Source organism: Pogoniulus pusillus, chromosome 39 (genome assembly GCF_015220805.1).
Source record: "Pogoniulus pusillus isolate bPogPus1 chromosome 39, bPogPus1.pri, whole genome shotgun sequence".
In the NCBI taxonomy this organism is placed as follows: domain Eukaryota; kingdom Metazoa; phylum Chordata; class Aves; order Piciformes; family Lybiidae; genus Pogoniulus; species Pogoniulus pusillus.
In genome coordinates this window covers 6,553,267-6,689,280 of record NC_087302.1, presented here as the reverse complement: position 1 = coordinate 6,689,280, position 136,014 = coordinate 6,553,267, and the positions used below count along the sequence as shown (strand labels likewise).

At 54.3% G+C, this 136,014-nt stretch overlaps 7 protein-coding genes across 13 annotated transcripts in view; 3 read left to right on the top strand and 4 right to left on the bottom strand.

The window, feature by feature from the left end:
* Nucleotides 1-28,231: 28,231 nt before the first annotated feature.
* TAFA3 (TAFA chemokine like family member 3) lies at nt 28,232-44,440 on the bottom strand. The gene is made up of 6 exons (XM_064173813.1): nt 44,341-44,440; nt 37,968-38,052; nt 37,590-37,705; nt 31,755-31,904; nt 30,840-30,964; nt 28,232-29,562 (listed from the first exon to the last, which is right to left on the bottom strand). The coding sequence occupies exons 3-6, from the start codon at nt 37,702-37,704 to the stop codon at nt 29,551-29,553; spliced, it is 402 nt and encodes a 133-aa protein (XP_064029883.1). The 5' UTR covers nt 37,705; nt 37,968-38,052; nt 44,341-44,440; the 3' UTR covers nt 28,232-29,550.
* Nucleotides 44,441-52,012: 7,572 nt separating this feature from the next.
* On the top strand, nt 52,013-61,733 carry PPM1J (protein phosphatase, Mg2+/Mn2+ dependent 1J). 2 transcript variants are annotated; one of them, XM_064173725.1, is made up of 10 exons: nt 52,669-52,960; nt 54,212-54,338; nt 54,716-55,039; nt 55,503-55,615; nt 56,893-56,977; nt 58,364-58,482; nt 58,671-58,734; nt 58,882-58,989; nt 59,141-59,292; nt 60,114-61,733. In XM_064173725.1, exons 1-10 carry the CDS (start codon nt 52,686-52,688, stop codon nt 60,259-60,261), a joined length of 1,515 nt encoding a protein of 504 aa, XP_064029795.1. In that variant the 5' UTR covers nt 52,669-52,685; the 3' UTR covers nt 60,262-61,733. The 2 variants fall into 2 exon arrangements, with proteins under 2 accessions (XP_064029796.1, XP_064029795.1); XM_064173726.1 differs by lacking the exons at nt 52,669-52,960; nt 54,212-54,338 and adding an exon at nt 52,013-52,414.
* Nucleotides 61,734-62,728: 995 nt separating this feature from the next.
* Nucleotides 62,729-72,637, top strand: RHOC (ras homolog family member C). Of its 6 annotated transcripts, none has more exons than XM_064173528.1 (6): nt 62,732-62,835; nt 64,152-64,218; nt 70,305-70,462; nt 70,697-70,817; nt 71,046-71,176; nt 71,922-72,637. In XM_064173528.1, exons 2-6 carry the CDS (start codon nt 64,212-64,214, stop codon nt 72,093-72,095), a joined length of 591 nt encoding a protein of 196 aa, XP_064029598.1. In that variant the 5' UTR covers nt 62,732-62,835; nt 64,152-64,211; the 3' UTR covers nt 72,096-72,637. The 6 variants fall into 6 exon arrangements, with proteins under 6 accessions (XP_064029601.1, XP_064029598.1, XP_064029602.1 ...); XM_064173529.1 differs by having other exon boundaries at nt 62,766-62,892; XM_064173527.1 differs by having other exon boundaries at nt 62,766-62,916.
* Nucleotides 72,638-72,986: 349 nt separating this feature from the next.
* MOV10 (Mov10 RNA helicase) lies at nt 72,987-80,617 on the bottom strand. Its single transcript, XM_064173526.1, has 22 exons — nt 80,396-80,617; nt 79,259-79,355; nt 78,983-79,152; nt 78,655-78,893; nt 78,326-78,566; nt 77,963-78,085; nt 77,722-77,875; nt 77,476-77,630; nt 77,159-77,335; nt 76,916-77,063; nt 76,665-76,826; nt 76,468-76,571; nt 76,167-76,264; nt 75,963-76,082; nt 75,774-75,876; nt 75,503-75,626; nt 75,231-75,422; nt 74,695-74,769; nt 74,484-74,609; nt 73,968-74,056; nt 73,691-73,812; nt 72,987-73,493 (listed from the first exon to the last, which is right to left on the bottom strand). The coding sequence occupies exons 1-21, from the start codon at nt 80,527-80,529 to the stop codon at nt 73,698-73,700; spliced, it is 2,946 nt and encodes a 981-aa protein (XP_064029596.1). The 5' UTR covers nt 80,530-80,617; the 3' UTR covers nt 72,987-73,493; nt 73,691-73,697.
* A 2,102-nt stretch (nt 80,618-82,719) lies between these two features.
* On the bottom strand, nt 82,720-97,019 carry CAPZA1 (capping actin protein of muscle Z-line subunit alpha 1). Its single transcript, XM_064173740.1, has 10 exons — nt 96,939-97,019; nt 92,001-92,064; nt 91,718-91,769; nt 90,808-90,871; nt 88,938-89,144; nt 88,383-88,462; nt 87,892-87,970; nt 86,644-86,715; nt 85,330-85,392; nt 82,720-83,737 (listed from the first exon to the last, which is right to left on the bottom strand). The coding sequence occupies exons 1-10, from the start codon at nt 96,975-96,977 to the stop codon at nt 83,597-83,599; spliced, it is 861 nt and encodes a 286-aa protein (XP_064029810.1). The 5' UTR covers nt 96,978-97,019; the 3' UTR covers nt 82,720-83,596.
* A 293-nt stretch (nt 97,020-97,312) lies between these two features.
* Nucleotides 97,313-125,903, top strand: ST7L (suppression of tumorigenicity 7 like). Its single transcript, XM_064173715.1, has 16 exons — nt 97,313-97,511; nt 98,499-98,581; nt 99,708-99,867; nt 101,160-101,214; nt 101,721-101,836; nt 104,477-104,555; nt 105,242-105,396; nt 106,253-106,350; nt 106,450-106,564; nt 110,218-110,290; nt 110,462-110,564; nt 114,681-114,831; nt 114,943-115,035; nt 118,368-118,507; nt 124,618-124,686; nt 125,402-125,903. Exons 1-15 carry the CDS (start codon nt 97,313-97,315, stop codon nt 124,669-124,671), a joined length of 1,674 nt encoding a protein of 557 aa, XP_064029785.1. The 3' UTR covers nt 124,672-124,686; nt 125,402-125,903.
* Nucleotides 125,904-134,686: 8,783 nt separating this feature from the next.
* Nucleotides 134,687-136,014, bottom strand: part of WNT2B (Wnt family member 2B) — a 19,537-nt gene continuing 18,209 nt past the window's right edge. Inside the window, exon 5 of the mRNA XM_064173408.1 lies at nt 134,687-135,803. Within this exon, the coding sequence (XP_064029478.1) occupies nt 135,574-135,803 (230 nt within the window). The 3' untranslated portion in view covers nt 134,687-135,573. The remainder of the gene's footprint in view (nt 135,804-136,014) is intronic.

The following is a 136,014-nucleotide window of genomic DNA, read 5'->3' as shown; positions in this document are numbered from 1 at the left end:
GTACCTTGGGCAACTCAGCAGCCAAATGCTGGGGTGAAGGGAGGAGAGCTCAGGGCTTTACTGGAGGGGTGAAGGAAAAGAGGATGAGAGAAGGGACCTCAGGGCTGCATGTGCAGAAGTCTGTGGGTCCTAACACAGTTGTTTTCCACTCGCTCCTCTCACCACTCTGTGTGTGCAACACCAACTGGTCCAGACTGCACTCTTGCACTGGAATCTACCCACAAGTACCAGCCAGGGCATCTCAGGGCAGCTCAGCCCCATCCTGCAGTAGGATCAGGGTGCTGTGCTGCTGAGAAATGCAAAAGCAAAGTTACCCTCAGCATCAAAGGGCTGCAAGGGGATTGTTAACCTACATCAAAGATGGAGGCTGGAGCAAGCAGCTTGGCAGGGAAGTGAGAATCATGGCAGGGAGATCAAAAGGAATAAAATACCAAGATGTGCAATATTCCTTTGCCAGGCAGAGAGATAACTAAGGGAGCTTCAAAGGCATCTTCTGCACTCCTGACTGAGTGATAAATAAATAAATAAGGCAGTTGGCTCCTTCCAAGCTCTGCAGTGAGTGAATGAGGAACGGGGAAGGAGCCTGGCTCCAAACCCTGCTTGATGGGCACAGGATGGCTCCTGCCTTCCCATCTCTGCTCCACAGAGCAGCAAGAAACCAGAAATGAGTGCAGAGGAAAATACTCAAGGGGAAACATCACCTGGGCTTTTCCCTTCTCTCTGTATTCATCTCCTGTGCATGGCCCATGAGCCTCAGGCCCAAGAACAGCTGTGGGTGCAGGATGCAGCAATGGAGGTTGCACCCTCCTGGCTGCCTGTCTGAGCATGGAGGACTCATAGAATGGTTTAGGTTGAAAGTGATCTCAAATCTCACCCAGTTCCAACCCCCTGCCATAGGCAGGGACATCTCTCACTAGAGCAGGTTGCTCAAGACCTCATCCACCCTGGCCTTGAACACCTTCAGGGAGGCTGTGGAGCACAGAATCACCCAATGTGATCTTTGTGATTACATTGGGTGATTCTGTGCTCCACAACCTCCCTGGGCAACCTGTGCCAGTGTCTCACCACCCTCCCTGTAAAGAACTTCTTCCTGGCTCTCTGCTGCACGACTCCAATGTCCTGCCCTCCTCCTCTGTGTGGTTTCCCCCAGACCACTGTGACTCCTTGCACAAACCCTTCCCCTTGGTGTCCTATGGAAGGGGCTGTTAAAAGACTTGCAGCAGTGCAAGTTCACTCTCTCCTGCTAGAGCTGACGTCTGCCAGCAGCGGCACCCACAGCTAATTAACAGCTCCTGTTATCAGGATCTCATGATTTGAAAGTAACCTCTTTCTTTCCCCCACTGTATGTTCATAAAATGATATGGCAGGCAATTTTTTTTCACCCCCATCCAAGGGTTATGTTCTATTTTCTAGGTATTTTGGTTTGCTCTCTGGGAAATGAGGTTTTGCTGCTCAGGATGAAATGTGCATGACAGTGAGCACAAGCCACAGCAAAGACCTTTCCATCCCTATTCCAAAGGACTGATCCTGTACCAGGGACCCATGGCTGTTTCCAAAGGAATGGTCTCTTCTTCCCAAAAGAGAAGCCCCAAGAGAGCAGGAGCAGCTGGAGGGTTAGGAGCAGGGAAGGAGAAGGTGCTGAGGATGCTGAGGGTCTGCACCCACCTCAGCAGCAGAACGTCCTTCCCAAAGCACAGATCCCGTTGGTGCCTCAAAACCAGCCCATCTGAGAGGAGTCTGCTGCCCATCACCTCCTTCTTCTGCCGGAGCTGTGGGGTGGAGCTGGCACACCCTAGAAGGTTTTGTTTGGATCCCAACAACTTCATGCTCCTTGGCAGGTGTGGGGAGGTCACATATCCACCCAGGCATGGGCACAGGCTTGGCAGCACAACTCCCTTCGGAGCCCACAGCTCTGCTCAGGGGATTTGTCTGATTTTTGGTCCTGTCAGGGCTAAGCTGCAGCAGCAGCCCCAGGACTGCCGCGGAGCACAGGAGGCTCCTTCGGCTCCTTCGGCTAAATGGCAGATGCAGGCAGTGAGCAGGGGAAGAGCTCGGCTTGAAGAGGCTGCACAAGCTACAGGTGGTTCTGTCTGAAACAAAGGAGCCCCTTCTGCTTTGGCCGCTGGACAGATGGGTCTGGGCTGTGTCTCTGAGCAGACGGAGGCGATCCCTGGCCCCGTGGGTCCTGGCCGCACCGAGTCGCTCGCCCCGGGCTGGTTATCGCCGGGCGGCTTTAACGGCAGCTCGCTCAGGGTTCCCCCCGTGATTATTGGGTCCTTAAAGTGGTAATGATTAAAACGGGCTAAGATGCCAGCAGAAGGCAGCTGAACTGCCCTCCCTCTGCAAGCACAGCAGCCTCTCTCCCTGCTGCGGGAGCAGAAGCACATTTAACTCCCAGCCGCAGCCAGGCAGGAAGGAATTGATTCATGGCAGCTTTGCAGCTTTTGTTTGGGGACCTGCAGGGGGGATTTGAGTGTAAACCTGTCTGGCTTTGCTTTTGTTAACCCTTCTCTTGCTCCTGGTGAAGGAGAGGGAGAAGCAGCAGAGCTACAGGTTGGCAGTGCGGGGCTGCGCCCGGAGAATCCTGGCATTGGAGCCGATCCTGGCAACGCTTCCAGGGAAGTGAGGCACAGACGCAGGTGCAGGACAAACAGGCTCCTGCTCTGCTCAGGGCTCGCTGCTCCGACCCAGCACGGTGGAACTGGGTGGGGAGCGCCCAGAGCTCCCCCCAGCCCCTCAGAATGCGTTTCCACCCTGACTGCTTTTTGGCTCCTATCCTGCTGTGTGCTCAGCTTGGGAGGTTCCCTATGGCACTGCCCCACCAGTTCTCTCTGTGACACTGGTGTCCCACCTGCTCCACTGCTGATCCCCTCCACCTCGGTGAGGGAGGCTGCTGCTGGCTTTCTCCTCTTTGTGTTTCTGCCTTTCTCCTCTTTGTGTTTCTGCCTAACCCGCCAGGATTTACTTGTGTGATTTCTTTTCAACGTTCCTGCATGAGAAAAATCACCCTGATGTTTCACAGCCTCCCCAGGGGCCTTTGCCAAACCCAACAGAGCTGAAAGTTATCTCCTCCTGCTGACATGCCTTTAAATAATAAACTTTCCCCAAGTGCCATTGCCCTTCCGAGATGCTTTCCCATTCATAGATGCTCTGCCAGTGGAACCAGGAGCTGTGCTCTTGCACAGCCCCAGCCTCTGCCTGTCCCTTGTCCCACTTTCTGCACTGAGGCTGGCTGCAGACCCATCCCATGGCTGTGGTACCCAACGTGTTCCATTCCTCGTTTAGGCTCGGGAATGTTTGCTGTCACTTCTGGAGGTTCACATCCTTCATGGCTTGGGTATTTAATAGGTGCAGCTACCTCCTCTAGAGAACAGAAGTGAGAAGGTGAAGAGCCTGGAAAGGTTAAACAGTTTGTGACATACATTGGAAAAGGTCCAGAATCAGTGTGGGAGGGGAACGGTCAGGACACAGAAACTGCCCCGTGGGAGAAGTGTTTCCAGCCCTGGGCCGAAGCAGTGGCAGCAGCTGGTGTTTGAAGCACAGAGCATTTGCATTAAAAAGGAGCAGATCCAGGGATAAATGATAGCTTCTGTTTGATTCCACCTTTAAAAGCCAGTGAAAACTGCCCTCTGAAGAAGGGATTCCGGAGACAGCAGACCTGTGTCACCTCTTGGCAGCGCTGGGACAGCAGAGAGATGTGATGGTGTCCCTGGGACCCCAAACCCTGCTGGTAGCACAGCAAGGCAGCTGAGTTTCCGTGTTTGGAGTGCTTGTCCCTCGCAGGTCTGGGAGATGATTATTTCCATCCTGGGTACAATAAAATCCATCAGGACATGAGCTGCCAAATTGCTCCCTGGGTGCTCTCTGCTCAGAGCCTGTCTCCATGGGAGATGCTGCAGTTGTTCCACAGCCATGCACAGAGCTGCAGGAACTGCACTGTAGCACTCGAGTTACTGTCTCCTGAAATTGTGCCATGGGGGGGGGGGGAGGGGGCATGGGGCCATGTGCCCTGAGAGCCAGAGCTGAGAGAGCCCAGCCAGGGCATGCTCCGTGGGCTGCTCCCTAGGGCTGGGATGCTGTTCCCACTCCCAACCACAATTGATCCAGAGGGTGCAGGGAGTACAAGTTCTGGATGGGCTCTGCCTGTCCTCCACAGTGAAGCTGAGTTTGGGGGTCCCAGATCCCTGCCCAGCCACTGTGACTCTCTCTCTGTGTCAGAGGAGTGAGCCCAAGCTGATCCTAGGGGGTCTCAGCCCCCTGCCCAGCCACTGTGGCTGTCCCTGCTTTGATGAGGGTGTGTGTGCTGGGGAGGGAGGCAGTGTGTGGGGGTGAGCCCAGGATGGTCCCTGCTAACAGCGCAGCTCCAAAACACCTCTCTCAGTCTGTAGGCTGGAAGATGAAAGGGGAGTTTGCACACCAGGAGCCTCAACCTGCAGGGTGCTGTAGGTGGTTTTGTTGTCTCCATGCAACATCTTTAGAGGATTGGAGAAAGGGCAGATCATATGAGGGACAGAAATGTTATTAAGGGAGAAAAGTGCCTGCAGAGCATGAGGCCAGCAGCATTTTAAACACCCTGCTCCAGTTATTCATAGAAAATGTTCAATCTTTTCTTTTCTCTTTTCTTTTCTTTTCTTTTCTTTTCTTTTCTTTTCTTTTCTTTTCTTTTCTTTTCTTTTCTTTTCTTTTCTTTTCTTTTCTTTTCTTTTCTTTTCTTTTCTTTTCTTTTCTTTTCTTTTCTTTTCTTTTCTTTTCTTTTCTTTTTTTCTTTTTTCTTTTCTTTTCTCTTCCTTCCTTCCTTCCTTCCTTCCTTCCTTCCTTCCTTCCTTCCTTCCTTCCTTCCTTCCTTCCTTCCTTCCTTCCTTCCTTCCTTCCTCTTCCTTCCTTCCTTCCTTCCTTCCTTCCTCTTCCTTCCTTCCTTCCTTCCTTCCTTCCTTCCTTCCTTCCTTCCTTCCTTCCTTCCTTCCTTCCTTCCTTCCTTCCTTCCTTCCTTCCTTCCTTCCTCTTCCTCCCTTCCTTTCTTTCTTTAGTTCTTTTCTTTCTTCCTTCCTTTTCCTTCCTTCCTTCCTTCCTTCCTTCCTTCCTTCCTTCCTTCCTTCCTTCCTTCCTTCCTTCCTTCCTTCCTTCCTTCCTTCCTTCCTTCCTTCCTTCCTTCCTTCCTTCCTTCCTTCCTTCCTTCCTTCCTGATGTTTTTCCCCCTGCTACTGTAACTGTAGTCACCGTTCAGCCTCTTAGCTGCAGTGGATGGTTGCTAGAAGCCTTCCAAACAAGCCAGCACAACAAGATGCAGGCAGTTAACCCACATCAATCCTCTGAGGAAATTTCATGTTTGGGCCCCCTTTAATTCCCTCATTTTTGAGATTATTCAGAGGAGTTGGAGCACAGGGGCAAGGCTGCAGGGCAAGATTGAACCTGCAACAAAGCGGAATGAGATGTGAAATAACAAAACCCAACAACAAAACCAAAGCAAAGCAAAACAAAAACAACACAATCCCCTCCCCCCCCCCCCCCAAAAAAAAACCCCAGACCCTCAGCCAACCAAACCCAACCAACCCCAACAAACAACAACACAGAAGCAAGCTTCAGGTACACCTCCAAAATTCAAATGAGCTCATTTGAAGAGCTAAGAATTTCCCAGGGACTGAAGTTGATTCAAAGAGAAATGTATTTAATTTAAACCAACTCACTTCAGGGAGCTCTGCGCTGGGATGGAAGGCATTGAATAATTGATCAGCTGGGGAACACGAAAGAGGGAGGTTGGGGGGTGGGTTGGAAAGGGAAAGAGAGGGAGGAAAGGCACCTGGCTGGTGCCTGGATCTGGAGAGGAGACACATTCAGCAGCCAGAGCTGGGCTAGTGGTGCTCTGAGGGGTGGCACACAGAGCTCCCAGGGCCACCACCTTGTCCTTGGGGCTTGGTGGCAATAGAACATCAGGGGCAGGGGATGAATGCATAGGGTTCTGCAGCTGGGTCGAGGCAACCCCAAGCATCAATATAGGCTGGGCAGTGCCTGGCTTGAGAGCAGCCCCGAGGAAAGGGACTTGGGGGTGCTGGGGGATGAGAAGCTCAGTCTGAGCTGTCAGTGAGCTCTGGCAGCCCAGAGAGCAACCAGAGCCTGGGCTGCAGCAGGAGCAGTGTGGGCAGCAGGGTGAGGGAAGTGATCCTGCCCCTCTGCTCTGCACTGCTGAGACCACACCTGGAGTGCTGCATCCAGTTCTGGAGCCCCTGGGACAAGAGGGATGTGGAGGTGCTGGAAGGTGTCCAGAGAAGGGCCAGGAGGATGAGCAGAGCTGCTCTGCTGGGAGAGAGCCTGAGGGAGTTGGGGCTGTTCGGTCTGGAGAGAAGGCTCCAAGGTGACCTTCTTGTGGCCTTTCAGTATTCTGAGGGGCTACAAGAAAGCTGGGGAGGGACTTTTTAGGCTGTCAGGGAGTCATAGGTGTGTGGGGGTGGAACAAAGCTGGAAATGGGGAGGTTCAGACTGGATGTTAGGAAGAAGTTCTTCATCATGAGGGTAGTGAGAGCCTGGAATGGGTTGCCCAGGAGGTGGTGGAAGCCTCATCCCTGGACGTGTTTAAGGCCAGGCTGGATGAAGCTGTGTCCAGCCTGATGTAGTGTGAGGTGTCCCTGCCCATGGCAGGGGAGTTGGAACTGGATGATCCTTGTGGTCCCTTCCAACCCTGACTGATTCTATGATCTCACCCCCCTACAGTGGCACCTCCTTCCAGCTGCCAAGGCAGCCAGAACCTCTGTGCCCTGCCCAACCTCTGGCTTGGTGCTGGATTTTCCTTTCTGCTTTGCTGGGGATTTTCCACAGTGCTTCACATAAAACAAATGTTTGGAGTCCTTTCTCCTCCACAGCCACTTGGGTGGATTAAGATGCAGCTGATATCAAAACACACACTGAGAATTTCTCTGCAGTGGTTCAGATGGGGATGTAAAATGGCAACAGGCTGGGCTGCAGCAGTGCTGGGTGTGCAAACAGCAATTAAAACCTGCAGCCAAGCCACATAAATCCACCAGTGACAGGGGAACTGCAGTTAAAAGGGGGGAATGAAAAGAAGCTGCAGCTCATTTGCATTTTTTAGGAGTAATTTTGCTCGGGCTGCAGTTGCTCTGAGAGAAATGTAACTCCCAGGCACTGCTGCGTTGCTCCAAGGCCATGCTGTGAGTGCAGGAGGCTTTGGGCTGCAGCTCATAGAATCAGAGAATCAGTCAGGGTTGGAAGGGACCACAAGGATCAGCCAGTTCCAACCCCTCTGCCATGAGCAGGGACACCTCACACTACATCAGGCTGGCCACAGCCTCATCCAGCCTGGCTTTAAACATCTTCAGGGACAAGGCTTCCACCACCTGCCTGGGCAGCCCATTCCAGGCTCTCACTACCCTCATACTGAAGAACTTCTGCCTAAAATCCAGTCTAACTCTACCCATTTGCAGCTTTGTTCCACCCCCCCCAGTCCTATCAGTACCTGATAGCTTAAGAAGTCCCTCCCCAGCTTTCTTGTAGCCCACTTCAGATACTGAAAGGCCACAAGAAGGTCACCTGGGAGCCTTCTTCTCTCCAGGCTGTGGATGTAGTCTTCCTGCACTTCAGCAAGACCTTGGACACTGTCTGCCTTAGCAATCTTCTGGCCACACTGGATGCTGGAAACCCACTCTGTGCTGGGCTGGGAACTGGTTGGATGGCTGTGCCCAGAGACTGGTGGTGAATGGTGCCACATCCAGTTGGCAGCCAGTCACGAGTGGTGCACCCCAGGGATTAATGCTGGGCACAGTCCTGTTTAATATCTTCATTGATGATCTCAGTTAGGGGATTGAGACCTCCATTAGTGAGTTTGCAGAGGACACCAAGCTGGGAGCATGTGTGGATCTGTTAGAGGGCAGGAGAGCTCTGTAGAGGGACCTGAGCAGGCTGCACAGACAGGCACAGTCCAGTGCCATGAGTTCTAACAAGGCCAAGGGCAGGGTTCTGCACTTTGGCCACAACAACCCCAAGCAGCACTACAGGCTGGGGACAGAGTGGCTGAGAGCAGGCAGGCAGAGAGGGACCTGGGGGTGCTGGGACAGAGGAGCTGAAGAGGAGGCAGCAGTGCCCAGGTGGGCAGCAGAGCCAATGGTATCCTGGGCTGGCTCAGGAGCAGTGTGGGCAGCAGGACAAAGGAGGTTCTTCTGCCCCTGTGCTCAGCACTGCTCAGGCCACCCCTGGAGTGCTGTGTCTAGTTGTGGGCTCCTCCATTGCAGAGAGATGTTGAGGTGCTGGAAGGTGTTGAGAGAAGAGCAGCAAGGCTGGGGAGGGGCCTGGAGCACAGCCCTGTGAGGAGAGGCTGAGGGAGCTGGGGGGGTGCAGCCTGCAGCAGAGGAGGCTCAGGGCAGGGCTCATTGCTGTCTGCAGCTGCCTGCAGGGAGGCTGTAGCCAGGTGGAGTAATGGCTTGGACGCTCCTGTGCAGTGCTGAGGACAGCAAGCAGGGTCAGGGCAGGGGTGAGAGCTTCCAAAGCAGCAGAGAAAGGCAAGGAACATCTGCTGCTGGGGATTGCTCCTTCCAGCGTGGGCAGGAGTCAGAAATGCTTAAAAATCGAACAAACAGAACAAGAAAAAGAAAAACCAAACCAAAACCATCAACAACAACAAAAGCCCAACAAAAAAACCCCACCAACCAATCAACCAACAACCAAACTAAACCCTCCACACCCCCCCCCCCCACCCCCAGCAGCAATGTCAGATCCGCAGGGACCGACAGAGAGCTTCTCCCACTCCCGGGGAGCTGCCAGCAGGAGCTGCCCTGTGCCCAGCACCGCTCACTCACTCTCTTCCCTCTCCGAGCCAATCACATCGCTTGGAAGAAGTATTGATCAGGTGAACACAGACTAATGAGAGGCAGCACCAGCCGCGGCAGCTAATTGCTTATTGCCTTTCCTTTGGCTGGTCCCCGGTGATTTTTCTCGCCATGAATAATTCAGCAGCCACTGACACAGCAGCAACATCTCCCGATCCGCATCGAGCATCCTTCACCGGGAGGAGGTGATTCTGTGATGCCGGGAGGATCAGCACCTCAGCCCTCACAGCCAGGGAAATGAACCCACCACCGGTTCAGCTTCTTGTCTGGCACCTGGGGACTCCACCTGTCCTTCTGCAGGAGGGAGAGGGGAAGGTGCCTTGCTCCCCGAGGGGCCCAGTCTCCTGTGGAGGGGTGTGTGGGGCTGTCACCCCAGCCAGCACCCTCCGTGAGCCTCTGTGACCAGCAGCAGCCAGGGGTGAGTGCCATTCCTCTCCAAATCCACCTTATTTCCAGCATCAGCCTTTTGGCATGTTGCATCAAGGAGCACTACGAGAGCTGATAATCAGATTTAGGGATGGAGCTCTTCTGTCTCAGAGGCCCAACAAATCCCTTTTAATCCTTCTCTTAAACTCTCTCTTACAAGTGCTTACAACAGAGTTTATCTCCCAGCTTTGGCTCCAATTTTGTTTCCCAAGTGTGTTTTCTTTTCAAAGGAGGCCACAGCCACACTCATTGCTAAACAACTGAAGTGGAGCACATTCCACACGTTCTGCAAGGATTCCACCACTCTCCCAGGCCACCTCCCAGCCCAGGAACCATCCCAAAAAGTGCATCCAAACCTGTGATTCCCATGAGCCAAACGTGCTGAGAAAGGCACTGACACTGAGTCCTGTAGCAGCTTCACCAAAGGGGAAAGAAGGGAGGGAGGGAGGGAGGGAGAAAGAAAGGAAGGAAGAGGGAAAGAGAGAAAGAGAGAAAGAGAGAAAGAGAGAAAGAGAGAAAGAAAGAAAGAAAGAAAGAAAGAAAGAAAGAAAGAAAGAAAGAAAGAAAGAAAGAAAGAAAGAAAGAAAGAAAGAAAGAAAGAAAGAAAGAAAGAAAGAAAAGAAAGGAGAAGAGAAGAGAAGAGAAGAGAAGAGAAGAGAAGAGAAGAGAAGAGAAGAGAAGAGAAGAGAAGAGAAGAGAAGAGAAGAGAAGAGAAGAGAAGAGAAGAGAAGAGAAGAGAAGAGAAGAGAAGAGAAGAGAAGAGAAGTTGGGGAGGGACTTTTTAGGCTGTCAGATAGTGATAGGACTGGGGGGAATGGAATAAAGCTGGAAATGGGGAGAGTCAGACTGGATGTTAGGAAGAAGTTCTTCAGCATGAGGGTGGTGAGAGCCTGGAATGGGTTGCTCAGGGAGGTGGTGGAAGCCTCATTCGTGGAGGTGCTTAAGGCCAGGCTGGATGAGGCTGTGGCCAGCCTGCTCTAGTGTGAGGTGTCCCTGCCCATGGCAGGGGTGTTGGAACTGGATGATACTCTTGGTCCCTTCCAACCCTGACTTGATTCTATGATGCTATGATGTGGAGGCAGACAGGGACCAGCACCAACCAGCTCAGCCTGCCCAAATGAGGGCATTTGAAACACCTTTGGGTTTGAGGTGGGGGCTCCCTCCTCACCTACAGCAAAGCATCTTCATCCCACCTCCCTCACTGCCCCCTCTCTCGGGATGGGAGCTGTTCCAGACTGGCCAGCGCCGTGCTGGGGCATCCGCCTGCTCCAGGCTGCAGCAGGGAGGAGTTCAGCTCAGATGCACTGTCAGGGCTGGGACGGAGCAGTCCCATGGCTTGTCTGGATCCCTTCCACAGCCGACAGGAGGCTCCCACATGGCAAGAAAACGCATTTTTCAAACAGTGGTGAGGCAAAGCCAGGCAAGGAGGGGAGCAGCCTCTCCCATCCCCCAACAGCCAGCAGATGCTCCCCATGCCTCAGCAGGGATCCTCGCCAGTGAAGTTCCAGGTGGTTTAGAGACCAGCAGGCAAAAATAAATCACCCTCCCCAGTTTTCTTTTCTTTCCTCTTTTAAAAGTAGGAGCTACAATGGTTGCAACAAGTGATGAGATTGTTCTCCTGCGAACATCTCCTCATTACAGCCCAACGCAGGCCCTGAGGCACCTTCTGGGATGGCTGCAAATTATATAAAAGCCCAGCCTGAGTCACACCAATTAATCTCTGCATCAGCAGCACCATCGCTGCTTCCCCTGCCTCTTCTGCACGTGGTTTTCTCATCAGCCACCTCAGCCTGTTCCCATAGAAACCAAGCAGCACATCACTGCAGAGTCACGGCTTCGGGGGGTTTGAAGTTATCACCAGACCTTTACTCTATCCCTAAGGAAGCCACGCAGAGAGCTGGGGCTGGGGACTGCCACTCGCCCTGACTGCCGGCAGAAGATGAGACTCAGCTGTGAGGGCACCTGGGGAGCTTGGTGTGCTGCACAAACTCTGCAGTCAGTGTTTGCATCTCATGAATCTATTCAGCTTCAGCCTTTGTAGCTGCTGCCCGTGAGCATCCGTTTCTTCTCCGGTTGATGTGCTTCTGGACGGGAAGGTTTTGTGGTGCTGAAAGTCACTCTGGCTGCCAGCCCTCCCCTTCGGCTGAGGGTGGAGCAGAGCAGCGGTGTGCACTTTGCTGGTCCAGAGCTGAGCACAGCTGTGGAGGAACTCCTGACCCAGTTCTGGGCGTGAGCACTTGCACAGGGGCTGTACCTGTGCATGGCAGCAAGGCTACGTGGCTATGTCCCATCTCTGTGTGGCCATGTCCCATCTCTGTGTGGTAATGTCCCATCTATGTGTGTTCATGTCCCATCTCTGTGTGGCCATATCTCATCTCTGTGTGGCCATATCTCATCTCTGTGTGTTCATGTCCCATCTCTGTGTGGCCATGTCCCATCTCTGTGTGTTCATGTCCCATCTCTGTGTGGCCATGTCCCATCTCTGTGTGGCCATGTCCCATCTCTGTGTGGCTATGTCCCATTCCTGTGTGGCCATATCCCATCTCTGTGTGGCCATGTCCCATCTCTGTGTGGCCAAGTCCCATCTCTGTGTGTTCATGTCCCATCTCTGTGTGACCATATCCCATCTATGTGTGTTCATGTCCCATCTCTGTGTGGCCATGTCCTGTCTCTGTATGGCAATGTCCCATCCCTGTATGGCCAAGTCCCATCTCTGTGTGTTCATGTCCCATCTCTATGTGACCATATCCCATCTCTGTGTGGCCATGTCCCATCTCTGTGTATTCATGTCCCATCTCTGTGTGGCTATGTCCCATTCCTGTGTGGCCATATCCCATCTCTGTGTGGCCATGTCCCATCTCTGTGTGGCAATGTCCCATCCCTGTGTGGCCATATCCCACCTCTGTGTGACCATATCCCATCTATGTGTGTTCATGTCCCATCTCTGTGTGGCCATGTCCTGTCTCTGTATGGCAATGTCCCATCCCTGTATGGCCAAGTCCCATCTCTGTGTGTTCATGTCCCATCTCTATGTGACCATATCCCATCTCTGTGTGGCCATGTCCCATCTCTGTATGGCAATGTCCCATCTCTGTGTGGCCATATCTCATCTCTATGTGGCTATGTCCCATCCCTGTGTGGCCATATCTCATCTCTGTGTGGCAATGTCCTGTCTCTGTGTGGCCATGTCCCATCTCTGTGTGGCCATGTCCTGTCTCTGTATGGCAATGTCCCATCCCTGTGTGGCCATATCTCATCTCTGTGTGGCCATGTCCCACTGCAGTGCCAGCTGGGAGCCATCAGAGAGCCTGGGGTGACTCAGGTTCTCTTTTACTCCCCTAGGACCCCTCTCTAAAGGCCACTGCTGCTGGGGGTGTGCCAGGGGAGGGCTGCAACAGCAGCAGCAGAGGCAGCAGCTCCCTGGTGCTGTGGGTTTTGCCCTTGTACAGGCAAAATTGTGTTGAAGGCCCCTGCCTGGGGGCACATCACAGGGCAGTAAATACATTTGAAGATGCTTCTGCACAAGCTTTCTTCTTAGGTGTAGAGACTCAGGGTCCTGGTGGTCTCAGGGCAGCGAGCTGGGCAGACCTGTCCAAAGATCCCACTCCTGGTGAGAGCAGCAAGCAAGAAGTGAGTCCAAGAGCCACACAGGACAGAAACTCTAAGATGCTATGCCTGGAGTTTTGTTTCTCCATCAAAAGCTGCTAAAGCAAATATTTACTGGCAGCTCTTCCTGCTCTGTTAGTGACAGAGCTCTGTGCAGGCTGCTTCTTAGGGAAGCACTTCAAAAATCTGGTTGGTGTATTCAAATCTTCTCCAATGGTTTGTGGCTTTGGGGTTGCTTTTGTTGTCTTCTTCCAGGAGTGAAACTCCTGCTCTAGGGTAGAGTGTCCTGATCTAGGATAGGGTGTCTTGATCTAGGGTAGGGTGTCTTGATCTAGGGTAGGGAGTCCTAATCTAGAGTAAGGAGTCTTGATCTAGGGTAGGGAGTCCTAATCTAGGGAGTCCTGATCTAGAGTAGGAAGTCCTAGTCTAGGGTAGAGTGTTCTGATCTAGAGTAGGGTTTCCTGATCTAGAGTAAAGAGTCCTGATCTAGAGTAGGGCTCCTGATCCAGAGTAGGGAATCATGATCTAGAGTAGGGTGTCCTGATCTAGGGTAAGGAGTCCTGATCTAGGGTAGGGAGTCCTGATCCAGAGTAGGGTGTCCTGATCTAGGGTAGGGAGTCCAGATCTAGAATAGGATGTCCTGATCTAGAGAAGGGTGTCCTGATCTAGGGTAGGGAGTCCTAATCTAGGGTAGGGAGTCCTGATCCAGAGTAGGGTGTCCTGATCTAGGGCAGGGAGTCCAGATCTAGAATAGGATGTCCTGATCTAGAGAAGGGTGTCCTGATCTAGGGTAGGGAGTCCTAATCTAGAGTAGGGAGTCCAGATCTAGAGTAGGATGTCCCTGCCCATGGCAGGAGGGGTTGGAACTAGATGGTCCTTGTGTTCCCTTCCAACTCTGATTCTCTGATTCCAACTCCTGCACGTATGGCTCTGCTTATGCAAGTGCTTGATTAGATTTTACATTTCCATGTGTAATTTATGGTAAATTGCCCACGGATTCATTAAAGCAAAAAAAAAACCCCAAACCCCTCAGCCTTTAAATATGTCCTGAATAATCTCTCCCATGCATTCCACACAGAACAAACCCAGGGTGATTCTGCATTCTGAAGGGACACCTACTGATAAGGAGACACTGCATTTGTAGCAGTTTAAATGCAGGCTACAGACAATGTCTGTCTTGTCGGGGGTTTTAAAGCCCCACTAAAAGGTATTGCAAGGAATCAATCAGCGCTGAGTCAATGTACAGGAATTGCTCTAATAAATCTAAATGGATGTGTCAGGCTCTAAGTGAATTGCACGTTAAATAAAATCCGATTCCTCATCGAAGGTATTGATTGCTGTCATTAGCAGCAGATTTGTCACGCTCCCTCAGCAGGCGGCTGGTGGCAAGGACGGCAGCAGGCAGCCCTGCTTGAGCTCCAAAGGGTTCACCTGTGTGTCCCTGTGAGCCCTGGCATCTCTTACACCCCGGGGAACGCTCAGCCCTCAGCTGTTTCTGTTGTAGAATCATGGAACTGGTTTGTTTGGAAGAGTCTGTTAAGGTCATAGAATCCTAGAATCAGGCAGGGTTGGAAGAGGCCACAAGAATTATCTAGTTCTAATCCCCCTGCTGTGGGCAGGGATACCTCACACTGGATCAGGCTCCCCAGAACCTCATCATGGAATCATATCCACAGATATCCACCTGGCCTCACCTTGTCTCTAGCCCTGCTAAGCAGTTGGGGACAGATATCCACCTGGCCTCACCTTGTCTCTAGCCCTGCTAAGCAGTTGGGGACAGATATCCACCTGCCCTCGTCGTGTGTCTAGCCCTGCTAAGCAGTTGGGGACAGATATCCACCTGGCCTCACCTTGTCTCTAGCCCTGCTAGGCAGCTGGGGACAGATACTGCACAAATACTGTCCCCCAAAAGCTGCTCCCCAGATGTGGGTTTGGTGCACAAGAAGCTGTTCTGATGCCTGATTTTTGTGGGATATGAATTTGTGGCTGAAGCCCCCATGCTGGATTCCTGGGGTGTCTCCCTGGCCGTGTGGTGAGTGATGAGTGATGCCAGCAGCTTCCTGAGGAGCATCATCAATCCCAAAGCTATCCCTGGGTCACCCAAGTGCTCTGGCACTGGTGAATCCGAGACAGGGCTGAGTTATGGCTCTGAACTGTGCCTGGCTCTGAAATCACTCACAGGGCTGAGCCATAAATCACCAGTGATGGACCTGAGTTAGGTCACAGACCCCATCCCTGCTCCTAATGACAACCCCAGTTTATAGGCTGGTGAGGTGACATCTGTGTTAGCTCCTGGTTTGTGAGCAAACAGCAGGCTGTAAACCTGGGTTAGGGTTGCCACTGGGGTGAGGAACTCTTTGCACCTTCCAAGCTGCCAGGAAAGGGCAAAGGGGAAGCAGCCAGAGAAAGAGATAAGGCCTGAAGGTGCTGGCAGTGTGCCCATGTGGGCAGCAGAGCCAATGGCATCCTGGATGGTACTAGGAGTAGTGTGGGCAGCAGGACAAGGGAGATTCTTCTGCCCCCTGTGCTCAGCACTGCTCAGGACACAGCTTGAGTGCTGTGTCCAGTTCTGGGCTCCTCAAGTCAAGAGAGATGTTGAGGTGCTGGAAGGTGTTTGGAGAAGGGCAGCAAGGCTGGGGAGGGGCCTGGAGCAGAGCCCTGTGAGGAGAGGCTGAGGGAGCTGGGGGGGTGCAGGCTGCAGCAGAGGAGGCTCAGGGCAGAGCTCATTGCTGCCTGCAGCTGCCTGCAGGGAGGCTGTAGCCAGGTGGGGTTGGGCTCTGCTGCCAGGCAGCCAGGGCCAGAAGAAGGGGACACAGCCTGAAGCTGTGCCAGGGCAGGTCTAGGCTGGCTGTGAGGAGGAAGTTGTTGTCAGAGAGAGTGATTGGCATTGGAATGGGCTGCCCAGGGAGGTGGTGGAGTGGCTGTGCCTGGAGGTGTTGCAGCCAAGCCTGGCTGGGGCACTTAGTGCCATGGTCTGGTTGGTTGGGCAGGGCTGGGTGCTAGGTTGGGCTGGGTGAACCTGGAGGTCTCTTCCAACCTGCCTGATTCTATTCTATGTTCATCACCTGTGATCTGCCTCACTCTTGCTCTCTCTTCCTGGGACACTAACTGCAGAGCCTGGCTGGCACTGGCAGATAGTGCAGGCTATTAATTAAGATGTCACTTAGAGGCCTACTGAGTGACCTTAATTAAACTATAAAATGGCAAACGCTAATAGGAAAGATGATGTCCCTGTGGGTGGTGAATCAAGCACATTAACCTCCTGGTGAGGAAGCTTTCCTTTGTCTGCTGGAGATGAGCAATCTCCCAGCTTGCTGCAAGGGCTGAGTGCAGTGGCCTCAGAGTCACTGCCAGGGGCCCGTGGGAACCTTCCTGCTGCATCCACAGCGTGATGTGGCCTTGGTTCCTCCTCCTGAGCATGGCAGGACAGGTAACTCCTGCAGACTTAGAATCATAGAATCAAGCAGGAGTGAGTCCAGAGAATGGCCACTGGCTTGCTCAGAGGGCTGCAGCAGCTCTGCTGTGAGCACAGACTCAAAGAGTTGGGGCTGTGCAGGCTGGAGCAGAGGAGGCTCTGATGTGACCTTCTTGTGGCTTCCAGGATCTGAAGGGAGCTACAAAAAAGCTGGGGAGGGACTTTTCAAGATATCAGGGAGTGACAGGACTGGGGGGAATGGAGCAAAGCTGGAGGTGGGAAGAGTCAGGATGGATGTGAGGAGGAAGCTGTTGAGCAGGAGAGTGGTGAGAGGCTGGAATGGGTTGCCCAGGGAGGTGGTTGAGGCCCCATGGCTGGAGGTGTTTGAGGCCAGGCTGGCTGAGGCTGTGTGCAGCCTGCTCTAGGGTAGGGTGTCCCTGGGCATGTCGGGGGGGTTGGACCTGGCTGCTCCTTGTGGTCCCTTCCAACCCTGACTGATTCTGTGATTCTAGGTTGGAAGAGGCCTCCAGGATCATCCAGTCCAACCTAGCACCCAGCCCTGCCCAACCAACCAGACCATGGCACTAAGTGCCCCAGCCAGGCTTGGCTTCAACACCTCCAGGCACAGCCACTCCACCACCTCCCTGGGCAGCCCATTCCAGTGCCAATCACTCTCTCTGACAACAACTTCCTCCTAACATCCAGCCCAGACATGCCCTGGCACAACTCCAGACTGTGTCCCCTCATTCTGTTGCTGGCTGCCTGGCAGCAGAGCCCAACCCCACCTGGCTACAGCCTCCCTGCAGGCAGCTGCAGGCAGCAATGAGCTCTGCCCTGAGCCTCCTCTTCTGCAGGCTGCACACCCCCAGCTCCCTCAGCCTCTCCTCACAGGGCTGTGCTCCAGGCCCCTCACTTCCTGCTGGCAAAGGAGCAGAACCTGGACCTGTCCTCAGAGCATCAGGCACTTCTCTGAAGGACCATCAGGATGGGTTTCCCTTCTCCTTCCAAGGGTCTTCTCCTCTTTCTGTCTAGCAGAGCTGGACCAAAGTGGAGATCCACAGAAGCTGCAGCAGTGCCAGGGATCTGCACAGAGCTTCTCTGTTTGTTTTCCTTTCATAACTCTGATGCTGTTTCACTGAGCAAATTCAGATTCCCAGGAGGTGAGGGAGATGTCCTGGGAGACACATTTACATTTGCAAACGGCAATCAGAACTAATTAAACCCAACACAAATGCTGATTAATAGAAGAGGGAACCTGGTGCCAAATCCCATGGTCCCACCCCAAAGAACAGGAGTTTGCTTTTCAGGCAGGTCTTCTTGTTCTCTTTTGCTCCCAACATCTGGTGGCACATCTCCAGGTCCTGGCTCCGAGGCAGCCTGGCAGCTGTGCTGTGTGTGGAAGCCATGCTGGGGAGACTGTCTGCTGGTGGGACTTGTTCTGCCTGAAACACAGCTCTTTAAAAGCTCACCCCCGGGGCACCGAGGTGTGAGGTAAGCCCCAGCCCAGCTCTTTTGCACAGGCTTTCAGCAGCCTTCAGTGAAGCTGAATCGATTCCAGCCAAGCAGCTAAAATATTCATTTCCAGTCTTGCCACCTTGAAGCCTTCCTGTTCCTCATGCACCATCCCCACTAGCTGGCTCCATGCAGATGCTGGGATGTCAGCTCTCCAGAGGTCTCAGATGGAGATGATGCTGACAGAAGGGACCCAGAGGTGCAAAAGCAGCTCGCACAGAGTGAGCTGTCACAGCAACGCCTTGTCAGCAACCCAGCTATGAGGTGGAGCAGCAAGAAAGGCTCTTTGCAGATGGTCCTGGTGGGAGCTCGTGGCTTGCTGAGCACTAACTGGAGCAGGGAGCAGAACCAGAGGGAATGACTCTAAGTGGAGCAGAAAGGCAGCTTGTTTTAAAAGCAGGTTATTGATTATGGTGGAGGGAAGAGGAGCAGAAGCCGTGGATGGGGGTGAGTGGAGGACACCTCTAGGAACATCCATTTGAAAGTGATTCCTGCAGCATCAGCCACCAGCTCTGCCTGGCCCCAGCATCCCCCTGCCTGTGCCCGCAGGCAGGGGCTAGGGTATCACCCCCCAGCGCCAGCCTTTGCACCTCAGGATGGAACCAGGGCTGGGGAGCACAATGAGGAGGGAGGATGGGAACATCTCCAGTGCTTCCTCCTGGTCCCAGGTTGCTCCTGCAGCCCCTCAGTTTGGTTGGTGCCCACCGCCAGGTTTTCTGCTGTGGCTTCTCTTTGCAGCCAGGAAGATGCCAGCAGCAGGGACCCCTGGCTGGAATGGCTGCCTGCTGGGAGGTGGCCCCTGTCACACCTCTGGCTTTTCCCTTGGCACTGAGCCTCTGCCAGGATGGTGCCTGGCAGCCACTGCTCTCAAATCAGCTTTTTCACGGTAAAAGGCTCTTTTGCCCTGCAGCCAGCAGGGATTTCACTGCTTGAATGGTGTGAAATCCTTCTTTATGAGGCCACTTGCCTCTGGTCTACACGGATAGCCTTTAGCAGCATCCAACACTTTCTGTTATCCCTGATGCTATTCGTTAGGCACAGCCTGGCCACGCTTGGCCCCGTGTCCTGCTCCTCCCTCCCAGCTGCTGAGCATTTGAAAGTAGCCAGATTGGGAACTGCATCCAGGGGTCCTTCACTTTGCTGTATCTGGCAGAGGATTTGAACAGCGTTTCCCTGTGGAACCAGGAGGTTTGCTCTGCTGATGCTGCCTGCACTCTGCCGGGCACAACCTCTCATTCCAAGGGAAATTCAGGGAGCCAAACCTAAATACTGATGAGACCCACAGAGCCCCAGCACACATGTGCCTCTTCCCAGGAGAGGGGTCCATCTGGAGGGAGGCAGAGACAAGGGCTGAAGTGTGGAGGGTCTGCCCAGGGTCCAGAGTGAACATCCATGTGGGCAAAGCCCTGGGTGCTGCCTCAGCTCCGGTCGCATCGCTCTCAGGTGGGCACCACACCCGCAGTGCACAGGCACCCCACGTGGCAACACCAGCAGCATGACCATGCAGAGCACCCCTCCTTCAGCTCAGCTCGTTAGACCCTGTGTTCCTTTCCTACCAAGTATCACACTGCTTAATTAGTTTCTGCCTAACCATTTGCAAATGCCACCCATTACCCAAAACATGACAGCAGTGCCTTCTGCGAGGGGCTGGGAGCAGGCTCCTGTGGCCCCCCCCCGACAGGAGCACGGCCAACCTGCATTAATCAAGCTGCACATCAGTCACAGGGGCTGAGGAGTAATTTGTCAAAGTCCCTGCCGTGCTCAATGAGCGTTTGGGGATGACTAAGTAATTAATCAATAACATGTTCTCACCTTTTCATTTCCCCAGCTCTCTGTGACTGCGCAGCGCAGTGACTGCAAAGTAACAGTTTGAGTTGCCTGGGGGCTGTAGAAACAGTGACTGGTGTTTAGTAAGGGCTTCATTCAGCCCTGCTGGGCACCTTCCCTCCTGCCCAGCCCCAGAGGAGCTGCAGCCATAGCCACAGGTGCCCATTCTGGGTGGGTGGCACTGAAGAGAGCCTGGGCACATGCAGGATCATAGGATCAAGCAGGTTGGAAGAGCCCTCCAAGATCAGCCTGTCCAACCTAGCACCCAGCCCTGCCCAACCAACCAGACCATGGCACTAAGTGCCCCAGCCAGGCTTGGCTTCAACACCTCCAGGCACAGCCACTCCACCACCTTCCTGGGCAGCCGATTCCAGTGCCAATCACTCTCTCTGACAACAACTTCCTCCTAATTCAAGAGAGATGTTGAGGTGCTGGAAGGTGTCCGGAGATGGGCAACAAAGCTGGTGAGGGGCCTGGAGCACAGCCCTGTGAGGAGAGGCTGAGGGAGCTGGGGGTGTGCAGCCTGCAGAAGAGGAGGCTCAGGGCAGAGCTCATTGCTGTCTGCAGATGCCTGCAGGGAGGCTGTGGCCAGGTGGGGTTGGGCTCTGCTGCCAGGCAAGAAGGGACAGAACAAGGGGACACAGTCTGGAGTTGTGGCAGGGGAGGTCCAGGCTGGATGTTAGGAGGAAGTTGTTGTCAGAGAGAGTGATTGGCATTGGAATGGGCTGCCCAGGGAGGTGGTGGAGTGGCAGTGCCTGGAGGTGCACAGGTTGCCCAGGGAGGTTGTGGAGCACAGAATCACCCAATGGCATCAAAGATCACACAGTGATCACATTGGGTGATTCTGTGCTCTACAACCTCCCTGAAGGTGTTCAAGGCCAGGTTGGATGAGGCCTTGAATAACCTGTTCTAGTGGGAGGTGTCCCTGCCTATGGCAGGGAGCTGGAGCTGGATGAGCTTTGGGATCCCTTCCAACCTAAACCGTTCTATGAATCCATGAGTCTAAGAGCAATCCCAGCACTGGAATGAAAGCATTACCCTGGGAGATTGAGCTGCTACTCCTTGAACACCCTAAAAGTGATAATTTGATTAATAAAATGGTCAGGTCTGCAGGACTGAGGGGCTCTGGGGCTCAGGATCTATCATTTCATATCTATTACTCAGCCTTGGATCCGCCGAGCGCTTTGTTGAACTCATTGAAAACTCCGTTAGTAATATTAAGTAATTAGTAAGATTAATGCTGTTGCAGAGCTATAATCTGGGCAGAATCCAGATTGATTAGAGTTAATTATCTTCTGCCTGCTTAAATAATTTATATACTGTTTTCCCCACTGCATGAGAGCACAAAATGCAGAAGGAAGATTCCCTCCCCCTGCGTGGTGCCCAGTGGGGCCAAGCTACCCATCAGAGGGCAGTTGGGACAGATCCTCATCACCAGGACTGCATCAGCCTCCTCTTCCTCCTTCTTCTTCTCTTCCTTGTCAGTGCATTCTGCACATCCAACCCTACCCCCCAGCACCTGCTGCCCCACCTCATCACTGACCAATTATCCCACCACTCAGTGGCACACTGCTGCAATATCTCTGCTCATAGAGGGGATGGGGCTGGGACAGAGACCACCACAGAGGAGCTGGTGTTGTGGCCAAGCTTCTCCTCCTTGTCAGTGCATTCTGCACATCCAACCCCACCCCCCAGCACCTGCTGCCCCACTTCTTCACCCACCAATTCCCCCACCACTCAAGAGCACACTGCTGCAATATCTCTGCTCATAGAGGGGATGGAGTTAGGACAGAGACCACAACAGAGGGGTGAGTGTCATGGCCAAGCTTCTTCCCTTTGTCAATGCATTCTGCACATCCAACCCCACCCCCCAGCACCTGCTGCCCCACCTCATCACCCACCAATTCCCTCCCCCCTTCAGGCACTCCTGTGTCTGCTGCTGCAAACCCAAAATGTTTGCAGCTGAATTCCCTGATTCTGGAGGCTGTTTGGCCCCGAGGGCTGCTGCAATAACTTATGCATGATCCCAGCTTCCTAATCAAAATTTCATTATTATAAATGATTGCAAAAGTTTTTCATATCCTACATTTTGTCTTTGCAGAGAATTCTAAGCACTCTAATTCCATCCCTTGGTGTTGGGCTGTGGGAACAACCTCCCTGATCCATATTCATTCCCTTCCAGCTTTCCAGCACCTGCCTAGATCTCACCACTGGTGGGATCATTTCCTTGCAGTACTGAGTACCCCCAATATTTATTGCTGTTATTAATGCCACATGGTTCCAGCCCCTTTAATAATCACAGGAGGTGATTCCCAGTGCATTTAAATAATTGATTGAGGCAGAGCTCCTTCGTATGAATTCATCCACAAGGCTTTAATTGGATCCTTGCTTGGTCCCTGCTCCGTGCCCTGCATCATGCTAGCAGTAGATCAATTGTGCAGCACTCTGCTCATGGAGGGGCTGGGGCTGGGACAGAGAACACCACAAAGGGATGAGTGTTGTGGTCAAGCTTCTTCTCCCCCTCCTTGTCAATGCATTCTTCACATCCAACCCCATCCCTCAGCACCTGCTGCCCCACCTCATCACCCAGCAAGTTCCCCACCCCTCCAGGCACTCCTGTGTCATAGAATCATAGAACCAACCAGGTTGGAAGGGACGTCCAAGATCATCCAGCCCAACCTATCACCCAGCCCTATCCAGTCAACTAGTGTCTGCTGCTGAGAACCCCAAATATTAGCAGCTGAATCCCCTGATTCTGGAGGCTCTTTGTCCCTGAGGGCTGCTGCAATATCTCTGCTCATAGAGGGGATGGAGTTGGGACAGAGACCACCACAAAGGGGTGAGTGTCATGGTCAAGCTTCTCCTCCTCCTTGTCAGTGCATTCTGCACATCCAACTCCATCCCCCAGCACCTCCTGCCCCACCTCATCACCCACCAATTTCCCCACCACTCAGTGGAACACTGCTGCAATATCTCTGCACAGAGGGGTGGGTGTCATGGTCAAGCTCAGCACTCTATGGAGGAGAAGGTGTTGGAGAGAAAGGTGACCAGTCCTGGGCTTAGGATGCAGCCAGCTCCTAGCACATGCTGTGGGGGCTGAGACTGGAGAAAAGTGCATCATTAGGAGGCAATGGAGCCTGTGCTAATTTGTCCATGTTCACAGTCAGCAGGCATTTATTAGGGCTGTCTGACTTAGCCATATTCAGGTCAAACCTGCTAATATTATATTAACCTCTGCTGCCACTGATGTGCAGAGGAGAAATTCAAACCAGGCCTGGCAGAGCTTTTACACAGTGCCTGAGACATGTCCTGACCATGCTGCTGGCAAGCACTGTCAGATGCCCAGTGCCCAGATATTCATTGATGGCAAAGCTGCTCCTGGGATTCATGGCCCCAGCACAGGCCCATGCCCATTCAGAACACCCTGGGCACCCTCTCAGGCTGCTGCACGTTGGGGTGAAGAAGCAATTGGGGTTGGGCTCTGCTGCCAGGCAACCAGCAACAAAACAAGGTGACAGAGTCTCGAGTTGTGCCAGGGGAGGTCTAGGCTGGATGTTAGGAGGAAGTTGTTGGCAGAGAGAGTGATTGGCACTGGAATGGGCTGCCCAGGGAGGTGGTGGAGTGGCTGTGCCTGGAGGTGTTGAAGCCAAGCCTGGCTGGGGCACTTAGTGCCATGGTCTTGTTGCTTGGCCAGGGCTGGGTGCTAGGTTGGGCTGGATGAGCTTGGAGGTCTCTCCAACCAGCTTGATTCTGTGATTTCCCTGGGACTGCTGCTGCAGCAGAGCCCCACAGCCAGTGAGGAGAGAATGGGAACAGGCAGTGGACTTTGCCTGCTGGCTTGGGTGAGAAGTGGGAAATTCCCTTCTGCCTGAAAGCCCAGAGGGATGCTGGATCAAGCACTGGGAGAGGCAAAGCAGATGCTCTGCTGGGCACCACATCTCTCTGGGACAAGTCAGCTCTGCTGGTAGAGGGGACAGGAGATGTTGTTCTGCTCGGGGAATCATCCCCAGAGCCTGGGGCTGATTCTCCATCAGTGCCATAAACTCCTGTGCCGTTGCTGTGCCACCCTCCACCTCCACATGGGCTTGACACGCTGGGCGAGTCTGTCCCACAGCCACAGGAGCTGCCCTGGTGCCCAAGTGCCCCCGTGCCTGGTGCAGGTTTCATCTCCCTGGAGCACCTTTTGGTGGCTCAGGTCCACGCAGGCAGAACTGCTGTCAGAGCACCAGCAAACCCCTTTCAGCTCCTGCTTTGTGGCTCTGGGCTCTGAACCTAGCAGCAGGGGACCAGGACCCCCTTGAGACAGGCAGCAGGAGATGCTGAGCAGGCCAGGAGAGCAAGCAGTGGATCAGAGATTGAATGCTGCTGCAAATGCCAGCACAAATCACACATCTCTTCTCATTTTTACCCATTTGACCCATTAACTTACTACAAAAGGTCTCAGTAATCCCCAGCAGATGAGCATCAGAGAGAGGACCTGAGCTGGCAGCTAATCCCTTTACGGGGAAGGAAGGCTGCAGAAATCAAACACCAGCAGCCAGTTGGGGGATTAACAACGAGCTGGGGAGCACACAAATTAAATTGCATCCTCCCTGGCTGCTTTGCCCCAGCCCAGGGCTCCACTCATGTGCTGCCTCCACAAGTCCCAGCAGAAATCAGTGGATAAAGAGGAGTCTCTGCCAGTCCCCTGCCCAGAGCGAGCTGATGCCCCTGCAGCCCCCCAGCTCCATCTGCCTGTCTCCTGGGGGCAGGAGAGCAGCTGGCTTAGCATCCAGATTGGAAGATAGAGCTGTGCCCAGAAGAGGAGATAAGGGACAAGTGCTGCCAGGCTGGTGGCAGTGATGGTCACATCTGGGGTTCAGGGCTCCTGCCTCTCTGTGCCAGCCTGGGAGGGCAGTTGGGGACAAGGCTTTGCCTGCAGTAATGTGGGACACAGACACTGTTTTCCAGTGTGGTGCCATCTTTGCAGAGGTCCCTGGGCTGTGCTACATCACCTGCCTGGATGTGAGACAGGGGTCTGGCCTTGGCTTAGAAGTCAGCACAAAGAAAGGGCAGCATCTCTGCTCAGCACTGATTGCTCCAAGGACAGATGGAGCAGGAGTGGTGCAGGGAAAGCTGTGCCAGAGCCATGAGACATGACGTGGGGCTCCTGGGCAGGTGGCACTATCCCCAGCACCCTCCTGGGGCATGGCAGGAGCCAGCCAGCAGGGCCAGGTCTGCAGGGGAAGCCCTCAGCATGGTTTGTGCCCTGACTCTGCTTTTATTGCACAGCAGCACGGGAATGAATATTTCATTGGCTCCCTCAAGAACATCTCCACAAATGCACATCAATAAAACATGAGGACACCGTTTTGGAGGAGCCACTAATGCTCCAAACAGCACCATCACAGCTGATTAACCACAGCACACACTGCACAGCTCCACTTTTGTCTTGCTGACCCTAATGGAGTCTCACCACAGGTGGAGTGATGAAGAAGGTGCCCACAGCCTTGTGTCAGCCAGCAGGGCCTGACATCAGTCACAGTATCACACAGTATCACAGTATTATCAGGGTTGGAAGAGACCTCACAGATCATCAAGTCCAACCCTTTAGCACAGAGCTCAAGGCCAGACCATGGCACCAAGTGCCACGTCCAGTCCTGCCTTGAACAGCTCCAGGGACGGCGACTCCACCACCTCCCCGGGCAGCCCATTCCAGTGGCCAATGACTCTCTCAGTGAAGAAGGACAGTGCAAGAGCCAGGGGATGGGGCAGTGGGTGAAAGCTGGAACCAGCTTCCTTGGTCCAGCAGGGTCCAGTCTACTTGCCAGAGAGACAAAAAATCAGTGGGAGGTGCTAGCAAAGCAGAAAATGCTGAGCCACAAACTCAGGTGTCAGCATGGATGGAGCCAGAGCAGCTGCCTGCACCTTCCACCTCTTGGAGGAGATGAACTCTTCTTCTCACCTGAAAAATTCAGCTTTTCTGCATTCCTAATCACAGCAGGAGAGCTTTGTGGTCGTTTCCTCCCCCAGGATGAGGTGATTCTAGCCAACATCCTGCTGCTTTTGGAACAGACAAAGCTGGTTTTGCTTGTCTGTGCTTGAATTCTTGGTGAAAGCAGGAATAAACTAAGGGCTGGAGAGGTTCTGTGATTCTGGGACCCTCGAGTACCCAAAGGGGAGCTGCAAGAAGGCTGAAGAGGGACTGTTTATGAAGGCCTGCAGTGGTAGGATGAGGAGCAATGGTCTGAAAGAGAGAAGTGGAGATTGTAGATTGGATGTTAGGAAAATCTTCTTTACAATGAGGGTGATGGAGCACTGGAACAGGTTGCCCAGAGAGGTGGTTGAGGCCCCATCCCTGGACATACTCAAGGTGAGGCTTGATGGAACTCTGGGTGACCTGATCTAGTGGAGGATATCCCTGCTGACTGCAGGGCAGTTGGACTGGGTGACCTTTAGAGGTCTCTTCCAGCCCAAGTGATTCTACAACCCACAGCTCACACTGCAGGGATCTGCACAGCAGCCCCAGCCCGGATTGGGCAAGGTCCCAACCCACAGCATCCCTTGGGAAGCTCCTGCTCCGGGGCAGCTTTGGATCACTGCTGACAGGTAGCTGTGATGTCTAAAGCAGAAATAAACGAGGCTGCTCTGCAATTTCACCTAATTTTGTCACCCATTTCAATTTGCCATCTCTCAGCACAAAGCTGGGGTGGTTAATTATGTTTCCATCTTACTCCTCAGATAATGCTCCCCTCGCACCGCGCGTCGGAGACGCTCAAAGGGCTTCATTTTACCTTTCATTTCACCTCCTAGCACAGCTCTAAATTTAGTCAGCTCATAATTTTGTTTTTTTGGGGGGGGTTGGGGGTTGTTGGAGTGGTGTTTTATCCATTCTGCCTTTATTCCTGTGAAGTAAAATGGAATCCTTGGCTTTTGATTCGCTCTCTAATAATTCTCCACCAAGACTTAACACAAAAGGCTTTTTTCTTTCTTTCCCCACTGTCCCCCCACCCCCCTTCACCTGAAGACTAATTGAGTGGGGTGTAATTATAATACCCAGGGAGATGATATTGAAAGTACCTTAACTGTGACAGTTTCCTCTGACTAATTGCCCTTTGGCTACTTGCAAGCCTGGGCTGTGCCAGCTCCCCGACTGTTGCTGCAGCAACCTGCCAAGATCCAGCTTAGAGGGGTGTTGGCACAGGGCTGCTCCAGAGCCAGGATCTGAAGGTTTGCAAGCCACTGAAGTGGCTTTTCTGCCCTCCACCAGCATGGTTCTATGTGGAGAGAAGAGGATGGGGTGTGCCAGTAAGCCAGGGGCCATGGATGTGGCACCACAGCACTGGGGGAACAAAGCCAGCGAGCATCACACAAAGCCTTTGCCATGGGAGCAGGCTTTGTTCCCATCTCCATCACCCTCATCCTTTGCTCAGTGCTGCTGCTGGAGATGTTCTGCTCACTTGGCCACAGGAAAGTATTGAAAATGCAGTGAGAACAGAAGGGAGCAATGCCAGGAGCCAGGGCAGGAGCACCCTCACAGGAGAAGAACTTGGGGATGTCAGTTGATGATAAACTCAACATGAGCCAGCAATGCTTGCTGGTGCCCCAGGAGCAGCTGTGTCCTGGGATGCATCCAAAGAGGTGTGAGCAGCAGGACAAGGGAGGGCATTCTGGCCCTCTGCTCCTGTGAAAACCTACCTGGAGCACTGCATCCAGTTCTGGTGCCCTCAGAGGAAGAGAGACAGAGAGCTGCTGCAGGAAGAGGGCCATGAAGATGACCAAAGGGCTGGAGAACCTCCCCTGTGGGGACAGGCTGGGAGAGTTCAGCCTGAAGAAGCAGTGATCCTCTGGGAGCAGGGGGATAAATTTCTCGTGCTGGGAACAGGAGCTGATCAAGGAGCTGGACTGTCTGCTTCTTGCAGCCTGGCAGGACCAGCCCTTGCCCTGAGTGGAGCAAAGGTTGTCCCATCCTGTCCCTTGCCTTGCAGCCACCCCATGCCCAGGGGTGGGTCTGGCTGCAGCTCTGCAGGGGCACAGCCTCTCTATCTCAGCGCTGAGGAAGTTCTTGCCAATTACTCTGAAGTTGTTTCTTTTTTTCCTTCCCTCTATTTGCTGCTCTCAGCTGAACAGGTCCTGCCAGCCCTGGTCCTGTGCCACTCAGGAAGCTGAGGAGGTTTTCCTGTAGCTTTTGTCCATCTCGGTCTTTTCTTGCCAGGGAAGGAGCCTCCTGCTGTACATCCCTTCTCCTAATAGCTTCTGGCCCAGGCTTGTCTCACTCTTTTGATGGATGAAAACTGTCTCAAGGATATTTATGTTCATTCAGCTGCCCAGGACAGAAAGCCACCGTGCAGCCAGGGCTGGCCCACCAGGAGATCAGCAACATCTCCTTGTCAGGAGAGCTCAGTGGCTCTGGGCACTGCTGGCTCCTCTGTCACACTATGCCCCCTGTTGCTCCTGTTCCAGCCAGATAATAACAAACCCCACAGCCAAACACTTGACAGAAGACAAAAGCCCTTTGCTGCCCACCCCCAGCAGCCAAGCCACATGGAACCCCTGGCAGGATCAATGCTGTGCCCATGCTGGTGGCACAAGAAGCACTCCTAAAGCCTTGCCTTGCTGCAGAAGCAAAAGGTCCTTTGCAGAGATTAAAATGAATTTATTATTTCACAGCCTGGTATTTACACCACGCCTGGGACAGGCATTACCTACCCTGTTACAAAAACCTCCCAGTGCCAAGTCCCACCAGTGGCACCAGCGTTGTGCTGCCAGCCCCTGCACTGCCTCCAGCCCCTGGCCCTTCCCAAGCTGGCACATCCCTTGCATGGATCACAGAGTAGGACTGAGGTCCCTGGGGAGGGCTTGGCCCCACTCCTTGCAGCAGTGCTCTTGCTCAGCCCTTGTGCTCCCAGCCTCAGCAGTGCAGCAGCCCCAGCGTCCCCAGGCCTGCCAGTGGTGGGACCTCAGGGCTTCCATCCTCTCCCCCTCCAGCTGCCATGCCAGGGGAAATGCTGTGTCCTGGAAAAGCTCAGGAGCTCATGGCCAGCAGATGGTACTGGTTGGTGTTTCTTCATTGGACTGAATGCAGCAGAGCCTGGCTCAGCTGGGGTTTGTGGCTGGGCAAGTGCCAGCGCCAGGCCCACCAGAGCTGTGAGCAGGAGAGGGCTTCCCCTAGGCTGTGTTCTGGAATTCGACTGCAAACACAAGCAGCAGCTGAGTGCTGGGGCTGGCAGGGTGGAGAACAGGCACTGGGCTGGCAGCCTGATGACCGTGGAGGAAGGAGAAAGCAGCAGCACACTCCGTGGAGGGTTTCAACATCCCCAGGGCTGCTGGGGTGTCAGGCAGCCCTGGCCACACCGAGGCATCCACCACACTGCTCACAGCAGCCAGGTCGCAGGCAGGGAATGCACAATGAGGCTCAGGGCAGCCCCCAGGTGACATGAGGCCAGGCTGGAGCTCAGGGCTTGCTCCTGGGAACTCATCTGAGCAAGAGCTGTGAGCAGAACTGGAGAAGGCTCCACACATCCTTTGGCTTCCCTGTTCCTGATTCCGCATCCTGGGCGCTGGGCAAAGGTGGTGCAGCAGTGACAGCAGCTGCCTCAGAGCAAAGCCCACCTGGGGAGCTGCTGTCTGTCTGTCTGTGCACTGCAAACAGCTCTAACATGACTGCAGGAGTTCATTCAGGAGGGTGGGAGGAGAAGCTCATTTCTCAGTCGGCGTCCAGAGGGCAGGAAGGGACCCTGGAGCGGCAGGAGCCTTGCAGCTGTGCTGAGGTTCCACACTTGCAGCCCCCAGAGAAGTAAGGGCTCAGTGGATGCTCGGATTCAGCTTCTGGCACAGGCTGGCAGCCCCGGAGCATCTCACACCCACGGGAACCAGGCAGCTGGATCACATCCTGCTGCTCACAGCCCTGCGGAGCACTGGGGACCCGTGCCGAAGCTGGTCCTTGCACGGAGGCTACCGAGTGACCTGCAGGCAGAAGAGAGGAGTGCTGCAGACTGGGAACGGCCAAACTGCAGCAGGCAGGGACCCAGCCCAGCCCCCAGACGGCCCCATCTGTGAATTGTCAGCCGACAGCCTCGGGAGGTGCAAATGTGATCTGCTCTCTGCGTGGTGTGTGGTGGTGGTGACAGATTTTGGCTTTTGGGTAGTTCGTGAGGCTCCTGCTCTGGCTACAGCCCCCACTGGGGGTCTGTCTGCAAAGGGGACTGGGACAGGGACAGTTCTCCTGGGGTACCCAAAGCCTCCAAAAGGCTGTCTGTGATTCCAAACCACCTCTCTCTGCTCCAACAAAGGATGCTGGGAGGATGGCTGTGGAAATCTGGGCTGCTGGAGGGAGCAGAGCAGAACTCCAGGGGTCCTGCAGTTGAGAGTGATCCCTGTGGGAAGCCCAGGACAGCAAAGCCAGAGCAGAGGCTTTGGGCTGAGCCAGCAGCTGTGGGAGTTGAGGCAAAGCAATATTGAGATGAGAAAAAAGACAACGAGCTCAATGCAGTGCTGCAGATCCTGGTCAGAGATGGATGCCTGGGGCCAGAGGAACCTTCTTGGACATGGACAGAAACACTTGACCAGGGAAGTGCTCTCTGTGCACAGAAACAGTGGCAATAATGAAGGGAATTCTGGCGTCACTTAATGGGGGTAATTTTATGGCAGGGGATGTGGGGTGAGGAAAAGTAAAGCATAAGGAATAATTACACTCAGCAGCATGAACAATGATTACAGAATTATGCAACTGATTAAGCATGGCATATATGTAATTACTAATGAGTTTGATAAAATTTTAATTACACCTTGTTCTTCAGGGCATTCAGCAAGCCATGAAAATAATCATCATGTAGTGCTCTGCCACAGCTGACTGCCTCAGACAGGGGGTGGGGACAGAATCCGGGCTGTGCCACCGGGCTAAGATGTGCTCAGGCTGTCCTGGAGCAGTGGAGAGGTACTGGGGAGCAGCCAGGACATGCCAAGGGCAGGAAATATGCCCAGCATGGCTGCTGAGGAGCTTCCCGTGGCAGCTATTGATTGGCAAAGTCGTGGGGCCCACTCGGGGTTTGTGCTAGCCCCAGTGACAAGCCCAGCCCTGTCCCTCTGCTCTGCCTCAGGACATGGGTGACAAACAGCCCCAGAGAAGCTGGAGCTCTCTCCTTCCCCTGCCAGCAATTCTGGGATGCTTCCCTGGGCGTTGCTCACCCTAGGCTGGGGGAATGCAGCCAGGTTCCTGCCCAGCACCCTGCCAGGGGACGCACCTTGGTGGTCTTCACTTTGTTGCCACTACTGCAGCTCCAGCCAGAGAGGTCAGGCAGGACCTTGCACTCCTCCCCATCGAGGCACGGCTCCATCTGGCACCACCACTTCTGCAGCACGATGGAGGCTGGGGGAGAGAACAGGAGGGACTCAGTCGCCAGGTTGGCATAGGGGGTGCAGCCATGGGGTCTTTGGCAGAGCTCATGCATGCAGTGACCCTGCCTAGGAGCTCCTCCTCTCCTGCCTGGCCTCACTTGACCCAGCTGCTCCACACACCCCCTCTTTTCTCCCAGGACCCCAGCTGCAAAGCCTTGTCCTTGCTCCCAGCGAGAGCAGGGAGAACAGAGGCAAGAGGAGAGGCTCTGCTCTGCCAGGCTCTTGTCACTTGTGCCTCTGAGGTGGGAAAGGAGCACAGACTGCCCCACGGGTAGGAATAACGACACACAGAAGCTGTTTGGGACAATAAACTCCTCCCGTGACAGCTCACCCTGGCATTTCTGGTGTTGCACAGGGCACTGCCTGTCAAGTGAATCAATCTGGCACTGACAGAGGCTGCAAGCTGCTGCTGCCAGCTCCCTGGCACCGCCACATGATGCCATTTGATGAAGCAGACACAGACTGAGCTTGGCTCAGCGCTGCTGGCTGGTGACAGTGCTGCACGGCTGAGGCCACTGCCCTGCCTGTGGCTGCAGTCAGCAGGTGAGCAGGGATTGATGTGGAGCACCACTCCCCACCACGGCACACAGCCTGGCACTGCACAGGCGACAGCCACACCAGCAGAGACCCCGAACGCCTCCTCTGCTGCGCTGCAGGAACCCCTGGGCAGGCCTCCATTAACACCAGGGCCACGGACACCCCACGGCAGTCTGGCCCACCAGGCAGATGCCATCAGGGGACCCAGCCCACGGGGCACTCACCATCCACACAGGAGGGAGCTGCCCGAGTCGTGCCTGCCACCTGGCCCGGGAAGCAGGAGCACTTCACGGTCTGCGAGCGCTCCTCGATCTTGTTCTTGTTGCAGCAGCGGTGAGCTGCGATCACCTCACAGGTGCCAGGCTCGACGTGCACTGCAGGGGCACAAACACTGTGGTCAGGCTGCCCCCGGCCCCCCGCACACCTTCCCCACCCCCGAGCCCACTGCTGCTGGCCTGGCCTCTGCCAATCATCCTGGGGCTGCCAAGCAGCTCGGCACAGCATCTTCCCAGCGTGCCAGGATGGAGAAGCTCCGGTCCTGCTCCAGGCTTCCCTCCACTCCCTCTGCCTGGCAGCTGCATTCTCACATCTCTGCTGGCAAACGCTGACCCAAGCACAACCTCCCAGCTTGGGGCAGCTGGGCACAGCCACATCAGCTTCCAGCCAAGCAGCTCTTCTCCTGTTCCCACCGGGTATGAGCATCAGACTTAGGAGGAAGTTGTTGGCAGAGAGAGTGATTGGCATTGGAATGGGCTGCCCAGGGAGGTGGTGGAGTTCTGTCCCTGGAGGTGTTGAAGCCAAGCCTGGCTGGGGCACTTAGTGCCATGGTCTGGTTGGTTGGGCAGGGCTGGGTGCTAGGTTGGACTGGCTGAGCTTGGAGCTCTCTTCCAGCCTGCTTGATTCTTTGTTTCTATGACTCAGAAAGGAGATGAAAGGGCAGGAAGCAAGGAGGTGCCCAAGAGCTGCTCTCCAGCAATGTCACCAGCCTCAGGCCTGGACAGAGTTGCTCACTGCTGAGCAGCAAGGTCAGGTCCCACTGTGAGAGTGGGCACAGCCAACCTTGCTTGTCCCTCAGCCTGCTTCATTAGTGAGCCACAGCCAGGAACCACACATCCCTGTGCCCTGCACCTGCTGGCACACGGGCAGAGCAGGCTGTGCCAACCCCACAGCTTTAATTTGGCTTTATTTATTGTTATTTCATGGTCATCTTCATTTAATGAACCATGACTTTCATTCCTGCCCATAATAATTACACAATTACCTACCCTGGAAGTATTTTCCAATGGCATCTCTGGCCATAAATTTTATCCTTCCTTTTTGCTGCCTGAAAATTCAGCTTGAATGATAATTTCTGCTCTTTTTGTACTCAGAAATGGTAGACTTGGGTGAGAGTGGGAAGGAAACCAACTCATTACAGGACAAATGTGACTGTTTGGTCCTGGTTTTACAGTTAATGAGATTTGGAAAGCAACCTGAGGAATATTCAGAGGTCTTTAGTGTTGGCTGAGTGTAAATCCACATCCTCACCATGCTCTGGTTCAGGACTGTGAGGACTTACCTACCCTGTGGACTCCAGAAGGGGATTTGATGCCTTCCAGCATCAGCTTAGAATCATAGAGTCACAGAATCAAGCAGGCTGGAAGAGAGCTCCAAGCTCAGCCAGCCCAACCTAGCACCCAGCCCTGCCCAACCAACCAGACCATGGCACTAAGTGCCCCAGCCAGGCTTGGCTGCAACACCTCCAGCCACAGCCACTCCACCACCTCCCTGGGCAGCCCATTCCAATGCCAATCACTCTCTCTGACAACAACTTCCTCCTCACAGCCAGCCTAGACCTACCCTGGCACAACTTGAGACTCTGTCCCCTTGTTCTGTTGCTGGCTGCCTGGCAGCAGAGCCCAACCCCAATTGCTACAGCCTCCCTGCAGGCAGCTGCAGGCAGCAATTCTGCCCTGAGCCTCCTCTTCTGTAGGCTGCACCCCCCCAGCTCCCTCAGCCTCTCCTCACAGGGCTGTGCTCCAGGCCCCTCCCCAGCCTTGCTGCCCTTCTCCAAACACCTTCCAGCACCTCAACATCTCTCTTGACTTGAGGAGCCCAGAACTGGACACAGCACTCCAGGTGTGCCCTGAGCAGTGCTGAGCACAGGGGCAGAATGACCTCCTGGCCACACTGCTCCTGGTACAATCCAGGATGCCATTGGCTCTGCTGCCCACCTGGGCCCACTGCTGCCCCATGTTCAGCTATTATCTACCAGTACCCCCAGATCCCTTTCTTCCTGGCTGCTCTCAGCTACTCTGTCCCCAGCCTGTCACACACAGCTGTGGTTTTGACTTGTTTTTATTGAAGCCTCCCCACAAAGCTTTGTTAGCAGATCTGCTCCTCAGGGGAAGGGGCAGGGGCAAGTGACCCCTCCACTCCCTCACATGCCTGCTCCTCAGCTTTGCATTTCCAGCTAATTGAGGAGGGTTCAGCCCAGGCAGAGATGGGGAGTCACTGGTTACAGCCATGCAGTAAGAGTTCACTCTCCTGCCAAAGCTCTTTTAATTTGCTCAACAAGCTGCAGCTGGGAGATAAAGCAAAAATTGCCTCTCCTGTGCCTTGCTGCTGCTGGCTGAGCTCATCAGCATCAGACCACAGAGCCCATGGGCACCTGCTGTGCCCCTGCCAGTCACACCCCAGGACACTGACAGCCTGTGGGTGTGAAGCTGCTCCCATCATGACAGACGGACATGGTCTGTACCCAGCTTGCTCCTTGTCCTGGCCTGTCTGGGCATGGCCCATGGGGAAGGCAAAACCCTCACAGACCAGAGCTGCTCTGGCTCATTAGATGCCACTTTGTGCCCCAGCCCTGCTGCTCTCAGCCCAGAGCTGCCAGGAGCGGAGCTGTGCTGGGTGCAGGGACCCTCAGAACAGAGAAGTTCAGGAAACCTTTATCTTCCCTCAAAAGCATGGAGCTAAAGCCAGGCAGAGCCCAGGTTGCTGCTGTGCCAGCAGCAGATGAGCAAGGCAGGAGCCACTTTACCTTTGTGAAGCACCTCAGCTTCCCACACATCAAACAGACCCCTTCAGACACAGGCAGGGCACTGGTGCCATGGATCTCAACACCTGAGGAGCTCAGGGGGGGAGTATCTGGGTGCAGATACCCTTACAGTTACCCCAGACACAGCCATGCCCAGGGTGTCAGAGAGGGACTTGGCTGTTCAGATGTGCCAAGGGTCCAGCATCCCCCGCAGGACAGCACTGTTAAGGGATGGCCAAGCAGCTCTCTGTCACTTGGGCTTCCATGTTCCATGCTTGGAAAGAGCAAGCAGAGGCCTGAGCCCCAGGCTCAGGGACACAGACAGGCTCCTCCAGAGCTCCAGCAGCTGCTGCTCCTTGTGCTGAGCAGCAGGGAGCTTCACACCAGCTAGGACTGAGAATGCAAATCAGATGGATGTTGTTTAACACCAAGAGCAGGAAACCCCCAGAGAGCCTGGGATAAGTTCCAGAGCTTCTGGCATGCTTCTGCCTGCCATTTAAGTGGTGTTTCCCCACTGGAGCCCTCGTGAAAAAAAAAAGGTAATTCTTATCTCCTGGAAACATAAAAGCATCGTAGGAGCACAGGGCTTTAGGATCCTGCATGAAAGAAACCAACCCAAGCTCTCTGTCCTGCTCTGGCTGACCTTTAAGTGAGTGACAGAACACGGAGGGGGGGAGGAGATTAGTAGCAAAACCTGAACGGACACATTTTGTGTGTCTCAAAGGTGTGGGCACAGCTCCACAAGTCCACTGGAAAGTATCACCCTGGCTGCTGGTGGAGAGCTGCGAAACGAAGGGAGGTGGAACACACAGAACTGCCGCTGGGCAGTGCCCAACACTGTGCACCAACCCCATCCTCCTGGGCACCAACAGCCCCCTGAAAGGTCCAGGTGCCCCAAGGAGGGCTGAGCAATATGACAGAGCCAGGCACAAGCCCGGGAGGGAGGTAGAGGGTCCGGTCCCAGTGAGCAGCAGGACTTTGGGGCTTGGTGGGTTCTGCTCAGAGGGTAGCACAGCCCCAGGGCACCAGGCAGGCAGTGCTGTGAGGGATCTCTGCCCTCTAACAACTCTTCTACTAACACTCACTAAATAATTAAAGCCTTAAAATCACTACTGCCTTAGCTGCATGTTTTATTTAGGAGGGTTTTGGAGAGAAGCAGGCTTGTTTTTATTGCTCATTATCACTGCACACCATTTGGGATTATTCACTACCTTGTCACCTCCAGACTCCACTCAGGCTCCATTCCCCTTTGCTGCATGTGTGAGGGTGTGCAGCTCCCCATGTCATTTGTGCACCTTCCCAAGTCACTTGTGCACCTCCCCGAGTCACTTGTGCAGCTCCCATCCTCTCACCCTCACAGGCAGAAAGCCAAAAGGGCTGTTTGAGAAAGGCTGAAAGAGTTCTGCTGTTGTGCAACAGACGAACCCACACAGGCAGCCTGCAGCCAGGGGATCCTCTCCTGACACACAGCCCTCTGCTCTCCCCACCCTCCCTCAGCACAGCTCCTGCCTTCAGCAACAGAAGGTGACTTAGAAAAACATTCCCTGTGGATGTAGAAGCTGCACATGAAGGAGTAACCAACGCCTCTCCAGGCAGGAGGGCATCGTGCAGAAGTATCTGACGAGTAAACACTGTGGAGCTGCTGCTGCCCTCCCTCCGAGCAGTGAGGTGCTGAGCACAGGGGCAGAAGAACCTCCCTTGTTCTACTGGCCACACTGTTCCTGTTACACACCACAGTCACCAGCATCCCTGACTTGAGGGGGTCACAGGCTGGCACCAGTGGTACACACAATCCCACTCCCACAGAGATGTGCCCATGAGCTTCCCAGGATGAAAACATCTTGCAGCCGTGAATGCAGCCTTCAGAAAGTGCATTTCAAGCCTACCAAACCCTGTCCCAAATGGAGTGAAAGCACAGGGGCAGACAACAGCAAAACCAAGCCCAGGAGCACAGCAAGCAGAAGGAGAGCTCCTGCTTCTGAAGCCCATGGAGAGGGGCAGCTGCCAGCACAGGGCATCAACAGTGCCAGCAACTGGGGTGTGCAGTGTTAATGCAGACACAGAGTGGGGTCAGGCTGGAAAGTGCTGGCTCCTGGGACACCTTTTTGCTGCAGATTAGAACCTGCCTGCCTAAGAAGTGCAAGATCTGGCCCACTGTGGATGACTGAGTGAAGAGCCCTCGGCTCTGCCTGCCAGCACTCGAGCCCCGTGCCCCCTCCTCACGCGTGGAGGAGGTTTCTGCATAATTCACACCCCCTGGGCACACTCAGGCATCTGCACTTCAAAACCTCACTGAGTCGCTGCTTTAATGCCAGGCTTGAGTCTTTCCCAAGCAGCAGCTCCCTTGAACTCCTCCCGCAGAGGAGGAGTGGGGCTGGATGGGGTTGGGTGGGCAGTGCCCAGGTCTGTACCCTGGGCGCCCTGAGGTGGGGTCAAAAAGTGGCTCCAGACAGAAGGGTTTGATCTGCTGCTGCCTCTGCTGCAGGTTAGACGGGGGGCAGGGCAGGTAAGTGCTGCCGAGCTGGGGCTGGGGGAGTCACTCTGGGAGATAGGTTTGGGTTTTAAGCAAGGAGGGTGGGGATTAGAGGATTAGAAGTGCTTTAACTGCCAGGCAAAAACGACAGAAATAGGACAGGGTTAGGTGGGGTCAGGCATCAACAGCTTCCAATTAACCCTTGAATTCTTTCTCTTCCAAACACAGCACAAGGGGCAGCCAGCACAGCCTGGGATTGCTCCAGGCTCCAAGCACTTTGGCCATACCCATCTGCAGTGCCCAGACCCCAGCAATGGGACCAGGTGTTGGTGTCCCCAAGGAGACCCCTGCCAGCTCCCCTCCCACAGCCCATGCACATCACAGCCTGAGATCATCTGCACTTCTCCCACCCAGGGATGAGTGGCAGACCCTCACCAAGCAGCTCAACCCCACTTAACCCCCATCCTGAGCATCCCACGGAGACCCTAAAGTACCACCAGCATTCTGGGGGCCGAAGGTGATGGCCCAGGGGCGTGGTGCAGGTGGCAAGGATGCCACTTCCCCTACCTGAATGGCTTCTGTGATGGCTGGAGGCCAGCGTCAGTCTTCCCCACAGCGTGGTAATGCAGAGAGTGAGCACAAAAACCCATTTGCTCAGGCTTTGGATGTCTCTCTCACTCATTCTGCCAAGAAGAAGAAGAGATGTGTGGAAGCAGAGGGGCCGAGGCAGGCTGGGAGGTGCAGCTCCACTCACCGAGGCTGCTGCACGCAGCAGTGTGGCCCCTGAGCACTCACGGCCACGGGCACCAGGGTGACCTGGCTGGGACACAGGGCAGGGCATGCACCCGGGATTCACCCACCGGCCTTGGACAGGCTCAAGCTTCTTTAGCAGCAGGACAAACTATGCCAATAGCAGCAGCAGCAGCACAGCTGAGCCGTGGTTACCTTTTACTGGGGATTCACAGCAGCACCTGCACATCTGCCACCCCCGGGGAGGTCAGGGCTCTGCACGGGGCAGACATCAGGGCATCTGAAAGCAAAGAGACACAGAGGCATGGGTGGTGACATCCTGTGGAAGTACCCAGGGATGAGGGATGAGGACCTGCCATATCTTCTGGCAGCTTGCTGCCACCACTCTCCTGCCACCAAGGTCCCCTGCAGTGATGCTCAGGGTTCGGCTCTGCTGAGCTGGGCACTGGCCAAAAGGCAGATGAGATGGACTGACCATACCAACTGTGCCAGGCCCAGCCAGTCTCCTGCACAGGGAGACTGGCAGTGCATGGGGAGCCAAGGAAGGGGCAGCAATGCTTGGGAGGAAGTTCTTCACAGAGAGAGTGATTTGCCATTGGAATGGGCTGCCCAGGGAGGTGGTGGAGGCACCGTCCCTGGAGGTCTTCAAGAAAAGACTGGATGAGGCACTTAGTGCCATGGTCTGGTTGATTGGATAGGGCTGGGGGATAGGTTGGACTGGATGAGCTTGGAGGTCTCTTCCAACCTGGTTGATTCTATGATTCTATGACACACACAGCCCACGGCAGCATGAGGACCCACACCCCCTGCTTCTCCTCCCATACAACTGCAAACTCATAAACCCACAGCCACAAAACTGCATCCATGACCTCCAAACACACCTGGTCCTCTCTTGGCCTCTGAGCACACCAGGGCATGGTGCTGTCACCCTGCCATGCCTTGCAGGACGTGCTGGAAAGAGCCAAGTTTTCCATCATCTGGAGCCTTAAGGAAACACTGGAATGCCCAGAGCCCTGGTAATGTACTGGGGGCTGCCTTAAAGATGGCCTTGGGACTGTTTGACATTGGGTGAAGCAGCTCCAGGCACTGTAGCAGCAGCAGGAGCCAGAGCAGCTCTGACAGCAATGTCCCTGCTGGGCATCTCCTGGGTGAGACCTTGGTGATGCCCCCCCAAGACCTAACCCTGCCCAGGGCCAGCATCCAGAGCCCCCATGAACCTTTAGGGTTGGAACATCTTTTATCAAAACAAGGCCATGAAGTGCTGGTGATGCTGAGGGCAAAGTGTGATGCCAGAATGGATAGCAGCTGCCAGGGCTGCCTCATGCCCAGGTCCATGCCCAGACGAATCTCACTGCACTGACGCCGCTGCCTGCACCCACTGGGCAGGCAGTGAACAAAGTGTGCTGCTGGGAGAAGAAATCCTTAATTTTCAACTCTCTTCTCTCTGCTCTGGGCCAGGCTGGCATAATGAAGTGCCCAAACAGCAAACACTGACATTTTTAATCAAAACCAAGTGATTTGAGGTGGCAAAAGGGCATCGTTTGTCTCGAAGCCTTCCAAACCTAATTCTTCTGTTTAAAAGTGACAGTTCAAGATGAAAAATGCTTCATCTCCAAAATGCTGATTTCCAAGGATTTTTCCCCTTCCCCCTCCCATTTTTGGTTCTCCCAGATGGGAAAAAAAAATAAAAAGAAAAAAAAAAGGGGGAGGAAAAAAAAAAAAAACAACAAAAGGAAAATACAAATCAGGAAATGTCACCAAAACCACTGACATTTGCCCAGGGAAATAAACCCAACCAAACAAACCAACCCAAAGTATTTTTGCTAAAGGCTCATATTTTGTGCTAGGGAAGATTTTAGAGGTAAGGATGCACTGCAGGATGGGCAACCTGGGTAGAGGCAGAGGGCACAGGCATGCAGGTGTCTCACATCCCTGCTCGTGGGTGACAGAGTCACAGAGTCACAGAATGAACCAGGTTGGAAAGACCTCTGAGATCATTGAGTCCAACTTGTTACCTAACAGCTTCCAATTAACTAACCCATGGCACTAAATGCCTCATGCAGCCTCCTCTGAAACATCTCCAGGGGTGGGGACTCCACCACCTCCCTGGGCAGCCCATTCCAATGCCAATCACTCTCTCTGCCAACAACTTCCTCCTCACATCCAGCCTAGACCTGCCCTGGCACAACTCCAGACTGTGTCCCCTTCTTCTGTCGCTGGCTGCCTGGCAGCAGAGCCCAACCCCACCTGGCTACAGCCTCCCTGCAGGCAGCTGCAGACAGCAATGAGCTCTGCCCTGAGCCTCCTCTGCTGCAGGCTGCACCCCCCCAGCTCCCTCAGCCTCTCCTCACAGGGCTGTGCTCCAGGCCCCTCCCCAGCCTTGCTGCCCTTCTCCAAACACCTTTCAGCACCTCAACATCTCTCTTGACTTGAGGAGCCCAGAACTGGACACAGCACTCAAGGTGTGGCCTAACCCAGTGCTGAGTACAGGGGCAGAAGGGAGACTGATCCTGTGCTGGCATAGCCCTTGCTCAGGCTGCACCCCATGCTGCAGGGACTTGAGATGGGGGCTCTGCAGACCCACATCACTGCCAAGGGTTGGGGCAACCTGAGCAGGGACAGGGAGGAGATGTGCAACATCTGTCCAGTCCCACCAAGAGACACATCTGGCAGCCCTGCTGTGGGGACAGCAGCCACAAAGCTCTCAGCAGGCTCAGCGAGCTCCTGCTGCCAGCACACATCCCTCACAGCTTCCAACAGAGGAGACAGATCCTGTGGGAAGTCATTCACCTCTGAGCCTCTGCTCTCCTGCTTGCTGCTCTGGTTCCCCCTCCACTCAGGAACCCAGCCCCAAGCCCCAAACCTGACAAGCAGAGCAGCCCAGCCCCAGCTCCTCTCTGTGGGGACCCTCCAGGCACACAAGAACCTGCAGGAGACACCCCTGAATCTCCCAGCTGGATCAAAGCTCCGGTGCACGGCTGGCCACCTCCACCCCATGCAGGACAGGGCTGCACTCCCAGCACCAGCTATATTTGGCTCAGGAAGGCTGAGCTGTTTGCTGCAGCCAGGGAAGCATAAATAAATCAGCGTTATCAATAATGCAGCCTGCGCCGCGCTCCCAGGGAAGCCACCGCAGCCCAGCAGCCGGAGAGCAGCCAGGGGGCAGAGGAGCAGGAGGCTGAGAGCTGCCATCCCCAGCAGTGGCCGTCAGAGCGACGCTCCCCAGCCCCCTCAGCCGCGCTGGCAGACGAGGCTGCCGCTGGTGCACAAGCTCCTGTCAGAAAGGGATGCCTCGCAGAGACTGCTGCTTTGACAGCTCTCAGCCTCCATCGTCAGGAGACTCCAGCTACAAATGTTTGGTCTGGCTTGAAATTCATCAGCAGGGGATGTGGGTTCAGCAATGAAGAGTGGTGCTCTGGCACGTCACAGCACTTGGTTCTGGCTGGGGACCTCAGTGTCTGCTCTCCCCTGGTCTGGTTGGAGATGGGGGGGATTTTTCATTGACACTTTTTATTGTGAGCTGCTCTTGGGATCCACTTTTTCGGGCTGAGCTGGGACCTGAACTAACTGCAAAGTGCCTCAACTTCTCTACAGACTGAGCTCAGCTGTAGGCAGCGTGGCAGACTCTTCCTCTGCACTGGCCCACGTCCCTTCCCAGATGCAGCAGCCTCACTGAGGTTCCTCCAGCACATGGGCACAATGTGGGCAGCTCCATGCTGATCTCAGCCACAGGAGCTGGGGACTTTCTCCTCCTTCTCCATTAATGCCACATGCAGAACCTTAACCTTCCATCCGGGAGGGCTCCATCCACAGCTTGCTGGAACTCAGCCCAGTGCCCATGGTGCAAACAAGGGACTCTGACATGGCAAATTATGCTCCAAGTCCTGCTGGTCTGGAGCATTGTTTCCCATGGTTTATGTGAGCTGGATAATTACAGTTAGCAGAACTCTACCCAAAAAAAGAAACAGAGAGGTGGGGGTGGCTGCCACTGTGTCTGGTTTCTGTGCCACTGCAGCTCCAGCACTGCCAGCCTTTGTGCACGTCTGGCCCTGCAGGTCTGCCCAGCTTTCCCAGAGCTACTTCAGTGCTTCTTGGAGCTTGGGCATCTTCACTTGGTGTAAGAACCAGCACAGGTTGGGCCCTACAAGGCACAGCTGGGGGTCTGCAATGCCAGGGTGCCCTGTACCCCAGCCAAGCAGGGGCAATCTGGGTGTTGGAGAAGTTGTACTGCCCAAAGGAGGAGGTAACTTCATTTTAATACTTCCCTGAAGCAGAAAGCCAGATCAGATCATCTTGGCAAGTGTCCCCTGCACAGGGCCTGTGACCACCCTGCTCAAAGAGCTGCCTGGCAAACCTCATCACAGCAGTGTCTGAGTCAACCCCTCCTCACAGAAGAAAGAGAGCTGCCCCCCATCCCCTCCATGTCCTGCCTGTCATTCCCTCACCCCAAAGCACAGCTCTGTGAGCTGCACAGCGGCGATGGCAGCAGCACAGGGAGGCTGCTGTGTCTCCTGGGGAGCTGACATCTCCTCAAAAGAGCCTGACAAGAGAGGAAACACCTCTGTGGTCCCTCGGGAAGGCTCCAGTTCAGCTCTGCCTCCAGCAGCCAGTGAGAGGGCCCAAGCAGCAGGGCAGGCTTGGCAGAGGGCATCTCCCTTGTCTCCCGAGGCTGGGAATCAGCTGAGCTGGATCCTCCATCCTGGGTAGGTGAGGAAATTCTCAGACATGCCCAGGGCAAGAGGCCTGGGGCCAGGATCCCTGAGACACTCTGCTGCCAGCTGTGGGGCTGGGGGTCCCTAGTCTGTGGGGCTGGTCAGCAGGATGCTGCTGCACGAACCAACAGCAGCAGCAACCTCTCCCTCCCCCCCATCCCCTCACAGCTCCAGGTTCACCAGTGCAGGCCAGCAGCCTGGCTAAGCCTCAGCTCCCTCCACAGCACTGCACCACCCCCTCAAAGGGAGCCAGCCCTGAGCTCCAGGCTGAGCCAAGCTCTTTTGCACACCTCAGCTCAGCTCTTTCCCAGGGTGGGCCCACAGCAGTCCAGCCCCACAGCTGTGCTAGTGAAGGCAGCAGGAAGCCTGTGCCCCCCAGCCAGGCAGAGGTGGCAGGGGAGCACACAGACATGCATAAGACTCCTTCCCCCAAGCTTGCTCTCTCATCCTCTCTATGCTGATTTATTTCCAGCTTCTTGCTCATTCCTCCAGTGTCTGCAGCATTTCCTTCCCAGCCAAGGTGAGCAGGAGAGTTCTTAATTCCACCCAAGCATGGGCCTGCTTCTGCTCCCTCTCTGGGTGAATCCCAGTGCCCTTTGCCTCTGGCATTTTGAAGGTCAGCTCTGCTGACAGCTTGAGCCTCAGACTCCTCCAGTGTCAGGAGCCTCTCCCTGGCAGAGAGGCTCTTCAAGGGGATGCCTTGAAGAGCTCCCTGCTCTTCAAGGGGGCTGAAGCCCAAGGTCAGCAGCAGCTCAGCCTTGTCAGTGGAGGGAAGCAAAGGACTTCACAGCCCAAACTGTGTCCCCAACCTCTCACCTGCTCGGGCTCTTTCCTGGGGTGTAGGTGCTCCCAGCATGGATGAGCTCTCCCAGGGCAAGGGTTCCTGCACACTGGGTAGCCCCCAAGCCTCACACGGCAGCAGAAGGGATGGCAAACCGGGAGGAGGGGACTCTGCTCCCTGACCAACACCATGGCGTGGATCCACTCCTGGTGTCTCCAGAACAGGACCGGTACCACTCAGGCTGTCCTCCAGACCACTGAGTCTCCTCTCGCAGGTGAGGGGGACCCCCCCCAGCCGTACAGGCTGCTCCCTGTCCTGCATCCCTCGACCCACCCGCGCAGGGATGCTTGCCCCACTCCAGCCTGAGGTCACCAGAAGCATCCTGCTTCCACTAGCAGCAAGCCCACGGCAGCTGAAGGAGTTTCATCGGAGGAAGGAGGCAGAGGAAGACCCCAGCCGGGCTCTGGCCGCCGGGCACTGGTACACCAGTGGTGGGCAGCGGTTCTGGGGGCAGAATCAGGTTTGGCCGCAGCAGCCCCGGATCCGCTTCCCAGCGCTGAGAGCGGCTTCCAGCGCCGGTGGGATCGTTTCACCGCGGCGAAACCACTGCCCCGGTCCCGGCTCGTCCCCGCGGCAGGACCCTGCCGGTGACCAGAGCCAGGTCTCCTCCCACCACCCCGAACGGACACCGGCGCAGCTTCTCTCGGAGTCAGCGGCGAGCGAGCACCGGGCAGGACCCGGCGCGGCGAGACTAACCGAGAGCAGCTACCTACTCCATCCCGCCCCGCACTGGGGCTCGGAGAGAGACATGGGACCGGGACCCGCCGCCCCTAGGCACCTGTCGGGCTGGCCTGGGAGCAGGTCCCACGGCAGATCCCCGGTCCTCTCCCCTGTGCCGCGGACACACGGAGTACGGTTACCCCCGCCCCGGCTCCCCAGCCGGTAAAGGCCCTACCTCGGGAACCACGACCGGACGAGGGATGCGGGTCCCCGACAGCGTGCAGCCGCACTCGTCGCCGGGGGGGTTCCCGTCTCACCTCGCCCGCTCCAAACTTTCCTTTAGGGCCGCACGTACCTGCCGGTGCCGTCCGTGCGGGCCGGGGCCGCCGCTGTCCATGGCCGCCGTCCGCCGGTCAGCGCCGCGTCCGCGGGCCGGTGCGGCCGGGGGCCGCTGGCATCGCCGGGCGCGGCGGCGCCGGTAGCGCTGGGCTCGGCTCGGCACGGGGCTGGGCTGGGCTGGGCGGGGGCGGCTGGAGCGGAGCGGCCCCGGTACCGGCGCGAAGGGGCGCAGCGCCGCCTGCCGCCGCCCCGGGACCGGCCCCGAGAACCCGCGATCCCGGGCTGGCAGCCGGCTCCGCACCGCCCAGCCGCCCGCACGGACGCTGCCCCGCCCCAATTAGCCCCGGTGCTCATTAGCGGAGCCAGTAGCGAGGACTGGCCGTAGCTAATTGACCTAAACATCAATTTTCTTCCCCCCGCAAAGAGAAAAAGGAGCTACGGCCCCGCGAGTGGTAGCGGTGAGGTGATGGGAGGCAGGCAGGCAGGCAGGCAGGCAGGCAGGCAGGCTGCTGGCCCCACTCCTCCTCAAAGCAGGACCCTGGCTTCGGGGTCACCGAATTGTTTAGACTGAGTAAGCCCAACCAGTGAGCCAGCACTGCCAGCTCCACCAAAACGAGGAGCCTTCCTGGAGTCACAGAAACATAGAATCAATCAGGCAGGGTTGGAAGGGACCACAAGGAGCAGCCAGTTCCAAGCCCCTGCCATGCCCAGGGACACCCTACCCTAGAGCAGGCTGCCCACAGCCTCAGCCAGACTGGCCTCAACCACCTCCCTGGGCAACCCATTCCAGCCTCTCACCACTCTCCTGCTCAACAACTTCCTCCTCACCTCCAGCCTCACTCTCCCCACCTCCACCTTTGCTCCATTCCCCCCACTCCTGACACTCCCTCACAGCCTCAAAAGTCCCTCCCCAGCTCTTCTGGAGCCCCCTTCAGATGCTGCAAGGCCACAAGAAGGTCACCTGGGAGCCTCCTCTGCTCCAGCCTGCACAGCCCCAACTCTTTCAGTCTGTGCTCACAGCAGAGCTGCTGCAGCCCTCTCAGCATCCTCCTGGTCCTGCTCTGGACACTCTCCAGCATCTCCACATCCAGAACTGGATGCAGTACTCCAGGTGGGTTCTCAACAGAGTACAGCAGAGGGGGAGAATCCCCTCCCTCACCCTGCTGGCCACACTTCTGCTGCAGCCCAGGCTCTGCTTGGCCCTCTGGGCTGCAAGTGCACACTGCTGGCTCATGCTGAGCTTCTCATCCCCCAGCACCCCCAGGTCCCTCTCCTCAGGGCTGCTCTCCAGCCACTCACTGCCCGGCCTGGATTTGTGCTTGGCATTGCCTCAACCTAGCTGCAGGACCTTGTACTTGGTCTTTTTGAACCTCCTGAGGTTGGCTTGTGCCCACCTCTGCAGCCTGTCCAGCTCCCTCTGGATGGATCCCTTCCCTGGCTCCTCCTTCCTACCCTGTTTGAAACGTCAAGAGTTGAAGAAAAGCACCAACCTGGCCCCAGCTCTGCAGAATGCTCAGGCCTGACCCAGAGAATGCCAACCCCAGCCTGGGATGGTTGTGTCCTCAAAGCAGCTCTAGACAGGCAGGACAGCTCAAGGTGCAGCTCCATGTGCTCTGTGCCAACCAGCAGAAACAGGATGCAAAATGCCAGCAGAAAGCAACTCAAGGGCTGGATTTTCACAGCTGCTGCCAGAATCAGTCCCACAGCTCCAGGACAGTCCAGAGGAGTGGCTGGGATTACACAGAACTCATTTTCTCCTCTTCCCTCAAAGCTGCTTAAGTATCAGTGAAAGTCTGGCTCCAGAAGACAGCTCACAGCTCACTCCTGGACCGTTCAAGCTCAGCTAGAAGCATCAAGTAATTCCCAAGCCACAAGAGCTGCTCAGGCAAACCCCACGTGGGCAGTTTGCAGCTCTCCTGGCTGTTTTCTCCCCATGAAATAGAATCATAGAATCATAGAGGATTTTGTACATCAGGTCATAGAATCATAGAATCAATCAGGTTGGAAGAGACCTCCAAGATCATCCAGTCCAACCTAGCACCAGTCCCCTCCCAACCTGGGCACTGGTCCTTGGACAGGGCTCTGCTGAAGGCCCCTGGAAAAGGCCACACAGCAGCCACCCTCACCAGGCACTCACTGGTGCTGAGGTTCATACGGGCTCCTGAGTGCAGCTGGAGCAGCAGTTCATGCTCTGCATGCTCAGGGACATCTCAGGCCACCACCACACTTGGGCCCTTGCTGCTGCCCAGCACCCTCACCATGGTTCTGGGTGTGACTCAGCCCATCCTGCTCTGGTTCCTGCAGTACTCCCTGTCCAGCCTCATCCTCTGGCTTGTTTTCCTTTCTCTGTTCCACACAAGTTTCTGCAGCCACTTAGAGTAAACCACAGCCTTTTGGTGCCTCACATCAGACATTTCCATCTCTTTCCTAGGAAGGATGCAGGGCAGAGATGGGGCCCCCTGTGCAGAAGGCTTCTCTCTCCTCTCTGTATCCACAGCAGAAGCCCAGACTCGCTCTTCTTCAGTCTGTCTGATTTATAACATCTCTAGTTGGGATCAGCAAAACCAATTAGTGCTGGTCAAGGCAGAGAGCAGGCCACAGCCCCATCACTCTCCTCCAGGCATGGTCCCACCTGGCACAGCCACCCAGAGGGGACCCACCAGCTCCTGGGGAATCTGAGACCTTGGTCTGAGGGAAGAGTCACCCCAAAACAAACAGAGGGAAAGTAGCCCAGCTTTAAGAGGACCATGCTAAGAAGAGGCTGCTTTGCTAGAAGGGAACTATGTTCTCTCTACCATATAAACCCTACCATATGTTAATTTCCAGTTTAATTAGACTTGGTTGCCTAAAAGACCAAGGAGCAGCTCTACAAGATTAACCCAAGCCCTGGTAATAAGACATTAAGGAAACACAAGCATCTCATTCTTCAGATCAGAGGGGTTTGATAATAATGGCAGAAATCAATATGAAACTAAATTAAATCTGCTGTTTATGTGCATCAGGTGATCTGATCAAGAGCCTGCCAGCTCAGGTCTCTGCTGCTGCCATAAGGAAAACACAAACATATTACTTTTCAGATCACAGAGTTTTAATGGGACTGATCAAGAGCACATGCAATCAGAACTGCCTTTCATGCCAGCCAGCTCCAATTCAATTAGGCCAGATTATTCAATACAAAAATCAAGCTCTTTAGTGATGTAATTGCACAGAAACAAACTTGCTGCTTTCCAGATCACAGGGCTTCAGAGCAAGGCAAGAATTAAGGCTTCAGTAAAACTGGTCTCATTTAAATCCTGCTTGGATTAATGGCAGCAATTCCTCCTCCCCAGACTTCCACCTCAGTGCTGCTTGCTGCCCAGGCTGGGACCTTCCAAGGGGCTGTTATTTTACTAGGGAGGGGAAAAAAAAGGTTTTAGTGCCTGTAACAGCACAAGTTTGGAGCTGTGCTAGGAAATCTTGGTGCTGCTACACGTCATAGAATCAAGGAGGTTGGAAGAGAGCTCCAAGCTCAGCCAGTCCAACCTGGCACCCAGCCCTGCCCAACCAACCAGACCATGGCACTAAGTGCCCCAGCCAGGCTTGGCTTCAACACCTCCAGGGATGAGGACTCCACCACCTCCCTGGGCAGCCCATTCCAATGCCAGTCACTCTCTCTGACAACAACTTCCTCCTAACATCCAGCCTAGACTTTCCATAGCACAACTTGAGACTGTGTCCCCTTGCTCTATTGCAGCATCATTTCCCCTCAGAACAGACAGCTGCCAACATACCTGGAACCCCTCTGTACTCCCGTGACCAAGTGACTTGTCTGGGGGAAGAAAATTCAGTCTTTATGACACAGACACAAGTTAGATGGTTACACTGAGGTAGAGAGACACACCAGAAGACTTTAAACTCTCAGTGAGATCAATTTCTCTGCAGCTGCTGGGAGGCAGAGAAGTGCCAATGATTTTATTGAGGATGGACAAAGCAGGACCCCTGATGTTCTATTCCTGCGGAGGGATTGTCACAGCCTGTGTTCAGCAGGTCACTGGGTTCAGGTTGAAGCTTATTTACCTCCTTTCTGAGGCAGCAGCAGGGCCTCCAAACTAGTTCAGCTCTGAGCACACAGCTCCAAGGATTTAGATCCTCTTTCAGGAGGCTTTGCTGAGGACAGGGACTTTGAGCTCAGATCCCAGCCTGATCATGTGGGGCACAGGAGAGAGGGTCTATGGGGAGTACAAGAAGGGATGAGTCCTGCTCAGGGTCCCTGGGATGCATCTGAGCTTCCAAACTGAAAAAAATCAAACCTCCAAAGGCTCTGTAATTTCCAGTTAGCCTTACTGTCACACTTTTCTTTTTGTCCTGCTGTGTTGCTACTGTCAGGTGAGGTTCCATGGGAACAGAAGAAGCCTTGGGGAGCAGGATTTAGGGTAAAGAATCTCTCTCAGGTGATGTAACACCATGCCAGGAGCTGCAGAAGAGGAAAAGCCAAATGACCTCAGAGGTTCTAACCTGCTGACCACTCTCTGCAGCAGGGAAGAAGATTAACCTGCAGGGAATCTGCACCAGCCTCAGCTTTACCCAGGCTGCAAAACTCCCTGCACAGAGGTCACACAGCCCTGAGCTCTGGGAACTGTTCTGCACTCCAATAGGAACAGAGAAGGAATAAAGCTGGGATGGATGCAATCAAATTACCCCTTGGAAGAAATAACAATAAATTCTTAACTTCCCAATTACAGGGGACAGGCAAACCTTGGAAACCATTAAGAGCTGCTTCTTCTGCTGATGAATTATCCAGAGTGCACAGAGCTATTTGCTGAGCTTCACTGTATTACACTAATTATAAATTAATATATTGCTCATTACACAGTAAAGCTGCACAGTCAACTAATGCACTGCTGCAAAGAGTCTGCTTTAAAGCATCTTCTGGTGCTTTTATGATCTAGATCTTTAATTTACTTCTGTTCTGGCTGAAATGCCACTAACATGCCATTCTTTCCCAGAGAAAGATCCTTGGCTTCTTCCTACCCCCTGTGTGGCTCAGGCAATGCAGATGAATGATGAACTTAGGCTTTTGAAATGTTTGTTTTCTTTTAATGCTAAGCAGCCACACAAGAAATTAAGCAAAACACCAAAATGTGAGCCAAATTCCTGTGTTACTGATTTTTAAACCTGTGTCTATCGTGGCAGCAGGCTGGCAAGGGGCTGCTGGTCCCAGTGCCCTCCCTACCCATCTTTGCACCCACTGGAGTGAGAAGCACTGCTGTAAAAAACTGTTCAGTACAGCCCTGGGGTGGAGAATTGTCTCCAGAGATGAGTTTGGAAGCAGGAAGGTGCTGGCTTTGATGGGAATCACACGAGTCTGCCAAAGAAAGTGTTGGAAGCCATGAACGTGGAGAAGGATCGCTTGGCCCTGTGCTCAGGCCAGGAAGGATGCCTTGGGCAAGACAGGGATGAAGGGAGAGCCTGAGCACTGACCCCCACCCCGCCCCGGCAGGAACCCCTGAGGTGCGGGGAGGGCGAAGAGCAAAGCCACTGATCTCCGAAGGGGCCATTTACCGGCATTTGCCTCCGCAAGCTCACAGCTTGACTCAGCCCAAACCTGCATCCTCAGATCCTGCTCCCGGCAGCCTCGGGGAGGGGCACAGCAGCCTGGCAGGCAAGAGGGAAACTCCCCATTGACCTGGGCTTGGATGAATGGGAGGAAATGCAGCCCTCTTTCTTGGAATCCCCTTATTAGCAGGGCATAGTTCCCGGCAGCGTTCCTGCAGCCTGTTTTTATGTCAGGCCATTCTTTCTGTGCAGTGCTTAGCAGAGCAGAGACAACAAACGCCAGACAGGAGCAGCCCGACACCGGAATCGGTTCACAAGCTGCCGTTTCCTTCTTTCCAAGGAAAGCATCCTGGTGACTCAGCAGACCAGGGCAGATTGGCAGCCCCACAGAGGAGACAAGATCCCAAGGGAATCCGGTGATTTCCAGCCTCAGTAGCACAAGGACATTGCACTTACCGTGACGGAGGTTCCCCTACGTGACTAACAGCAGGACAGAGATGCTGCTGGGGGCAGGCATACGGAGCAAAGAGAGGGGCCCCAGGGCTGCTGGAGAGGGACCAGAGGAGTGCTGACCTGCAGACGCTGTTACCAGTCCATAGGCACCACATGTCCCAGCCATCATGGTACAGACGCTCAGGTCTCCAGGCTGGCACAATTGCTCCTCTACCCACCACAGCTCTCAGCCATGCTGTTGCAGTCCCTCGGGGGTCTTTGCTGTCCCAGACCCTCGGCTTCTACACTACCAGAGCCCTTAGAAGGCCAGGAGGCACTGAATGACTGTGAGGGAGAAGATGGGGAGCCAGTGCCAGAGTTACTTGAGGCTGTCACCTCTGTGTGTACCAGGGCTGCAAACCCAGCCAAACCCCGGGCTTCCCGGCCATGGTGAACCCCAAGGCAGCTCACGAGGAGGAGCCCCGTGCCCTCGTTAAAGGCTCACGGAGAGCTGCCCCGGGCTGGAGGGACCGGAGGACAGTGGAATGGTTTGTAAGAGGCAGCTGGGCTCTCCCTGCTCGCCATCCCTCACAGGAGGAGGACAGGAGGGCAGTTGGTGGCCTTCACCGTCGGTGCAGCCGCACGCCGGCCGCTGGCCCTGCTCGGCCGGTCCGAGGGTCCCCGGTGAGTGCCGGTAGACCCAGGCGGGTGTGCGGTCGGGGCCGTAGCGCAGCCTGTGTCGCCATCTAGCGCCTCCGCCGCGACCTGCAGCCCCCACCCCCTGCCGCCGGCTCCAGCCCCGGCATTAGGAGCTGCTGGAGCAGGGCGAGGCTGGCAGAGGAGGCTGGGAGAGGCTGTAGCCCCCCACAACACCTGCCGGGAAGGGGGGACAGGCCCTGCCAGGAGGCATGAAAGCAGAAGTTGCGGGCAAGGGAATCTTAACCTGGACAGGTCGGTGCTGGCAGCAGAGCAGCTCAAGCAGGAGGTCACTGTAAGTGACGGTGACAAAGTGTGGCTTACTCTGATCCAACAAGCACAAATGCATCTGCTGACAAACCCACCTGCATCTCAGATACCCCAAACCAAAGAGCTCGTTTCACCTCTCCCCCAGTCCTGCAGCACCCATCACGGGGGAGCAGAGGGATATTTTGTCAGGGAACACTTTAACTGGAGCCCAGTAACGGGTGGGGACACACAGGTAAGCAGCGGCGGTGAGGCTAGGTGGGAAATAAAGCAGCAGCTACAAGCAGTGGGGGCGTTAGAGAGAGCAGTGTGAGCTTGGAGTGTGCGATGAGCTTCAACAAGGTCTGTCCAGTTAAAGGTAGGGACTGGGAAGTGGGGCAGGAGGGAGCGCTGAGTAACCTCTGTCGGGTGATCTTGGTGCTATGGTGCAGTTAGAAGAGCTCTGGCTGAAGGAGGCTAAAGCGTGGGGAGCTTTACAGAGCCCTGCTTCTGCTGGGACCTTGCAGCGCCGAAGTGCTGCACGTAAAGGAATAAACGGCTGCTGTGCAGAGCTGGGAGCACTGGGGCACACTGCCCTCAGGAGATAGCCTCAGCTTTGATTTACTGTAGGCAAAGCCTCTGTTCTTTCAGCAGGTTCCTGTCTTTTTTATTCCCTTTTTTTCCCCTTTCCCTTTTTTGTTGCTATAGGAACCCAGAGATGGGGAGGTGCTGAGTTTGGGCTGGGCCAGTGATGCCGTTTGGGGTGCCAGACCTTCCCCCCAGCAGCGGGAGTGTTTGGTTCTGGGTCAGTTCAGTCCAGCTCCCGATGAGTGCTGGGGCTTGGCGGAGGGGGCGACTCAGCTCCCCGTCCTCTCTCTCAGCTCCTCGCTCCTCCTAGGGCGGTTATTAATAGCCGAGCATGGCTGCGGGGGCTGGGTTTCGCCGGGAGCGCAGGGAGGGTGACAAAGCAGCTGCCACCGCTGGGGATGTCGTATCGGGGTAGGCGGCTCTCCTGCAGCCCCGGGAAGATCCAGCCAGGACACCGATCCACCGGGAGAGCCTGGGAAGCGGCGCGGCTCTCCTGCAGCCCCCTGCTACCTTCCCTCTGCCGCCTGCGGTCGGGAAGAGCCTTTCCCAGCGCCGCTCCTCCGCAGCCTCGCATCTCTCCGAGCCGGTCCCCGGTGAGCTCGCGGTGGCTGTCCCCGGGCTGAGTGCCGGGGCACACCAGGCTGTGTGCGGCGGGTACCTGCTGCCACGGGGGGAGCCTGCGGGGCCATGCGCGTACCCGCGGCCGCGCCGCCGGCCCCTCCCGCACCCCCCGCACCGGGGCGGCCGGCGGAAGGCGCGGGGGAGCGGGGCGGGCCCGGGGCGGGGCGGCGGGCACGGCACGGCTCCGTTCGGCCCCGTTCGGCCCCGTTCAGCCCGGCTCAGGTCGGCCCGGCCCGGCTCGTCATGCTGCCGCGGGTGCGCGCAGCCGTTGCGCAGCTGGTGGCAGGGCTGGGCGCGGGGGCGAGCGGGCAGCCCCCGGCGGAGCGCCGTGGAGGGGGCGGCAGTGGCTGCAGCGGGACCGGAGGGTCCCCGGAGGGGCCTTCCTCCTCCTGCTGCCGCCCGGCCTTCCTGCAGCTGACCCCCGAGGAGCTGCGCCGCGCCGGGGACCACACGGGCAGAGCCGTGCAGAGCCCCCGCGACGGCCGCCGCCGCCTGCCCTGGAGCACGGGCTACGCCGAGTGAGCGGGACCGGGGTGGGACGGGGTGGGGTGGGATAGGATGGGGGTACCCCCGCGACCGGGGAGGGCGGGATCGTCAGCGCTGGGCACCGGTGCGAGATCCGGGAAGCTAATCTAGGTCGCAGCCGGCCGGAGGCTCCTGGCGGAGGAGGGTGGAGCTGGATCCGCGAACGCCCGCGGGTGGGAAAAGGCCGCGTGGGTTTAATGCTCTTACCCGCACCCACCCGCCCCCTCCTGTGGGAGGCTGCTGGCTCCTCTGGCCCCTTTGCTCTCCTCGCTTACCGGCACCACACCCGCTGTCGGTGATGGGGAACTGAGCCGCTGCGGCTCTGCAGGACGAGAAGGAGGAGGGAATCGAAGCTGTTATGTGAATGGGACTTGATTTCGACTTCCCCTTGAAGAGCCTGATCCTCTTCTCCTTTTACTTGCGGCCAGTTTCATCCTTAATTGATGACCATTGGGGAAGGTCGGACTTCGGCGGCCACCGTTGCTGCTCAGCCCACTCCTGCATCCCTTGCTTCAGCTGTTCTGATATCCTGGGGAGCTTTTTGAGGTGTCAGTTTGCCCCCAGAGACCTTGGGTTAGGACCACCTGGAGCAAACCTCACTCTCTGCTCAGGACTTCCCAGATTTCTTTCTGCAAGCCACTCTAAAAGCCTGTGCCCAAAGAGCTCATCCTGTAGAGCTTGTTTGCAGCTTCCTCCCGTGAGCAGGCTTTGCAATCTAGACCTGAAATCTGCTGTGCCAGCACAGGCTGAAAGAAGTTAGTCTGAAACTTTTTTTTGTGCAAGAGTTCTGCTGGTTTCACCTCCACCATCTCCTCCTCTCCTGGAGGCTCCTGCTCCCTCTGAGAGGTGCTGGGTGTGATGCTCTGTGGAGGAGGCTGTAATTCTGTGGCTCCTGGATGGATGCATGCTCCTTGAGGCCAGGCCAGGTTTTGGGGCACTCACTCTGCTTGGGGCAGTGGTGGGGACCTCCAGCAAACCCAGCTTTTCCTGGTCCCTTGGTGGCTGCCTGGGTGGCTGCTCTGCCACTGGGCCCAGCTGTTCTGGTGAGAGCAAATGCTGCTGCTGCCCCCAGGTCAACCCATACAGCTGGTCTGGGGCATCTGCTTGGTAGGCTGCTGCTGCCCCAGACAGGGCAGGAGCATCTGGACAGCATCTTGAGGGACACAGAGGATGAAACGCTGCGAGGTGAGCTCTGCTGGAGCAGGATGTGGAAGAAGCTTTTATGCCTTGTTTCCTCCTGGCAGGGTGATCAATGCAGGGAAGAGCCAGCACAATGAGGACCAGGCATGCTGTGAGGTGGTGTTTGTGGAGAGAAGGCCCAGCCCCAGGGCCCGGCGGCCATCCGGAGAAGGTGGCAGGGAGCTGGATGGGGTGAGAGCCGTGCAGGGGCAGAGGTGGGATAGGGAAGCTGGGAGGATGCCCAGCTGCAGGGTGAGAGATGGGGCCCATGGTGCCTCTGCTCCTTGCAACCTCCTGCCATGATCCCTGCTTGGTTGTACCAGGGCTGGTTGGCCTGGGGGTCCCTATCCTGCCTCCTTTTGAGGTGCTGGCTGCAGAGACATGCTGCTGGCAGCACGAGGTGTCTGACACAGGGCTGTGTCCAGCTGCCCTCCATCAGCTGCCCACATCCATGAGCTGCAGGCAGAGCCCCATGTTGCTGTGCCCAGCTGGTGCCCCAAGCTGCTCAGAATTCCCTATCCCATCTGCTTCCTCACAGGCTCACCTCACCTTCCTTCCTCTCCTTGCAGGGCAGGAAGGGTTTTTATTTCCACTACTGGGCCCTGTTTGATGGCCATGCAGGCAGTGGTGCTGCTGTCATGGCATCCAAGAAACTCCATCTGCACATCTGTGAGCAGCTCCGGGACCTTGTGGACATCCTGCAGGACCCCTCCCCACCTCCCATCTGTCTCCCACACGACGTGAGAGCTGGCCCCACAGAGCAGAGTCGGCTGCCCCTCACAGAGGATGATGGGGAGGCTCCCAACGACGCTGTGCCACGGTTTCACCTAGAGAAAGCAGTGTCCCACGAGAGCCTGGTGATTGGTGCCATCGAGAATGCCTTCAAGCTGATGGTGAGCGAGCCCCTGCCTGCAGGGACACCCAGGGCTCCCCTGGGGGCATCTCTGCTGTTGGTGTCTGCATTGCAAAGGCAGCTCTGCAGCGAGGTGAGGGCTGTAGTGAGGGCTTCTAGCAGGATGGTCTTGGAGAGAGCACCATGATGCTTCCCTGTATTTCCAGCATGCAGGATGCAGAGACTTTGGGCTCCAGGCCTGTGTAGGTGCAAAGGGATTCACTGCTGCTGCTGATCTCAGCTTGCTCTTTCCTGCTTGCTCCACCACGCTGGTGAAGCCACATCCCCCTCAGCCCTGCAGCCACCCTGGGCTGTGTGAGGAGAGGTGTCCAGGTCTGACTGATTTCTGCTCCCATCTGGGACAGCTTTTGGCTTGGACAGCAGCAGCCAGGTGCTATTTTGGGCTGCATGTCGACATGAGACCACCTGCCCTCCCTGCCTGGAACTGCTCTCTGTCTCCTCAGGATGACCAGATCGAGAGGGAAAGGGCATCCCAGCACCTACCTGGGGGCTGCTGTGCCCTGGCTGCCATCTACCTCCTGGGCAAGTTCTACGTGGCCAACGCTGGTGACAGCAGGTATGTCCCCGAAGAGCAGCCTCTACTTTTCACCCAGGAAGTGGGAGGTATCCTGGTTGGGCAGCAGGGCCAGGCAGAGCCACCCCTGCCTGCCCTCCTCAGGGACAGTGTGTTCTGCTGTGATCTCTGTGTTTGCCCAGTGCCCATGTGGGGCTACAGAGCCACCTCCCAGAATCTGGGACTTGCTCCCTTCCCTCCTGACAGCATCCTGTCTGCTTCCCAGATGGCTCTGGATCATCACACCCCAGCCCCTGGTGCCAGTGCTGGCCTGGGCTGCAAGTTGAGAATTGACAGTTGCCCTCAGCAGAGCTTCCAGAAATGTGCAAGAAGTCATTTTAGGGCACATTTCATAGAAGGAGAAGGACACACAGAGAAGTGCCCTGGGAGCTTGGGGTCCAAGGATTCTGAGTGGTAGTTGCATCTCCTTGGGTGCTGTAACTGCACTTGGGTGTGCTTGTGCCCTCTTGCAGAGGCAGGAAGGGGACTCCACCTTCTTCTGAGGATGAAGCTAGTCTGAGTTGCCCTGTATTTACTGCAGGGTTGGCTTGTCCTCAGCAGCCCAGCAAATACAGGCTCTGGTAAATGGTTTGGAGCAGGAGGACGTGCTTCCAGCTCCAGGACAGAAGGGAAGGAGTTCCTTCCCCTCCACGGCAGCAGGGGCTGTGCAGGATGGCAGAGGGTCTGTGTTCCCCCCTCGAGCATTGGGTGGTGCCGGAGCTAGGCTTAGCCAAACCCAGCATCCATGGAAACCTGCAGTCCTAGGCAGGAGAGGCTGGGCCAGCACCGTTGGAAATCCTTGACCCCTCCATGACATCCAGAAACATCTCATAATCAGACTTCTTTTTCCTTTAACATATCAAACAACCAGACTGGTGCCAGCAGTGAGCTGCAGTGCTGCTGTGGGCTGGGCACTGAGACCTGTGCCCTGCTGCTGGCAATTTCTGCCCCTCCTGGGTGCAGCTTCTCTCCAAGGTGGATTTGCCACCTTCATGATGCTCCTTTTCTATCCACATCCTGTCCTTTGGTTCACTTCTCTTCACCCCTCTCTGCCCCCTGCTTGTCTTACATTTCTCTTCTGTCCCAAATTCTGCACAGGAGGGAGGTGTAGGGGCTGTGGAGCAGCAGGAGATAGCCTGCAAGCAGCCCCCCAGCTCAGGGCTGGGTGAGGGTGGCACTGCCTGGGTAGCCATGCAGGAAATTGGCCCTGAGGCACCAGGCTTAGCTCCCCACCATGTCCCCACTCCTCTCTAATCTCATCCTTCCATCTCTCATTGCAGGGCCATTATCATCCGTAACGGGGAAATCATTCCAATGTCCAGGGAGTTTACTCCAGAGACAGAGAGGCAGAGGCTGCAGTTCTTAGTAAGAAGGACCTTTCTTCTAACCTCCTTCCTGCTGAGCCACCTCCTGCCCCCTTCCAGCTGCCTTCTTGGTGGGGTCTAGGAGCCAAGGGCAGCCCCACAGCTGGGGCCTGCTGATGGCACTTGTGCATCCCAGCCAGCTCCCCGCATTGGGGAGAGATGCTGGGATGTGGGGAGCTGCCCTGGCTCCCTGCTGTCTCCTGGCTGGTGGAGTCCTGTTTGCTGTAGGGTCAGCATGAGAGGCTGCAATTCTGGCCTGGCCAGGAGCTGGGGGTCCTGGGCTGAGCGTGGGACTGGTCTGTGATGCTTGCAGGGAACCAGCCTGGTCCATCTTGCCGGGGTGGGCAGGGGTGCGTTGGGCTGGCTGGATCCGGTCCCTCGCACGGTCAAAGGAGCCTGGTCCTAGTTTCTTGCCTGGCTGCTCCCTGGGGGAGCCAGGAGCTGACGTGTGCCAGCGAGTTCCTAGCTGGTTTACTGCAGCTCCTTCTGCTTGGCCTGGACAACCCTCCCTGAGCTACGCTGGGAGACTTTTTAAGGTTATAAAGACCTCTGACAGCAGCGCAGGGGAGGAGTTGTCACTGCTGGAGGAGCTCCTGCTGGAGGCGATTTGCTGGATGTGATTTCCTGGCTAGCAGCACACTTGGAAAAACACTGAGGCTTTTTTTTCCCCCTTGACTCTATTTTTGAATGACCAAGAGGAGGAAACTGCTATAAGCTGGATCCTCCCCAACCGGCCGTGATGGGCAGGCACCAGGCACAAGCTTGCTCTGCTGTACAGTGCCCAAGCCATGGGCAGGGCTCTCCATGCCCTTGCAGCCAACCCTCCTGCCTTCCCTAGGGCTCTCCTCCTCCTTCCAGCTCTTTCTTCCTCTGTCTGCATCTTCCAACGCTGTCCCTGTTCCCAGGGGTACTGGGGCTGCCTCAAGAAGGGGCTCTGTGTTGCTTCTTGTCCCTTGCCATGGCATAGCTGGCAAATGGTTTTTGAAGAGACCCCTCAGCATTTTTCCTACAAATGCCCTCCCAGGTCCTGGGAGGTCTGCAGCTCTGGCTCCTCCTGGGCAAATTACAGCTTCTCCTGGGGTTTGCTGGGTTTCCATCCTTTTTGGAGATCCTCATTTGCCAGACCTCTCCATGCCAAAGCTTGCTGGGTGCTGACGTGGCTGTGCCCAGCTTGTGTCTGCTCTGGGCATAGCACAGTTGGATGTTTCACCACCCTCAGCTGGAGCTGCAGCAGAGCAGCTGATGTTACCCCATGATGAAATGCCACAGCTGAGGTCCCCTCAAGCTGGTGGCTCCAGTGCTGTGGTGCCAGTGTCAGCCAGGCAGGCACTGCCATGGTGATCCTGCTCTTCTGGCACTGTGTCTGAGCCGTGGCTTCATCCCACAGGGATTCCTGAGGCCTGAGCTGCTGGGGAAGGAATTCACCCACCTCGAGTTCCCCCGCAGGATCCAGCCCAAGGAGCTGGGGAAGAAGATGCTCTATAGAGACCAGAACATGAATGGCTGGTAACCCCCACCCCCCGGCCTGCCTCCCACATCCCTTCTCACCAGGTGGGGATGGCTCTGGCATGCTGGAAGCCAGCTCTTGCAGGGGCCTTCATCCTGGGGGATGCTGTTCTGTCCCAGATGGGCAGGGGACATGCTGGGGGCCTTCACCTGCTGACATCCTCCTGTCTCTGGCTTGTTTTAAACAGGGCTTACAAAAAAATTCAAGAAGATGATTTGAAGTTTCCACTCATCTACGGGGAAGGCAAAAAGGTGAAGTGCTGTGGCAGGAGCTGTGTGTGGGGCATCACTTCCCCTCTGCCCTCCCTGAATTGGGGATTTCCAGCCTGCTCTGGTGCTGCAGTGTCTCAGCTGGGATGGAGGTGAAGCTGCTTATGATACCCCTTTGCTGTTCTCCAGGCTCGGGTGATGGCCACAATTGGGGTCACACGGGGCCTGGGGGATCACGACCTCAAGGTGTTCAGCTCCAACATCCACATCAAGCCTTTCCTGTCCTGCTTCCCAGAGGTGAGCCTGGCTGCCAGCTGCTCCTTACCCAGGGCTTCCTGCAGCAGCAGGAGCTGGTCAGGGTGACCAGACCTGAGGTGCATCCAGTGCAGCAGGAGCCTCCTCTGCCTTTTTGCTCCTCACCTCCCTGTCCTACCCTGCTGCTCGCCAGGTCCGGGTGTATGACCTCACGCAGTATGAGCACTGTCCTGACGATGTGCTGGTCCTGGGCACTGATGGGCTCTGGGATGTCACCAACGACAAGGAGGTGGCTGGTGTGGTGATGGAGGTGCTGACGAGCTACGAGCCAAATGACCCCTGCAGGTGAGCTGCGAGTGGGCAGGAAGAGCAGTGTGTCCTGCACGTGTGCCCATGGCCTTGCTCCTCAGGGCAGTGTCATGGCCACATGCCTCTGGCCTGGGGCTGGTGCTGTGCTCCTCATTATGACAAGCTCCCCTTGCTGTGCATGTGGGAGCTCAGATCTCTCCTGTCCTAGGGACCCTTTCCTGCACCTCTAGCTCCTCCAGCTTCCACTTGCTTGTCAGGGACTGTGGATGCTGCATCAGAGAGTCTGTGGAGTCATAGAATCATAGAGTCATAGAATCAGTCAGGGCTGGAAGGGACCACAAGGATCATCCTGTTCCAACTCCCCTGCCATGGGCAGGGACACTTCACACTAGACCAGGCTGTCCACAGCCTCATCCAGCCTGGCCTTAAACACCTCCAGGGGTGAGGTTTCCACCAGCTCCCTGGGCAACCCATACCAGACTCTCACCACTCTCATGCTGAAGAACTTCTTCCTAACATCCAGTCTGAATCTACCCATTTCTAGCTTTGTTTCATTCCCCCCAGTCCTATCACTACCTGACATCCTAAAAAGTCTCTCTCCAGCTTTCCTGTAGACCCCCTTCAGATACTGAAAGGCCACAATAAGGTCACTTCAGAGCCTTCTCCTCTCCTGACTGAACAGCCCCAACTCCCTCAGGCTCTCCTCCCAGCAGAGCAGCTCCAGCCCTCTGCTCATCCTTGTGGCCCTTCTCTGGACATCTTCCAGCACATCCATATCCCTCTTGTAATAGGGACTCCAGAACATGATGCAGTAGTCCAGGATGAGTCCAGGGTCACAGCTGTGCTGTGCTCCCCAGGTACACCATGGTGGCCCAGGAGCTGGTGGTGCGGTCCAGAGGGGTGCTGAAGGAGCGGGGCTGGCGCCTGGCCAACGACAGGCTGGGCTCTGGTGATGACATCTCTGTCTTCGTGATCCCTCTGGGTGGCCCAGGCAGCTACACATGATGCTCCAAGACCCTGGAGCAGTGAGGCTCACCTTGCCTGGACCAAGATGAGAGGGATACTGGTGCTGCTTCAGGGCCACCTCTTCCTGAAGCAGTTCTTTTCTGAGCCAACTTCAAGAGTGAGAAACCCAAAGCCTCTTCTTTGCCCCTGCTCAGAGCATCCCCCTCCACCAGCTGCATCCCAGTCCCAGGTGGAGATGGAAAGGCCTTGGACAGGGAGCAAGGTTGAAGGACATTTCTTATGCTGCCACTTTTTTGGTTGCTGTGAAAAGCCTGAAGGGCTTGTGACTCCTGGGGGCTCCTCTGCACCTTACCTTGGGCCAGTGCTGGTTCCAGCAGTGTGCAGCAGCTGCTGGGCTGGTGGGACACTGATATCTGGAGAAGTGTGTGCCTGCTGCTGCAGCCATCTCTTGTCCCTCTGCCCTGTGATGGCAAAGCTGCTGTTGGAGCTGGGTGCTGGGGTTAGGACAGGGCATGGCCTGAGGTGAAGCTTTGCTGACAGTTGGGCAGTGCTGAGCCTGGCAGAAGTCCAGTTGTGGGTGGCATGGTGGTGGGTGAGCCCCAGGGCTGACACCCTAGCTTTGTGCTTGCCCTTTCCAGCCTCTCACCCCCTTATCCCAGACATGTATCTTGTCTTATTCCTTGGTATGGGAGGATGGGGCAGCACTTGGTCACCAAGAGCCCCTGGGCAGGAATGAGCTGCTGCACTTGCACTGCCTGTGCCACGGGTTCTGTCCCCTCCCCTCCTCCTGCCTTGGGTCACTGCTGTGTTTTGGAGCCAATTATTTATTATTAATGGGAGAGCTGAGCTGGGAAATGTCTAAATCCTTTCTTGGTGGGGGCAGTCTGTGACTCTCTCTTTATTTTGGAGTGGTTCTGAGTTGGCCACTGCTGAGCAGTGGTTGCACAGAGCAGCCCTATTCAGCCAAGCTTAGCAGCTTAGACGTGCTGCATGGATCTGCTTAGCCAGGGCTGGAGCCCACAGCAAAGCAGCTTGGTGGTGACTGGGGAGAAGGGGGAGACAGCTCCCTCCTTTTCCTTCATAATCTCAGAGCTAGTGCAGCTGTTGATCTCTGCACAGCATCTTGCTCAGCAGCACACACACCTCCCCCTCTGACCGGGAGCTCTGCAGAGCATTGTGTCCTCCTAAACCACGAGGGATGGTCCCATCCTGGCAGGGTGGTGATGAGGAGAGCTGGGCCATGGTCTCTGGCTTTGGAAAGGCTCCATGGCGCCAGTAGTTTGTGTCCTGCTGTCACTGAGTGCAGCCAGCTCTTGTCAAGTGAACGTTGCTTGTCTCTTGTAATGAGCAAGATGTAAACAAACTGGGTGCACTTGATGGCAAGTGAAAGCTACCCAGCCAGATTCTGACCTCTTGCCATCTCCTGTGCTGATGGGGGCAGGCAGCAGGACTGGGGCTGGGAGCCCTCCCTCACAGCACCCCATGTTTCAATAAAGGTTTTGTCACACACAGTCCCACTTCCAAGGCTTTCTTGTAGAGCTCCTGCAAAGGCGACTTACCCAGAAGCCAATTAGCTCTGATTAATTGGTGTAGGCAGGTTTGGTAGCAAATTAGTGCAGGCAGAGCCATGTGAGCTGTCCCTCTGCCCTTGGCACGACCTGGACCCTGCAGAGTATCCTTGCCCCATGCCCATGAACACTTCCCCCACACCCCCAGCTCCCCCTCGAACTCTGCACAGCCTCCTCCTCTGCCCCGATGTCAGCTTTGCCTTTCCAGGGTACTGCCTGGGAGCTGCTGGATGAGGCAAGGAGGCAGAGGCTGCCCTCGGAGCTTCCTCTGGGGTTCACTTTCTAAGGAAACATTTCCTTTGGAACCAGCTCCTGGCCTGAGGCCCCAGAAATTAAGGAAAATTGTCTGTGAGCCCTTAAAATAACAGCCTGGGTCTGAGCCAGGGCTCTGGGACTGCCTTTTGCTGGCTGAGTGAATGGGGACTCATCCACGCAGCTGGGGTGTGATGGGGGTGCAGGATCCAATCCCTTTTCACCGACAGCCCGTGGGGGGCACAGAGAGCCGGGATCATCCCGATGTAAGACCTGGCACGTCACAGCCAGTGACACAGGCAGTGTCCCATGGGGACAGGGTACGGTGGGGTTATGGTTTTCCTGGGGGAGCGGCTGGCAGCATGGGGACGGTGGAGCCCTGCTGCTGCCCTGGCTGGGATCTGCCTGCCCTGGCAGAGCTCCTAGCGCTGCCCTAAAGAGAGCTGAGCCCCGGGACCATCCCGCTCCCTGCGCGGGAGTAACCGAAACAGGGAACATCCCTGCCGTGAGCCCGGGCTGGCGAAGCCTGGAGGCATCTCCCTGCCCGGGGATGGCAACCGTGGGGGCACAGCGGCAAGTCCCGTCTGGCCCCGATGCCGGGACGGGGAGAGAGCGGGGAAGGGGCACGGCACAGCACGGTTCGGCTCGGCTCGGCTTTGCTCGGCGCGGCTCGGAGAGCTCCCGCCCCGCCTTCGCGGGCGGCCCCCGGACGGGGCGGTGCCGCCAGAGTCGCGCTGCGGAGCCGAGGCCGGGACCGGGGCTGGGACCGGGAGCGGCAGAGCGGCGGAGAGAGGTGCGGGGCTGGGCTTGGCGAGTCCCGGGCAGTGGATCGGCGAGGACACTGCTGCGGGTGCGAGGACCTAGGGGCCTTGGGGTCAGTGCTGGACAGCTGGGGTGTGGGGTTACTGATGGGTGTGGGATTACCGGGGCTGGTAAAGTGGGGGGTCAGAGCAGGGGGCTGGGGAACTGGGGTGTGGGGCTACTGGTGAGGTCTGGAGGAGGGGAACTGGGGTGTGGGGCTACTGGTGAGGTCTGGAGGAAATGGGGTGTGGAGTTGCTGCTGAAATCTGAGGGTACCGATACTGGTGGGGTGTGAGATTACTGGGGAGGGCTGGGAAAATGGGTCTTGGATGACTGCTGAAATCTGCGGTTACTGGTACGGGTGGGGTCTGGGGCACTGCTGGGGGAGCAGGGCATTGAAGGTGGATAGCTAGGCCGGGCTGGGTGGGACACAGCAGGACAGGACGGGATGGGTGTGCCTGGGATGGGGTGGGGGCCCCTGGGCGTGGGGCAGGGACGGGCCGGCAGCGGTTCGGTTCGGTCACTGCGGATCATCCCTTGAGCGTGGCCGTGGTCTGCAGTTCCCCTCTCGTGGGTGCCACCTGGACGGGGCTCCCTGCTGCCTCCCAGCCGATAACTAACCTGGGCCAGGCCGGGCTGAGAACCTGGGGGGCTGCTGCCTGTCCTGCCAGCCCTGCCCGCAGCCCCTGCCGCGGCAGTGCCCCCGTGCCCAGCCTCGCTCGCAGGGCAGCTGCTCTGTGTTTTCTTCAGAAAAAGGAAATCTCCTTTTGCTTGTTGCTGAGCTCATTTTTAAACATTTACGTTAGGGGGGCTTGCGGGGAGGAGAACTAATTGTGTAACGTCTCCGGAGCAAGGGAGCATTCCAACGGCATGACTGCGCGGCCCTTTCCAGCACGGGCAGCCTGGCAGCCCCGCGTCCCCCTGCCGCCAAACCCCCTCCGTCCAGCCCCAGCCTCTTGACACCCCCAGGGTATGGCAGCGTGGCCCCTGGGAGGCTCTGCAGTGAGAGTGGGCTGGGAGCTGGGCAGCAGCAGCTCCGCCACATCCCCAGGGAGGCGTCCAGCGGTGAAGCCGGAGGCAGGGAGTCGCGGCGCTGGCTGCCGGCGTGTCCCCGAGCCCGCCTGTGTGCCAAGTGCCTTCGGTGGCCAAACAGCTCCAGTTTTAACTTCAGTGTCTCAGCTGCGAGGAGGCAGAGGCCGTGTGAGAGTTTGTGGACTTTAGATTGGCTCCATGCTCCTAACAGCTACAGCTTCTCCAGGGAAACCTGCTTTTAAGTGGAAAATAAGCCAAGTCACTGTCTCCCAACAGGTTGTCGGGTTGTCCAGGCTCATCTCCTAACTTGCTGTTTACCCTGGAGAAGCTCTTGACATGAAAAGTAAGGAATGTGTTAGCAAACATTGATCGGTGCTGGGGCAGCAGTAGGGACTGCAGCAGCACTGGAGTCTGCTCAGACTGGCGCTGGGAGCTTTCAGCAGGACACTTGTGCTGCCCTGAGCCTGGGAAGGCTGTCACTGCCACCAGGGGCAAAATAAGAACGTGGCCTGGTGTCCTCTGGAAGAGGAGGTGAGGGCAGGCAGCCTCTCTCACAGAGCTCTGGCGCTTGTGGTTTGAGCTTTGTTTGGGCTTTGGAATTCCTCTGCTCCTTGTCCCTTCTCTGTTTTGCTTGTGGATGTTTTTGTGGGATTTAGCAATGAAAACCACCCAGCCAGGCTGCTCAGCTCCAGCTCCAGCAGCCCTGAGCTGCTGGAACATGCTGGGAACCCAGGCTGCCTGCCCCTGCCCTAGAAGCAGCTTGCAGATGCTGAGTTTGGGCTCCCTCTCTGATGGTCGTTGTTTGCATGTGGCAGGTCTGGATTTTGAGGCGTCCAGGAGTCCCAGGCAGCTTTCCCTCGGTGCCCAGTGGTTTTGGCAGCAGTGGTGGCAGGCAGGACGGGAGGCTCTGAGCAGCAGGAGCCAGTGTTACTGGTGGGTGTGGGTCCTGCTCTGGGTGCCAGCGGTGGTTGCTGGCAAGGGCTGGAGGTTGGTGTCCTTTGTGCTGCACAGAAATGCCCAACTGGGCCTGCCTGGGGCTGTGAGCATGAAATTGCAGCTGCTGCTGTGCCAGCACCAGAGATGCTTTGAGCATCTCCAGGCAGGGCCTCTGTCCGTGCTGTCCCTCTTGCATTGCTTTGCACTTCAAATGCTTCTTGGAACCTCTTCCTGCTGCTGTGCAAGATACCTGGAGCACTTTCCAGGTCCTCTTTTCCCTTGGCCATTTAGATGTCTCAGCAGATTAGATTCCTCTGGATGCACAGACACAGACCTGTCAGAATCCAGTTTGGAAGTTTCTTTATCACACCAGTTGTGCCCTCAAGCCCTACCAGCTAGGACCTTTCCTGTTGTGACACAGCCCTGGTGATGTGTGTAAATGACACTTGTCCCTCTGTCATTCTGTCCCCCCAAAAATCCATTCTCCTTCCAGTTCCCTGGGGGCAGCTGTGGCCTCCACACCCACTTTGGTAGGGCTCCCAGCTTGTGCTGGTTGGAGCCATGACCTAGGAGGAGAGCTGCTCCTTGGGGGGGTAACCTCATGCTCCTGTCCACTGGGGACCCATCATGGCCTGTGGCTGCCCAAAGCAACTCTTGTTTCTCTGGTAGCTCATCTCTGGGGCCCTGTCTTGAGGTGCCTTTGCCAGCAGTGGCATCAGCCTTGTGCACACCAGGGCCATCTTTAGAAGGGGAGGTGACTTGTCCCTGGCTGCACTGGTCAGGAAGTGTTTTCTGTGTGCCCTGCAGTGTCCCAGCTCCTGGGATGCTGCAGGCTCCTGTTGCTCTCATCTGTACCCCAGGCTGCAGCTGAAGATGATTGTTGGGGTTCCTGAGATCCAGTTGAATGCCCTGTGGTGGCATAAGCCTGATCTGTGCTGTGTTAGCCCAGCTCCTTGCAAACTGGAGCTAGCCCAGCCCAGCTGAGCTCTCTGGCTCCTTTTGTTTCTTTACACTGTTGAAAAGTTTGGCAGAGCTGAAAGCACAGCAATGCCAGGAAGATCTTGGTCTGTTCACAGAGGTGGTTTTCCTTCTGTGGTTGTGTCACGGTGCCAGGGGGTCCAGACAGGTGCCTGGGCTTTGGGTGATGGGGCTGCTTGTTCCCTGAGTTTCCCATCCAAGCAGAACAACCAAAGAGCTGCTGTGGCAGGGGAACGTTTTCTGGTCGTCTGACTGGCCTCAAGGACATGTTGGTGGCAGCTCTGAAAGGCAGGAACGTGAGCCCAGGTCTGTTCTGCCTCTGGCTAAGATCACCAGGGTGATGCTGGCGGCTGCACAAGCATTGCCTGGAGCCTTGATCCCCCCCTCCCAACTCCAATCTCCTCTGCTTCTTCAGAATGAGGAAGTTTTGTTTGGGGTGAGAGGTCTGGGGCTCTGTGGGGGGCTGGTCCTGCCATGCAGGCTGTGCTGGGGGTGTCTCTATGAAGGGGGTGACCCTGCAAAGGGGCTGCTCCCAGCATGGCCCCGTCCCCGGCAGCCCTGTCCAGGCTCTGGGGCTGTGCCTGCGGCCAGGGCTGTGGGCAGAGCAGAGCTGGGGCTGGGTTTGCTGATAGTGGTGTGACAGGTCTGGCCGGGGCGCGGCTGTCACCAGCAGCGCTTGGGAATTTCTGCTGTAAAACAAACCCCCTCTGTGATCCTGCTCTGGCTGAGGGGGAGGTTGCACTAGATTACCCATTGAGGTTCTTCCCAATCCCTAACCTTCTGCGATTCTTTTGGCTCAGGGAGCTGCAGCCTCGTCAAGGAGGTTCACTGAAAGATTTCTGTCCCTTTCCCAAAGCCTTAACGTCTTTGTCTGCCATTTCCTGAGATCCCAGAGCAAACCCGGGATGATGGATGCATCCTGCTGCCAGAGGAATTCCCCTTTTCCTGCTCAGCAGGAGTTTCACATTTTTGAGGCACGAAGCAGAGAGGGACCAATAAGACACAGGCTGTCTTGGGGAGCTCCAGCTGCTTTATGGTGATGACTCCAGAGTAGCTGCTTAGAGAGGAGAGCAGATCAACTTGGTTTCGTTTTGCAGTTTCTTGGCATGCTGAAGGAGCTGCCAGAGCAGGATCAGGCTGGAGCTGGCAGCGTGGGCACTGCCAGTCGTGGTGGCACACACCAAACCTGTGCCTGTCCCGTTCTGGCCCCATCCTGCCTGCAGCAGCAGGCATGGGGCTGGGATCAGAGCCCTGAGGGTTTGGCAGTGCCACTGTGGGAGTAGCCAGCACAAAGGTGCTGCTCCCTGCCCTTATCTCTGGATGAGCAGGAGGCATCTCAGGTGCTGCTGCCACCCCAGCACTGCGGTTGCTGTATGAGCTGGGTTGGGTGCCAGAGTGGCTGGGCACTCTGTGCTGTAACTTGGGTGGTTAGCAAGGTTTAAAATCTGAATTTGCATGTCTGATGTGGGTGATGGTGCCCTGGGAATCCTTTGGCCTGCTGGCAGTCGTGGTAAAGCTGTCCCCAAGTTGTCCTCACGTTTCCTACTTCCTTGCCGACTGATCTGGGAACAAGGCAGAGCTCTTTGTGTGGGGCTCCCCTGTCCCAGGGACTGGCCTCATCATGCTGAGCGATACAGGAGTTAATCTGTCCTGGAGCAGAGTGCCATCAGCACCTGGTGCTGTGCTGGCCGGCTCGGGGTGGGGGGGGCAAGGGAGATGGGGCAGCCTGGGCAGCCGCCGAGGCATGAGAGGTGCTCGCAGTCTCCTCGCCCCACTCGCCCTTGCGCTCGGCTCCGCGTTAGCAATAGGCTATTTCTGGCCACTCTCGTGAGTAATGGAATGAACTGTGCCGAGATTTTGGGTGGGGACGGTGCCTCTGCCCTCTGAGTCACCGCTCGGCATCACGCCGGGCGCGGGAGCTGCCGGGGCTGGAGCCGTCCCGGGTCAGGGCGGACAGCGGAGGCCGTGGGAAGGAGCTGGGCTGGAGCTTCTGCCGGCCCCTGGTCGGCTCACTGTGTGGGCAGGGGGAGCTGGCACCCATCCCTGCTGCGCTGTGCCGCTCCTCTTGTTGTTGTTTTAGGTCTGGTGCCCAACAGATTGGGCACGGGCAGACCTTGGTGTCTGTCTGCGAGCGGGCGGTTGTCTCCCTCGGGCACCTGCTGCTGGCTGTGCTGTGTCTCCTGTGCTGAGTGGGTTGGGCGGCAGCGCATCCCCCGCAGCTGTGCTGTCCCGGCTTGTCGGTGAGATCAGGAGTCACAAATGGCTCTTTGCTGTGGGCAGAGGAGCTTTGGCTCTAGGTAAACAGACTTTTCTGACTGTAAGCTCTCCGTTTCCCGTGCTGTGGAGGTGATGGAGGGAGGATGAACCTCGGGTCAGACAAGAAGGATGGTTTGCAGCAGAGGTGTGTTGTATTTAGAAGAGGATCAGTTTGGGAAGAGATCAATCCCTTTGTGTTCTAGCAGGCCCTCAGACATCACAGAGGCTTGGGTCAGCTACACATAGTAGCTTGGGTCATCACAGAGGCTTGGGTCAGCTACACATAGCTGTGTAGTCAACACTTCAAGAGTGGTGAGAGCCTGGAATGGGTTGCCCAGGGAGGTATCACACAGTATCGTCAGGGTTGGAAGAGACCTCACAGATCATCAAGTCCAACCCTTTACCACAGAGCTCAAGGCTAGACCATGGCACTAAGTGCCACGTCCAACCCTGCCTTGAACAGCCCCAGGGATGGCGACTCCACCACCTCCCCGGGCAGCCCATCCCTGGAGATGTTTAAGGCCAGGCTGGATGAGGCTCTGGCCAGCCTGATCTAGGGTAGGATGTCCCTGGCCATGATAGAGGGCTTGGAACTGGCTGATCCTTGTGGTCCCTTCCAACCCTGTCTGATTCTATGATTCTATGCCAGCTGTTTGGACTAGCAGCACAACACCAGGTACCCAAAGAGCACATCTGCTGGAGGTCTGGCCAGGCTCATCATCAGCAGTCAGTGCACAAATGGTTTGGTTTATTGCCCTGCAACATGTCCAGGTTCTTTGGATTGCTGGTGACAAATGCACTGAACTGCAGATGAGCTCCAGAGCACAACCGTAGCCACACACTGGATCTCCCTGGGGAAGCACTCAGCCTAGCTGAAGTCACAAAGGGTGTCCCTGGGTGGTGAGGAATGAGAGGGGCAGACTTGTTGATTTGCCCCCAGCCCTTTGGCATCCAACTCTCGATGCCCTCCAAATTGGACATGAAATTGGGGCAATATTTATACCTCCTTATCTGCAGCAGTGCAGAGTGTGGGGTGGGACTGCAGTCAAGCCATCATTCCTGGTGCTCAACCAGTTGTTCCTTTATCAGCTGCACAGAACTTTTCTTGGTATTTTTGGTCAGCAATTTGGCAGGTGATAAGTGGAAGAGTGGAGTGGTAGGGCTCCACCTTGCCCCCTTTCAGTTCTGCCCAGTGCCATGGCAACACCACTGGGTCTCCACCCAGTCGCTGTGCCAGCTCTGGTCACTATGTGTTTGCCAGCAGCCTTGGGCTCCTTAATTCTCCTGTTTCATGCTTCCAGCAAGGTGACACATTTCTTGCTGTCCTCAAGAGCTTCCCCTCCTCAAGTGGGCAGGAAACAGAGGACTCCTCCAGCCTATTTTTCTGCCTCTGTAACACAAAGGTCATCACCTTGAGTGGGCTCCTGGCTGTGTGGGTGTTCCTGGTCCAGCTGGGACCAGCAGGAGCAGGAGGGCACAAGGAAAAAGTGTTTCACCTGCCAGGCTGCATCCCTGTGATGCAGGACAGAGGGCAGCCTCTCTGCACATGGCTGGCAGCTTCTCCTGCTGCCGGTGCCAGCGTCGGCTCTCGTTGTTATGTGGCAAAGGCTCCTTTGTCAAATGATTTGGGATGGGGCCAGCCCAGTGTCGGGTGCCAGGCACGCAAGTCGTGCTCACCCAGACCTCCAAGAGCTCAGCCTGGCACATTCCTGCTGCTGCTGGGGTTATCTGGGAGCTGGTGAGTGTGCCTGGGTGAAACCTCTGGTGCAGCTTCTGCCCTGAAGAATTTATAATGTGAAATAAAGCTGGTGGGGGTGTGTGGCTCTGAGGTCACCAGAAAAGCCATCTCCCTGGGCTGGTGGCACAGGGAGGAAGCCCAGCGCAGTGAGGGTTGGGTGGTGGGGGCAGGACCCTTGCTGCCCGGGACCGGGAGTCAAGCAGAGGTCTCTGCATGCAGCCACTGGCACTCACTGGGGCTGGGGCATCAGTGTGATGTCTCTGGCCACGGTGATGGATGAGAGTGGTTCCAGCCAGGCTGGTTCTTGCAGTGCTGGTGTGGGAGCTGGAGCATGCCTGGCAAGGGGCTGGGAGAGCCTCTGTCCTAACCCTCAGTGGGTGCTTGTGCCGATGTGTGCCCAGATGCTTGGGGCTGGTACCTTTCTGGGCAGTTGTGCAGAAGACTTTGGGCACAGGGAGTCGGGAGGGGCGGGGAGCTACCCGTGGCTGCTGTGGCTCACTGCCCCACGCCTGTGCCCGCAGCGATGGCAGCCATCAGGAAGAAGCTGGTGATCGTGGGGGACGGCGCCTGCGGCAAGACCTGCCTGCTGATCGTCTTCAGCAAGGACCAGTTCCCCGAGGTCTACGTGCCCACCGTGTTCGAGAACTACATTGCTGACATCGAGGTAGATGGGAAGCAGGTAAGGAATGCCACCGGGTACCAGAGCTGTTACTGTCCTCTCTCTCCCCTGGTCCCAGCGCCACTGCCCGGTGCTGCTGCGTGCATTGGTCTGTGTGATTTGGATGATCCAGGTCTCTGGGTCACACTGAACCTGCCCCAGCCTGAGGCAGACTGTAGCTGTAGCTGAGGAAGATTAAAAGCTGCCAAGTTGTCTGCAAGCTGCTGAGGTGTGTCCTTGTCCCCCTCACTTTAGGTGGAGCTGGCCCTGTGGGACACGGCAGGGCAGGAGGACTATGACCGGCTGCGGCCACTCTCCTACCCAGACACAGACGTTATCCTCATGTGCTTCTCCATTGACAGCCCGGACAGCCTCGGTAGGGAGCAGGGAGCCAGAGGAGACCTGGCCTGGGGCTGCCACAGGGCTGGGTGCTACTGTTAAACCCCATGGGAGGGTGCCAGTCCCTGTCCTCCATCTCCTGGCTTTGCCTGCACTCCAGGAAGGTGCTGGGAACTTTCCTGCTGAGTGGAAGTGGTGGGAGAAGAGAATGCTGCAAAGGGGAGCAGAACCTTAGCTCATGGAGATCCACACCTGCTTGTTGCAGAGAACATCCCTGAGAAGTGGACACCAGAGGTGAAGCACTTCTGCCCCAACGTGCCCATCATCCTGGTGGGGAACAAGAAGGATCTGCGGAACGATGAGCACACGCGGCGGGAGCTGGCGAAGATGAAGCAGGTAGGGACAACCCTGGGTGCTGCAGCCTCAGCCTGTGACCTGCCCCTCTCTATCCTGGCTCTGGGTGCTGCAGCCTCAGCCTGTGACCTGCCCCTCTCTATCCTGGCTCTGGGTGCTGCAGCCTCAGCCTGTGACCTGCTCCTCTCTATCCTGGCTCTGGGTGCTGCAGCCTCAGCCTGTGACCTGCTCCTCTCTATCCTGGCTCTGGGTGCTGCATCCTCAGCCTGTGACCTGCCCCTCTCTGTCCTGGCTCTGGGTGCTGCAGCCTCAGCCTGTGACCTGCCCCTCTCTGTCCTGGCTCTGGGTGCTGCATCCTCAGCCTGTGACCTGCCCCTCTCTGTCCTGGCTCTGGGCACCCAGGGACAGAACAAGAGGACACAGCCTCAAGCTGTGCCAGGGCAGGTTCAGTCTGGATATTAGGAAGTTCTTTATGGAATGGGCTGCCCGGGGAGGTAGTGGAGTCCCCACCCCTGGAGGTGTTTAAAAGGAGCCTGGATGAAGCACTTAGTGCCATGGGTTAGTTAATTAGAAAGGTTAGGTGCTAGGTTGGACTCAATGATCTCAAAGGTCTTTCCCAAGCTGGTTAATTCTGTGATTCTATCCTCAAGGCCAGGCTGAATGAGGCCTTGAGTGACCTGTTCTAGTGGGAGGTGTCCCTGCCTATGGCGGGGGGGTGGGGGCTGGAACTGGCTGAGCTTTGAGCTCCCTTCCAACCTAAACCATTCCACGATTCTGTGCATCCCAGGAGCCTGTGAAGCCAGAGGAAGGGCGGGACATGGCCAACAGGATCAACGCCTTCGGCTACCTGGAGTGCTCGGCCAAGACCAAGGAGGGCGTGCGGGAGGTCTTCGAGATGGCCACGCGCGCGGGGCTGCAGGTGCGCAAGAACAAGAGGCGCAGAGGCTGCCCGCTGCTCTGAGCGCCCCGGGACCTGGTGGTGCCAGTACCTGCCCCGCGACCCTCTGCACAAGAGCTGCCACCCAAGCCCGTGGGGTGACCCCACGAGGCTGCAGGACCGCGAGGGGCCAGTGCCTTCAGTACCCACTGCTCTCCATGGGCTGGGCCTTCCGTAGCTCCCCACATCTCCCCGTTCTGTGCCAGCCTCCCTGGTTGTGCCTCTGCCGTGGGGATCGCCGCGGGCATCTCCGGCTCCGGGCAGGTGCCACAGCAGCTGGAGGTGCCGGTGCCTGCAGCTCGCCTGTGGGGTCTGCTGTGCCCTCGGCGTCCCTGCGGCTGGTGGGCAGCACGCACCAGTGTTTCACAGAGACGTGTCTGGGGCAGCCTTCAGCCTCATCTATGGGCAGAGCTGGGCTTGGCTGCTGCCAGAAGCACTCTGCCCGCGGGACTGTGCCTCTGCCCAGCTCTGCCAGCAGCGCTGCCTTCCAGTCTGCATTGGTCACGGACTTGGCACCAGTAAACTGAACTGCGTAGTTGGGAGAATAAATGCAAACTGGTATTTTAGTAAGTGTAACTCTGCCTGCCTGGCCTCCCCCTGGCTGCCCTCTGTGCCCCTGCCCAGGCTGGCTCCACGTGCTGCAGGGCACAGGCCTTGCTCAGTCTCAGCCCTCCTTGCTCCAGCCACTGGTTGCAGGATCAGGGCTCATCACCGTGGGCTTGGGTGGGACCCAGGGAGCAGTTTACAGGCAAAGGGCAGAGCAGGAGTTCCCCAGCTGTGCCCACTCCCTGGCACAGAGTGTGCTGGAGCCAGCCCTGCCTCTGTGACCCTCCTGGAGCAGGGCTGCAGCCAGCCCACCCCTCTCCAGCAGCCCCAGGGGTGGTGGCAGAGCCCAGGACTCAACGTGAACACAGCTTATTTTCTCTAAACATTTATTTCAAGGGTACAAAGTGAGGTGTGCCTGGGTGGCCATGCCAGCTCTAGGGCCAGGCTGCTCCCTGGCAGGGAACACCAGCCACTCTGTGCCCAGACATGTACTTGCCTGCTGCCTGCACCCACCACGACAGCACCAGGCTCCCCTGGGCACTGTGTGATGCTCTTCAGAGGCCAGGCTCTGGTTTGGGCTGTTCGTGGACAGAATGGAGCAGGCACAGGGAAAGGACTTTCCACAACAGTATAAAAAACTGCTTAAAAAGCAGAGTGGTCCCAGTTCAGCACTGGTATGGTCCCACTCTGCAAGGGGAGCAGCAACCTGCCCATGCCCATGCCAGTGATGGCTGTCAGGACCCCCTTGCCCATCTCTGCAGGCATGCATGGCAACACCAAGCACCTCAGGAGCAAGGTGGGAGGAGAGCAGGAGACTGCTGCATGCTGAGGGGTGCTGAAGCTCTGCAGGGCTTCTCCTGTCTCAGGGAGGGTTTCCTGCAGAGAAACTTCATGACAGAGCTGGCCCCTGGCTTGGGAGGGGGCAGGCAGCCCCCCTGAGCAAGAGCCCTTTGTGAACCCCACTGCACTTGCTCAGGAGAAGCCTCCCAGTGGCATAGGTGGCAGGGCGCAGCCTGGCCCTGGCTGTGCCACTCCTCACCCCAGCTCTGTGGGCGGTTCCAGGCCCTGCTCACCTGGCTGCTAATGGCCAAGATGTAGTCCCTGGAGGTCAGCGGAGAGGCCATCCTCAGCTGGGCTCTCATCCTCGTAGGGGTAGCCAGTGTACCCCCCCTGCTCCCTGCAGTACCTGAGGAACCTGTGGGCACAGAGCAAGGGGAGTATGGGCAGAAGGTGGCACTGGCCCTGCTGCTGACACTGACCTTGCAACTGGCACTGGCCTCGCTGCCTCCATAGCATTGGCATGGCCAGGCAGTATCTGCAAGTGGTAAGGAAGGGCAAACAGGAGCTCACCTCTGCCAGTGCTGGTCCTTGCTGAGCACAGCTGGGTTGCCCACCACGATCAGAAGAGCTTTGGCCCTGGTGATGGCCACGTTGAGCCTCTGAGAAGAGAACAGGAGAATGAAAGAATGGTTTGGGGGGGGAAGGGACTTTTAAAGCTCATCCAGCCCAAGCCCCCCCAGTCAGCAGAGAGATCTGCAACTAGAGCAGGTTGCTCTGAGCCCCAGACTACCTGATCTGAAATGGTTCCAAGACACTGGCCAGCCTGGGTCAGGGTCTCACCACCCTTAGTGCCAGACATCTCCCCGTTCTCTCCAGTCTGAATCTCCCTCCTTTAGCTACAAACCATCACCCCTTGGCCTGCCACAGGAGGCCCTGCAGAAGCCCTGCTAGGTCCCTCCTAGCCCCACCTGGGTGCAGGCACCTTCAGTGCAGCACTGAGCCCCCGGAGCAGCTCTGCTGGCTGCAGGAGAGCAGAGGGGAGCAGGGGGTGCTAAGAAGAGAGCTTCACTCGGGACAGCAAAGTACCTTGGGGTTCTTGAGGAAGCCCAACTTGAAGGTCTCATCAAACATGAGGTACTGGTTGCAGCTGCGCACCGTGGAGATGAGGATGACACGTCGCTCCTGGCCCTGGAACTGCTCCACGGAGCCCACCTGGGGTGGGGACAGCTGCTGAGGGACCAGGAAGCAACTCCACAAACAGGGTGGGCTCCTCTCTGCCCCATGCCCAAGACCATACCTTCAGCAGGTTGATGTCTGGCAGTGCCCGCAGGACAGGGTCCAGGGAGGTGATGGCTCTCCGGATCTTCTCCACCTAGGGAAGGCACAGTCATAGAATCACAGAATCAAGCAGGTTGGAAGAGAGCTCCAAGCTCATCCAGGCCAACCTAGCACCCAGCCTTAGCCCTAGCAATGAGGTCTGCCCTGAGCCTCCTCCTCTGCAGGCTGCACACCCCCAGCTCCCTCAGCCTCTCCTCTCAGGGCTGTGCTCCAGGCCTCTGCCCAGCCTTGCTGCCCTTCTCTGGGCACCTTCCAGCACCTCAACACCTCTCTGCAATGGAGGAGCCCAGAACTGGACACAGCACTCAAGGTGTGGCCTGAGCAGTGCTGAGCACAGGGGCAGAAGAACCTCCCTTGTCCTGCTGCCCACACTGCTCCTGTCCAGCCCCCCCCCCCCCGAGCCACCCTGCTGTGCCATCCTGAGGCTGCCCATCTATCCCAGTGCCCCCTATTCCTTGTGTGTGCATGTCTCTCCTCATGAGATGTGCCCCTCACCTGCTTTCTGTAGGGGGAGATGATGCCAATCTCCTTGGGTGAGATGCTGGGGATGCCCCTCTTGCCCCCACTCTGCAGCAGCTTCCTGAGGTAGCCAACCAGGACCTCGATCTCAGCCGTGTTGAAGAACGAGGGACTCTTGGCCTCCCTCCGGTCTTCTCCACAAACCCCGTGGAATATGATGGGGAACCCCTGGGGATAGACAGGGTTGGGCTTTGCTCCACCTATGGCTTGGAGATCCTCCCAGGCCCCCTCCCTGGTGCCCCCCTCACTTTTTTGGGGAGCTCTTCCCAGGCACAGTAGGTGTTGCGGACGTCGAGCTCGCTGCGCTCGCAGGCTTTCAGCTCACTGTCGTAGAAGAGCTCATTGGGGATCCTGAGGATGGCCTCGTGGGACCTGGCAGAGACAGCACAGTGCCCAGGGTAGGTGCATGCAGCCCTAGCACCCTCCCAGGCACGATGCACTGGAGACAGAAGGTTTGCTGTGACACTACAGGGCTCTGGACCCTGCCTGTGCCCATCCATGTGCTGTCCCCATCCTCACCTGTAATTCCAGAGCAGTTTGGTGACAAACTGAGGGTCATATCCTCCACTTGACTTCTTGTAGAGGGGGTTGTGCAGCATCAGCCTCTCCAGCAGCGAGGTGCCTGTGCCCAGAGGAACCCTGTGGCTGCCTGCAAGGCTGCTTACCCCCCTGGCTGTTGGCAGCAGCCTCACCTCTCTCCCCACTCACCCAAGCCGTGCTCGATAGCCAGCGGTGATGTCAGGACAGGACCCAGCTGCTTCGGGTCTCCTGCCAACACCAGCTGCCCCCCGTTGGGGTTGGTCTTCTGATCCATGGCAGTCAGGAGCCCTAGGCAGAGAGAGAATTCAGTGGGGGGATCTTCAAGCCACACAGGGAGGCTGGTCCCCAAGAGGGCAGCTGGGCACCACTCACCCGCGATGGCGATCACACTCTCCGGCTCCACTGCCTGGCCACACTCATCGATGAAGACATGGGAGAAAAACCCTGGGGGGAAGTTGGCTGACACCAGCCTGGGGGAGAGCTGAGTGAGGCTTCCTCAGCAGCCCTGCCCCAGCTGATCACCAATCATTCCCTTGCCTCGGTCCTCACCCTCCCACAGAGGAGAGGTCCTGCCCTCTGCCCACCTTTCTCCACACCCCTCCCCTGCTGCCCTCACAGATGGCTGTGAGGTCCCCCCACTGTGGGTGGTGTGGACAACCCCATCTCCTCTGACCTTCCTGCTGTCACCAGTGTGGTGACAATGATCCGGTAGCAGCCCAGGTTCTTCTTGCTGGGGTACACGTAGCAGCTCAGCCGGTTGTCCCAGTTGCAGCAGGGCTGAAACACAGCTGTTTGGTGGGACCCTGCTCTCTCCAGGGCCACCAACACAGATGGGCTATGGGGCGCCAGGATAGAGGTACAGGAACCTACTCTGATATCAGCAGGCACCTCCTGGAAGTTCCTGGAGCTGGCCATCAGCCTGTAGATGTGCCGGGGAGCAAAGTCCTTGATGAGGCGCTGGCACAGCAGGTCTGCAGCGCTGTTGGAAGGGGCACAGGCCAAGATCCGGGAGTCCTTGAGGCATTTCCACACCTAGGTGGGACGAGGTGGCAGTGAGCCTCGTGGGCCAGGGAGGGCAGCAGTGACCTGGGGGGCTGGACCTATGGTCAACGGTTGTTCACCTGCTTGATGGCCTCCACTATTGTGACTGTCTTGCCAGTGCCCGGGGGGCCAAAGATCAGGTATGGGGCTGGCCTGGACGTCCCCATCACGATGTGTGTCACAGCTCTGCACTGCTCCTCGTTGGACTGCAGCTTGCGGTCGAACCACCTGCAGGAGCAGGGGCCGAGTGTGCTGGGTCTCCATCCCCTCCCAGGTCCTCACCTACCCATTCCCTCCTCGTCCCCTCCAGCATCTGAACTCACTGGGGCTGGAAGGTGCCTGTGAGGAGGGGCTGGTGGCAGGAGGCAGAGGGGAAGAGGATGCTGGCCAAGCCGTGCCGCATGGCCATGTCCACAGCCCGGTGCTGGACCTGCAGCGGCAGCCGGCTGAAGGTGAAGGTCACATCGAACTTCAGGTTGTTCACGAACTTCTTCATCAGCCTGGGAAGGAGCAGTGTGAGCAGGCCATAAGGGACACTCCCCCACGTCCTCCCCAGCCTGTCCCAGCCCACGCCTGGCCTCCAGCGGTTCCAAGCGGCGCTAGCAGAGCTCTGCCAGCGCAGGAGGTGGACATCACTCACTTGGTGGAGAAGCCGAGCCTGACGCTCTCCAGCTCCACGCCATGCACGTAGCCCTTGTACTGGACAAGGGGGGAGTGGTCCCGCTCGCTGCTCAGGTGGGCAAAGAGGTGGTCTCCTTTCAGCACGGACGGGCGGTTCTCAGCCACGCCGGGCACCTGCCAAGCAGCCAGAGTGATGCCAGGCACCCTCAAGCCCCAAGCACCCTTTCTGACACCCCCCTCCCCCCCCCCAGCTTGCTCTACGCACTTTGAGGACCAGCAGCCCCCTGTCCTGATCCATGGTCACGTCCTTCATGTCGTAGCAGCGGATGTTCACCTCCATCTGGATCTCCTCCAGGTGCAGCAGCAGCTGGAACTTCTCCTTGTAGTTCTTGGCATTCAGGGGAGCCTCCAGCAGCAACCTGCAGGCAGCAGGGAGGTCACTGTGCCCTGGGGACACTTCAGCCAAGGAACAGCGGGTGGAAGGCACAGGGCTGGGTGGTACTCACTGCATGGCAGCCCAGCCGGTGTTGGCACTGGCATTGGATCCGAGCATGATCGTGTCCTTGTAGCTCTTTGGGTACTGGTAGGTGCCCAGAGGGATTTCCTTCTCCAGTTCGTTTTGCTGGGAGCTGGGCAGAAGGGACAGTGGTGCCATAGGGACTGCAGGGCTGGGCTGCCCCTGGGCTGCAGCCACCCATGGCTCTGGCAAGCAGGATGCCCCTAACCCCACTGTTGCCATCCATCACACAGGGATGAAGCACTGTCCTGGGGTGCCAGAAGCCAGGTCCCAAGCAACTTAGCCTTGTCTCAGGTGGAGAACAGGCTGGGGCCCCCTGCAGAGGATGGCAGCAGATGATCCTGCCACGTACCTGCTGGGGGGGATGCCATCCTCGGTGATGACAGTGACAGGGCGGCGGAGGCCAGCCTGGTAAGGCTGGAAAGGCTCTGAGGGCCCCAGGTCCCTGGCCAGTTCGCCCTCAGCGACAGCCGCGACGTAGCGATGGATACTGAAGGGCTGGTGGGGCTCCTTGGTGAACTCGAAGATCAACATGGCATGGAAGTACCCATTGCAGGTGGCCTGGCATCGCACCTTAACAGGGTACCTGCTGCCTGCAAGGCACAGAGGCGAGAGATGGGTCTGGCATCTCTGGCAGGGTAGGGCGCAGGGCAGAGGATGTGGCAAGGGATGGGGCCCTACCTGGGTGCAGCAGCACTGACTGTCCCCACATCACTCCCTTCTCATCAGTGAAGGAGAGCTCCCGTGCTGGCTGGCATGGTTGGCACCGCTGCAGTGTCACAGTCTCTGTCCCACAGTTCTGCACCAGGATGGTGATTGCCTGGGGCTCGCCAGGCACCACGGGGAAGCGGATGTGCCCGTTGCCCTGGTCATAGTCCGAGACGATCTCGACTCCGTGCTTCCCACGGATGGACTCAGCCCTGTGGGACAAGAGGGTCAGCTCCAGCCTGGGTGGGGGACTCCTGGGGCCATGCCAGGGTGGGTGTGGGCAGGGTGCTTCTGGTCGTACCACTTCTTGGCGTGGGTTTGGGGCATTTGCGGAACAGAGCTGGTCTGCTGCCCTGATGCTGGTGCCAATGCCGATGCCGGTGCCGACGCTGATGCCGACGCTGGTGCCAATGCCTCTGCATTGGTTCTGGGTCTCCAGTACTGGTCTGCCACCACCACACGCTTCTTGTCCTGTGAGGAGCAGCCAGCATCAGCATAGCCCTGGGGTCCTGCTCCCACAGACCCAGTCCCAGTGGGTGCAGGAGCTGCCCCCTGCCCAGCCCAGGGCATCCCTTACCTTCTTGAAGAGCACCAACTCCCCATACACCTGCACCCGGTGGGTCACCTTCAGAGCATACAAGATGCAGGAGAAGTTGGGCATTTTGATTTCAGTCCTGCACAGGGAGAGAGGTTTCTTTGAGGGCACCAGCTGAGAGGAGGTAAGCAGGAGGGGAGGGGCAAGTGGGCACAGAGGCTCGGGTAAGGGGCACTCAGCATCTCCCCTCTGCGCTGGGCGAGGCAGAAGGACTGTGGCTTTTCACCAGCCCACGCAGGTCTTGCATCCCTGCAGGCTGCTCCAGCAGCTCCATGCTGTAGCGTGGCCATTCCAGCCGTGCCAAGGCCATTCCAGCCGTGCCATAGCACCTTTGTCTGGCCTCAGCAGCCATGCAGTAGTCCCTGTCCCTGCCAGTGCACAAGCAGCAGCGGGGCACAGACCTCTCCCTGGCCTCAGATTGTCCACAGAAGGAGCCGTCCAGAGGGGTCAGGTCCCTACACAGTCCCAGGGGCAGAGCAGGTGCAGATGGCAGCTCCTCCAAAATGTGGCCATTGTGCCTCTGGCAACGATACCTCCCCACGTCCCTACTCCCACATCCCGAGGCACTTCCCACAGCGCTTCCAGCTTTGCCAATGATTAACTGCGGTGATGTTGCACAAAGGCGAGCGGGTCTGGTGTCAACAGAGCGAGCTGGGGAGTGTGAGTGGCCATGGCCAGGCAGTTGCTGGGGGCCCATGCAGCTGGGAAATATCCCAGCAGGGCTGTGGTGAGGTGAAGGGGACCCAAGTGGGGCTGGTGTCTGGAGAGCAGCTCTGCTTCTGACTACATCCACAGCCCAGGGGCGCAGGGGCTGCCCCCACAGTGCTGCCCCTTTATTCCCCGTGACTGGAGAACAGAATCCCTGAATTTGAGCTGAGTTGCTGCGGGTCCTCTCTGATGGCGAGGGAAAGCCCCAACCTATTCCTCAGTGCCAACCTCCCCCCCCCAGCTCCTGCCCACCCCGGGTGAAGCCCGAGCGATGCCAGCTGGAGATGGGTGATGCTGGGCAGGCACTGGGCGATGCTAGTCAGACACCGGTGAAGCTGGCCAGGGGCTGGGTGCTGGCTAGCTGGGGACATTCCCAGGCGATGCAGCCCGGGTCCGGCCGAGAGCCCTCACCTGCCTCGGAACTCCAGGTTGTAGATGCTCCGCAGCGTGTCCCGCCGCTTCTCCTGCTCCCGGCCCGTGTCCAGCAGGAACTGCACGAACTGCTCCCCGCACCACTTGGTCTCCGCTATTGTGAACCGGGGCATAGCTGGGTCGAGCCGTGCCGAGCTGAGCCGTGCCGAGGTGTACCGTACCGTACCGAGCCGTGCCGGGCAGGGCTGGGCTGGGCAGGGCCGGGGCCGATCCCGTAGCGAGAAACGAAAGCGAAAGGGGCCGTGCAGGTTGCGGACCCGCCCGCCGCGGCTGGGACGGCGGCGGGAGGGGACCGGGGGCGGCTCCTGGCCGGTCCCGCAGCATCGCCCCGTGTCCAGAGTCCCGCACCCCGCAGAGGGTCCCGGCTGTGGGAGTCGCCCTGGCTACGTGTAGGGGGTTGGCGCACCGGGAGCCCGAGAGGTGCGCACCCCTCCCTTGCAGGGCTACCCCAGAAGTCCCGCACACGGGGCTGTGGTTGCAGTGCTGGGGGCAGCAGGGCTGCCGAGTGCCAGGGATCTGGGTTAGGTCTCTTCCACTCCAGCCCGCAGCCCTGGCACTGGTTGCCTCTGGGGTAGAGGTGAGAGACCAGGGGCTGTAGCCTCCCTTCCCCCTACAGTGCAGCAGGAGCTGCTTTCTGGGCAGTGAGGATGGTGAGCCCTGACCGGGGCTCAGGACCCTGGCACAGCCCATGGTGCTGTTTTTTACTTTGGCTGTGGCTCAGGGATGTTGGGGGAAGTCTGCTGGCTCCCTCATCTTCTCTCAGGTGCTTGGCTGCTGTCCCAAGCTCTGCCGATGAACTGACATTGTCTGGAGGTGGCCAATGGACTGTGGTGGTATAGGACCCTTTGCAGGTTACAGGAGGGCTCCAAGGTGGTATAGGATCCTTTGCAAGTTGCAGGAGGGCTCCAAGGCTTAAAAAATGGGAGTGCTGCCTTTGAAGAAGTTGCTTGTGGCTCCTTCTGGCGGATATTGCAGGCAGAATCCTGGAGCTTTAAGCTGTGAAGCAAATAGAGGAAAATTCTTTCCTTGAGGGGGCAGCTGGGCAGCACCACTGCTCTCTCCGGGCTCGCAGGACCTGTCCTGCAGCACTGGGCAGGGCTGGCTTTGCTGTCCCTGGCTCAGAAGGCTGCTTGCTGTGATTCATTAGGGTCACTTTGACTTTTGTCCACCTCAGCAGAGCCAGCCCAGGAGGTTATCTTGCTCTGGAGCTCGCTGCAACTTTTGCTGCAGCCTCTGGTCTCCAGCAGACAATAGCTGATGGCTTTAAGGATTAGGGCATCTCTAGACCTGCATCATCCTAGGTTAGCTCTTTGCTTAGTGGTCCAGTGGTGGTGAACCAGGGCAAGTGCTGCTTCTCCAAGGAAGAAACAGGAGCTAGAAGGGGAGAGGATGGAATGGCTGAGCCTGCTGTGGAGAAAGCTGCTAGGGGAGGGAAGGGCTTGGAGGCAGGCAGTGAGTGGGGTGGACTGAGGGATGATTAGTGAAAGATTTGGAGAAGAACAAAGAGATGGAAATGGTCTGAAGGCTGGAAGGAGTAGTGGTGAGCTGCTTGTGATGTAACCTGGAGCAGGGAAGACTAACCTTGAGACAGATAAGGGTGTGCACAGAGCAGAGCTTTTATCTTGGGCCCTGCTTCAGCTTCACATTCTTGGAATCACTCCAGTGCTTGTCTGGGCTGGGACCATGGCCACAGACCACGGCACCCGAGCTGCCCATCCACACAACCTTTCATCTCCTCTGTGCTGTGGCAAGGAGGAGAGCCTTTGCACAAACACTGGCTGGCAGCAGCCCTGTCCTTGACCAGCTCTTTGCACAGGGTGTGCAGATCCTCCCCAGGACAGCCCCAGTCCTCGAGGTCAGCCCTGCTTTGTCCTGCGTCCCTGGCCTAGGACACAGCCAGCAGTTTGTGAGGCAGGATCAGTGTTACAGCTGCACATCCATAAGTACAGACACTGATCTGTGGCACCACTGTGCAAACCATGAGGTCTAATCAGTCCCACCCCTACCTTTCCACCTCCCTCCTTTTGTGTACTTAAAAGCAGTCAAACATGAGCCAGTTTAAAAAGCAGAACCTGCAAGGAAGGCTCTGTGCTAATCCCTATTCTGTGCCCTGCCTGAGAAAGCCACATGCACACCTCAGCCTCCCCTCAGGGAAACTGGCAGCACTTGCTGCTTTTGTTTCCACAAAGCAACAGAGCATTTAGAGAGCACTGAGATAAAACTCCAACCCCCCCTTTAAGTACGACAAGAAACTGGGCACAACAGACCAGAATAAAAAACCCAAACAACGACAAAAAGGGAAGTTTTTTTCTCTTGCTTGGGTGCAAGTTTGTTTATTTTGTACACTATGCATCCACACACCTGGGATACGAATTTTAGGAACCTGCCACAAAGCATGAAAGCACAACATACCCCTTGTTGTTCCAGGGACACTTGCATGTCTCACCACCACCCAGCCTGCCTGCCTCAGGAGCCTGCAGGGCAGCGAGAACGCAGATGTCTGCTAACCGTACACACACACACACACGAGGTGGGGAGAGCAGAAACAGCCACTTTGGGGGAACATGGCTCAAATCTTCAGGTTAAAAGAGAGAAGAGATCCCTGGAAGAGCTGGCTTGGGGGGTGGGGTGGGGGAGGTGGAGTCTGTAAGGACCTTGTAAACTCATTTGATAAGGGAGACGGAAGCCTGCAGGCTCCCTGCTGTGTGAAGGGCAGCGATAAGGGTAGAGGAAGATTTGCTGCCTTGTTTTTGTTACCTTGCAGCTGTTGGTAGGTTTGACAAACTTAGTGGAGTACCTGGAGTGCTGTGAGGGGGGCAAGGGGAACGTTTTGCACCCTCAGCTCTATTTAGAGTAGGGCTTTTCCAGTTAGGAAGTTTTCCAACCAAGACAATGGATGATTGGTAAAGATGCTACACCTCTGAACCACAGCCGTGGCGTAGCTAAAATGACCTAGCAGTAAATACAGGAGGTTGACATGGCAAGAAAGACAAAACAGAAACAAAAACCCCACGAAAGACAACACAATTTGTTCTATAGTGCTGGGTGAGGCTGGAAAACCTGCTAACTCTGAAAGCCCTAGGGAAAACGCTGCACTGGTTTGGAACCCTTCTACTTGGCATAGGACCACGATTTGTTTTTTTGCACAGAAACATTCTGGGCCTCTCCCTCAGCCCCACACTAAGCATTCTGCATTTCCTTGCCAATCTTGTAGCTGAGGATTTTGTTCCAGTCGATCTTGGTGCGGGTGACAGGAAGCTGCCGGCGTAAGGCTTTGAAGGTGGTGTCTGACATGGTCTGGTAGTTCTCACTGATGGCTGTCTGCAAAGTGGAATCATAGAGTAAGTCAGGGTTGGAAGGGACCACAAGGAGCAGCCAGTTCCAACTCCCCTGACATGCCCAGGGACACCCTACCCTAGAGCAGGCTGCACACAGCCTCAGCCAGCCTGGCCTTAAACACCTCCAGCCATGGGGCCTCAACCACCTCCCTGGGCAACCCATTCCAGCCTCTCACCACTCTCATGCTCAGCAACTTCCTCCTCACCTCCAGCTTTGCTCCATTCCCCCCAGTCCTGGCACTCCTGACAGCCTCAAAAGTCCCTCCCCAGCTTTTATGTAGCCTCCTTCAGATCCTGGAAGCCACAAGAAGGTCACCTGGGAGCCTCCTCTTCTCCAGCCTGCATAGCCCCAACTCTTTCAGGCTGTGCTCACAGCAGAGCTGCTGCAGCCCTCTCAGCATCCTCCTGGCCCCGTTCTGGACACTCTCCAGCACCTCCACATCCCACGTGTAATAGTGGCTCCAGAACTGGATGCAGTACTCCAGGTGGGGTCCCCCAGAGCAGAGCAGAGGGGAAGAATCCCCTCCCTGGCCCTGCTGGCCACACTTCTGCTGCTGCAGCCCAGGCTCTGTTGGCTTTCTGGGCTGCAAGTGCACACTGCTGGCTCCTGTTGAGCTTCTCCTCCACCAGCACCCTCAGGACCTGCTCTTCAGGGCTGCTCTCAGCCACTCACTGCCCAGCCTGGATTTGTGCTTGGCATTGCCTCGACCCATCTGCAGGACCTCGTACTGGGCCTTGTTGAACCTCCTGAGCTTGGCCTGTGCCCACCTCTCCAGCCTGTCCATGTCCCTCTGGATGGATCCCTGCCCTCCAGCCTGTCTGCTGCACCACACAGCTTGGTGTGGGCAGCAAACTTGCTGAGGCTGCACTCAGTGCCTCTGTCCATGGCACTGACAACGATGTTGAACAAGATTGGTCTCAGGACTGATCTCAGAGGGACTCTGCTTGTCACTGGCCTCCGCTTGGACATGGAGCCATTGACAGCCACTCTTTGGGTGCAGCCATCAAGCCAGTTCTTTATCTAGTGGTCCATCCATCAAACCCATGTGTCAGCAGCCTGGAGACCAGCAAGGTTTGGTCAGGGCTAACGTGCTGTGAGGATGCAGGACTCTGTTGACACCACAAACCCTTCTCCTCAAGGTGAAGGAAATACACTGCTCATCTGCAACCACCTCACCAGGGCCTGTGAGGAAAAGGGTCTCTGTCCAGCCCCCTGCTGCTGCAGGTGTTCCACTCATCTGTATCAAGTCCCTCGCACAGACACAGTGTGAAAAGCTGTGACACAGCTCCAGATCTCCTCTCTATTTCTAACTGTCACAGAGGAGCACACTCAGACTCTCCCACTCCCTCCCATGTTTGCTCCAGACACTGTTTAAGATAAGCACAAAGCAAACCTGACTGGAAATTGCACAGCTTTACAGCTACAGGCTTTAAACAAATCCCACTGCCCTTTTCTAGGGGATTCTTACAGTCCACACCAGAATCAGCCCAGAATGAGGTCCCTTTTCCACATCTCCAGGCACTGTGAATGGAGACTGATATGATTCCAACCCATTTAACCAGCCCTGAGCTTACCTGGTACTCGTTCTCTGCATTTTCTATGATCTTAATGAACTCCTTAGCTGTCTGGACATCACTCTATGAAAGGAAAAAACATGTTTTCTGGTGTTTAAGAGCAACTTGCAAAAGCTACACCACAGATTTCTTCTCAAATAACAGCCTGGGGATGGATGAAGTGGGTAACATCAGCAGGTTCTGTCTCATAGGCTCATGATGGGTGTCTCACAGATGTACTGGCTGGAGCTTGTGCTCCAGGCTGAGGCAGGGCTGCACTCCAGTGAGCACAGAGTGGCCATCTCAGTACAGATCAGGGACTCTGTGACTGCTGCTCCCTCTGCTGTGCTACAGGGCTTCGTAGTTTCCCCTAGCACACTGCTCTTGCTGCTGGTTTCCCATGCACATGGATACACAAAGCACATTCTGCCTTCATTAATAGAGCCTCATAGAGAAGCTTTCCAACAGGTTGCACTGTCTGAGACAGTCTGATTTGAAGCAATTGAGAATCTGAGCTTCCCACATGACTCTAAACACAACCACATTGATTAATGACTTCACAATCATAGAATGAAAAAGGTTGGAAGAGAGCTCCAAGCTCAGCCAGCCCAACCTAGCACCCAGCCCTGCCCAACCAACCAGACCATGGCACTAAGTGCCCCAGCCAGGCTTGGCTGCAACACCTCCAGCCACGGCCGCTCCACCACCTCCCTGGGCAGCCCATTCCAGTGCCAATCACTCTCTCTGACAACAACTTCCTCCTAACATCCAGCCTAGACCTACCCTGCCACAACTCCAGACTGTGTCCCCTTCTTCTGTCCCTGGCTGCCTGGCAGCAGAGCCCAACCCCACCTGGCTACAGCCTCCCTGCAGGCAGCAATGAGCTCTGCCCTGAGCCTCCTCTTCTGCATGCTGCACACCCCCAGCTCCCTCAGCCCCTCCTCACAGGGCTCTGCTCCAGGCCCCTCCCCAGCCTTGCCACCCTTCTCTGGGCACCTTCCAGCACCTCAACATCTCTCTGCAATGGAGGAGCCCAGAACTGGACACAGCACTCAAGGGGTGGCCTGAGCAGTGCTGAGCACAGGGGCAGAAGAACCTCCCTTGTCCTGCTGCCCACCCTGCTCCTGAGCCAGGCCAGGATGCCACTGGCTCTCCTGCCCACCTGGACACACTGCTGGCTCATGTTCAGCTACTATCTATCAGCACCCCCAGGTCCCTTTCTGCCTGGAAAAGACACTGAAGTCAAGAGGCTGTAGTCACAGAAGTGCATGCTCCAGGAGATCTTAAAGGAATGAAACAGCTGCTTTAGTTAAAAGAAAGCCTTTTAGCACTTACTGAGACCTGCACAGAGTCCTGGATGTCTTTGTGACTGACCAGCTGAACGTTGCCATCTTCATAATAATGAACCTGGACAGAGGCAAAAGGCAGGCTTCATTAGCACTCACTTCCTAGCCCCTGGAGCCCCCAGAAGCTGCCAGCATGGCCCAACAGCCTTGTTGTGCCACTCTGCCCTGCTTATGTGGAGGATACAAGCAGAATGGCTTTTCTAAAAGGCTTCATTCTTTGTCAAGACTGTTCAAGGTTATTTTAATGCAGTAAACACCTGGAGCTGAAACAAGAGCAATTATGTGCTAGTTTGAGGCAATCTGGAACAACGTAGTGAGAAGAATTATATGATAGGCTGTGAAAAGGAAACAATGGGGATGTCTACTTCACTCATAGGTTTGCTGAGGTGTATAAAGCCCAAGAACACAAAACATGGATCAGACAGAGTGTGTGGGTCTCTGCTGGAGTCTGTGCTCTCTCCATTTTGCTGACTAATCCTTCTGCTTTCTCACCCCCCTGGCTAATCTTTCAAACTCACCTTGCACATAAGGCAGACTCTGAGGTAAGGTAGAAGGGTGGAAAGAAGGTGGAAGGGTGGTTGGGAGCCCTTCCTGGGGACTGATTATCTGGGAAGGGTGTTCACAGGCTCACAGGGTGTTAGGGGATGGAAGGGACCCAAGGAGATCATTGAGTCCAACCCCTCTGCCAGAGCAGGACAATGCTATCTAACACAGCCTGTCTGGAATGCATCCAGACAGGCCTTGGATGTCTCCAGAGAAAGAGACTCCACAACCTCTCTGGGGAGCCTGTGCCAGTGCTCTGTGACCCTAACAGTAAAGAAGCTCCCCCTTGTGTTGAGGTGGAACCTCCTATGCTGCAATTTACACCCATTGCTCCCTGTCCTATCACAGGGAGCAAATGAGAAGAGTCTGCCCCCCACCCAGTGCTGTGTTCCTGTGTTACTTTTAATTTGCCTAGTTCAGTCCAGAGCTGTAAATAGTGTAAATATCTGTTTGTACATTCTGCTAAGCTGTAAACATAAAGCTTCACTCCTTAACTTCCAGCTGGGTGATTTCATAAGAGTGGGGGGCAGGAAACTCCCAAACCATAACAAATCATAAAAGAATTCAAGGCATTAGGTTTTAGCTCTGTCAAGTGCAGCTGAGTTGGAGGTGCACAGGCCATTGCTACAGAAACAACCACAGGCCAGCCTGTGGATGATGTCCAAGCCACAGTGCACAGTGCTTATCAACTCACCTGGATTTTGAGCACTGCAGCCACTTGAGCTGTGGGTGGGGTGATGGTAAACTTCCACTCTGATCTCCAACGGCCATTCCTGCAAACAAGCAGAGCATGACAACTCCTTCCCAAAAGCTCTAACAACAAACAGAACCAAGCCACCAAGAGCAAGCTGTGTCTGCTGTCACCTTATGACCAGTTGCTTTTCATGGCACTGAATTGCAGGTCTGAAGCAGAGTTGAATGCAGTGAAGCTGCTGTAGAGAGCAGCTCATCTCCCTGTGCTCTGGAACAGCTCAGGGGGCTCTGTCTGCCTCTGCCACTGCCACCCCTCTCTGCATAGGTCATTGAGCCACACCAAAGGCTTTAGGGAAGTGTTAGAGGGGGATCAGAGACAGCAGCTTGGGAAGCCCAAGGCTACCTGCCCTCCAGACTGTCTCAGAAGACAGAGGATAGGTTTAGCTGAGGACTAGCAAAGGAAGGAAATAGATAGCACTGAAATGGTCTTACCAGAAGTTCTTGGGCTGGAACTGGTGGCTCTCAATACAGGCAATAATTGTCTGCTGCCCATCTATAGATTTACCATAAACCTGTATTTAGAAGAAGAGTTAAAAAGGCCCAAATGCTGAGGAAAACCACTCTGGAGTTCTGTTCTTGGCAGAACCGTGGAGGTTTGTTGCTCCCAGGGAGGAACCACAATGTGCCACCACCAACTACAGTCTGCAACATCTCCACTTGCACCTAGGTGCAAATAATGCCTCCTTTTTAGTGACTGTGGGTGTCAAAGTGCTTGGCACAACCTTATGATCACATTGGGTGATTCTGTGCTCCACAACCTCCCTGGAAGTATTCCAGACCAGGCTGGATGAAGTCTTGAGAGACCTGTTCTAGTGGGAGGTGTCCCTGCCTACGGCAAGGGGTTGGAACTGGCTGAGCTTTAAGGTCCCTTCCAACCTAAACCATTCTATGACTCTCCTATGGAGAGCTCAGGCAGTACAAAGCCCATTCCTAGTCCTAACTGTCACAGAGCAGAGAACTGGAGGAAGAACAAGGTGGATACTCAACAGTGCAGAAGCCGTTGGGGTAATGATCCTTCACATAAGCCCTCAGGGCGCTGTCGCAGGCATCTCTCCACTGCTTTAAAGCCGATTCCGTGTCCTCGGGCTGGGGGTCACTTGCTTCTTTTCTTAAGTGATCAAACTTAAAAGAAAGTTTGTTTCTTGGGTCTAAAAATCTGCCATTGCCCAGATCACCATGTTCTGTGATTAAGACCTGGAAAAGAAGTGGGAATTTAGATGCTTTATACTCAAGTTCTCTGCTGCTGGTAATGGGCTGCGTTGCTTTTACCCCGGACTGTTTCAAGAGGTATCAATGTTTCTAGGTTCTTTGAGCTATAATATCACACAAATAAGGACTTTGAAGAGGTTTTAGGTTCTGTTCCTCACAGGGATCACAGAGAGAAGTTGAGGAAGCTGTTGAGGGGCCTGGAGCACAGCCCTGTGAGGAGAGGCTGAGGAAGCTGAGGGGGTGCAGCCTGGAGGAGCTTCAGGGTCAGAGCTCATTGCTGTCTAAAACTACCTGAAGGGAGGCTGTAGCCAGGTGGGGTTGGGCTCTGCTGCCAGGCAACAAGGGACAGAAGAAGGGGACACAGTCTCAAGCTGTGCCAGGGCAGGTTCAGGCTGGATGTTAGGAGGAAGTTGTTGTCAGAGAGAGTGATTGGCATTGGAATGGGCTGCCCAGGGAGGTGGTGGAGTGGCCGTGGCTGGAGGTGTTGAAGCACAGCCTGGCTGGGGCACTTAGTGCCATGGTCTGGTTGGTTGGGCAGGGCTGGGTGCTAGGTTGGCCTGGAGGAGCTTGGAGCTCTCTTCCAACCTGGCTGATTCTATGATACCACTCTTGGTCTTCTCTCCCAGGAATGGCCCTACTCCAACAGTGCATGTATTCAGTTTCAAGTTGGGCATCCTTTCAACACACATAGGTGATTAAAAAGTTAAATTTGCTCTTTTTCTTCCTCATTTCTTAAGGGAATGGAGTATTTTACTCTGGAATTGACTGTTTACTGTCATGGTCCATGTAGCAGTAGCTCTCTTGGTCAAAAAGAATCTAGAGATGTAGCTACTTATAACTCCCACTGAAGTACAGAGCAAAGCAGTCCTGAGCCTTCCCTCTCTCCTTTTGTATTATTCACCACAACTCTCTGGTTTCCCAGACACTGACTTCCTTATTTATATCTGTTTTGCAGGCTGTACTGTAGTTCTCTCTTGCCAAAGCTATTTCTATGGACAGCCCTCTTTAAAAATATCTGGGACAGCAGAGTGGCTGGGTCAGTGCTTGGTTCCCAGAGGAGAACAGATGGCCAGGCCAGCTTTTCAGTTCTGGGAGCACTTGCTGCTTGCTCTCCAGAAATTAGTTTTCCTGCCACAGACTGGAGGGCATCAGATTGGTGCAAGCAAAGATATAATGTGGGGTTTAGAGTGGCTGAGAAGAGATTAAAAAGGCAGAAAATGAGAAAAACACTATTAAGAATCTACTACCACTCACCAGGATGAAGTGTCAGCAGGTAGCAGCATAAGGATTTTAAACTGAGCTTTAAGTGACCTTTAATAATTCATACTCCAAGTGGGATTCCAGTGAGTTCAGCAAGGAACAATGAATTAGAGCTTCTAGGTAGTATCAGACAACACTTAAGGAGAGTATGTTGGTGGTGATGTAAGGGGAAGGAGGAGAGGTGAGCAGAATGAAATCAGTCAACATCTTGATGAAGCAGCATTCGTACTGGATGTGGCACTTAGTGACATGGTCTGGTCAGTGTGGTGTTAGGTCACAGGCTGGATTTGGTGACCTCAGAGGTCTACTCCAGCCTCCAGTTCTGTGATTCTGTATTGGTTTGGCAGTGCAGTGATACACACCAAGTACAGGAAGTGTTTTCTCTTACCTGATCATCATATCCTTCTATCTTCACTGGAGTGAACTGGTCCATGTTGTACTGTGCAAAAGCACTGTCGAGAACAAAAAGAGCATGAGCTGAACTCTGGCTGTACATGCACATCTCTTCTGACTCCAACAGCTACATGCTGTGATGGATATTACAGACAATTTCAGCTCAGTGTGGCAAATAATCCTCCTGGGCACTCTTAAATGGCTTTTCAATACCTTTTATTGACAACAGCTGTAAAACTCCAGATCTTTAAAACCAGGTTTAGTCAGTGATGGGCAGGAAAAGTACAGAGTTCAAAAGTAGAACAGCAGGCAGCCTGGGGGGAAACCTGAGCAAGCCAAGGCAAAGCAGGAACAGCCCAGCTACAATTCAGACAGCAGCAAGGTAAACAAACCAGTAGGCTAATATTGACACAATTTTCTTCTGCAAAGACCTGCTGACTGACAGGTCACCTAGCCTGAAGTCAAATCTCACCATCAAAAAGCTCATCTGCATAACCTTCAAGCACCCCCTGATGAGACTGTGAGAATAAACAAGATCTCTGGAAAGCTTTTTTACTGAGGGCAGTTCTTTTTCTGCACTTCACTAAGGATTACTCAGTATTTCAGGCTTCACTTGCTTGACAAATGATGCTTTAACAAGATCAAACTTGCTGCTGCAGAGTGGAACTTTTTGGCAGGGTGCCTTCCTGACAGTTTAATGCAGCCTCCACAGCACAAATTCCAACTTAGGGCTTTAAAAAAGAATCCTCCCTATGCCTCTCCTTGGGTATTTTGGTGGAGGATAAGGAGCTGCAGACAACTGCTCTCCATACAACATGTGGCTTGCTTTGTCACAGCGGGACAGGCGTGAGGAAACAGCCACCTCTGATGGCAATCTGACTTGTGTTTGAGGTTTCAGTACTTACTGTGCTGCTCCTTCCCTGAGAAGATTGTCATTGTTGAGCAATAACCGGACATCTGGAGAGGAAAGAGCTTGGGTTGGTTACTGGAGGTTGGATCAAACCTTTCTCTTGGTGCATTTCACCTGCGCCAATGGCAACATTCATATGACTCAATCATGGCATCATGATGTAGTCACAGAATGAGAACGTCCTCTTCCCTCAACAGCCTTAAAAGCAGGATATTGTGGCACAGCTTTAGATGAAACACAAAGAGAACAGCACTGCTCACTTGTCCTCGTTCACTCACCATTGAACACCTCGTTGAACTCTCCAGGGGGTGCATGAGTGATGAACTTCGCAGCTATGCGCACCTGTGACGGAGGAGAAGAGCAAGGAAACTGAACACAAAGGATCACAGAGCTGCACACTGCACCCTCCACTGAACCAACCCAGCAACAAGCCCAGCTCTGACAGTGACAGCAAGTGGCAAATTTAGGGAGAACTCAGCCTTACACTGTCAGGATAGAAATAGTCTCCTAAGATTTTTTTTCAGCGTAGCCAAGCAGAGCAATTCCAACTGTACTCAAGAAGCTGGAAAACAAAAAGCCATTTTCTTCTGCACCTGGGTCAGCCCAATCCCAGAACAAATCTAGGCTGGGTGTAGAGTGGGCTGAGAGCAGCTCTGAAGAAAGTGACTTGGGTGTATTGATTGATGAGAAGCTCACCATGAGCTGGCAGTGTCCTCATGCAGCCCTGAAGGCAGCTGTGTGCTGGCTGCAAGAGGAACGTGAGCAGCAGGGCAAGAGAGGGGATTCTGCCCCTGGACTCTGTTCTGGTGAGACCTTAAATACTGCCTCCAGTTCTGGTGTCCCCAGAATAAGGAGGACACAAAGCTGCTGGAGTGAGGCCAGAGGAGGTGACAAGGATGATCCAAAAGCTGAAGCACCTCTGCTATGAGGATAGGCTGAGGGAGCTGGGGGTGTTCAGCCTGGAGAAGACTCTAGGTAGACCTTTGAGCTGTCTTCCAAAAGCTGAAGGGAGCTACAGGAAGGCTGGAGAGGGACTTCTCACAAGAGTGTCTACAGACAGGACAAAGAGGAATGGTTTCAAGCTGAGGGAGAGCAGGGTTAGACTGGATCTGAGGAAGAAGTTTTTCAGTACAAGGGTGGTGAGACTCTGGAATGGGTTGCCCAGAAAAGTTGTGGCTGCCTTCTCCCTGGGAAATTGGAAGGCCAGGCTGGATGAGACCTTGAGCAGCCTTGGCTGTTCATGTCCATGGCAGGGAGGTTGGCATAGGTGATCTCTGAGGTCCCTTCCAAAGGAAGCCATCCTTGGATTCTAAAGTAATAAAGCTGCACAATGCTTTGAACTGCACCACATGTCCTGCCTTGTTAGAATTCAGGTATCTGTTGGAACTAGGAAGAGTTTATGGTGCTCATAAGCAAATCTTCTATGTTTTTTACAGGACTAAAGAGAATCATCTCAGAAGACCTGAAACAGGAATGGCACCAAATGAAACCACTCCCTTGGAGTAATACAAACATCACATTTCTTGCAGCAAGCCCAGCTAGCAAAGCTGTGCTGCAGCCCTTCTTGCTCAGCCAGACATTTCATCATAGAATGGTTTAGCTTGGAAGGGACCTCAAAGATGATCCAGCTCCAGCCCCCTGCCATAAGCAGGGACACTTCCCACTAGAACAGGTCGCTCAAGGCCTCATCCAACCTGGCCTTGAACACCTCCAGGGAGGGAGCATCCACAACCTTCCTGGGCAACCTGTGCCAGTGTCTCACCACCCTCAGTGTAAAGAACTTCTTCATAACATCTAGTTTCAATCTCCCCTCTGCCAGTTTAAACTCATTACCCCTCGTCCTGCCATTACCAGACCTTGTCAATAGTCTCTCCCCAGCCCTCCTGTAAGCCCCCTTCAGATACTGGAAGGCCACTCCAAGGTCTCCTTGAAGCCTTCTCTTCTCCAGGCTGAAGAGCCCCAACTCTCTCAGCCTGTCCTCATAGCAGAGCTGTTCCAGCATTCTGATCATCCTCCTGACCCTCCTCTGGACTTGCTACAACAGCTCAATGCCTTTCTTGTGCTGGAGGCTCCGGAACTGTACACAGTACTCCAGGTGGGGTCTGATAAGAGCAGAGTAAACTGCAGAAGTCCTTACAACTCTGATTACTTTCTCTGCTTTCCATGTTGAGCAGTAAAACAAAGCAGTGAGCATATATCCAACTCCTTCAGCTGAGTTATTATTACCAGAGTTGGAAATAAGTTGCTTCTCTCCACAGCCTCCCCTGTTTTAATTAGAAATTGTTTGTGGTGTTTGTCACATAATGACTTAAAGCAAGCCCTGGAAGGAACCAACCACCTTCCCAAAGAAAGGGCCTCTTGCCTTATTCCAGCAGGATCAAGTAACAGCTCTGCCTTTAACTGGCTTGAGCTTCAGACAAAAATAGATCATCTTCCAAATTAGCATTCACTTAAAAAAAATCTCTATACATTCTTAATGACTTAAGTCATAAAATCACCATGAGAGTGCTGAGAGCCTGGACTGGGTTGCCCAGGGAGGTGCTTGAGGGCCCATGGCTGGAGGTGTTTAAGGCCAGGCTGGATGGGGCTCTGGCCAGCCTCATCTAGGGTAGGATGTCCCTGCCCATGGCAAGGGGGTTGGAACTGGCTTCTCCTTGTGGCCCCTTCCAACCCTGACTGATTCTATGATTCTAAATGCAGAAGCTTCTAAGTCAAACTGCTGAAATCAGGAGTGGAATGCAGGAAAGAAGGCAGAGATGAATTCATTCAAAATGCCAGTGGCTGCTGGGTTTTGGAGTTGCTTTGTTCCAAGCAGTGACAGCTCAGTTGCAGGATGTTGGTTTGCATGCAGAAGCACAAAAAAAGAGAAGACTTTCTGCAGCCTGACCTACTTCCTGGCCATCGTTGCCATTTCAGGTAGCTCTGCAGCATGCAGCAAAACTCAACTTCCTGCTTCTAAAATGGGGAAAGTCTCAAAGAAGGAAGCTGCTCAAATTTCAACAGGCAAAACGGCAGCAGAGTGAGCTTCAGCAGGCAACAGGGGTACGAGGTAGTAACCCCTGCACTAAAAGGAATCCCTTAGCTCACCTAAAATCTGCCTTTGGGGACTTAAGAGAGTGAGGCTAAGTGGGGAAGCAATGAATGAGCTTGGCTCTAGTGAGTATTGTTTGTTTCTCTTGCACTGGTAAACTCATGAACAGAAATGAAACAATTCTAGAGGGGTCTGAATGGTTATTAAATGGATCCTGGAGTGACTCTGTCCTGCAGGTTTCTGTTTTCAGATCCCCACTCAAGATGAGCTTTTCCTATGGGTGCAGCATGGAGTGACTTTAAATCCAATCTCAGCTGCCTAAGCTAGGGCATGAAGCAGAACAAAAGCTCCAGTTTCAAGCAAAATCCCTCCTGCTCCACTCCAGAAAGCACTTGGGCACAGGTGGTTCTGAGGAGCCTGTTCTTGCAGGACAATTTCTCTGCAGGTGCTTTGATACAACTGCAGACTGCAGGTGAATGCCAAGGAAAAAGCCACCAAGTGACCCCAGACTCTGACTCTTATTCCCAGACCAAATACCCAGCCCTCGTTAAGCCCAGACAGGTACCACAGCTCTGCTCCTGCCCCCTAAAGCCTTTGCTGGATTATCAAATGCAATTTACTTCACCTTCTGCACCACCACAACCTCCAACACAAGAAAGCTTCAGTTTCTCACATCAAATGCAAAGATTACTTCGATGTTAGCAGCTCAAATGCAACTCAGCCAAATGGCATCGTGTGAAATATGTAATACAGCACTGGATGCATCTGAGTTCTGTGCTAAAGACCACATGAATTCTGTCCTGGAACACTCACTCCACACAATGCTTACACCACCTAAAATATTACCTACAGGATGAGCTGCACTTTCCGAGCTCTTTTGGTGAGGAACGGCAAGGTAAGGCAGCTGAAATGGACGAGCTAAAGGAAAACGAAAGCAGGCTCCAGACTCGCAGGCTCCACGCCCACCCCTGAGCCCTCAAAGCTCCCTCCAGAACGTTAAAAATCAAAGCAAAGAGACCTACTTGTCATATTTTTATGACGTGAGGAAGAGTATCAGTGTTTCTTTAACTGCTCTAGGTAGGTACCCATTGTTACTTGGCAGAAAAGGAGACCTCTTGATTCGTTAAGTGAAACTCGGCGTCGTTCTCTAAGGCTGTCATTTTCCCCACGTTCCCACGCAGGAGGAACAATCTGTTCACTTCTCCCTTCCCTTGCATAAACACTGCTCCATTTGCTCCTGCTCAGTCCCTTCCACCCAATATAATTTGTGGCGTCTACACCGAAGTTACCGAGGGGCAGAGGGCGCAAGCAGAGGAGGTGTAGCCAGGCTCGGAGGGTGCTCTGGAGCTGAACAGGTTTGAGATGTTGAGGTGCTGGAACATGTCCAGAGAAGAGTGACAAAGCTGGTGAAAGGGCTGGAACACAAACCCTACGAGGAGAGGCTGAGGGAGCTGGGGGTGTGCAGCCTGCAGCAGAGGAGGCTCAGGGCAGAGCTCATTGCTGCCTGCAGCTGCCTGCAGGGAGGCTGTAGCCAGGTGGGGGTTGGGCTCTTCTCCCAGGCACCCAGCAACAGAAGAAGGGGACACAGTCTCAAGCTGTGCCAGGGCAGGTATAGGCTGAAGTTAGGAGGAAGTTGTTGGCAGAGAGAGTGATTGGCATTGGAATGGGCTGCCCAGGGAGGTGGTGGAGGCACCGTCCCTGGAGGTCTTCAAGAAGAGACTGGATGAGGCACTTGGTGCCATGGTCTGGTTGACTGGCTAGGGCTGGGGGATAGGTTGGGCTGGCTGAGCTTGGAGCTCTCTTCCAACCTGCCCGATTCTGTGATTCCATGATTCAGAAGGCGCCGCTAACTTTGCTCAGGTGGGAAACGAAAGCCCAAGAGCAGCGAAAACATGTCCGTGCGCTGAGGCACCTGAGCTGCATCTCGGTAACACGGCAATGGCAAAACAAAGCCTAGCGGTGCCCGGGAACCGCCGATCCCCGGGAACCGCCGATCCCCGGCCGCGCTCTCAGCCCGACAGCGGCGGCCCAGCCGGTAGCGGAGGGCCCGCCCTCAGGCGGAGGGAAGCCGTCCCGCCGGCACCGGGAGATCCTCCCCGCCTCCCCCGCCCCTCCCGCGGCCCTGTCGCGGGTGCTGCGGGGCCAGCGTGGCCGTCCCGCCGCAGAGCCGCGGCCCCGTCCCTACCTTCTCCTCGTCCGACACCCGCTCCTCGAAGTCCGCCATCTTGGCAGCCCCGGGCCCGGCCCCGCGCGGAGCCTGCCGGGAGCGGCGGGCGGGGCTGCGCCGGAAGCGCGCCCGGCGCCATCTTGGCTGTGGGCAGACGCCGTGCGGCGGCCATCGCAGGGACGGGCGGGTCGGTCCGGGCGGCGCCGGTAGGGCTGTAGCGGCTGAGGCGGGGGCACCCTTCGAGCTTTCCGCTCTGCGCCGTGAGGAGACGCTTGGTCTGTGGGCTGCCGGCGAGGGAGCGATGATGGGGCCGGGGAAGGCGCTGGCGGCGCGCACCGGGCCCCGCCCCGCGGCGCGTCCCGCCCCTCTCCCGGCGTTCCCCGGCGGCGGCCATGGCGGACAGCGCTGGGAGCGGCCGGGGGCCGCCGTGCCCCGGGGCGGCCGCGGCGCTGCGGCGGTGGGAGCACCTGCGGCGGCGGGCGGCGACGGTAGCGCCCTGGGCCCGCGGACTCCTGGCTGTGGCCGCCGGACTTGGCCTCTTTTATGTGGTGCTGCGAGTGCCGCTCCGGCTCCGGGACGGTCTGGCGGCCGGTGAGACGCTGCGGGCCGCGCCGCGGGGCTTAGAGCTTGCTGGGGGAGGGCTGCTCCCACCTGTACTGGGGGCGGCCGAACCGAGCTCCGGTAGCAGGGAGCGAGGCCGCTGGTGCGGGCCGAGCAGGGCTAGCAGCGTCCCAGAGCTCCCGCGGCGACACAGCGACTGCCTCAGCCTGGCCCCGGGGCTGCTCCCTCCGGGTTCTGGGCACAGCTGGTGTCCAACGTCACCTCCGCGGTTGTAACCGGGGCTCGGCAGCCCGGTGATGGTACCGGGGCAGTTGGAAGTGTCCGAGACGGCGCCCCGGGGGGGATGCCGATCGTGCTCCGGCTGCATCCCCAGCTCATACCCCGGCGCTTCCCGGCCCCGGAGCGTCTCGGCGGGCCGGAGCCCTGATAGAGGGGGATCCTGCGGCCGTCGAGCTCGCTGTCACCCCCGGGCGGGCAGCCCTTTGCCCCCAGCGTTCCTCCCCTGCTCCCTTTCTGTCGGGTCGGTGGTGGGTGGCAAAGCTGCTGTGTAGCGTGGGTCAGGGGCACAGGTAGAGTAGCCCTAGGAAGGGACATTCCCTGCCTTGGGCTGTGAACACCGCAGAGGAGAGGTCTGTAGACAATCTGCTCTTGAGATCGAATAGAGGCTTGCATTAAAACAGCACTCGGCACTCTGCCGTTTTAGATTGACCTGAAACAAGAGATTAAATTGGCTTATTGTGGCCCAGCAGCCATGCTGTGGTTGGGACCATCAGATGCTTTGTATGAGAGCTTGAACTGTTGGGGGTGGTTTGGGTTTTGATGGGGTCTGTAACCTGACTCATTGGCACAGATGGTTACAGAGAGGCACTTAGAGGTGGGAAGGATTCTCTGACTAAGTGACATTATCTGTGAAGTTTCTAGGGCTGTGTTTTGCATTACACTTATCACTGCTTAACAAAAGCTGTTTGTGTTCTCCAGTTCGATTTGTTAAGTCTCTGGTTTTGTTTCTCTTAACAGTGACTGTGTTCTTAAGCACTTTGACTCCGAAGTTCTATTTTGCCCTGACAGTGACTTCATCCTTTATATCTGGACTGATATTTGTAAGTTGTTTGCTTTTGCTTGCCCAAAGAGTTTTAGCCTCTCTCGGGTGCTGTCTCTGAGGGTAAATGCAGCAGGCTTTGTTCTGAGCAGGCTCTAGAGGGTGCCTTTGTACTGGGATTGTGGGCTTGGATCCTCTCTGATGGATCGCCCTTTGCTCTGTGTTGGAGTGGGTCTAAGGGAAAAAAACTTGTACCTGGGTTAGGAGCTCAGGATCCTCTCTGACGGATTTTACAGGCTCTTTTGCCCTGTGTTGGAGGGAGTCTAAGGGAAAAAAACTTGTACCTGGGTTAGGAGCTCAGGATCCTCTCTGACGGATTTTACAGGCTCTTTTGCCCTGTGTTGGAGGGAGTCTAAGGGAAAAAAAGTTGTACCTGGGTTAGTAGCTCAGGATCCTCTCTGATGGATTTTACAGACTCCTTTGCTCTGTGTTGGAGGGAGTCTAAGGGACAAAAAAGTTGTACCTGGATTAGGAGCTCAGGATCCTCTCTGATGGATTGCACAGGCTCCTTTGCTCTGTGTTGGAGGGAGTCTAAGGGACAAAAAGACTTATACCTGGGTTAGGAGCTCAAGCTTGTCTTGAGGGAGTGTCTGTCTGTGTGTCTGTATGCAGTGAAAATGCAAACCCACCTGCAGACCTCTGTGTCTAAAGCAAGCACTCAGATTTTGCCCTCCCCTAAACCAGCTGGCTAGTTTAGCTTCCCACAGTCATTTTGGAGGGGAGGGGATTTTGTGCCACTGTGTAGCTACCCTAACAACTTTGATTATGCAAATAAGGCATTCATTCAGCCCCTCTTCAGCTGGTTGTGTGTGCAGATGTGGCTGACTGCACACTGTGGCTAGAACATGCTGGTGTGGGCAGTTCTGCTGGCACAGCTCTTTCTGTGTGAGCTGGGGAGGGAAGAATACAAATTGGACTAAAATGTTATCTTCCCTCTCTCCCCCTTTCATGTTATGTGCATGATCCATGACAAGACAGGCCTGATTAGATAATTGTTGCTGAATTGTATGTTAAGTTCCATCTACAGTCACTGGCAAGGGGATGTGTTAGCTGTGGGCAATTGGCTCTTCACCTGCAGTGCTTCTGTCACCCAGAGGAGTCCCTGGTGCTTTTTTCTCCCGTGACAGGTGTTTGAGTGGTGGCATTTCCGAAAGTATGGCACCTCTTTCATCGAGCAGGTCTCTGTCAGTCACCTCAGGCCTCTCATTGGTGGCACAGAGAGCAGCCCCCCAGCCCCAGCTGCCTTCTCCTCTGGGGAGAGCGAGACCAGCAGGCAGGGAATGCCAGGTGAGTGTCCCTGTCCCACTTCTGAGACTGCTTCATGTGAGCTTGCTTTTGGGTGGCTTTGCCTCTGCTTTAATGTTGTGGGAGCTGAAGGAAGACCTGAGTCTTGCAATGGCTTTCCTTAATAATCGTAGAATGGTTTTAGGTTGGAAAGGACCTCAGAGCTCAGCCAGTTCCAACCCCCTGGCCATAGGCAGGGACACCTCCCACTAGGACAGGTTGCTTAAGGCCTCATCCAAGCTGGGCTTGAGCACCTCCAGGGAGGTTGTGGAGCACAGAATCACCCAACGTGATCTTTGATCACGTTGGGTGATTCTGTGCTTCACAACCTCCCTGTGCAACCTGTGCCATTGTCTCACCACCCTCAACCTGTGCCATTGTCTCACCACCCTCAACCTGTGCCAGTCTCTCATCACCTTCACTGCAAAGAGTTCTTCCTTACATCCAGTTTCAACCTCCCCTCTGCCACTTCAAACCCATTCCTCCTCATCCTGTCATTACCAGACCTTTTCAGTAGTCCCTTCCCAGCCTTCCTGTAGCCCCCTTCAGATGCTGGAAGTCCACTCCAAGGTCTCCTGGAAGCCTTCTCCAGGCTGCAGAGCCCCAACTCTTGTAGCCTGTCCACTCCTGTGGAATCTCCTTCTCTGGAGGCTTTCAAAACCCACCTCTGTGGGGTACCCCAGGGCATCCTAGGTTAGGGAGACAGACAGGGAGGTTGGACTCAGTGATTTTCACCAGGAAATTCCTTGCCATGAGAGTGGTGAGAGGCTGGAATGGGTGGCCCAGGGAGGTGGTTGAGGCCCATTCCCTGGAGGTGCTTAAGGCCAGGCTGGCTGAGGCTGTGGGCAGCTTGATCTAGGGTAGGGTGTCTCTGCCCATGGCAGGGGGATTGGAACTGGCTGCTCCTTGTGGTCCCTTCCAACCCTGACTGATTCAGTGATCTCTGGAGGTCCCTTTCAACCTCTAAGGTTCTGTGATCATCTGGTCCAACTTTTCTAGGTAATAGAACAGTTGAAATGAGCTGGCCCAGCACCTTATCAAGCTGAGTCCTCAAAGTGTCCAAAGCAGGAGAATCCACTGCTTGGGAGATAATTTCAATGTCCAACTAGGGGGCAATAATACCTATGTGATAGCAGCAGTTCAGAAAGAAGAAGGTTGTATGATCATGCCTGGGTTGTAGAACAATAAAATAGAAGCAGATTTTGCAGGTGAAACTGCATTTGCAGCTCAGAAGTGGTATTTCTTGTGTTCTTGATTCAAAAAGTGCCTTTTTGTTTGTTTGTTCCTCCCCCCAGAGTGCAAAGTGTGGCGAAATCCTCTCAATCTTTTCAGAGGAGCAGAGTACAGCAGGTATTTGCTCTCTTACTTTCCATGGCATGGTTCGTAGTGAGCTGGGGTTATACACATGACTCCTTCACAGAGCTTGCACTGGTAATGTCAGGAGACAGCTGAGACCAGCAAGATGACAGGGATGGGAGCTGCCAGTCCTGTGTTTACAAGGCTTTGGCAGTTGCAGTGTTAAGAGTGCAAACAGCACTGTAAAGTTGTCAAGGAGGAGAAAAACTCTATTCAGAGATTGAGAGAGTGATGCTGAATCTAAATTCTCTTCCATTAAACTGGTCTGGCTGTGTTGTAAGTCTCCTTGTGTTAGTTCATAGGAAAAGCTGCTTGCTAGGAAAGCAGTTCCCAAGCTGTTTAGAGTCTTACAACCTGGAGCAGTTAAGACTTAGAGCTCCAGGCTTCTGTAAATGAAACCGTTCTGCACTAGCTTGAGTTGTCCAGCAATCAGGTAGCCTCTTGGTTTCAGTGTTGCTGTTTACTAGGACTGCCTCTTACTGGAGTTTATCCTCTCTAAGATACATGTGGGTGACTGGGAAGGAGCCTCTTACCTACTATGACATGAACTTGTCTGCTCAAGATCATCAGAACTTCTTCACATGCGACACAGACGCCCTGCGGCCCTCAGACACAGGTACCAGGGTCTGCAGTGGGCAAGCACAAGCTGCCATGTGAGGCACTCTCATACATTCAAAGAATGGGTTGGGTTGGAAGGGACCTTAGAGATTGTCTAGTTCCAGCTCCTCTGCTATGGGCAGGGATACCTCCCACCAGCCCAGGTTGCTCAAGGCCTCATCCAGCCTGGCCTTGAACATCTCCAGGGAGGGAGCATATCCACAGCCTCCCTGGGTGACCTGTCCAAGTGTCTCCCCATCCTCACTCAAGAATTTCTTCCTGATCTACATCTCTCTTCCATCTCAAAGGCATTGTCAGAAAGAGTGATTGGCATTGGAATGGGCTGCCCAGGGAGGTGGTGGAGTGGCTGTGGCTGGAGGTGTTGCAGCCAAGCCTGGCTGGGGCACTTAGTGTCTTGGTCTGGTTGCTTGGCCAGGGCTGGGTGCTAGGTTGGGCTGGCTGAGCTTGGAGCTCTCTTCCCACCTGCTTGATTCTATGAAATGACAGCCTCTCTCAGCTGCTGGGGAGGTTCAGTAGATGTTCAGTGAGAAGATCTGGTTTACATTGTGCTTTTTCTGCTGACATCTGGGCTGTTGGGTGCCTGATGTGTTACAAGGTCTCGTCCCTCTCAAATAATTAACCACACAGTACTGCAAACCCAGGTTGTGTTCTCCTTAAACCTTAGTAACAAGCAGTGCAATCCCTGCCATCCATTCCTCTCGTTCCACGTGTCTAGAGCAGAAACTGCTCCCTGGTTCTTGTCAGGCTGGGTGTGAGCTGGTGTCAGGTTGCGGAAGCCTTACCTGTCAGCTGCCTGTGACAGCCTGGGGATGGAGGCTGTGTTTTGCTTTCACAGAGTGGAGTGTATCGTCTGGCTTCCTAAGCCAAGACTAATATTTTGGTTCCAAATCAAAACTCAGACATTTTTCCTCGTTACTCTTGCTGGACAGTAAGTTTTGCTCCAAAAGAAACATGGATAGGTTCAGCCTTGCTCTTATCGTCCCTGAGACAGGCCAGAGATGGAGCTCCACTAACAGGAGGCTTTGGAGTTCTTTCACAGCTCCTCTGTGGTGTGGAAGCAGTTTGTGCTGTGTGGCAAATGGGAGCTCCATGTGCCTGGGTTTGCTTCTAAGAAGTTGTGTTTCAGTTTGAATGTTCCCTCTTTTTTGGAGCAGGATGCCCAGGAATGTGTTTGAAGACATTCAAGAGCAGACTCCATGCAGCCCTGGGCAGCCTGATCCAATTGGAGGTGTCCCTGCTGACTGCAAGGGACAAGATGACCTTTGAGGGTCCCTTCCAACCTGATGCAATATGAGAATCTGTGAATTTTTCCTTAATGGCAGCATTGGTCTCTTCTGCCAGGCAAGCAGCAACAGAGCAAGGGGACACAGTCTCAAGCTGTGCCAGGGCAGGTCTAGGCTGGGTGTTAGGAGGAAGTTGTTGGCAGAGAGAGTGATTGGCATTGGAATGGGCTGCCCAGGGAGGTGGTGGAGTGGCCGTGCCTGGAGGTGTTGAAGCCAAGCCTGACTGGGGCACTTAGTGCCATGGTCTGGTTGCTTGGCTGGGGCTGGGTGCTAGGTTGGGCTGGGTGAGCTTGGAGCTCTCTTCCAACCTGCTTGATTCTATGACTGTGGGGAGGAATGGTCTCGAGTCATTGATGTGGGGGTGTCTAGAGTCATTAGGGGGTGTGTGGGCCTAAAGTTACTGGGGGGATCTAGAGTCATAGCAGAGAACTTGTTTGCTCCCTACCTGCCCATGACACTGAATTCAAGTTGTCATTTGAGGAACCCTTTGGAATTGATCCATTTCAGGCTTTTCCTTTGTTTCCTAGAAACTCAGTAAGGAGGTGATTGATGATTTGCAATAGATCTTGAATTGACTCTGTCATGTTTTACCTCTCAAGTGTGCTTTGCAAAAGAAATCATTTAACCCTTCCTGATCTGGTAGTTGTCTCAGTCTCAGACCTGAGCCTGAACAGCACCTGTGCCAGCCCCAGCTCACTCTGTCCCTGTCTGCTGTGAAGTTCTGTTTGAAAGCTGACAGTGCAGGCCTGTGCAAGAGCCTGTGTTTAACAGTTGCTCCTGCCAAGCTTTCCACAAGCCTTGGGAACTGTTTCCAGAAGTCTGTAGCAATGTGGAAGTTGTACATCTGCCTGGCTCTGAGCTGGCTGCAGCTCTCTGTGGATGAGTTCTGAAGTGTTCAGGGAATAATCATAGAATGGCTTAGGTTGGAGACCTTAGAGATCATCTACTCCAACACCCCTGCCAGGGTCACTTTTCAAGTAGACTTGGTTGCTGATCACGTTCGGTGCTTCTGTGCTCCACAACCTCCCTGGAGGTGTTCAAGGACAGGTTGGATGAGACCTTGAGCAATCTGTCCTAGTGGGAGGTGTCTCTGCCTATGGCAGGGGGTTGGAACTAGCTGATCCTTGAGGATCCCTTCCAACCTCTAAGGTTCTGTGATCATCTGGTCCTGTCATCGGGCATCGCTCCTGCTGGGATGCGAACATTTGTCTGTAACAACCACAGTCAGAGATGTGCAGGGTGGAAGCCAATGCAGATGTGCAGCTGAGGTGCAAGCAATCAGCCTTGCCTTCCTTTCTGTCCCAGGTGTTTGCTGTGTCTCTGTCCCTCACCAGCCTCTCCATGTTTCCACACAGTTATGCAGAAAGCGTGGCGAGAGAGGAACCCCCAGGCCCGGATTAAAGCAGCCCATCAAGCTTTAGAGTTGAACAATGAGTAAGTTTAGAGTATCAGTTCAGCTGCTGTGTTTCTGTGAGTGCAGTGATCCTGAGACACAACCAATTTGTGCCTCTTAGAATTGGCTTTTTTTTTTTAACCAAGTTCTGAATAGCTTCAGGGGGACTCCTGTTTGTTGTGAGGACTGTACAGGGGGCTTCAGTTCACTAAAGGATTGAACTGTTCCATAAAACACAGCTTTGGGGAAAGATTTTGGTTAAATCTTTGTCAGTGGCAAAAAACATTTGTGCATGGGCTGTGGAACAGCCTTAAATTGAAGATGAGATTGAGTATGCCTGAGATGGCCTTGTGGTCATGCTGTGTTTGGAGGTCACAGGTGCCACTGCTGTCAGAGGGTCAAAAATACTCTTCTGACTCAAACCAAAGCATTTCACACACTTCTGTGACCCATTTTCATGTTGGTTTTATGTAAAATATCTTCTGCTTTTGAAAAAGCAAAGCAAACAACCCCCCCACACCCTTCTCTAGACAATTTCCAGACTGTTTTCAATGTTTCAAGGAAAATAATTGGAGTTGCTGTTACAGTTCCTCCTTTTGTCGTTTCTCCCAGTGTGTGTTTTGTCTGCAAACTAGCAAAGGTTTGTGCTTTAACATTTACTCAAGGAATACTAAAATTTAACCCTCAGAATAATTGGTTGTTTGGTTTCTTTTTCATCTTGTTGCAGTTGTGCCACTGCCTATGTCCTCCTGGCTGAGGAAGAAGCAACAACTATTGTGGATGCTGAGAAATATTTCAAGCAGGCTCTGAAGGCAGGAGAAATGATTTACAGAAAGTCTCAGAACTGCCACTCCCAAAGTCCTCAACATGAAGCACAGCTGAGTAAGGACTTGAGAGCCACAGAAGCCCTTGGTTATGTGCTGATTTAGCCATGCTTGTGCATGCACTGCCCTGGCAGCTGCTGTAGTGTCTGGATAGCTTTTGGGAATTACAGAATCACAGAGTCGTTGGGGTTGGAAGGGATCTCTAATGAGCCCAGCCCCCTTTTGCCAGAGCAGGATCACCCAGGGCAGGTCACACAGGAACACATCCAGGTGGGTTTTGAATGTGACCAGAGAAGGAGGCTGCACAACCTCTGGGCTGCCTGCTCAAGGACTCCAGCACCCTCACAGTGAAAAGGTTTTCCCTTGTGTTCTTGTGGAACCTCTTCCTCTGCTCCAGCTTGCACCCACTGCCCCTTGTCCTATCCTTGGCCATCCCTGAGCAGAGCCTGGCTCCATCCTCCTGATACTGCCCTGCACATATTTGTCAGCGGCAACGAGGGCAGTCCTTAGGCTCCTCTGCTTGTGCCTGGCAGAGATGGGGGTGCTGAGGCTGGCCTGGGGGCTGGCAGAGTTGGGAGGGGCTGGGGCTGGCCTGGGGGCTGGCAAAGCTGGCAGGGACTGGGATTGGCAGAGTTGGGAGAGACTGGGGCTGGCCTGGGGGCTGGCAGAGTTGGGAGGGGCATGGCCTGGCCTGGGGGCTGGCAGAGTTGGAAGAAACTGGGGCAGGGGCTGGGGGACTGGCAGAGGTGAAGGGGCTGGGGCTGGCCTGGGGGCTTTTGTGGGCAGTTGTGTATTATTCTTTCAAGTGTGGTTAGAGCAGAGCTGGTGAGATTCTAGTGGGTTTTTATTTTGAAAGGAAAGGAGAAGTAAGGATTGAAAGTGACAGACTGAATTGGTTTTGTCTTTGTCACCAGGAAGAGACACCAATGTGTTGGTGTATGTGAAAAGGAGGCTAGCTATGTGTGCAAGAAAGCTTGGAAGAATCCGAGAAGCAGTGAAAATGATGAGAGATGTAGGTAACAATAAAAAGCAAGGGAGCAGCTTGTCATGTTTCTGTTATTTCAAAGGTTCTGGTGCAGCTCTGTGCTTATTTCTCTTTACTGCTTTGCAGCTGATGAAAGAGTTTCCACTTCTCAGCATGCTGAACATCCATGAAAACCTCTTGGAGGCACTGCTGGAGTTGCAGGCTTATGCAGATGTCCAGGCAGTGCTAGCGAAGTATGATGGTGAGTGGTGCCTGCTGAGAGCTGCTGCTGGTGGTGGGTTGAGGCTGTGGGAGAGATGGGCATGGTGTGGCTGCCTAAAGGCAACTGTTTGCCCAAGGTCTCACTTGGATTCCCTTCATCAGCAACAGATAGATGCTTCCAGAGTGCAAGTCAAGCTCCTTTCCAATCACAGAAACGTTGAGATTGAAAGAAAACACCTCAGGATCATAGAATGGTTTAGGTTGGAAGGGACCTCAAAGCTCAGCCACTTCCAACCCCCTGCCGTGAGCAGCAGCATCTCCTACTAGAACAGGTTGCTCAAGGTTTAATCCAACCTGGCCTTGAAAACACCTCCAGGGAGGTTGTGTGGCACAGCATCACCCAATGTAATCTTTGCTCGTTGATCACATTTGGTGATTCTGTGCCCCACAACCTCCCTGAGCAACCTGTGCCAGTGTCTCACCACCTTCACTGTCAAGAACTTCCTAACATCCAGTTTCAATCTCCCTTCTGACAGTTTAAACCCAATTCTCCTCCTCCTGTCATTCCAAGACCTTGTCAATACTCCCTCCCCAGCCCTCCTGTAGGCCCCCTTCAGACACTGGAAGGCCACTCCAAGGTCTCCTCGAATCCTTCTCTAGGCTGAAGAGTCCCAAGAATCACCAAGTCCAACCCATAACAAGGTGCACCCTAACCCATATCTTCAAGCACCACATCCCAACAACTTTTAAACACACCCAGGCTTGATGACTTAACCACTTTAGATCAATCCAGGCCAATTAAACTGCACACAAACGACTTCTGATAGGTTTTTCTTGCTTCTAATTAGTAAAGAAATCTTGGAGTTCACTTTTGCTGCAATTCCAGGATTATTTTCATTTTTTAATCTCTTTTACATCCCTGCTTGTGCCTGAATTCATCAGCACATTAGGCCACTAATTAATAGATGGAAGTCAACTGGAAAAGGTGTTCTCAGTTCTGTCGTATGGAGGTGGCTCAGCAGAGGTTTGCCACGTGCCAACTCGCTGCTTGCCAGAGCTCAGAGGTGTGTGCAGGCTTTGCTCCATTAAATGATGCCTTTCACTGACACATTTCAGATGTTGTGCAAGCCTAGAGAAACGTTTCATTAAATATTTACTACCTTACTGTCCTCAGAGCTTTGTCACCTCCCCATTCCCTCATCACCGGTGTACGTAGTGCCGCTGGCAGAGCTGCCAGCTGCAGAGGGGAGGCACCCAGAAGCAGTGTTTTGTGGCAATCATTCCCTGCCCTCCAGCAGTCACTCTTTTATAGAATCATAGACCTCCAAGGTCATCCAGTCCAACCTTTGACCCAGCACTGAAGGGTCTACACTGAACCATGTACCTAAATGCCAGGTCCACACACTGCTTGAACGCCTCCAGGGATGGTGACTCCACCACTGCCCTGGGCAGACCTCTCTGATGTTTGATAACCCTCTTGGTGAAGATATATTTGCTAATATCCACCCTAAACCTCCGTTTCCTTTAGTTCTGTCACTTGCCACCAAGGACAAAATTCTGTCCCACTCATTGCACCAACCTCCCTTTTGGTAGCTGTGGAGAGCAGTGAGGCCTCCCCTCAGCCTCCTCTTTTCCAGACAGAACAACTGCAGTTCCCTCAGCTGCTGCCTGTAGGTGATGTGCTCCAGGCCCTTCCCAAGTCTTGCTGCCCTTCTCTGGACATGGACACCTCCATGTCCTTTACTGAGAGGCCCTTAGCTTTCTTGATCACCTGAGCACACCACTTCATTGCTTCAGGGAATCAAAACTAGGACATTTTTACCCCAAACCTACCCCTTTTGTGCTCGGCCACCCTCACAGCCTGCTCCTATCCACTTTCTTCTCTGTGCATCATTGATTGAACAAAGCCATTTGCTCTTTTCCTGGTGCTTCTTTGTGTTAACACCACAAATTGCCAACACTTTCTTCAGAAAGGGTTGCTGATTTTTTTTTGTGTGTGTGTATCTTTTTTTACCTCCTCCTAAGCATCTGGAAAAATGAATATGAGCTTTAGACTCTCTGTAGCACCCCTGTGTTTTGCTTGACACGACAGCCAGACTTCCAGTAAGTGATGGACAAGCCCAGGATGGGATTTACAAAGAAAACAAGAGCCATCTGACTATACACAACGTGGTACTTGGGAATTAGACCCCAGACTTTGTCTGCTTTTAAAGTAAACTTGTACTGTGGAGTGCTAACCTCCTAATCTGTAATTGTCAGCTCAAACTTGGCCTCGGATGTTCTACAAAACCTACAAGATGTTTTATTTTTTACCTTCCCCCTGTGGAAGTGGAGAAAAATGGGAGTTGTATTTTCCTTCTGATTCATCTACCTGCTTGTAATGTTGTGGGTTCAGTCAGCTTTTCTTTCAGGGTTGTGTTAAACTAGAGGAGTAGACCCTTGTAAAATGAAGGTTAGAAGCTTGGTTTGTGTAATGTGGCTTTAGTCATCTGCTTTAGTTAAGCTTTCCTTCAGGATTGTGTTAAACTAGAGGAATAGACCCTTGCTAAATTAAGTGAAGGTTAGAAGCATAGTTTGTGTCCTGTTGTGGCTTTAGTCAGCTGCTTTAGTCAAGCTTTCCTTCAGGGTTGTGTTAAACTAGAGGAATAGACCCTTGTAAAGTTAAGTGAAGATCAGAAGCTTAGTTTATGTAATGTGGCTTTAGTCAGGTGCTTTAGTTAAGCTTTCCTTCAGGGTTGGGTTAAACTAGGGGAATAGACCCTTGTAAACTGAAGTGAAGGTTAGAAGCTTGGCTTATGTAATGTGGGTTTAGTCAGGTGCTTTAGTTAAGCTTTCCTTCAGGGTTGGGTTAAACTAGGGGAATAGACCCTTGTAAAATGAAGTGAAGGTTAGAAGCTTAGTTTGTGTCCTGTTGTGGCTTTAGTCAGCTGCTTTAGTCAAGCTTTCCTTCAGGGTTGTGTTAAACTAGAGGAATAGACCCTTGTAAAATGAAGTGAAGGTTAGAAGCTTAGTTTAAAGCTTTGTTTTGTTTGACACTTGAATTATATGCTGCCCAATAATACATTTAACTCCTTCTTGACAGATAGACAGGAGTGACTAAAAGCATTTTACATCGTAAGGCACCTAACTTCTGCTGTATTTATTGTGTTCCTTTGTAATGTTCAGGACAGGGCAGGTTAACTGCAGGGCAAGTAGCCTGTCCTTGAGGCTGTATTTATTCAGGCATTGCTTTTTGAATTCAGTTTCAGTCTCTTGCTACATTGAGAAGAGAAAAAAAATAATTCCTCTTTCCCATCTAACTACAACTCTGAGTTGTTAAACTCGGAGTGGATGTTAAACCAGACTGGATTAGGCTCTAACCAGACTGGATTAGGCTCTAACCAGACTGGATTAGGCTCTGGTCAGCCTGATCTAGGGTAGAGTGTCCCTGCCAATGGCAGAGGGGTTGGAGTTAGATGATCCTTGTGGTCCCTTCCAACCCTGACTGATTCTTTGATTCTAAAGTGGGACTGACTGGGGAGCAGAAAGAAGCCTCTGCAAAGAAACTCGAGTTTCTCATCGGAGCTGGAATCTTCCAGGTGTAACTGTCTGATCAACCTGAAGTAACAACCTTTTAGGCTCAAAGGATGTGGGTTTAAGGTGTTTTGTTTTGCCTTAAAATCTTACAGGCTTAATTGTTTTGTTTTCTCCCAGATATCAGCCTGCCCAAATCAGCAGCAATATGTTACACAGCAGCCCTGCTGAAAGCCAGAGCTGTGTCAGAAAGGTGAGTGAGCGCTGTGGGGAGAACCAGTGGCTTGCTGCTGGTCTTAGGCTGGGCTGTGTAAGAGGAGTTTAAAAGTTGTAAATCCTCCATGGAGAAAAAGAAACACCTGACTAGCTTTTGTTATTTATTGCTTTTTCTCAGTGTGGTGGGTTTTTTTTTTCCCCTCTTCAGATTCTCCCCAGAAACTGCTTCCAAAAGAGGGCTCAGCACAGCAGAAATTAATGCCGTGGAAGCAATTCACAGAGCTGTGGAATTTAACCCTCACGTTCCAAAGGTGAGAAAATTGTATCCTATTGGGTGACTTTTTGCTGTCTTCTGACAAAAGCCATCTTTTTGTTACGCTCTTGCTGTTGGAGGAGCCAAATGAGGTTCAACAAGGACAAGTGCAGAGTCCTGCACCTGGGAAGGATTAATGAACTGCACCAGTACAGGCTGGGAGGTGACTGCTGGAGAGCAGCCCTGTGGAGAAGGACCTGGGAGTGCTGGTGGGGAACATCCATGGCGCAGCAATGTGCCCTTGTGCCTGAGAAGGCAAATGGGATCTTGGGATGTGTTAAGCAGAGTGTGTCCAGCAGGTCAAGGGAGGTTCTCCTCCCCCTCTACTCTGCCCTGGTGAGACCTGTCTTCCAATGTGGTTGATTCTATTCCACTCATAGGTTTGCTTGGACATATAAAAACAAGGACACAGACATAGATAAGGCAATCTGAGTCTCTTTCTGGCTTCTGCTGTATTAACTGCTTCTGCCTGACCCTGCACATAACCCAACTAATCATTTTGCTTGTAGCCCCCTTCCTTATTGATCCTTCTGACTCACCTTGCATGTAAGACAAACACCTGGGATAAGGGAGGGAGGTGAAAAGAAGGTGGAAGGGTGGTTGGGAGCCCCTCCTGGGCACTCTGGTTGCTGGGAGGGCTGTTGTGTTTCTGTATTACCTTTAACTTGTTTATAACTGCCTATAGCTGTAAAGCTTTGTAATATACTGCAAATATCTGCTTGTATATTGTGCTAAGCTGTGAGTCTAAAGCTTTATTCCTTGGCTTCCAGATAGCTTAGTCTAGTCTGGGTGAATTCATTGTGTGTGGGGGTGAGTGACTCCCAGAACCACTGCAGAAACCTTGACTGCAGAAGGTTGGCTTAGTCCTGGACCTAATCCTCTGCAAATGATGATGGAGTCGTGGTGCCCATCGCTGTGAAGGCTCGAATTAACCATCAGCTCTGCTCTGTCTGCCTGTCCAATCCAATAGAATGTGCACTGAGAAAGCTAATTGCTGGGAGAAATTGCTGCTTGTGTGCATGACTGATCAAGAGCACAGCAAGTTCATTTCAGACAGTCTCAGACAGGTTTTTTTTCTCTTTAGCCTCTGCCTTTAGGGGCAGAAGATTATCATGCATTATCATTATCTAAAACTTCTTTTCTTTGGTGTCCCCTCCTGTTGTTTCAGGAGCTTCATACACCTTGGAAAAGGAGTTAGATAGCATTTCACACAGTGCTGCTTGCAAAATGCCTGCTGTGCTTCTGCAGCCAGCCACAGAAACTGATTCCAGATTGCATTAATTTGATCTTCTAACATTATCCCTATCCTAGCATCATGACTTTATTTTTTACTCCACTGTTGCCTTGAAGCACCAATTTATCAGGTGGCAGAGCTGTGTTGCCTCTGGCTGAGCACTGAAACACTCAAAGCAGAATGAACAGAGGCAGCAAGGGAAGTAATTTGCCCAAATGGGTTGCAGTGGAGTAGAGGGAAAGAAAATTTGGGGTTTGACTTTTCAGTTTCTTCTGTCCCATGGGCTAAAAAGAGAGGAGGATGCAAAGCAGGAATCTCTTTGTTCCCCCACCTGTGGCAGTGGTTGTCTTTGCACATAACATTATTTTTGCATAAGGAAAATAAGATCCTGTTTGTTTCTCTTTCTTCTGAGTTTTGCTTTTACAAGACTGGGCTTTGTTTGGAAAGTTGGGAAGCGTTTTACAGCTGCTTTGCTTCTCTTAGGCCATTTCCAATCAGGAGTTTATAAGTTATGTTTTGCTCCTGTGTGAAAAAAATCTCTTCAGTCATCCTCTGGATGCCTTACAGAATTTTGCTGTGGCCTTTCAATACCTTAAGGGGGCTACAAGAAAGCTGAGGAGGGACTCTTTAGGATGTCAGGGAGTGATAGGACTGGGGGAAATGGAACAAAGCTCAAAATAGGTAGATTCAGACTGGATGATAGGAATAAGTTCTTCAGCATGAAGGTGGTGAGAGCCTGGAGTGGGTTGCCCAGGGAGATGGTGGAAGCCTCATCCCTGAAGGTGTTTAAGGTCAGGCTGGATGAGGCCGTGGACAGCCTGCTCTAGTGTGAGGTGTCCCTGCCCATGGCAGGGGGGGTTGGAACTGAATGATCCTTGCGGTCCCTTCCAACCCTGACTGATTCTAAAGACTTTCTTCAATCTGCTAAACCCCAACATCTTTTCTCCACTGATGCCTTGCCTGATCTGTGGTTAAACAGGGATGTGGAAAGCAGCCAGACTGTGGAATGTTTCTCTTTGTGGTAACTTGGGCACAGACACAGCCAGAGCCTGAAGCTGAGGTGTGCGGTGGCAGTGCCTGCAGTGTGAGGCTTAGAATCATAGAATGGTTTAAGTTGGAAGGGACCTCAAAGCTCAGCCAGGTCCAACCCCCTGCCAAAAGCACTGGAATAAGTCTCATCCAACCTGGCCTTGAACACTTCCAGGGAGGTTGTGGAGCACAGAAGCACCCAATGTGATCAAAGATCACATTGGGTGCTTCTGTGCTCCACAACCTCCCTGAGCAACCTGTTCCACTGTCAAGAACTTCTTCCTAACATCCAATTTCAATCTGCCTTCTGCCAATTGGTGTTTCTGGTCCCTGTAGTGGCAGAGTGAGCAGTGCAGAGAGCAAGAGGAGTGAGGTCAGGGGTCAGATATTTGAGACCATTTTCCCACAGCAGCCCTGTGTGAATGATCCTTCACTGTGTTAAAAAAAGAAATAAAGTACAACAACAACAACAAAAAAAAACCCAACCCCAACCCTGGAAGAGGATTAGAAAGGATTAGCAGGAATATTACCCTCTGGAGTGCAGGCCCAAGGCACTAAGAGAAGAAGCTAGCCAGGCAGTAAATGTGCTTTATTTGACCAGGGCACAACCCCTCCTACATTCCTTCAAGAATCTGAATGGGAAAAGTTAAGTCCTCAAACTGGATTAGTAAATAATCTCATAGTTTGTGGCATCTGCTGAAATAAATCAGTGAGTTAGCTGCATTCTTACACTTTGGGAGCCAGGCAAAGGAATTGCCAGCTACACTGATCAAAGGATGTGGATTAGCTTTGGGTTGTTTATTGAGTTTGACCCTAGATGCTAAGAGAGAACAACCCACAGGTGAACAGTGGAGCTGAAGCTGTCGTTGCATAGGTGTAGGAGCTCCTCTGTCTATAAAAGGCTAGGTTCAAATACCCATGGAGAAAACATTGCATGTCCAGTGTTTCAGGGGAAATGGAAAATGATTCATTCTTGCCTTCTTTGACCTTTCTGTGCATCAGATATGCTCTTGATGCAGGGAGAAGGCTGAAATGGAAGCATTCTGAAATCAGAGAGTCTTTGTGGTACTGTGGTAAAGCCACATCAGAGATTTCCCTGCCTTTTGGTCTGTTCTGCTTCCTTTGCATAGTGCATTGATGCTTTCTGGTTTGCTTTTTGTTCTTGAGAGCTAACAGGTAGTTGGTCTCCTGCAAGGAAACTTGCAGGGATTAAATGCTGAGCAAAAATACTCTTGGGTTTGTTGGGTTGTTTTGGTAGCCTAAAGCTGTAGCTCTCTGGCAGCCTACCTGTGGTGTCCTGCTCCGTGAGTGAGCCACAGGAGTGTGGTTTTTGCTTTTGCCTTGCTGAAGATCATAGAAGGTGGTGTCTGACATGGTCTGGTAGTTCTCACTGATGGCTGTCTGCAACATGGAATCAGAGAATCAGTCAGTGTTGGAAGGGACCACAAGGATCAGCCAGTTCCAACCCTCCTGCCATGCCCAGGGACACCCTACCCTAGATCAGGCTGTCCACAGCCTCATCCAGCCTGGCCTTAAACACCTCCAGGCATGGGACCTCAAACACCTCCCTGGGCAACTCCTTCCAGGTTCTCACCACTCTTATGGTGAAGATGCCTTTTTCCTCCTGATACTCTGTGTATGAACCCCCCAATTTAAGAGCCTTGCACACAGATCTGGTTTTGCTGCTTCCCACACTGGGTGAGTCCAGCCTGGCAGCACTCTTCAGCAGGTAGCAGTTGGTCCCTGTGCGAGGTGCTTGGTTGTGCCTCAGGTGATTGTTGCTGTTTCACAGCTGGGGAGATTTGGGGCTATTCCACCTGACCCAGCCTGCTTTGCCCTTTTTGCTTTCAGTATTTACTAGAAATGAAGAGCTTGGTGCTTCCTCCAGAGCATATTCTGAAGCGAGGGGACAGCGAGGCAGTAGCATATGCATTTTTCCATCTCCAGCACTGGAAAAGGATAGAAGGAGCTCTCAACCTGCTGCACTGTACCTGGGAAGGCAGTGAGTATCTTTTTCTGTACAGTAGACTAATCTCTGCCTTTATTCAGCTCTCTTTGAGGTGCTGATGGCTGGGTTTAGACTCAGACTTGATGTGACTCCCTCTCTTTTCAGCCTTCAGGATGATCCCGTACCCACTGGAGAAAGGTCACCTCTTCTACCCCTACCCGAGCTGCACAGAGACAGCAGACAGAGAGCTGCTGCCAAGTGAGTGGTTTCTAAGCAGTCATGGCAATAAAACACAGGCTTAAGGACACGTTCAGCTTGTGGTATTCTCTGTTTATCTTACTGTGACTTGTGAAGTTGGAGCTTCCTTGAAGGTGATTCAGCTATTTGCTGGTGTTCCTCCCAGCTGATCCCAAAGTGCTTGGCTGTGTGTGGTAAATGTCAGCTTGACTCCCTAGCACCAGTGCTTCAGATGAGGGTTCTGTGTCTGTTTGGAACCTTCAGCTTAGGTTTGTCAGCTTTACTTCCTAGCATCAGCCCTTCAGGTGAGGGCTCTGTGTCTGTTTGGAACCTTCAGCTTAGGTTTGTCAGCTTTACTTCCTAGCATCAGCCCTTCAGGTGAGGGCTCTGTGTCTGTGTGGAACCTTCAGCTTAGGTTTGTCAGCTTTACTTCCTAGCATCAGCCCTTCAGGTGAGGGCTCTGTGTCTGTGTGGAACCTTCAGCTTAGGTTTGTCAGCTTTACTTCCTAGCATCAGCCCTTTAGGTGAGGGCTCTGTGTTTGTGTGGAACCTTCAGCTTAGGTTTGTCAGCTTTACTTCCTAGCATCAGCCCTTCAGATGAGGGCTCTGTGTCTGTGTGGAACCTTCACCCTAGGTTTGTCAGCTTGACACCCTAGCATCAGTCCTTCAGATGAGGGCCAAACTTCAGCCTAAGTTTGGCCAACTTTGAGAACAGCAAGGCTGGTTCTTGAAAGTGAGAAGAGCAGATGAGAGTTGGATTGTTAATTGTGCCTGTTAATAGAATTCCTTTTGGGGGTGAGCTTCTACATGATGGAGAAACAGGGATCTCGTGGGCTGGAAAGGGGCACTGCAAGCCCACTGAGACCACAGCTGCGAAAAGGAAAGCTCCACCTACGTGTTTTGAGTTAAAACCCTGAAGTTATATTTAACATGTGTAATTGAAATTTGCCCCCAGACTGCTTTAAATTACTCATTTCTCACTTGTGCAGGATATTGCACAAGGAATTCCTTGGTTAGCAGCTAACCCTAAATTGTAACCTCCTCAGCATAATTAAACACCCAACACGTTGCAGCTATTTCAACGCGATCACTCGCGCATTCCTCTTAGGTTTTAAACACAAACCTCCCCATAAATAAAATCATCTTAACACTTTTATTGCAGTGCTTCCTCCAGAAATCCTGACAAATTGGTTGTGTGTGGTTTGTTGGTGGTTTTTTTTTTGGACTGTATCTGTTAAAAAATAACATTGGCCAAATGAGTGATTCGCAAAGCCTCAACTGGCCTGGCAAGGGATGGGTTTGAAACGGTTCTGAATGTTTGGAGTTGTCTTTCATGGAATCTTGGAGTGGTTTTGGTTGGAAGGGACTTCAAAACTCATGCAGTTCCCATAGGTAAGGACAGCTCCCAGTAGAACAGGTTGCTCAATGGCTCATCCAAGCTGGGCTTGAACACCTTCAGGGAGGTTGTGGAGCACAGAAGCACCGAACGTGATCTTTGATCACGTTCGGTGCTTCTGTGCTCCACAACCTCCCTGGGCAACCTGTGCCAGTGTCTCACCACCCTCAACCTGTGCCAGTGTCTCACCACCCTCAACCTGTGCCAGTGTCTCACCACCCTCACTGCAAACAACTTCTTCCTAATGTCCACTTTCAATCTCCCCTCTGCCACTTCAAACCCATTCCTCCTCACCCTGTCATTACAAGACCTTGCCAGTAGTCCCTCCTGTAGGTCTCTTTGAGTGTTTCTATCAGTGGTGTTGGCTGAGCTAACACTAAACAGCTCTGATGGGTGTTGGGCACAGCCCTGCAGATGTTCTGCTTAATTGTGTTCCAAAATCACCTACTTCAGAGCAAACCAAAGCCCAAGCACTTTGCCACTGATGAATTGCAAGAGCACCAGGCACTTCTGCTGACCTTGCTCTTGCAATGGCAGCTCTCAGGAATAGGAACCAGGAGGGGAAAGTGACTTTTTCCTCCTCAGACTTCAGTTTACCAATGAAGGCAATTAACCTTTTTTTTTTCTCCTTGTTTTGTTTACTGACTTTAAATTTTGAAGGCTTTTGGTATCTCTGTAGCAGCAGCTTGTCAGGAAGCATGCAGACCTTTCACACTTAGGTCTGTAGAAACTCTATCTTTTCCCTTGCTCTTAAAACCCCTTTCAAATCACTGGGTAGGAGTCAGAGCTGCAGCTATTCAGAGCCAGTAATTGCAAGTTCACCAGACAGGTCCCCAGCTACTAACCAGTAGTAGTGTCTTGAGTGCTGAAAGCTCCACATGCCAGCCCTCAGCCCCACTAATCACCTCCTTTTGATTTGGTTACCACAGATTGGAAATTGCAAGGAGCTGCTAGGTGCAGAATTTACAACCCAGTCCTGGGACTGTTTTCTTTGAGCTCTGCTCTGTCAGCTGCTCCCAAAGAATTTACTGTAGCCTCTCAACCAGGGATCCTGGAAAAGTATTAAGTATCTCCATATAGATGTATATAAAACATGGGGGTTGCTCTGTCCTTGCTGAGGTTCTTACAGGAAGGAGAGATGTGTTGTTCCCTTCAGGCCATGGGATGAATGCTTCTGAGGGTTGAAAGCTCCTGAATTGGGGTTTTCATTGCTCTGGGTAGCTTTGACAGCTTGAGAGTTTTACAGCTCTTCCTTCTGTCCTGTGGAAAGAGGGTTGGAAGGGACCACAAGGATTATTCAGTCCCAACACCCTACCCTAAATCAGGCTGGCCAGAGCCTCATCCAGCCTGGCCTTAAACACCTCCAGAGATGGGGCCTCAACCACCTCCCTGGGCAACCCAGTCCAGGCTCTCACCACTCTCATGCTCAACAACTTCCTCCTCACCTCCACTCTGACTCTCCCCACCTCCACCTTTGCTCCATTCCCCCTAGTCCTGGCACTCCCTGACAGCCTCAAAAGTCCCTCCCCAGCATTTTTGTAGCCCCCTTCAGATCCTGGAAGGCCACAAGAAGGTCTCCTGGGAGCCTCCTCTGCTCCAGCCTGCACAGCCCCAACTCTTTCAGTCTGTGCTCACAGCAGAGCTGCTGCAGCCTCTGAGCATCCTCCTGGCCCTAAACCTGATGAAATGCTTCACTTTGTGAAGTGGAAAAAAACCAAAAAGATGGAGAAGAGAGAGGTGTAGTAACTATTAATAAAAGAAGGCAAACATTTCATGTAGAGAAAAGTATTGGAGGAGTTTTAAGTCCTGAAACCTACCAAGCTGCAGAAGAGCTCTGAGCACCCTCCCACCCCTCCTGCAAGACTAGAAGAGAGTTACAAGACTGTGTAAATAATGCAGGCTGCTGCTTTCTGGTACCAAATGTTAAAGTTCTTCATCTCTTTTTTTTCCCTTCCAGCATTTCATGAAGTGTCTGTGTACCCCCAGAAGGAGCTTCCCTTTTTCATCCACTTCACAGCAGGCCTCTGCTCCTTCTCGGCGATGCTGGCCCTCCTCACGCACCAGTTCCCGGAGCTGATGGTGGTGTTTGCTAAAGCTGTGAGTGTTGGCTCTGTCCTGGGGCTTGCTTAAGTGGCTTGTGGGGTCTTTGGGAGATTTGGGGCTCGTTGCTGGATGGAGGCTATATTCAGTGAGCACAGGTCTGTTATTTGAGTGCCTGTTGGAAGACTAGACAGTGGCAGGCATTAGGGCCACGAAGATGATCGGAGGGCTGGAGCAGCTCTGCTCTGAGGACAGGTTACAAGAGTTGGGACTCTTCAGCCTGGAGAAGAGAAGGCTTTGAGGAGACCTTATAGTGGCCTTCCAGGATAGGAAGGGAGCTACAGGAGGACTGGGGAGGGATTGTTGACAAGGTCTTGTAATGATAGGTGGAGGAGGAATGGGTTTAAACTGGCAGAGGGGAGATTAAAACTGGATGTTAGGAAGGAGTTGTTTGCAGTGAGGGTGGTGAGACATTGCTGCAGGCTGCCCAGGGAGGTGTTCAAGGCCAGGTTGGATGAGACCTTCAACAACCTGTTCTAGTGGGAGGTGTCCCTGCCTATGGCGAGGGGTTGGAACTGGCTGAGCTTTAAGGTCCCTTCCAACCTAAACCATTCCATGATTGAGGTCTGGAACACCTTTCTGATGTGGGTGGCTTTAAAGACATCTGCCTGTGGCTGCTGTCGAGCCCTTTGTGCTGCAGGTATCTGCTGTGCCCACCTCTGTTCTCCTGCTCTCTGCCCTGCTCCTTTTAGGGTTTCTTTTCCTTGCTTATCTGTGAACACGACTGTTGGCTGTAACCTGGTCATCTTCTCCTGATTTCTGGAAGCTGCTGTCTCACTTCTGCACAGGCAATCTCTCACCTGACCTTTCCTGAGCTGTGGATGCCATGCTGCACAACAAGTGGCAAATGAACAGCTCTGAACGCTCTGTGAATCACTTAAGCCAGCTTTGTTGGTCAGAATAGAGGGGGAAAGGCTTGTGCAACAGGTAATGGAGATGTGGGAGGCAAAGCCTTCTTTTCCATAAGGATACTTTGTCCTAAAAGCTCTGTCTTGGCTGGAGATTCTACTCTGCAGTGTCCCAAGTCTTGCAGGTCTGAGAGTGGGGCCTCACTTGCACAAGTTCTGTTGATCTTTATGTGGGAAGCTGTAGTTGGCCATGCCAGTGACAAATGTCAGTGCTGCTCACAATTGGCTGGGTTCACAGTAACTGGGCTCTGACTATCTGCTTGGTTAATTCTGTAAGGGCTGCATTAGCAAAGTTGTGTGATTTCCAAAGAGATACAAGGTCAAATGTTATGCTAACAAAGAGTTGCTTGGTGAGGTTCTCTCTGCTGGGTTTCTTGAAGCAAGAGAAAGGAAAAAGAAAAGGATTTTGTATGAGTGAGTTGGATTTGCACAGTGGCATAGAACAAAATCATACAATCAAGCAGGTTGGAAGAGACCTTCAGGTTCATCCAGTCCAACCTAGCACCCAGCCTTATCCAATCAACTAAACCATGGCACTAAGTGCCTCATCCAGGCTTTTCTTGGACACCTCCAGGTACTGGAAGGCTGCTTTAAAGTCTCCCTGGAGCCTTCTCTTCTCCAGGCTGAACAACCTCAACTCTCAACCTGTCCCCATGGAGGGGATTCTGCAGCCCTCTGACCCTCTTCATGACCTCCTCTGGACCCACACCAGCATCTTTATGCCCCTTCTATGCTAGGGGGCACCAGAACTGGATGCAATGTTCCAGGTGGGGTCTCAGCAAAGCAGGGGTGCAGAATCCCCTCCCTCATGCTGCTGCTTTGGATGCAGCCCAGGAAACCTTGGCTTGGGTATTGTAACATAGGTGCTGCTAACACCTTCTGAGGCTTCTCTCTGGTGTCTGGAGGTGTGTGGCAGAGGCATCTAATTGAATTTTCATACTGAAACTAGAAATTTGCCTTCTCTTTAATGCCACCCCCCTCTCTGCCCCCAAGAATACTCTAAATTAGTATCTAGTGTTAAATCTGCAGGAGGCTTCACTCCTTTCAGCTTTCTAAATGAATTTCCCCCCCCCTCCTTGCATTTCATTATTTCAAAGGTTCTTTTAATGTGTTTTTTAACTTAATACACAGCAATTTGAGTTAATAAAATTCTCAGTGTTAGAGCACCTGGAGTGTTTTGGCTTTGGTGGGAAAAAATGCTGCCAAAAATATTTACCCTCCCCCCCCACCCCCAACTGTTGAATCCCAAACAGATTTAGAGCACTCCTTGAGGAATGACAACTGCAAAGTGTGGTGCATTTGGGGATTTTTTTCACTCCAAATCCCTAATCAACTGAATTTTGACCACTTCAAATTAGATTTCAGTCTCCTTAATCAAGCTCCTGTGCCCAGCAGTTGAATCTAGAGCAAACTGCAACCTCTGAAGGGCTTGAAGGAGTTGAATACCTTTCTATTGACTTGAGAAGTCTGAGTTTACATATTTCCGTTTGTTAGTGCTTGAGTTTGTTTCCTCCATAATAAATCACAGAGTAAACCTTGGCAAATGGTTAAAAATACTCCAAGTGGCCAAAAATCACAGTGAAGCATTTGCTGGTTCCAATGTATACAGCCTGCTACACCAGCAGCAGAGGCTCCTGCCACGGGTGCCTGCTGCACGGCGCCGGAGGGATTGCCGGTGGCAGGCACAGGTGGAAGGGGCTGCAGGGACTAGGGGTTGCTGCTGCTGCTGGCAGAAAGGCTCAGCGTGCACAGACCTCAGCAGAGGCAGCTCTGGCTGCTAGCCCTTGTGCAGCTTGGGCTGGTGATGCCCTTCACTGAAGGGAAGGTCTCTGTGAGCCTGTGCTGGGAGGGCAGGTAGAGCTTTGTGTCGCCTTAGAGGCAGCTCTGGCTGTTAGCCCTTGTGCAGCTTGTGCTGGTGGTGCCTTTTGTTGAAGGGAAGGGCTTTGTGTGAGCAGCTTGGGCTGGTGGTGCCTTTTGTTGAAGGGAAGGTCTCTGTGTGAGCAGCTTGGGCTGGTGGTGCCCTTCATTGAAGGGAAGGGCTCTGTGTGAGCAGCTTGGGCTGGTGGTGCCCTTCATTGAAGGGAAGGTCTCTGTTGAGCAGCCTGGGCTGGTGGTGCCCTTCATTGAAGGGAAGGTCTCTGTGTTGAGCAGCCTGGGCTGGTGGTGCCCTTCATTGAAGGGAAGGTCTCTGTGTGAGCAGCTTGGGCTGGTGGTGCCTTTTGTTGAAGGGAAGGTCTCTGTGTGAGCAGCTTGGGCTGGTGGTGCCCTTTGTTGAAGGGAAGGTCTCTGTGTGAGCCCCTGCTTGAGGGCAGGTATTGCTCTGTGTGATCTTAGAGCTGCATTTCAGTATCTGAAAGGCAGGGACTGTTTAGAAGGGGCTGTGATGATAAGACAAGGGGCAATGGTTTGAAACTGGGGCAGGGGAGGTGTAGATTGGACATTAGGAGGGAGACTGGAACAGGTTGCCCAGGGATGTGGTTGAGGCTCTGTCCTCAGAGGCATTCAGATGAGACTTGATGTGACCCTGAGCAACCTGATGCAGTTGATGTCCCTGCTGAGTGTAGTGGGGTTGGACAAGGTGACCTTTGAGAGTCATTTCCAACCTGATGCAATCTGTGACCTGCAGCGGGTAAGAGCTCAGCCTTGCTGTGTCTCAGTTGGGTTTCTGATCTCCCAGAGAGCCACTGTTCCTGACCATCAGCCCAGCCCTGTTTCTGAAGCAGCTGCTGTCCAGAGTGGTCTCAGTGACAGAAGGAAGAAGGTTCACAGAAGGGATGACAAAAATCCTTCCAGTTCACTGAGCAAGCTGAAAAGTGCTGTTACATAAACCAGCTTCTGGTGTGACTGCAGACAGGAGGGGCTGATTCTTTTCCATGCACTATCAGGTTTTATTTGCTGGTAGTTCCATAGGTCAAGGACTAGGTAGCTCTGCATCATCTGGTGAAAGTGGTGGGGCACAGTTCCTTCTGCAGCATCTTCCAGTGACCCCCAACCAACACCTGGAGAGGAGAGCTGCAGTGACAGCAGTGCTGTAAATTGGCTCAGAAGTTCTTAGAATCATAGAATCAGGATTGGAAGGGACCACAAGGATCATAGAACCAACCAGGTTGTAAGAGACCTTCAAGGTCATCCAGTCCAACCTGTCAACCAGACCATGGCACTAAGTGCCCCAGCCAGGCTTGGCTGCAACACCTCCAGGCACGGCCACTCCACCACCTCCCTGGGCAGCCCATTTCAATGCCAATCACTCTCTCTGCCAACAACTTCCTCCTCACATCCAGCCTAGACCTGCCCTGGCACAGCTTGAGACTGTGTCCCCTTGTTCTGTTGCTGGCTGCCTGGCAGCAGAGCCCAACCCCACCTGGCTACAGCCTCCCTTCAGGATCATCCACTTCCAACCCCCCTGCCATGCCCAGGGACACCTCACACTAGATCAGGCTGCCCACAGCCTCATCCAGCCTGGCCTTAAACACCCCCAGGGATGAGGCTTCCACCACCTCCCTGGGCAACCCATTCCAGGCTCTCACCATCCTCATGCTGAAGAACTTCTTCCTAACATCCAGTCTGACTCTCCCCATTTCCAGCTTTGTTCCAGTCCTATCACTAAGTGACATCCTAAAAAGCCCCTCCCCAGCTTTCTTCTACCCCCCTCCAGATACTGAAAGGTCACTTGATCACAACCACCAGGCTGAACCTCCCCTGCAAATCAATCCTACTTTAACCTTCTGCTACTGGAATGGAGCAGCCTCAGGTCCTATTAAAGGGCTGAACAAATCCTGGGGCAGTGCTGCTGCTGAATCCTCCCTGCTCAGGGAATTGGACAGGATCCTGCCAGTCCTTGTTCCCAGGCCTTTTGATATGGATGGCTTGATGTTTTCACAACAAAGAAAGAAGTCATGGGACTTAAATATTGGCCTATTTATGATTGCAAGATCAGGAGCAAACATTTTTTCCCCCTCTTTGTGGCTGTTCCCAGCTCCCTGTCAAAGGATTCCACAGCATTCTGCTGATAGCAGCCATCCAGAGAGAGAAAATGGGACTAAACAGAGCCCTGTCTGGCGAGTCCTGCTTTCTGGGATGCTCTGCTTTGCTTTCTGAACAAATCCCCCTACCACTTTCCCCCCAAAAGCTCATTAAGTGAGACTGGAGAATTAACTTTTTTTTTAGCCAGCTGCTGAACTTTTCATATTTATAAACACTTGAGTCTTTTGCTTATCTAAGAGAAAATGTGTATAGTTTGGAGATGTGCACTTCCCTGCCAATGTGCAGTGAGTGGTTCTACACTTCATAGGAGGGAGGGTGGGGGGGGTGAAAAAAAAAGGCAAGCCTGAAGTTTCCTGTCACAGCTGAGTGTGGATGCCAAGGGCAAAGGTTTCTTGCCTTGCTAATCTACATCTTAACTCATGCACTTAATGGGAAGGTGCCACACGCGAAGAGGCAGGGAAGAAGCTGGCTGCAGAGAAAAGCTCCTGCCCTGCTGCCAGTGTTCTGGTTTTTAAAAGCCTTTTTGAATGTAATATTTGAGGTTATGATAGAAGCCAGGAGGGCCAAAGTAAAACCCTCAAAGTAAATGAGTCCTGTCATTGCTGCCTCCTGCAACGAGAGGTTTGCGTGAGGATAAGCTGAGTCCTGGTGGAGTCCTAAGGGGAGGGGGGGGGATGGGGCTGAGGAGGAGCAGCATGAGTCTGATTCTAGAACAGCAGGTTGGTTTGTTCTCTTTCTTTTTTTCAATTAGGAAAAAAAACCTCCCTGAATCACCCTAAAAAATGAAATGAGAAATGCAGTTTGCTGATTTGAATGGTGCAGAATTAAAATGGGTCCCCTGGATGTGCTTAACCTACTCTGATAGGTGTCTCAGCCCAGGGCAGGGGGGTTGGAACTGGATGATCCAGGCTGGATGAGGCTCTGGCCAGCCTGATCTAGGGTAGGGTGTCCCTGCCCATGGCAGGGGGGTTGGAACTGGCTGCTCCTTGTGCTCCCTTCCAACCCTGACTGATTCTGTGATTTTTGTGAATGGGTTCCACCATAACCTCTGTGGGTTCAGTTTTCACCTGTCTGAGTGTATGGCTTAAGAAATCCATGGCTAAACATCTAATAAATACATCTCTCTGCTCCCTCAGTCTGTTCCACAGTATCTGGAGCAGCTGGGAGAGCTGTGGTGCAGGGAGGAACCATCCTGACCCCTCTGCTTCTGCTTAGGTGCTGCGGGTGCTGTGGCCTGTGAGTGCTCCCAGTGTCCTGGCCTCCAGCTGAGCGACTGTACCAGGGGTGAGTGGATGTAATGGTCTGATTCAAGCCTCCCAGAGACTCAAACACCTACCATAACAATACATTAATAGGATGCTTTCCCCTCTCCCCCTTTTGGAAAGAAAGGAATTAGATGTAGAGAGGAGAAAGGGGTAAAGCAGCCAAAGAGTCGTCTTGCTTTGATTTGGAGGTTAAAAGGAAAAGCTTTAACTAAAAGGTGTTTAATTTAAGGTTAGGGGAGTTACAAAGAGGTGTTGGGAAGGGAAACAAGGTACAAATATATATATACAACCAGGCTGATGGCAGTGGAGGGAGGTAGATTCAGGAAGTGGTGGTCCCACCATGTGGTAAAACAGGAGCAGCAGGGACAAGGGTGGTGCTATCAGGCAGGCAGGGAGGGCAAAGAGAGAAAGAAAGAGAAAGTTCCTCTGTCTTTGTAGGGAGTATAGACAGGAAGTGGGAGTGGGCAAACCACTACACCTGAGGTCAGGTTCAGACCACTCCCAGGAAGGTTAACCCTTTAGAGTGGACAAGGCTGGAGCTGGGGCTTCCAAAGGGGGTTTGTGACTTTTGTGTGCCTTGGCCAATAGTTGATGTTTGCTACAAGCTCACTTGATGGCATCAGCACTGAGAGGATGGTAGCCTTCTTGGGGGTGTTGTGTTCATACCTTCAGTCTGTCAAAGGATGCTGGGTTTGGAACTGAGCTAATTTGTTGTTTTGGCTTTTTTCTTCCAGTGCTTTGAGACTCTTCACCCATCAGCTTCGTTATGGAAAACATCAAGGTCCTTCTGCTGTCCAGTCTCTGGCACCAGCTGACTCCAGGGTGACTGGAGTCTGTTTTGTTGTTCTCAGGAGCTGGTTAGCTGACCCATAGACATGGGGTGGGGGTCAGGAAGAAAGCTCTGCCATTCAAGCTGGTCTCTTTGGCAAGCTTCCACGTTGGTACTGGTGCTTAATGTGTGGGTTTCTTTGGGCTCAGTCTGTAATCATCTAAGATAGATTTGTTGAGCAATACCTTCTTGCTCTCATTAGTCACTTGTGCAACTGGAAGCTGATAGTTCCTCTGTAAGAAAAGAGAAGACACAAGCAGAGCAGATGTTTGGAGCATTGACACTTCCTCCTCAGCTGCAGATGCACAGCTAGTTGGCTTAGATGGGATTTTATAAGCCCTTTCCAGAGTATTTGTTAACAGCAAAGTGTGGTCCTGCTTGCTTTATTAAAAGGCTGCTTCTTAACACATTGAATCTGCTCTTTTCTTAAGTGTCTGCATACAGATTCTGGTGTGCAGACAAAGGCAGTCACAGAATTAACCAGGTTGGAAAAGACCTCCAGGATCATCGAGTCCAACCTAGCACCTGACCCTTCTAATTAATTACCCCATGGCACCAAGTGCCTTATCCAGCCTCCTCTGAAACACCTCCAGGGACAGGGATTCCACCACCTCCTTGGGCAGCCCATTCCAATGCCAATCACTCTCTCTGTGAAGAAGTTCTTCCTAATATCCACCCTGTATCTCCCCTGGCACAGCTTGAGGCTGTGTCCTCTTGTTCTGTCCCTGGGTGCCTGGCAGAAGAGACCAACCCCACCTGGCTACAACCTCCCTTCAGGTAGGTAGGTGTAGACAGCAATGCGCTCTGGCCTGAGCCTCCTCTTCTGCAGGCTGCACACCCCCAGCTCCCTTAGCCTCTCCTCACAGCCCCCTCCCCAGCCTTGCTGCCCTTCTCTGGGCACGTTCAAGCATCTCAACATCTTACTTTAATTGAGGGGCCCAGAACTGGACACAGCACTCAAGGTGTGGCCTAACCAGTGCTGAGTGCAGGGGAAGAATAACCTCCCTAGTCCTGCTGGTCACCTGCTGCCTCTCTGTCCTCCAGGCTTCTGTGAGGTGAGAAGATTGTGGCATGAACTCACAGAATTGTCAGGGTTGGAAGAGACCCCCCCAAGGATCATCTTGTTCCAATCCTCCTGCTGTGGGCAGGGACACTTTCTGCTAGAATAAGTTGCCCAGAGCCACATCCAGCCTGGCCTGAAAAACCTCTAGGGAATGAGGCTTCCATCACCTCCCTGAGCAATGTCCTGTGTCTCACCACCCTCATGGTGAAGAACTTCCACATCTGTATACATACATCTATATCTATAGCATCTATATATTTATAGATACATCTATCTTAACCTGTATCTGTAACATCTATGTCTTTATCTGTCTATAACATCTTTGTCTACCCTCCACTAGCTTGGATCCATTCCCCCACGTCCTATCACTGCTCTTATCACAGTCCTCTGGTTGCTGTTCTGGTTAGATTTTGTTGTGCCTCTTCTGTCTTTTAAGTGCTTTACCTTCAGAACAGGCTGGTTTCTGAAACTGCCAGCAGTGGTTGTGATACCTGCTTGGGAGGTCTGTTGGGCAGATCTGACCTTCCAAGCATTAGTCCAAAGTCCTGTTCTTGTCAGGACTTGAAGAGAGCTGAGACGTGAGGCGCTTCAAAGGCTTCACTTCCTACACAGCCCAGCCACGGGGGCTTGTTTAGTGCAGAGGTGAGAAGATGGCTGTGGCAGCCAAGGGGTTTGAGGTCACTGGTGTGACTTCCATTCCCACTCCCCCCTTGTTGGAATGATGTCAGCTTTCAGGTTCAGGTCTGCTGCTCAGCATGGAGGAGGCAGAGCCAAGGCTTTGTGAGGTGGAAGTGCTAAGGACAGCACAGGCTGGTGGAGAAATGCTGATGTGAGCAGGTGGAGTGTTGTGCTTCATCTACATTTTACAGCTAAACACACCTCCCCCCGTGCTAACCTGGGAGAGTCCACCTGGATGACCTTCACTGGTGGTCATGAAGGGTTGGGGCAAGCTGGGACATAGACTTCCAAAGGTGTTGGGAATTACTCTAGCTCCTGACTCCTATGGAAGCAGCTTGCTGTAGCCTACCTCTGTTCTCTGAACTCACTCAATTTCAGTTCGTTGGAGGTGACCTCTAATTGATCTTGACACAGGAGAACTGACAATGAGGTTTTGTGGTTTCAAATCCTCCTTCACCTTGTAAACACAGTGCTGTGGAGCCACCTGTGCACCTCGTGTGGGTGTAGCTTGTTTGTAAGCCTGGCTGGAGGAAACATGTGTTGAGGCAGCAGTGCCAGTGCTGCTCTCCGCTGCATGCTCCTGCTGCCTGGGCTCTCATCCAAGTCAAACACTTGAGTTCATTGAGGAGCTCTGCAGAAAGGTACTACCAAATTGTTCTGGGCTGCTTAACTGCTAGCAGGTAGTTTTCTCAGCTTGCTTTCCCAGTTGCATGTGTGTCACTGGGGCTGTTGCTCACCCTGGGCTCATCCTGCTGATTAATTGCTGTGCTGTGTTCCTGCAGTTTCGCTGCTTGCTCCGCGGGGGCCCGTAAGGTAACCGACCTAATGCTTTTGAGAGTTGAACACTGTCCAGCCTTTGTGTGGGGTTATAAATGAAGGGCTGCCTCCCATGTATCATCCCAAGAGCTGCTTTCTTTCACTGTCCTCCCCTGACACAGCAGGAACAGCAAGGGGCTGGGCTTCTGCTGAAAGCAGGCTGGCAGCGGGCGCTGAAATGAAACCCTTCCTGCCTCCAGGAGTGCCAGCAGTGCCTGGGCGAGGAGGAGCTTGGCTTGGATTTCCTAGCAGGATTCTTCAGGCTCCATAGGAGCAGCCATGTGCCAAGCAGGGCCTTACCACCTGGTTCACCCCACAGTGATCCCATACACAGCCAGCTGTGATTAAGCTACAGCCATGTGTGCAGATGGAAGTGGCAGTTCTGGCTCGGGGCGGACAAACATTGCCATTGCCCTGAAACATGCCCCAGGGTGACCTTGGAGCCACTGAGGTGGCAAAAGCCTTTCCCTGGGAGCTGTGTGTGATGTTAGCAGACTCCTCAACTTCTCACTCCATTCAGAGCAGCCAGTGAAAGCCCAGGCCCCTGAGCAGCAGCCTTTATTTGTTTGCCTGCTGCTAAGGTGTGTGTTGTACAGCAGTGACAGAGCCTGGGGTCCATTTAGGCAGGAGCTGAGTTTGGTTTGGGGCTTATTTCTTGTGTCTCTCCATCTCATGTCAGATTAGTTTGGATCAGAATATCCAGGAGGAGGAATGCTGCATTTCTCCTGCCAACCACTTCCAGAAGTCATCTCCAAAGGGGAGAGGGAAGAGTAGTCAGAGAGGACAGCTCTTGTTTGTGAGGCAACTGGGCAACTAAACCCCCGGGGGAAGTTGCCCTCTCTTGCTGCTGATTGTAACGAGAGTGTCTGAAGATCTTTGTGGATCAGGACTCTGTTTCAGCCCACATACCTCAGGTCATCTCCTCCAGGTGTGGTCACCTGGCACTGAGCAGCTTTCAAGGAGTGAAACTTTGCCACCACTCTGAAGGCAGCAGTGAGGTGGTTTAGGCTGCTGAGTCTGGGTGACAGGATCTGCTTGAACCAGCTCTGGTTCACATGAGCTCATGAACCACCTCAGAGCTGCCTTCTGGGGATGAGCCTTGCAGTGCTGTACCAGGCTGTGAGCCCTTCCACCCTTGGAAGCTGGGGGTGGGTGGGTGAGTGGGTGGGTGTGTGTGAACAGAACCCTCAGCTACCACCATGCTGTTGACAAATCCATATGGAGAGGGTTACCTTTAGCCCTGGGGCTAAGGACTGCTTCTTGCTCTTGGTTTATCCCAGGGGGTAAAGGCTTTAAAGTGGCAGAGGAGAGATTCAAACTAGATGGTAGGAAAGAGTTCTTTGCAGTGAGGGTGGCACAGGTTGAAGGTGGTGAGGCACTGGCACAGGTTGCCCAGGGAGGTGTTCAAGGCCAGGTTGGATGAGACCTTCAACAACCTGTTCTAGTGGGAGGTGTCCCTGCCCATGGCAGGGGGTTGGAACTGGCTGATCCTTGAGGTCCCTTCCAATCTAAACCATTCTATGATTTACTCTCTTCTCCTGATCTTAGGGGGAAGAGCCCAACAAGAGTTGAGGCTCTGCAGCCTGAAGAGGAGAAGGCTCCAGAGAGACCTTGGAGTGGCCTTCCAGTATCTGAAGAGGACCTACAGGAGGGCTGGGGAGGGACCATTGACAAGGTCTTGTAATGACAGGACGAGGGGGAATGGGTTTAAAGTGGCAGAGGGGAGATTGAAACTGGATGTTAGGAAGAAGCTCTTTGCAGTGAGGGTGGTGAGAGACTGGCACAGGTTGCCCAGGGAGGTTGTGGAGCACAGAATCACCCAATGTGATGGAAGATCACATTGGGTGATTCTGTGCTCCACAACCTCCCTGGAGCTGTTCAAGGCCAGATTGGATGAATCCTTGAGCAACCTGTTCTAATGGGAGGTGTCCCTGCCTATGGCAATGGATTGGAACTGGCTGATCCTTAAGGTCCCTTCCAACCTAAACCATTCTATCATCTCCTCCAGCTCTGGCCAAGGCTGCTTCATTCCCTTCTCCTCATCCTGGAATTGTTGTGAGGGTGCCAAGGCTCGTAGATCCCTGACTCTGAGCAAGGCAGGGTGTAAAGGTCAGAGTCAAGCCCATTAATAACAAGGTGCAAACTGCTGCTTTCTGTGTAATGTGAAGCTTTTCACTTATTTCATTTTTGCACTTTGGGGGCTCTGTTTGCTTATGGAGCTCTTGGTGTCTGGTACCTATTTAGGCTGAGAGCAGGCAATTGGGTTCCTTCAGGCCTTCAGAGGAATGCAGAAAATTGTTCTCTGGTGTTGTAATTCTGCTGGGATAACTGGAGCTTATTTGTCTCACTGCTTATTAAATACATACTTGTCTTGAGGTCCTTTTTTTTCTGAGAAACATTGGGTGAATCCCAAGGACCAAGAGTGAGAGGAAGATTCCAGGGGGAGGGGGAGAGAGAGAGAGGCAGAGAGAAGTGCCTGCACCTCTCTGCATCCTCCTCCTCCAGTGCCAGCAGGCTGAAGAGGTTAAACAGGAGAGCAAACTCCCCTGGAGAGGAGGAGACATATGTGGGGCTCATCCAGCCATAAATTAGCTTTGCCCTTCCCCCTGCCCAGAGATGACAGGCTGAGGGGAGATGCACCTCCCAGGCTCCTAATCTATGGGGTGTGTGGTTGGGGCCACGTGAGGCTGTGCTGAGGCTTCAGAGTGGGACCAGCTGTGGAGGTTAGGAGCAGATGTGCACTGGTGCTGTGTTCTTAGCAGAGGGCAGCCTTGGCAGCAGGGGCAGACTGCAGATGGGGTTCACGCTCTGCCAACCTCTCAGTAGTGCCCAGGTTGCTCTGTCTTGCTGTTCAGAAGGACAGACAGACAGACTCCTCTCTTCTGTCACAGGTGAGCTCTTCTGATCTTCATCTGGTAGGTCCAAAGCCTTTAGACACCAGATCACGCTGACAGCAGCCACCAGAGTGGGCTTCTGTGAGTCTTCTTTGGTCTGAATTCACCCAGCTCTTAGTAAAGGTGGAGAGAGGGGAAAGGTAGCTTCAGCTTCCAGCTCCAGCTCCTGATTCCCTCCTCCCTTTCTGGAGCCTCTGACTTGGGGTGTGCTCTGCGTGCCCCAGCCCTCGGCGCTGCGGGGAGCAGGCTGGGATCAGGGCTGCTGCTGCTCATAAGCTTGGAATTTTCCTCCTTTCCAGCTCCCACTGTTGTGTTGTGATTTTTTTGGTAGGCCCTTCGTTGAGGCTGGTCACCAGGGAAGGCCACACAGCACCCACCCCCATTGCATCAGCACGGGGGCATCCGCCGCGATGAGTCTGCGCCTCCGCTGGGGAGCTTCTTGCTTTGGTTACTCCTGGCCAAGGACATTTCCCTTCCCTGTGGATGCAGGGAATTGTGCAATCACACTGTGGCCTCCTCAGCTCGGGCCCTTCTCTTGAGAACCTCTCGGTGTCTGCTCTGCTTTGGCTGGGGTCTGTCATCAGTTACAAGGCAGAGTGACACACGATGTGACTATTGCATTCTCCTGCATTGACTCATCTGCTGGGATTCCGGAGCAGGAACCCCCTGCTGCTGGCTGGAGCAGCCCTCCCTGACTGCTGCAGCAGTGTGGGGTGTGGAAGCTTCTGCACAACTCCTCTGACAGATTGTGCAAACGTTGTCCAAATGCCCCCTCCAGCTGTTGTCCTGCAGAGCAATGACTCCACCGGGCACCTTGGCATTGGCACAGGTGCCTCAGCAAAGGCCCTGCCATGTAGGATTGGGATGGTGAACAGAAAGGGTCCCCAGCAGCAATGAGGGGGCTTTAGGATGGGGTGGAGCTGAGCAGTGGACACATTCTCCATGGCTGGAGCTCCAAAGTGTAACAGATCTACCCCAGCATCCACCCAGAGGGATGCTGCTGTCACCTGGGCTCGGGACAGGAGAGAAAATGCCCTGGGCTGGTGTGGATCCTGTGCTTCCAGTGCTGCCTCCCTCCTCCTCTGTCCTGTCCAACTTCTTCAGAGAAGGTAATTTATTCAGAAGCTCATTAAGCAATTAATTCTGCTCCTTGTCCTTGAGTTTGGACATGCTTTGGACAAGGAGGGTAATTAGAAGATGATCTTGCACAAAAGACTCCCTGCAGGTTTGAGGCAGATGACTGAAGAGGGGCTGGGAGAGGAGCTGGGAAACTGCAGCCTTCAGAAACCTTCTGGGATGGGAAACAGCTGCTCACTGAGGATGAGTGTGCTGCAGGGGAGCTCGGTAGGGCTCGCTGGGAAGGCATAGGCCAGTCTGGGTTTCCTTCAGCCCACACTGGGACCTCTTCTTGCACAAGCACTGGGAGTTAGCTGTGGCTCACTGCTGTGTTTCTCATCCCAGGCATAATGCTTTGCTTGTTAATGACCAAGAAGTGAGCAGAAGAATCACTCTCTCTCTCTCTCCTCTTCTCCTGGGCTGTCTCCACCACTGCCTCTCTGGCTGCCTCTGCAGTCCTGGTACCTGCTCTCAAGCGTTGTGACTCCTCTGAGCGTTGGCAATGCTGGGGCAGGGAGGGAGGCAGCTGGGCAGGGCATCCTGCTGTGCACTCTGCCAGGCTCTGGAGGGTTTGGTTGCTCTGCAATGGGCTGAAGGTCTCCAGTTCTAGTGGGTTGATGGTGACAGAGGGAGAGGGGAAGCCAGCAAACCCAAGACAACCTGCCCTGGGGAGCTTTCTCCTTTGTTTGGAGACGTCCAACATCCGCATGCAAGGGGAAGACGTCTGTGGCAGCAGCTATTAAGGCGTCACTCAGCAGCAGGACCTGCAGCTCTGCCAAGGACTGGTTCTGCTGGAGAGAAGGAATGTTTATTGATGGCTGACCCTGGGTGCCCAGGCACGGGTCCCTGCCAGCCCACGGAGCGTGTCCTGCTCTGGGAGGGAGCTTGGGATTGATTGCCCAGGGGCAGCGTTTTCCCAGCCCGTGCTTAGCTGACGGTGGGTGGAGCAGTAATGAAGACAAACGAGGGAGCAGAGCAGCCGAGGAGCTGCGGCAGGACCCAGCTGCCTTTGGCCTGGCTCAGGCTCCAGCTCACCTGTCAGCATCCCTGCTGGCAGAGCTTCGGGGAAGTGCCTCTCCTCGAGGTTCAGAGGGCTCTGAAGGGCCTGGGCTGGGACTCAAGAGCCTCCCAGGTAAGCACCAGCTCGAGTGTGAGTTCTGCAAGGGCAGTGTGGGTGAAAGGTGCTGCTCAGCCCCTTCGTGCTGTCAGCACTGGATGCTGAAGGGAGATGGTTTAGCTGTAAGGAAGGAGTTAAGCAGCAGGAGGAGAGATTCCTCTGGCAGGCTTCAGAGCTCTGTTAAAACATCACCTTTGTGCTTGTCCATGGCTCTGCAGCAGCTCCGCAGAGGGTCTTGTTCCTGCATGAGCAGTCTTGGTGGTCTGGCACAGAGTAAAATGCTCTAATCTGGCCCATGGCAGACTCTTGACATTCTTTGAGCAGTTCCCATCAAAGCAGTTCTCAAAGTGGTTTTCTCTCACCACTTAAATGAATGTTTCCTAGGGCCATTGGGTGAAATCCCTGCTCAGAGATGCTCTGCCTGCAGTAGCCGAGGGGTGGCTTAGGACCAGGATAATCTTCTTTGCCTTAATCCCATCCTGCTACTTTGACCTTCCTTCAGACCTCGCCCATGGAGCTGCTCATCTCCCTCTGCCCACACATCTGGCTGCTGCTGAGGGACATCCTGAGTACCTGGGGAGCTTCCCCAGTGGCCCCAGCAGCAGCAGCAGTGATGTGAGAGCAGAGCCAGGCAAAGCATGGATGTGTGGGTGTCACTGGGGGCTTGTTCTTCCTGCTGTTCTTAGCTTCTAACTTTCATGAACATAGGCTTTGAGCGTGGAAAGTGTCCTCACCTGCCCAGCAGCACAACAGGAGGAAAGCTGACAGCACTTTGCTAGGGTCAGGGAGGAAGCAGGGCAGAGCAGAGCCTGCCCAGGGCAGGGGGCAGCTCTTGGTAGCCTCAGGATATGCTCAGGAGTTGCAGTGACTGAGGGGAATCTTGTTTTACCTGGGACAGGTTCAGCTGCCTTGGGCAGTGAGTCTGTGTGTGGGGATTGGCACCTTCTGACCGACCACACTGTAAAATATTTGGGCACTAAGTAAAGCAGAATACATAGAATCAGAAAATCCATCAGGTTGGAATGGACCTTCAAAGGTCATCTTGCCCAACCCTGCTGCAGTGAGCAGGGACAAGTAAGTCCTCACTGCTTGCCCATGTTGAGGGGAAAAGGAATTTTCAGTGCTGGGAGAGTTTGTTCTCTGTATCTGTGGGCAGCTCTGTGGCTGCTGCCCCCCTCCTCTCGTCACCTTAATTCCAGTTGTGAGTGATGATTTGGGTGTTTGGTTTGGGTTTATTTTATGGCAAAGGTCTGAAAGGCAACCTAGCACCTCCTGCTTCACCCACTGCTATGCCATTAGATGCCCTGCAGCCTGCTGCTGCTTGTGAAGGACTGCCCAGGGGTGTTGGATGCTTGGGCAGACTCGGCAGGAAGCCCCCAGCCCGTGGGGCTGTGGGAGCTGCAGGTGAGCAGGAAGAAGAAATGCATGGGGCTGATTCCTGCCCTGGGAACATGCCCAGCTGAGGGGGGTGGGGTGGAAATTCAAAAAGCAAAGGAGGTCTTTTTCTGATACAGGTTTATAATGAATTTGGAGTTAAAACAGTAAGCAGTATACACAACATACAGGTGAGCTTTACAGAGACGCTCTGGTGTCTGGCTCCAGGACCTACCAGGACCTTCACAGACTCCTTCTGCTTTCTTTAGCCCTCTGTGGCCACCAGCCGCGGGGAGTGGCCCTTGTCCTTGTGCAGTCCCTCGGGTTTCAGTCCCAATTTACAGCTCCTCTCGTCGCCTTCGCGGGGAGACAGGGAGAAGCCTCCTGCAGAGGCTGCTCTGCTCAGCAGGGTCAGCAGTGAGCGCTGGGTTTGCCAGGGGGAGATCCCGGAGCTGTCTCACGGTCAGCGGCACCCATCCTTGGCCTTGCAAAGAAGGGAAGAGCAAGGATGCTTCCTGCAGGAATGGGTTGCTCTCAGCTAGTGGGGTGTTTTTGCTGGTGAAACTGCAAGGTAAGCTCTCTGGGGAGGTGCAGGTGCCCTCAGCCATGGTGTCCTCAGCCGTTGCGTCCCGACGATCGGTCCTCACCCCAGTCCGCATCGGCTGCACCGTCCCCGCGCAGACGAGAACCCAGGGTGGCAGCAGCAGCAGGTTCACAGTCGAAGCAAGGCTCGCAGACTCCTGCTAGGTGGGGGATTACTGTTGCTGAGCAAGTGGAAGGGTCCGCGGTACCTCCTGGGAAATGTAGTCCTCTCTTGTAGTGCTTTGCAGAACGAATTAAATAAAAGCCATGCAGCCGAACTACAGCTCCCAGAACATCGCAGCCCTCGGGGCAGGAGTCGGGTGGGGGACAGGGTGGGGACAGAGTTGGGGACGGGCGGGGGCGGGGTGTAAAAATGAAATCGCAAGGCAGGGGCTGACAGCAGCAGCAGCCTCTTCCCCCTCCGTGCTCCGTCGGGTTCAGGTCTGGTCCAACCACTCGGCCCGTTTGGGTGCTTTACAGGTGTGCACGTCCACAGTGTCCTCGCACTCCTTGCAGCGCACAGCGCAGCACCAGTGGAACTTGCACTCGCACTTGGTGACGCGGGTGACGCGGGTGGTGTCGTACCCCCGCCCGCAGCACATCACCTCGCAGCCGTCCGTCCCGCGGGACAGCTTGCTGCAGACGCGCCCGGCCGTGCCCAGGGAGCCTGCAGGGGGAAGGGAGAGCAGCTCAGGGGCTTCGTTCTCTGTCTTTTTGAGTGCTTATTCCATCATCTCCACCCCCAACCCTGGAGCTGTTCTCCGTGGTAAGGTTTGAGTAAGATCTGGAGTGATTGTGGCTGGCTGCTGGGAGGTGACTCTGTTTTGGCAGTGGGGTTGGACTGGGGGATCTGATAGGATGGTTTAGGTTGGACCTCA

Coding starts and splice junctions, on each gene's coding strand:
- CAPZA1 (XM_064173740.1), bottom strand. CDS start 96,977: ATGGCGGACTTCGAGGAGCGGGTGTCGGACGAGGAGAAG. Junction 90,872..91,717: donor CTCAGGGAAGGAGCAGCACA/GTAAGTACTGAA, acceptor TGTTCTCGACAG/TGCTTTTGCACAGTACAACA. Junction 87,971..88,382: donor TTCCAGCCCAAGAACTTCTG/GTAAGACCATTT, acceptor GCTTGTTTGCAG/GAATGGCCGTTGGAGATCAG.
- RHOC (XM_064173528.1), top strand. Junction 70,818..71,045: donor TGACAGCCCGGACAGCCTCG/GTAGGGAGCAGG, acceptor TGCTTGTTGCAG/AGAACATCCCTGAGAAGTGG. Junction 71,177..71,921: donor AGCTGGCGAAGATGAAGCAG/GTAGGGACAACC, acceptor TGTGCATCCCAG/GAGCCTGTGAAGCCAGAGGA.
- PPM1J (XM_064173725.1), top strand. CDS start 52,686: ATGCTGCCGCGGGTGCGCGCAGCCGTTGCGCAGCTGGTGGCAGGGCTG. Junction 58,735..58,881: donor TCTACGGGGAAGGCAAAAAG/GTGAAGTGCTGT, acceptor GCTGTTCTCCAG/GCTCGGGTGATGGCCACAAT. Junction 59,293..60,113: donor GAGCCAAATGACCCCTGCAG/GTGAGCTGCGAG, acceptor TGTGCTCCCCAG/GTACACCATGGTGGCCCAGG.
- MOV10 (XM_064173526.1), bottom strand. CDS start 80,529: ATGCCCCGGTTCACAATAGCGGAGACCAAGTGGTGCGGGGAGCAGTTC. Junction 78,894..78,982: donor CAAACCCACGCCAAGAAGTG/GTACGACCAGAA, acceptor CTTGTCCCACAG/GGCTGAGTCCATCCGTGGGA. Junction 75,423..75,502: donor GGGAAGAGCTCCCCAAAAAA/GTGAGGGGGGCA, acceptor GTCTATCCCCAG/GGGTTCCCCATCATATTCCA.
- TAFA3 (XM_064173813.1), bottom strand. CDS start 37,704: ATGAGTGAGAGAGACATCCAAAGCCTGAGCAAATGGGTTTTTGTGCTC. Junction 31,905..37,589: donor CCATCACAGAAGCCATTCAG/GTAGGGGAAGTG, acceptor GTGCCCCTGCAG/TGCACGTCGAGCCTGGCACC. Junction 30,965..31,754: donor AGCTCCCTCCTGTGTGGATG/GTGAGTGCCCCG, acceptor TCTCTCCCCCAG/CCTCCATCGTGCTGCAGAAG.
- ST7L (XM_064173715.1), top strand. CDS start 97,313: ATGGCGGACAGCGCTGGGAGCGGCCGGGGGCCGCCGTGCCCCGGGGCG. Junction 99,868..101,159: donor CAGCAGGCAGGGAATGCCAG/GTGAGTGTCCCT, acceptor TCCTCCCCCCAG/AGTGCAAAGTGTGGCGAAAT. Junction 110,291..110,461: donor GCCAGAGCTGTGTCAGAAAG/GTGAGTGAGCGC, acceptor TCCCCTCTTCAG/ATTCTCCCCAGAAACTGCTT.